Source organism: Xiphophorus maculatus, chromosome 10 (genome assembly GCF_002775205.1).
Source record: "Xiphophorus maculatus strain JP 163 A chromosome 10, X_maculatus-5.0-male, whole genome shotgun sequence".
Lineage (NCBI taxonomy): Eukaryota > Metazoa > Chordata > Actinopteri > Cyprinodontiformes > Poeciliidae > Xiphophorus > Xiphophorus maculatus.
In genome coordinates this window covers 13,811,891-13,952,857 of record NC_036452.1, presented here as the reverse complement: position 1 = coordinate 13,952,857, position 140,967 = coordinate 13,811,891, and the positions used below count along the sequence as shown (strand labels likewise).

Genomic DNA, 140,967 nt, shown 5'->3' with positions numbered 1-140,967 from the left:
TAAAGTTTCTTTTAATTGTACCTACATGTTTCTTCTCACTATAAGTAATATTAACACCCTGAAGTAGCCATTAAAAAAAGACCAGTAAAAAAAACAAAAAAAACAGTCAAGACCTTTTTTTTACATTGACATTTCTTTTAAACATGTTGTTGGTTTAAAACTTTTATCTTGGTATCTAAAAGCCAAAATAGCTATTTTAGCTATTTGTATAGCTAAAATAGGAATTTTAGCTATGAAATCCTTATTTCATAGCTAAAAAAATTGGATTGGATTTATATGTCAAGAACTCAAACACCAAAATTGTCAGATTTGGCAAAAAAAAAAAAAAAAGTATGGTTGTGGCAAATCAAAGGTCAAATAAAAACGATTTATTTCACACTCAATTCTCATTTATTCTAAACTTATCCAGACTTGGAAATTGATTCAAACTCCACATTTTAACACTGTGTTATTTTTAATGAGGCCAGAGTAAGGAAGATGTAAATAAATCAATCAAAATGCCTTTAATTGTAGGGTTTCTACATCATAGGCAGACGGCATTGCTGTAAATATATCAAACGTGTAATAATTCTGTATTCAGACCTGCAATGATACCAGTAACAACCTGGTGAGGAAAGTGAGCAAGGATAAAGATCCTGGATATTCCAACGGCACCCAGCAGCAGCCCGTAAATCAGATAGGGAGCAGCTGATATAACCCAACTGTGGACAAGAAAAGAGAAAACTAATTAAGACTTTCGTGGTTACTTTTCCTTTCGAACATACTTCGTTCATTTTGTTTACCAGTGAGTGTGGGAGTGCAGAAAGGAGCTGAGAGGGGGCACCACAACCCACCAGACTGCAGCAGTCACCATCGAGTGTCCTGACGGACTGCCTGAGAAACGAACACCAAATCTGGAACTCTGAACTCCGAATGAAGGGTGATGAATATGATTTGGGTGTGTTTAGTTTTTGCCTCACCTGGGCCAGTTTCACAGGTGCATGGAAACTGGGAGATGTTGGGCTTTGTGTTGACAAATAGTTGACATTCACCAACCCACCAGAATGGCCTTTCTCCAAACAGCACCCTTAGAGAGGTCAAAAGGACAATGAAAACCAGAAATCCATTGGGATTTATGGTTGATCAAGAACAGACATGAAACAAAACAACTGGCCTCTTTTAGTCCAAAAAGAGTTACAAAGCCACATCTAGCTAACGTCTGCATACAAAAATTGAGATTTTTTTTTATTATCCCAAGTTTTTAAGGATTCTAGAGTTCCACTTAAATGTTTGTTTTCATTCAGTTAAAAAAGCTGGAAAACAAAAGCAACTGAAAGCTTTCAGAGTTGCTACAAGAATAATCAATCTAAAGCCCACTAAATATTAGCTTGCACAACTATTATTTTAAATGTATTTAGCTGTTGTTTTTATTCCAGCCACTTAATACTTTTTTGTTTGTTTTTAAAATATTTATTTTGTACAATATCAACAGCTATTGACAATGAATTGCAAGGAGAATTGCGTGTGTCTCAACCAAATGCCAATCACAACATGGAGTCGACACTGACGTACTTGCCGTACGTACGTGGCGTCAAGTGTCGTTCAAGGACTCTGGTGGAGTCTGTTCTCCTATGTTTATGGTTCCACTACAGTCTGTTCCGCCACGGACAACATATAGAGTAGGAACTGCGGTGTTGTCCCGGAAGCTACAACGTCTTACTAAAGTAAAATGCAAGAGAATCTCAAATTTGGTTAACCAAAATGTGGAGACATACGTGAGAGTAGAGAAATAAGTTATGCCGATTGTTGTAAAAGACGAAATTCAGATCCTACATATCCACGTAACTGTAAATCAAAAACAACATTTTTGTTATTTTACCTGTTTCCACGGTCTTACCATTTAAGCATCAAGTTTAACCACTCCGACAGGGCTGAGACCCACAGCACCGCAACTCCCAATCGATTACACACAAAATAAGTTAAAGGGAACACGAACAGAAATCCTACTTGGGGATCTCCAAAGTGAGTGATGGTGAGCCAGAACTGCTCTAGGTTCTTTGTCTGCTGCTGCAGATATTCTGCCATCCAAATACCCTTGGTGTGTATCGCCTCCATTTCTACGGCGTCTTTTAGATCGGGAGAAATTATGACAGAAATTGAAATCCTCCGGATGTGTCGTTCGTGCCCGAGCCAGCTTGACTGGCTGTGCGAGCCAACGTGAAGAAACGGCATAAACGTTATGATGGTTTGTTCTAATGCGTCAAATTCTTTAACAGTTATATATTGGCCGGTGCGACTCTTTTGAAAAATACTTGCTTCTCTATGTGAATTAAAGTAAAATTGAACTTCTACAAAATTACATCCTAATTATGCATAATTAGTTATGCAAAATCAAATAGTTATAACCCAAACAATTAGATTTAAAAAAAAAATCAAGCTAGAAAAGGGAGTACAGGCCACTTAGATGATAGAGCCAAACTGGATGTAGTTAAACATCTAACACTTGGTAACAATTAAAATAAATAAATCCGATTTCTGGGAATTTGGTCTGCTAATCAAAGTTCTTATCCATTCAAGTGAGAATTGGCCTATTTCACAATTTCACCGTCCCTGTAAAGAAATCAAAATGTTCATGTAATTCCCAGGAATGGAAGGGAACCAGGTAGGTTGGATGGATGTATGGACGGACGGACGGACAGACGGACGGATGGATGAATAGAACCAAGATGGGTGGAGAGTGGGAACCACGATGGAAGGAACCAGGAATTGATGAATGAAGGCAACCAGGACGGACAGACGGACGGGTGAATGAAGGGAACCAGGAATGGATGAATGAAGGGAACCAGGAATGGATGGTGTTCATCTGGGTCTAAAAGCAGCTTCTCATCAGGACGGTATATTTAAACCCTCATTTTCTTCTCTCAGATCTGCCCAGCAGGAGAAGCTCGCTGCATCTCCACTCTTCCAGTGTCCATCGGCTCAATGTGATGTAGCGACTCAAACTCAACAGGTGAGGCCGTTTTCAGGCTGTTTGATCTCAAATCTCCTCCACCAATGGAGCCTCAAAGAAGCAAGTTGTAGCGACACAACGCCGACCTGTTCGGCTCATTGCTGATGGTACCAGAGTCTGATTCCATCAAGCTGCTGGTGGACACCTGATTGAACTCTCCCTGCTCAGACACAAATAAAACAGGAGATATAAGAAATCAGAAATTATTTTCATCAATGTTTACCATGTTGTGATGGAAAATAAAAACCCAACTGAAAAGAAAGATGCTACTGAGTGGAGGACCTAAGGGAAGAAGTCCTCTTCATTCTCAAACTTTAAATTCTAATGAACACTTAACCCTGGAACTGGTTCTTCTTCTCCACTGTTGCTACATGCATACCCTGTATGAGGGACTGCTGTAAAGTCAACGAGTCAACACTGGAAGTCAACAGATCTTAATTAAATGTTCAGCTTGGATTTAATTTAAATGTAAATCACAAACTTCTTGACGTTTTGATGTTTCTGAACTAAATAAACTTTATTTACTGGTCAGAATCCAGAGCTGTGCAGATTATTATCAACTTCAACTGTGATCTCTGCAGAAACAAAGACGCTCGGCCTTCATCAAAACCACCAGTCAGATCCACTTTTCTGTCAAATAATTATCTAATTTCAACCATATTTATTATCTTCCAAGTCCCTTACTTAACTATGAAACATTTACTTAAAGAAAGTTGTAAAATTGCAAAATAAAAACAGAATTTTCTTCTACTTTCTAATTTTCTCTAATGTATTTTGGGGAAAAAAAATCAACTGAACTTAAAATTCAGTAAAGCTGAACTGATCATTTGCAGAGGTTGCATAAAACAACATTGTGATCAAATTGTGTATTAACATGCAAGACAACAGCTCAGTGTGGCTACACCCCCTAAGAACTTTCTGTCAGCTGTCGGCTGTTATCCTGAATTATGTCAGGATAGCGTCGTGGCAACAGTACTTCCTATACATGGAGGGGGAAAAGTAGCAGTTTCTCAGTCCATTGAACAATACAAAATATAAGCAAGCAAAAAGCTTATTTATTATATTTTTTATACCATCATAGACCACAAATAGTGTTAAACTGTAGATTTCCTGTGTGTAACTAATGTCATATGTTTTCTACATTATACTAAAACAATATCTATGGTTGGGTTTAATTCTCTTTCATGCTCAGTCTTTAGTGGAAGACAGTTCAGGACGCCCCCTTGTGGATTTAAATAATCCCTTCACTCCTTTCAGAGCCTGAGATTTATTGCTGGTGTGTTTTTCTGAGAATAAAACAATCAAAACCCATTACATTAGAGAAGTAAACTGTCATGTAAAAGAAGCATGTTTTTTGATTGCTGGTTCAATACAAACACAAGTTTCAGGCAAAATGGGAAGATTTCCGAATTAAAAGCTCCCGTTCCATCAATTCCCCGCTGGTAAATCTGTAAATGCAATCATCAAAAGCCAAATAACAGACTCATATGGTATTTTAAAACTCAAAATGCACATTTCACTTTACTCTGTTGAATATAGTCATTTCCGACTATGAGCTCTCATTCATTTTGCAACATTTTTCTGTTGGATAATAAATTAAAGAACCAAAAAAAATCTGAAGAGCCGCTTTGGAGCCGAAAGAACCGACTGTTTTTAGTGATCCGAGCCAAAAGAGACGGTTCTCTAAAAATAGCCAGAATTCCCACGCTACCGTGAACCCCTCACACTTCCCCGAGCTCAGACAGGAGGTCAGTCCCAGAGTAACCTGATTCAGAAAACCTCTCCTGCACACAGAGACCCCACCTTCAGGAATAAAAATGGAAACTGATCTTAAATTTTCGATTCCCAGATGAAACATTGGCTAAAACAAAAACAAATACGTGAAAACTGATTTATACTGACCTACATCGTTATGGAGAATTAGCTTTCTCTGATATACATTCTGATATACTGTACATGTTTATGTTTTTCTTGTTTATAGTCGAGGAAATTCAAGATAGGTGTCTGTGTATATGACAGAAATTTTAAACTTCTGATATTACTGTCTTTAAATAAAGGTACAACCAAGAAATGAATTTTGTGCATGGGCTAGTAAATCTATGTACAAAACAACAGTTCCCCCACATGTAGCATTGTTCAATGTGCTGTCCTTTATTAAATAAATTTGAATTGAGCTGAACTGAACCACATTCTGTGTCCACGTTGGAAATGAATCAGGCATGCGCAAAGCTGCTTCTAGTCAGACTTTCCTACCATAGTCCGGATAGATATCTATGTCTATCTGTCGGTGCTAGTGCTCAGGTAGGATGTATGGCACATCAGTCAATCTCCAGTCCTCAAAATGTGCCTCTGCTTCACCACACCTGAATAGAATAGGTAGGTCATTAGCAAGGCGCTGGAGAACTGATCTACACAAGAAGGAGGTAATTAAGCAATTTCATTCCAGTGTTTTGTACCTGCGGCACATCTAAAAACTGCAGGACAGCGGCCCTTGGGGACTGGAGTTTGACACCCCTGGTTTAAAGTCGAGTGACTGATAAATTGATCTTTGCAGTCAGCTTCTGCGTTCGGGAAAAAGCGGCTCGGTCATTTCCGGTCTATTGAAAATGGCACTTTATACTAGGTTCTTGCAGGGCTTGCCCAAGGTAACAATTAATGATGTACATCGATCCGAAGCTCTAATAAGTAAGCTGAAGAGAGGCTTTAATCTGTACGCCTCGTTATACATTCACAAATACAAAGGTGAGTTTTACTTTCTATAAACTTTGTGGCTAACATTAACTTTAGCTTATGCTAGTAGGCAATATTCTTGGACATTTTTCTTATAAAAATGTGCTATTTAAGTATCTAAACATTTTAATCCATTCTAACGGACAATGTTTTTACCTTATTTTGTACTTATTTTCAAGTGTATTATGTGTGTTTATTGTCGTTAGTGTCAAACAGAGACCGAGTAATGGGGAGATTAAGGTTTGGGCATTTTGCTTCCGAAGCATGAGGAAGCACAAGCCCCATAGCTTAAAAGTAGGGCAGCATTGATAGAGTTCGAGTACAGCTGACTGTTCAGATTCAAAGTTGTTGCTTTCAGAAAAATAAGTCCGTGTTCCTTAAGGTCTCCGTGTTATTTCGTTTTATTATCTTTGCATGCTTTTTGTGAAGAGCTCAAATAGGATGGTGTGTACAGGCGGATCAGTTTCTCGGCTGTCTGGTTCTCGTTCCCATACACTTGCTCTTTCAGGCTGAATGCAGAAGTGATTCCATGGAAATGACACCGGGACGGCTCCTTTATTTACCTTCTTCTTTAAGCTGAAGAAGCTGATCCGGAGTGAAGTGAGCCTCAGCTTTAGGTAGCGACGAATATTTACAAGCCACCGTCTTCTTAATTCAGGATCGCTTGGAAATTAATGAAAACTTAAAAGCCCATTACATTAGGAAGACAAAAATGCTCAATGTATTGCTTTATTTGCGTCTGAAATACGACTTTGTCTATTCTAGCTGTCGTGGAAACTCAAAGCGGGAACAAAAAAGCCACATTTGCTCATGCGGATGTGACGTTAACGCCGTACGTGCGAAGAGCCCATGTGACGTCGATATGCGCATGCGCATTACCACAAGGTAGGACGGATGAATGGGTAGCACAGATGGTCAAAACACAGGAAATAAAATTACATTACAAAAGAAAATAGTAACGCACAGTGATTTGGGCGGGTGACTTTAGTGTGATTACTGATTTGAAATAGTAACGCGTTAGATCACTCGTTACTAAAAAGAGTGATATTTTTTACTGAAAAAGAAAAAAGTGGTCAGTAGCGTTACTGACATGACTGCTGATTGGTGCATGTCATCTTTTTTTCTTTTTGAAAGCTTTAAATCATGTTCTTTCTCAAAATGACTTAAGTAAATCTCAGAAACGTGGTTATTGCACTGTTTTAGCTTAACTTTTGACACACATGTCTCAACAGCTCAATAAGCACAATGTTATGTTGCAAGTCTAAATATTTTATTTCTGCTTAAATTGGAAGGGTATGGAATCTGTTTCTTTTTTTCTACCGTTTTCGTTTGTAAAAGCTGGATAAAGATATTTTGCTTTAACTCCAACAATCATATTTACCCCCCTCTCCTCTCCCTCCCGACCTCCTCCATGACCGTAAATCTGACGTACGACGACACGCCCAGATTTCGTCCTCCTACGACATCACGTTGCCTTACGTAAAGCAAGCGCTCCGGTTTCCTGGCGGAGAAGATGGCGGCTCCTGGACCGGGGGAGTATTTCAGTGTCGGGAGCCATGTCTCTTGCCTCACCTGTTTGGGCCAACAGCTACAGGGAGAAGTGGTCGCGTTTGACTACCAGTCCAAGATGTTAACCTTGAGTATCCTTTGTTTGTTCGGCGCCGCTGACGGCTGGTTGGCTGGCCTGCCTGGCTGCAAGGGCCTGTAGGGTAACCGAAAAGATGTCAAATAGTGATCCGCGCAGGCGTAATTGGTCTTGGCTGAGTTACACATCTTTGTTCGTTTTAGATTATTTTATACAAACTACCCACCTGTTCTCTTGTTATCTTCTAACGAGTCTGTTGTTGTTATTTTGGGTTTTTTTGTGCTAAATAACCTGCCCGGTCGTGCATGTGTTTTGAATTCACTCATTGTATTGCCTGCCCTCAACATGGATCACTATCTGGCAGCGAACCCTGGTAAGGCATCATGGCTCTCAACCGATGCTAGTTAGCGGGCTAACTGACACACAGCACACCCTGTTCTGACAGGTGTCCACGCGTTTATTTATCTCAGTTACCCACTCCCATCGTCGGGGATGCAAACAGCCATTTTCAGGAGTCCGTTTATGAGTTTCACTGTCCTCCCCTCCATCCACGCTACATGGAAGCTGCTGCTAACTGGGCTAACATGCTAAGTTTCGGTCAAACCCAGATACTCCCAAACCGCCCTGTAGCTCCATAGCGGTTTTGGGGATTCTTGGCTCTATTGGTTTAGTTTTAGTCTTGAGGTGTCACCACAATCTTGGGTTTCTGGGTGAACTATGCTACAACTAATCGTGGGAACATCTTGAACTAATCACTAACCATGAACCTTAGCCTGTGAACTTGCCTATCTTCATTCCCTCATGAGTCTTGCATGAGAGTTGCTGAATGAGTCATGAGATTCATTCATATTCTTTTGAAATGCATTTACATGTGTGTTTTTGTTGTTGTTTTTAAATACCGTAACTTATTAACGAGGTTAACGTGAACGTGTCCAGCCTGACAATGAATGAATGAGTTTAGCAGAGGGCGTTTGCCAGTAAACGCTGAGTTGCATCTTCGCTCCTGTTGGAAATACCCGTCCAATTTCTTCCGTTTATTTATTTTCTCTCGCTTGAATCTTGTTAGTAAAAATATTAGCTGTACCCAGCTGAATTAAGACGTATATTTTTGGAAATGTAAGCACATTAATGAGCTCATAGAAAAGCTGAAAAACTAGTCAGGCCCAAGTTTTGGGGCTTTGCAAACATTATTAGTCTATCTTTATTATTTGAAGATGACAAATTCTTGTCTCAATTATTTACTTTTATGGTAACATGTTAAAATAGATTCTCATCCTTAATATATCAGTGTGTGCAGTGTTGCAGTAGATATTTGGTTGGCTGTAGAGATGCCCAGTACATTAAATTGCAATTGTTTTTGCCTTATCTGTGTGTTAAATATTCCTGTTCGGAGGACATATTTGTTTCACCATATTATTTACTGTGCCTTGCTTTCAATCTCTGCATGCCAGTAATATATTTAGCCAATTAGACTGTCAAATCCCTTGATGCCGAGTTCATATATATTTTTATGACTAAGAAGCTGAAGCTCACAGGGAGTTGTGGGGACTTCATAAAAAGAAATTAAAACATAATGAAAATGCAACCGATAGCAGGATGAACCAGTAATTGTAGTTTTATCAATCGTTTTCTTTTAACAAGGCATAAAGGTTATAGTATTTTCATCAAAAAGTTTTTTAAATGTAAAGTTTATATGTAGCACAATTGAATGTTTTAAGAGGTGGCCAGTATAGAAATATTACATTGTAAAGAATTAGAAGGAACATTTAATTTGTGATTTAATAGCAGAGCTAGCTAAACACCAATTTAACACTTTACAGACATTGCACTTTTTGATTAAACATCCTAATTATTTCATACTTTATTCAATTGCGCTAATGCCACAATGCTAGCAGTTTCGCTGGCTGTCAGTCGCTGATCCTTATGAAAGTTTCTTCTGCAGTAGCCGGGAGCATCCACCATTGTGATTTATGCTTTCTGTGTTCGTACTGTCCTCTCTCCTCCTCCCTGCCTGTCCCGTGTGTCGATGGTGCTGGAGAAATCTTAAGCCCCCAATTTATTCTTCTAAAAACCATCTTTTGCTGATACAGGTCATGTTTCGTATCATTTGTTTCATGGAAATGTGGACCACACAGTTGGATGACACATTTCTTGGTGATGCATTTTACTTTGAACAGGCAGTTTTTCCAGACTTCCATGTCTGAATTGCCTAAGTTTTCTGAATGCAGCAGCCACAGAGATTCAAGTTGGGCCCATTTATGGACCATGTTGAATCCTGATGGGCTCTGATGACTGTTGGGGCCCTGATTCCCTTCAATGGGCGTTATGTGGCTCCATAAATGAATGCTTTGTTCAACTGTGCAGAGATTTTTTTCTTTTTGCCATTAATAAGAACCTTGTAGATGCATTTGATCAATAAGCTATATCAGATAGATTGTGTCAGTGTCTGACACATTCTGCCTGTTTGTCTTCTGTGATCTTGCTCAGACTTCTCAGTTTGACTTTCTTTTCCTTAAGGTTGATGTTAATACATGAGCTGTGGTTGACACAAACTGATTCAAATGAAGGAGCTACATTTATATGCAGGGGATGCAAATATTCCCTGCATATAAATTTTCATCCACCTTTACGAAGTTCCCAACTCTTTGTGGTATTGCGGCAACTCAAACAGGCTAAATATATTACCAGCATGTGGAGTTTAAATTCCTCTCACCAGAATCAAAATATAGTGCTCTAAACCAGTGTTTCCCAACCCTGGTCCTCAAGGCACACTGCCCTGCATGTTTTAGAGGGGTCCCTGCTTGTGCAAGCCCCTAATCTGTCTGATTCAACTGATTGCAGTTCAACAAACACCTGCTAATCAGTTACCAATTGAAATCAGTTGGACTGAAGCAAGGACATATCTAAAACATGCAGGGCAGTGTGCCTTGAGGACCAGTGTTGGGGAAACACTACTCTAAACTGTTCTTTCTAAACTGCCCTCCAAAGACTTCATTTTGTACACACCAATATTAAAATATCACCCATTGTTTATGTTTGGTTTGTAGTTTTGACCATGTTTCAGGTTTGCTTGTAGATCATGTTTAAAACATTTCCTGAACTGAATAATGCCTTTAGTAGACACATGCTGTAACTGGCACAACCTTTCACTGACACTGTGTTAGCCTCGGCGCTCTGCATCACAAGCTTCTCTGTCTCTATGGTGTTGAAGTTCTTTGTTGCTCAGCTGAAAGTTGTAATTTTTTTTCCAAGTCCCTGCTTTGAAATATTCTGCCTTAACCCGTCTCCCCCTTAAGAATGTGCTTCCTCCAGTGGTAAGCCGAACCTCAACGACGTAATCCTGATCAACTTAGCCTATGTATCTAAGGTGGACATAATACATGACCGTACTGAGACTCCACCTCCTCTAGCATCACTGAATGTTAGCAAGGTAAGGCCATCAGATTGGTAATGGTTTATGCCTAGATTGTCAGTATGATTTATTAAATGTTTCTTCTGATTTTTAAAGGAACTTGGATCCTCATTAGAAATGATTTGTACACAGAAACATGTTCAATTTTATCATCAGAAGTTTCCAAACTAATCTTCTTTCTGTTTTTAATTTAAAATCTGCTGGTAGAAATCTGTTAATTGGTTAAAAAACGGAAAGCTTGTCTGAATCACCTCATCACTGACTTCTAAAAGTACTGTTGTATTTTGGTGATTCTTGTAAGCATTTAACAACCTTGTTTTCTAACCACCTTCTCACAAATAACTGTAGTTTGCAGATGCCGAGTAAATAAATTCAGTACATTTGTTTCAATCATAATAAATTTTTACACCACTGTGTGAAAAGCTGCTTTGCTCATTTGGTCATTCAAACACATGGAAACGTTTCACAAGACGAAAGCCATTTTAAATGTGCTTTATTTAGAGTCCAGTGCAAATGCTGATTGCTTAACATAAACAAAGTGCAACAACAGTTTTGGAAGTCAAAAAGTACAAATTTTGTTTGAATAAAAATTCTTCATTTTGACGAGTAGTTTCCTAATTTTTCTGGTTAGTTGAAGTGAGCAAAAGATTAGTCTTTGGATATGAACAAAACAATGTTAAAGGTTCTTTATTTGTAACATTTCAGTTACAATTTCATTTCCTAACTGTTTCACGCAGTTCCTGCTTCAGTCTTCAGCTACAAACGGTGAAATAGAAATATCCGATTCTGAGTAGAGCTCACTGTATTTCTTTTTTTCACAGCTTGCCAATCGAGCACGGACAGAAAAGGAAGACAAGCTGTCCCAAGCCTATGCAATCAGTGCTGGGGTTTCTGTGGAGGGCCAGCAGCTATTCCAGACTATTCACAAAACGTAAGGACTTCCTGCTGTTGCTCAGTGAATGATAACCTGGTAACCTGATCAGATTATCAATTAAAATCAGTTCATACTGGCTGACCAGAAAAAGATGCCCTTTTCTTGCAAAAGAAGACATTTTAATGGAAAGACTGTGTTCAAAGTAAATAAGAAATCTGAATAAACAAACCAGACAATCTGTCTGTTTTTTTCAGTAACGTATACCTTTTTTCTTCTTCTTTTTTTTTAAACCAGCTCAACTAAAAAGCAAATAGTCAGTAATTCACTTCCTGTGTATTTAGCACTTTTTTATATTGTATTTCTGTTCTGACAGTGAATTCTTGGCAAAAATTCTATAAAATTGATCATTGTTGCTGTAAAGCAACAGACAAGGACCATGTCAGCTGAGGTTGTGAAGTTGTAAAAGAGGGACAGGATAATGCCAGTTGGAGTGAGGAGGAGGAGAAAGATGGATGAAGAGGGACAGGAGGAAGAGCAGGAACCGCTAATAAAAAGTGAAGTGCCAGGTACATAGGGTTGGGCGATATGGACTTAAAGTTTTATCATGATATTTTGTGGTACTGTTGTGATAAAGATGAGCGACAATAAGAACTATTACTATTTTTTATTTTTAGGTAACTGTATGACTGTGACTGCATGGCACAGCAATCATAGCCCCTCAAGCACAAATATTGCTCTTGAAAAATTTACCAAAGTGTAATGTGCTTCTTTAAGAGACCAGTCACATAAAACTACACACAGTAACTACATTTAATCATATTTTAAAATTTTATACTTATTAATGCTGTCATTTATCAAACAGTGGAGATTAAACTAACAATCCCAACAATACGGACAGTTTTGAGGGCGTTTTTAAATGGCATTAGTTAAAATTTATGGTGAGAACGGATAAATCAAAATCCTTATAAGAAATTTCACCCCCTAAATGATAAACTATATGATAAATGCCCACCCTTACAGGGACAAGTTCAGGACTGGGTTGGCATTTCCTCAGGATTATATAAACCATTTAAGATCTAAATATTGTGATCCAAACCTTGGCTTTTGACATGTGAAAACAGTCTAAAAAATTACTAATTTCCCTTCAAATGTATTTAATTCTTTCTCCTGACAGATCTGTGAATTAATCTTAATTTACAGGGATGTGGGGGGCTGATGATGTAGTAGTAGGTTTGTTTTTTGTTCCCCAATATTTGCTTTGATCTTCTTTTCTTTTTTATTATTATGAGCTGCTTGTTTAATAAACTTCTGTATCAAGTTTGACATGTCAGTATTCTGGCAACCCTACAATATATGCATCCAGCACTTTGGTTATGACTCATTTTGCATGAAACCCAGTTGGTTTTAATAGTGACCTTCAGATTGTCTTCATCTTTGGGTCTGGTGTCTCATCGTCTCGATTTTCAGGGTTGTTTCCCAACCCTGGTCCTCAAGGCACACTGCCCTGCATGTTTTAGGTGTTTCCTTGCTTCAATTAACAGGTGTTTGCTGAACTGCAATCAGCTGAATGAGTCGAATTAAAGCAGGGAAACATCTAAAACATGCAGGGCCTTGAGGACCAGGGTTGGGGAAACACTGCGTCTATGGGTTTATCTCTGAGTTTGATGCCATGGTTAATCAAGTTTCGCTGCTTTTGCCAAGACAGGGAGGTGCCGAGCCCTGCTCGTCTTCAGAAGAAAGAAAGTTGGATTGCTCAACCTTCCTTGTCGATGGTGGCACTGACTAGGAATTTTGACAAAATGCAGTGGTGCAATGGCATCAGATGACGCAGTTCCCCAAACCGAAATTCAGTTTTCATTTCCGTTCATTTATCTAGCCATCATCACAAAGTGTAGAGACTTCACTCAGGACCACAACAAATAACTTAAAATAAGAGCCTCTCCACTCTTTCTCCAAGCCCCTAATTTTCAAATAAGATTCAAACTCCATTTTCATCTGAAAAGATGATTTTAGACGACTGAGTCTCGTTAGGCCAGGTTAAGATGCTTCTGATGTTGTCCGTGGTTCAGGAGGGGCTTAACTCCACGAATGTAATGTCTGTGGCCCCTGTCCTGGATAAGTCAAGGTGGTTCTTGAAGCTCTTGAAATCCCTTTGCGTGTTTCTAAAATCTTTCACCGCTGTTGATTCCCACACTTGAGTGAGCTGCTAAAACTCACTGGAAGGTGTGGGAACATCATGCTGACGGAAAAGCAAAAGAAGTGGGTCAACTATCATTGTAACCATTGTATTCATGTTGCAATTACTTGTATTTCATTGTGAACTTTCTGCTTTAAAAAAAAAAACATGGACAGTGAAAAATAATAATGTTTCTTTGCAGCATCAAAGACTGTAAATGGCAGGAGAAGAACATTATTGTGATGGACGACGTTGTAATCTCGCCGCCTTATCAGGTTGAGAACTGCAGAGGCAAAGAGGGAAGCGCTTTAAGTCACGTACGCAAAATAGTAAGTATGACTTGGAACCACGCAGTACGCTGCGAATCGGGACGTAATGAAAGTGATTTGATATTTACCAGCTACTGCAGTTATGAACAACCCAGCTGATGCTACAGTTATTATTCCAAAAAAATGTAGAGAAAATTTATATGTGTGAGGATAAAGTACTCCATATTTAGTGGCTTGCAGAGCCACCTTTAGGAGTCAAATAACTTGGTGTAGTTTGTTCAGCCTGACTATCAATTTCACATCACTGTGGAAAAATGTAAGCACACTCATCACAACACTGTTTCAGTTTTAGGTTTGCAGAGATTAATTTCTGTATGGCTCTCCTAATGTCCCACTGCTACACTTCATTTAGTTCCTTTTTTTTTTTTTTTTTTAGTCATTTTGTTGTAGATTTGCTGCTGTGGCTCATTGTTCTGTTGATGACCCAATTTGGTCCAAGGTCCAGCTGTTGGACAGATGGCCTCGAGTTGAAATTTAGAATCCTGTATTGGCAATAATAATAAAAATAATAACTTATACAGCAGAGTCTCTCGATATATTCCGTAGAGCAGTGGTTCTCAAATGGGGGTACATGTACCCCTGGGGGTACGTGGAGGTACTGCAGGGGGTACGTGAAGCTTTTCAAAATATCTTTAAAAAATCAGTAGGCTCCTCATAATAAGTCTTGGGAAAAATTATTTTGTAAAAAGTTTGATAAAATATAAATGTGTGTTCATGCACTGAAATTTATATTCAGTACTTAGTTTCAATATCCTTTAAAATAAAACGGTTTGACTGGTTTTATACCTTCCTGGTGGTCACCGTCTTCTGTTTTTCTTTTTTGTTTAACCATGCAATGTTTGTAATATGGATGTATTTGTCAGGTTCACTGATATAAGTTGTTTGGCTTTAATAAATCAGACAGTGATTTTACAGCACTGTACCTCTTTTTTATTCCAAAAATGTTTTGCCCGTGTCAGGGGGTACTTGACTAAAAATATATTCTTAAGGGGGTACATCACTGAAAAAAGTTTGAGAACCACTGCCGTAGAGGATGTAGGTCTCACTTTGGTAGCATTTCACCGATTGGAAGGACCACTAACTGGATGTTCAGCGAGTTAAGTCAACAGTCAGTTTCTCTGCTTGTCTTTATTAAACATACGGAGGCATGTAGAGTCTGAAATGCACTTAAAGCTTTGAATACATATTGATCAATGTTGGCAATTAAACACATTGGTCAGTATTGGTAATGTATTTCCTCCCCTAACCTAAAAACTTTATGGTACCTAAGAGTACATGAAGCTGAAGCTCATATTTTATTGATGTTGAATTTGAACCTCAATCCAATAACTATATTAACGGTGATAAATATTAGTACATTAGCCCATGCTAGAAACAGGAGAGGCAGTTTTCCATCTCACAAACGGATCAAATTGTAACCATTCATCCATTTTCCTTGGACCTAAATATCGGTGCCTCATACTTATTTAATATATTTTTTGTTTTTGTAAATATTCTAACAGTTAAAGTTTTTCTATTTCAGCTTTCTATTAACTACTTGAGCAGTTAGTGGAGATGTGCACAAATAAGTTTTTGTATATTCATGTATCGCACTGGTGCAGTGCCCGTTTTTTTTTTTTTTTTTTTGTGGTAGTTGTATTTAAAAGTTTAATTACACATTGACGCAAAGAAATCTTCAGGGAAAAAAGTGTGGGATTTGTTTGTCTGTATTCCTGCAGTCTCCTGTTTTGTTTCAGAAAGCAGAATATTGCCAGTGTTCTCAGAAACCCCAGTGGTGGCGTAACTGACAGATGGTTCCCTGATTAAATCTGTTTTTAGTCTCCATTTTTTTTGCACACTCAACAGGGCAGAGTGCAGAAGAAAACAGCTTTAAAATTCATTCATGAAGCAGACAGTCTCTGAGCTGAGCTACCAGTCTGACTGCAATGCAACATGTTTGGAGTTGGGGACTGGAAAACGTGCAGTGAATAGGAATCTGATCAGGGAGAGCCGAGTCCTTCTGTATGAGAAATGCATCCATTTGCAAAGTTATTGTCGTAGAGCTGTTGTGCTAAGCTAACTAGGTTTACTGTTTGCTTCCTTCTCCTGATATTATTCCAACCTTATGACATTTTGGGTTATTCTCATAGATCATAGTACATTTATTTTCTAAAAGTACTATTTACACTTGCAGATGATTTTACTTTTACCTTTTTTTTGTGTAGTTTTAGTCAAAACAATAACGAATCTTGAAGCATCTCCTTGACCGAACTGTTCCCTCACATTTAAATCGAGAATATTTTTTCCTGGCAGTGTTGGAGATTAGTTCTAAATGTTTCTTTTTTTCTTTTTTTTTCCTTTTTTTTTCACTGTTGTTGCAGGTTGAGAAACATTTTAGAGACGTGGAAAGTCAGAAGTCCATGCAACGTTCACAAGCACAGCAAACACAGAAGGACTCCACTTTATCTTCTTGAGTTGGCAGTGCGGACCGGCCGGGGGAAGGCGACGCGGGTGGTTCTGTTCCCACTGCCAGACAAAGTCGGCATTCCTTGTCCTCAGTCCGAGACCACAAGGAGGAGCGCTGAGGGCCCTGGATCCTGAAGATCAAAATACCATTAAATGAAAAAGACAAAAAAAGAGAGAGAAGAAAGATTAAATCTTAAATTAGACTTTATAAAGAATAATTTAAACATGATCCATAAAGCAAACCATAGTTTCCTTAACTAACTTGTCTCATCCTGCCCCGCCCTGCCTCCCTCCTCCATTCCCCCTTCCTCTTCTTGTCCTCTAAAACCTTTTTTTTTTCTTTTACTGCCCTCCTCCTTTTGCCTTCAGTTCCATTTCAAAGAGAAAACTAGAGCAGTCAGAAAGGCTTGTTAGCTTTATTTTCTGTCATTGTTTCCTTTTTTTCTGTATCCATGTTCTACTGTCTGTATTTTCTGTATTTTAAAACAAAATGTGACTTGAAATGCCACACTTTAAAGGACATTTTCTAAAATAAAAGTAACAAAAATTCTGACTGTAATATTGTAATTTTCAACAACTTTTTGAGCAGTTTGTAAAGATTGTGTGTGTGGGGGTTATGTGTTGATGGGAATTGATTCAGATTATGGAAGTACCTGTGAGATATGGATTAGGGTTGAGAGGAAATGAATACAGGCTGAAATTCTAGGTGAACATGTTTATAATCACCATAATTCACTATTCCCCAGATGCTCAGGTTATGCCTTTAACATGCAACTTGCAGTTTAACGTCCCGACCAAAATTACTTGCATTTTATCAGCCTGTGGTAACTCTATAGGTGAATTCTGGAGTTAGTACTTAAAAGAAAGTTATGGTGAGTTTATTAATCTGAAGTTGTGTACAAGAACTTTTTCTATCTTTTGTTGTGAGAATACTGTTAGTCAGTTGGATACACTTGCTTTTTCCACAAATATTGATTTATATTTTGTGACCTATTGCTTTTAATATTTAGATATGACTTAAAAACTGTTGAACAGAAAATATTTGAAATGATACAGGTACGTACATGTCAACACAAGTATTATTATTAGAAAAGTCTAATTCAGGTCAAAAATGAATATATATCTAGTGTGTTAGTTTTGGTGATTATGGCTTTTAGGCTAATGAACCCAAAATTCCGTTTGCCTGAAAATTACAATATTAAGAGAAGATCATTAAGGGTTTTTAAAACGGAACATGATGGCCAAGGTAATCATTTGTATTAATACTGATAATAGTGTAAGCCACAAAAAGGTTCTGCCAAAGTAGCGGACTGAACTGATCCAAAAGAACTGGTTTGTTCTGTCGTCCAAAGTTCTATTTTGAGATAAAAGTGAATCTTGCATGTCGGTTTGAAATCAAGGTCCCAGATTCTGGAGGAAGATTGGAGAGCTAGAGAATCAAAGTTCCCACAGTCAGTGAGGAGTTGGGGACATGTCATCTGCTGCTGCTGCTCCTCTGTGTTTTGTCAGAGCAGCTGTGTGCCACAGTATTCTAGGCCCAATACAGCCTAAAGTACCAGCGCTGCCAATCAGGATGTTGCTGTGAATTGATTCGTCAGCAAACTGGACTGACCTAAACCTTACAGAAAATGTATGGAGTGTTGTGAAAAGTAAGATGAGAGACAGTCAGAGCCACAAGCTGATCTTCTCCGTTACACGCTGCATTGATGCAGTACTTCGAGCAGAAGGAGCCCCGAACATGTAAGCGATGCTTATTTTGTACAGCAAATAGAAAATCGTTTCTGGGTGTAGCCTAATGTGATTCCGAAGAGTAAAATTTTAAGTTTCCTTAACTGTACGCCGTAATTAGAAAAAAGTAACATTTGAACTAAAATACTACAATAAAGTAACTTCTGGGTGATGTAATGTTGAAATCTGCCTGTTCGGAATTTACAAAAGACGCTCAGATTTAGTCCTGTTTGTCTGCATAGACTGGTCTATAGATAATCCACTCGTTGTTATGTAACATAGAACTAAACAGGATAAACCGACTGCTATCATGCAACTGCGCTCGATGTATCCATATAGAGAAGCAGATGTAAATCCTTCATTTGGGAAAGGGTTCAAAACGGACTGCAGGTTCTCTCCCCAGATTTGGTTATGTGATCATCAGTTTAAGCCCATAATCCCGTCTAATCGGGAATATTCCATGCGTGTGCCTCGGGAGTTTGCTGAAATGACACATTTCTATGCAGTTGGCAAAACATATTCGGCGTGTTTCAGATGTGTCGCTCTGTGTACGCACAGAAGGGTCGGCCATGGCTTTCAGCAGGAGAGTCTTCACTTTGAGCGCACAAAGATGCTCTGCTTGATTCCTCTGCTTCTGCTGCTGCCGCTTCCGAGCATAATGTCGGGCTTCAGGCAGTGTCCAAGCCCCTGCCTTTGCTACGAGTCCTCTGACCTGGTGGACTGCAGGTCTCAGGGCTTGGACCAGGTCCCCCCCGGTGTCTCCAGTGGCACTTGGCTGCTGGATCTCAGTGGGAACAGGGTGAGAGAGGTGCGCAGTGATTCGTTCGTGGGATTGTGGTCGTTGAAGTTCCTGCTGATGTCCAACAACAGCATACATGCTGTGCATCCACAGGTATGGGAAATCTTTTTTTTTTTAATTTTATTTAAAATGGGGTTGAGTCTACATGTGTTTCTAAATTACTGTTTTAATTTTTAGTTTTGCGTAAAAGTGAAACAGTATTCTTCCAGAAAATGAAACGGTCATTTTAGAGAGATTCCTTACTCTACAATTTGTCCAATTTATTGGACTAATTCGTAATTTGTCCAATTATGAATTAGAGAACATTTGTAGGAAATTCCGAACTTCTGCTTCTAATAGTCGTTTTCAAAATTATGTAAGTTACATGTTTTATTAATCCACCCTGAAATGATTTATATGTCACCCCGGTTGATGAATTGTCGATGACTGAATGCAAATTCAAGCTGGGGCTTTGTATGTACTTGTGTTGAATATTTGCCAAACAGTTATTGTTTTTGAAAGAGACATCCAAATACCTATATGTTGTTTTTTTTCTTTCACGTTGAATAAAACTGAGCTACACAGAAAAGTAACGACGTTCTTGTCTGTAGAGGATCTGTGCTAAAATATTTTTAGAATGGTCTGCTTTATTTATTTTGTCCAGCTTTCATTTTTATAAATAAGACAAGTATGCAACACATTAAAATGGTCATTTACCCCTTTTTTAATGGAAATGGAAGAAAGTTCTCCAAATAATTCCAAATTGTTTTCCAGACGGAATTATTATTTAAAATGTTCTGGAAATATTGAGCTTGATAACTACCCTGCTTTTCTTCACTTTTTCCATAGTTAATTGTTTCCATTCTAATCTGCAACATTTAACATATCTTATTAACTTAAAATATAATTGAATGATTAAATTATTCCAGTTATTTCAAAATTGTGAAACTCTATATTATGTTATTTAGATTCGCTAGACTTGGAGTGGATGGGATAATAAAAGTGTAAAAAACAAAACAAAAAAAAAATATGTTTCTCAGAAAATTTGACTATTGCATGGGATCAAAAAATATTATTCAAAGCTTCAAGTGTATTGAATAGTATGTCCCTCTACTGTACAGTAAATGCACTCAATTCTTGGCCAGGATTCCTTGTGCATAAATTACTCCATCAATGCAAAGTGGCATTTTTGTGATTGGTTTATAGGGTGTCACTATTGCCAACTTCAACTAACTTGTTCTTGTATAGTTACCATACAGAACATCACATTTTAAGATTCCAGTTGGTGTTAGCAACCCTGTTTCTTGTACAGTCTTTTCTACCACACTTCATCCTTCCACCCTTCCATCCTTCATTAAGGTTAGATACAGCATTTACCCACAATCGTTAGGCCAGGACATTACATTTCTGTTTAAAAACTGTTTACATTTTTGAATGTTATACCTATGATGGACTTGTACTCTGAATCTTTAAATGCTAAAGAAACAAAAGAAGAAAATGTACTTGCCAGTTCAGAGTGACCCTTTCTCACTGGCTGTCTGTGTTTCAGTCTCTTTCATCCCTACAGTTTCTGGAGAGGCTGGACCTGAGCTTCAACCGACTGCGCTGGCTGCCTCAGGACTTCACTCTCCATCTGACCTCCCTCCAGGTGCTGCGGCTGGACCACAACCTGATGCAGCATGTCGACTCCTCCTCCCTGAGAAACTGTGACAACCTGAGGAAGCTGGACCTGAGCTACAACCGCATCCGAACGATAGACACCAGGGCTTTCCACAGCCTCTCTCGACTGCGCCTCCTGCACTTGGAGGGAAACAGGCTGAACATGCTCAAAGACGGGCTGCTGAGCCGCCAGCAGAGCCTGGAGGTTCTCCTGCTCGGCCACAACAACATCTCCGCGATCGAGGCCGAAGCTCTGGCCCCTCTCCGCGGTCTGACCCTGCTGGGCCTCCGCGGAAATCAGCTGCAGCACATCAAGTTCAAGACCTTCCTGAAGCTGCAGACCATCAGCACCCACCTGCAGATGTCCCTCAACCCCTGGACCTGCGACTGCGACCTGCAGCGCGTCTTTGGTAAGATCCAGTACGTGCGACACCTGCATGTAGAGGACTACAAGGCCATCCTCTGCCACGCCCCTCCTCAGCAGGCTGGGAGCCCCCTCGCGTCCATGGACAGCCAGCTGTGCATGGCGGAGACAGCGTCGGTGCTGGTCATCACCATCACCGTGATGCTGGCAGTGATCGGTGCGCTGGTCAAAGCTGAGCGCAACCGCAAGAACAAACAAGCTGCGAGTGATGCAGAGTCTTCAGACAAGTGACTGGTTAAAGGATGGAGCTCTGACACACACAGACGGCCAACTGCTGGACGCTACATGAAACAGCCACTGGAGAAAGACCAAGTGGGTGTTTTTTTTCATTTAGTTAGTGGAAAACAATCCAAAATGTTGTCATTATATTCTGTCGGTTGATTAGTTTTACAAGAAGGCTTTCCACAATGTATAAATTGCTTGCAAAAATATTGAAACTTCAATATTTTTCATATTGAATCATGTCATCAGCATAAATGTAAACATATTCCACTGGGTTTTTTTTATTGGCTAGACTAATCCAATGTTGTGTTTTATTGTGGAATAGAAGGAAATCAATAGTTTTCTATTTTTTAATGAATAAAAATCAAAAAGGTTTGCTCTGATACCTCTCTAAAATAGTCCAATGCAACCACTTATTTCCAGAAGTCACCCAAGTAGTGAAAAATTTTCATCTTGTGTTTAATGCAGTTTTGGATTAAATCCAGCTGATGCCATACCATAAATCTGCAGCAGTCTCTTTGGTTTTTGTTGCTGCACATCTAGAATATTGCATAATTACAACACAAAAATAGAGATTGTTGCAGGTCTAAAGTATGGTGTCAAATACTTGCTCTGCTTTGGGTATGTAGGATAAGCAAACTTATCAAGCAGTCCCAGATATATGTAGAGAGGGAATTTGTCAGGTGTCATTTATTCTAACATAAACCATAAAAAGTGCAAAATACAAGAAATTACGAAAGTCTAACAACTGAAATTGGGTTAATTTTCAGCTTGACTAACTCCCTGACATCAGGAGGTCAAATACAGAGAAACTAGACATTTTTCTCTATTTATTGAAAGCATCAGTACCAAGAAATCCCAGTTTCCTGCCTTTTTTTTCATCAACCAGTAGAATTGTTTTCTTGATGCATAATTTGGGAGAAACTTTTTCCATCCTTCAGTTTCTATTGGACTCAAAGCCAACACCTTTTATTAAAAAAATCTACAAAATTATGTCCTCTTTTATGCCTTATAATCTTTAAAAGAAAAAGAAAAATCTCAACTGACAGATCAAAGAACATCTGGTGCATTTTTGTAACAAATGCTTGTATGTTTTGGTTGGTTATCACTACATATAAATGATGTGCACAATATTTTTCAGTTGATATTCTTGTGTTCTTTAAATTTATTGAAAAACCATTTTTGTACATCTTTAAAGCAACATACCATTATAGAACAGTTTTCATTTACTGGAAGAATTTAAAACATGAATTGTGATATTCAGGATTTCGCAGGGGAGTATTATGCAAATGCATAATACTCACTCATGTTGTAAAGTTTCAGAGCATAACAAAATGTAAACAAGAAACCAAATAAATAAAACCATTTGCAATTTAAAAAGTAAAAAAGGAAACGTGTTTTTCTTATAGAAGGAAAGCTGCCATCTGGTAGCTAATGATGAACCGTCTGAGCTCTCCCAAGCCGAGTGCTTTAAATCCTGAGGCGGGCAGCGGCTTCCGGCACAATCCAGCCACAACAATCTCATTTTGCACAGACACCCCCGTTTGCAAAAACTGTCTTTAAAAGCCAGAGACGTCTACCCGTCAGTGGCCAAGATGAGCACAGCGCCGAAAATCCCAACATTGTGGCCGATCAGCTTCATCTGGTTCCAGAACTCCACCTTGCGGTTGTTGTGCCAGTATCCGAAGTTTCCGTCGATGAGCAGGATGACCAGAGGAAGGATGGTGGCCAGGATTTGAGCGGCCATCCGGATGTAGTACCCAGTGAGGAAGGCCAGAGCTAGAACGCCAAACAGCACTTCTATGAGCATCAGAGTGAGCTCTCCCCCTGCGATGTGGTTCAGGTAGGCCTGTCTGTCCTCGTCACTGTGCCGCAGCGAGTACACCTAGTGGAGAAAACGTGAAAATGCAGGTAAGGTAACAAAAATAAATGAAGAAAAAAGCCATGGAGCATATTCTTCTTCCAAACAGAGCCTCACCATGCAGATGAGATAGATACCCAGAAAGACCTGCCCAGTGGACTGCAGCGATCTGCTGCGAGCCTTCTGCCTGTAGACTTCCCCCGCTCCACTGGCCAGGACCAGGAAGCCCCCGATGACGGCTAGCGCCCTGGAGTACATCCGGACCTGCAGGACGACAAGGATCGGTGTTGTATATAGAAATGTTCCTACACGTTCTGCAAGAAAATATTTAACAGTTTTCAAAACTCAGAGTATGCAGTCAATTTTTGAGCTCAAGATTAAATATAGAACCTGCATGATGGGATCGTTAGACTGATGAAAGGTTAGAAGTATGGACAAAAGGATAAATGGACATACTGATGGATAGATTGTCTGCTTAATCAATGGTTGAACAGAAGTATCAATGACCAGATGCATGCATGGATGAATCGAAAAGATGAATGAGCAAATTAAATGACCAAAATAAAAAGCGCTTTGATTTAAACTACTTCTTTTACAAATTCAAAATATGATCAAAACAGAAAGTGTAACTCAGTACAAATATATGTATATCATTTTTATGCTGATATTCAGCTCTACTGTTCTTTTAAATCATTTGAAGCTGTATGTTTCATGTATTCTGTTTTCATAATTGCTTTAATGGTTTAATCTTGTCTTTTTTATGCTTGTTTTCAATGTAAAGGATGTTGACTCAACACTGTAAATCAAGGAGCTTCACTCACCTTTAGCCAGTCCCCATAATGCACCTGCTCTCCGATGTAGGATGCGTAAGTGCTGATGGCCAGCTGCATGGCGGCACCCAGAGCAAACCATCTCCTCTTCACTCCAAATGACATGAAACTAGCGCAGAGGACGGCTGCTCCCATGTCAATATACAGGTATGGTACATGGATGTCCGGTTTTCTGGAGAGAAAAGAGAATCAGAAGACTTAATGTCTAAGTTATGCTGTTTATTAGGTTGCTTTATGACTTACTATTTCTTACATTATTATATAATGTGACTGCATATAACTGTATCTTTTACTTTTTAAAAGGCTACCCAGGGTTGGAACTGCAAATTAGCTTTCAAGTTACTAGAGAGTTACTTACAAGTTACTAGAGAATTGTTTTTTTCTGAATGTAGGCTTTGCGTGCTTTATGCCTTGTTCCTAATTAATGAAATTCTGTTTTTTGGTTTTTTAAAAGATTTTATTGGCTCTAGTGGCCTTTATTTGATAGTTAACTGACAGGAAAGTGGGTAATGAGAAAAGGAAAAAGACAAGCGGCAAAGGTCGCCAGGCTGGGAGTCGAACCTGCGACAGCCGCGTCGAGGACCAAGTTCTCCATATGTGGGTTGTGCTTAACCCCTGCGCCACCACAGCACACCCAATTAATGAAATTCTGAATAATACCAATTATTCTAATAATGCTTTGGAAGTAGAGCAGCATTTACTCATTAAAATTCCCCCTTTACTTGTAGTTATGAAATATACTAATGATAATAACTTTCTGACAGACTTAATTTGGAGTTTTCATTATCTACACAACATATATATGGTTTTCACTGTATGTAAGGACTCTATATAATAAAGGAAGCTATTTTATTTTAAATAAATTAGATTTTTTTCAATTATACTCTAATTTATTAAGACTACTAAGCTATAATGGAACTGTACTGATCATTGATAAGCTGACACCTGATAATCTAATGTAATTTACTCAAGTAATTTTTTAATGTAATTTAAAAGAGTGTAAGAGTATAAAGTTAAAACTCTGCTTAGTACTAACATGGCCTCCATTATTGACTTCTTATAGCATATAATTACAGGAGAAGTTGGAGGGGTGTGGATGTGTGGGGGTTTCAGGAACCCAACCACAGAGAAATGAAAGCGCAGTCAGCTGGGGTGGAAAGTTGTCCAAAGATATGTTGGGCTAAAAATTAAAGATTATCAAGTTAAATATAAACTGCTGTTTGAACTTAAAGGAACATGTAAAGTCAACTTTTCAATTGTGCAAATAAAATACAGCTCATTAAATACTCGGTGTGCCACAAACAACGGAAAAGAGACATAAAGTCGTGTCCTGAATGTTTTTCGCTCTTCTAATATTTATCAACCTGGCTTAGCGCCAGGTATTACTGAACAGTCATAAAGTTGCCTTGAACTGCCGTTAGCGCTCTCAGCTAAGGTTAGCTGGAAGCTCTGCGTCAAACTGCACGCTACTTTTACCTCTTTGAGTCCGCTCTTTCAGCGAACAGCATCAGCATACTGAAGCAGTTCCAGAATCCGAACCGGGTCAGAATAAACGCCCCAAGTTGGCCGAGAAACCTTAACATCTGCTTCCTACTTGGACCTGCCATAGCTCCAGCTCATGTATCCCATCCGCCAGTCAGCCTACCAGATACTTGAGCTTCCGACCAATAAACACTTTTTGCATGTCAAATTAAAAGAATGTGGCTGTCCCACGTTGCTGCCAGTGAGCCAGCTGCCATTCAAAGGGATACAGGAAAGCTTTTATTTTGAAGAAGTGGTCAAGTATCCAGGTAAAGCGTTCTGATTGGCTAAGACTGTCTACATGTTGAAATGTACATTGTAAAAAGAGATCTTGTCCGCCATCTAGAGGACAAGTTTAATTATTACATTTTTGACAACAGGTTAGTTATAGTCACTGACATCTGATACTTAGTAAATGAATTGAAAAAAATAATCTTGTTTAATAAATAAATCAATAAATGGATAACTATAAAGACTTTATAATTCATTCAAAAGATTCATTGTATCAGATAAATAAATTAGCAAACATGAATAAATCCAAGAATCAGTAAATTCAGGCAAATCATGTTATCTGATAAATAAATAAATAAATAAATAATACATATCTCCATGTATATATAGACATTGTGACACAAATGTTCAATATAATCATATATATGTATATTTGCTTAATAATTACATAAATACAATAACAAAGAAAAGTTTATTTTTGCAAGTTGCTGTTTCCCTTTATCCAAAGAAGAAAGACAGCCCTCTAGGTGCACAGTGACGGCCCACATTCATAAGAAGCATCTCCAACCCGATAATCCATGTGACGTGTGTGGGGTTAATCCTGAGTACTAACCCAGATCCTGAAAATGGCTTAGTGTGAGTTCTGCGGAAGGCTGAGCTGCTGATCACTGGCTTGTCATGTATCCCACATCAAATGTCATAAGGAGGTGATGACAAGAGAGTACTGTAAATAAAAAAAAGAACAACAATAAAACCCATTTCATGTTTATATAGAGGACTTATGATTTTCTGAAGATGTGCATAAAACAGAAGGTGGTAAATGTGCAAAGTAATCAATATTTTTATCTGTTAAATCAAATCCTCACTTAATACAATCATTTTTTAAAAATAGAACCTAAAAGCAACTTCAAAACACTAAGAGACCATAGATCCTTCCTTCCTTCCTTCCTTCCTTCCTTCCTTCCTTCCTTCCTTCCTTCCTTCCTTCCTTCCTTCCTTCCTTCCTTCCTGCCTTCCTTCCTTCCTTCCTTCCTTCCTTCCTTCCTTCCTTCCTTCCTTCCTTCTTTCCTTCAATCCATCCATCCATCCATCCATCCATCCATCCATCCATCCATATATGGATGTATGCATGTATTCATGCATCCATCCATCCATTGTATACAGGAGGATTAGATACTCTTTATAACCATCTTTTACTACAATTACACCTGCAACTTTTTCTGAGTCTACCTCTATCAAGTTTGGAGATTCCGAGAACAAAATTTTAGCTAATTCTACTTTGCAAAAGAAATGAGCATCCATTTCTTGGTATATTTGTAATTTTTCATTCTTTATTGTTAGATGGTAGATTGAAAAGCACTCTGCTAGGTATTTCTGTCTGACAATTTAAGTGCAGATGATGCTGTGAATTCACTTTTTAAATGTCATATTCTCGCTTTCTGCGTGTAGCTGGTGAGTGTGCTCTTCCTGTTTCGGGAGTTAAGTTCCTTGATTGTTTAATCTCATCACTGGGGATTGGTGACATCAGGTCCTCCAATCTGGTGGCGACCTCAAACGAAAGCCGGTGACGGGGATCAGCTGTAAATGAGGAGCAGTGGGAGAGCACAGTTCAGTTAGTGGAGAGAGGCAGCCAGACGGCAGGAAGGCGCACAGCTCTTAGGAGCCAAAACATTTCTCTGAGTGTTGGGGATCCCGCCATTCGACAGGTAAACACTCAAGAAACATTCCTTTTGTTGCTTTTTTGATTTAGAAACTGAAAGATGAAAGGTTATATGGATGAATCTACAGATATCACAAAAGAAAGCATTTAGGGAGTCGCTATTATCCTTGAAACCTTTTGAAGCCAGGATTTTGTTTTCTCTCTGCAGCCAGGATGGCTCGGGATATGTCGGATAAGGAAATCTTGAAAATGGAACTGGAGCAATTGAAAAAGGAAGTGAGCACACCAAGAACAGCAGTAAGTATCTAATTCTAACAACCTTGCTCTCGTATAGCTGCTAAAGCTCGCTCTGTCAATCCTAAAAACACCAAACAATTTATTATTATATTGTTTTTGGCAACATGTTGACAGAGTGTGTCATGTATCCTCCTCAACAGGTGAGTGCAAATTGTGCTGACACAATTGCTTACGTTGAAGGACTCTTGCCGAACGATCCGCTGATTAAGGGAGTTCCAGATGACAAGAACCCTTACAAGGGAGACAAAGGAGGCTGCTCTATAACATAACACACAATCATCCAAGGAAGAATTTCTTTCTGTCAGAGTTGGTTTCTTTGTAGTGTTTATTTTTTTTCTGATTTAAATGTACAAATGAAAGAAACAGAAGGTGTGTATCAGTGTTTCTATCAGCACTGTAGTTGTCAGCGTGACAGTGGGTTAATTTGTAAATAAATAAAAATAGATTTAAATATCTTCTGTCTGCTTTTATCATTGATGCTCAGGTTTTTTTTTATTTTTTTTTTTTACCTATTTAGTTTATACAAAGCAGCAGTGAAAACATGTTTATTGGTCAGTGTTTCCTGACCCATGTTACTGTGCATAGCAATGCAAAACCTCCAGAGCCTCCAATTGAATTTAATCTTAATAGGATTTTCTGTGGTTCAGCATGGCTGGTCAAGCCAGCCTGTTTACGCAGAGTGGCTTCCTGTTTCAAAGTCTTTAAGCTTTTTTCACTCTTCATTAGCTTCCAATCTGCTCGCTTCATCCAATTAGTTTCAGCCTGAGCCCAATAAACTGAATTTCTCTTTCCTTTGTAACAAAAGAAATAATTTGTCTGTCTTTTAAGGACCATAACTAGAAGGATGATCAAAACTCAATGCATACAGGATCACACAGGTTTAGCTTAAATAGTTAGTTAAATTAAATGAAAGTTTGTAACTTTATTCAGCATAATGCACTACTAAGTGTTTTATGAATAGAATGCAATGAATTATAGAATAGAATATTTACTTTAATAATCTTAAATACATACAATATTATAACATCAACATCATGACAGACGATAATTTGTGTCCTAAACCTTTATGAAATAAACTGAAACAGTAAGTTGAGTAAGACAGGTGGTGTTTAAAATATTGCAAATATTACAATAAAAAATAAAAACTTGGATAAAATAAAACAATTATTATCAGAAATGTCAATCTGTAGATGTGTAAAGTAAGCAACGACATTGCCCCAAAAAACCTGCAGCTGTGATTTGAACAAAATTGGTTCTATAAAATACAAACCTAGTAGGACTGAATACAAAACCTCATCACAGTCCTCAAACTATTTATTTTCTGTGTTTCTGAAAATGATCCATTTCTTTGTTTTGTGCATTCAATTAAAATCTAAGTTGTGACAAAATGTAGAAAAATTTGAATACTTTTGTCTCTACAGTGAATTAACACTCTTACAAGTATGAAAGGATTACTTATGAATTGTGGTTTCTCAGTTTTCATAGGAGACATTTTCATTGCCAAGTCATTCAGGGTAAAGTCTATGTGGGACATTACCTGGATTCTGAAACCCACTAACTTAATCAGCTGCACTGTTGTAATGACATGTATAAAGTCTACAAATATCTGTAGAGGCAAATTATCTTAATTGCCTTATCAGATAAAAACAATTTCACAAGGATTTATCTAATCAATTCTGATTTCCTCCATGCTCTTTGAATTGTCCAGATATTCTTTGAAAATTAAGCTAACCAACAAATAAACTGGAAAACATTAGCTTTAGTTCTTTTACTGGTAAATGTGAATGTAAACATATGTTTGTTTTAAAAAAAGCAAACACATGAGTTGCTGCCCATTTTGGAGAACGTGGGCAACACAAGTTGAAATGTTTGCATGTGATCCATCAAATACTTTATCAAAATGTGAGCAAGCCCAAGGACAATCTAATGAAAAACATTCAGAAAAATAGAGTAAACATTATTTTATATTGTTGTCTGCACAGTTATTACTGAAGATCTATATATGCTTTGTAATCATAAAAAAGTGGGTCTTTCTTTGCTTTATCTTTACTGCTCTTTGTAACGCAGATAGTGTTTCATATCAGTCCCCAGACCTTTGGCTCTGGACTGCAGCATAATAAAAAGGAGACTTCTGAACGATTTGTTGTGCAGAACAGCTGAGGACACTGTCAGCGTATCTCATTTTATCCAAAAATGTGGCTGCTCATTCTTTTAGTATGGTTGGTTATATGGGCCGGTGGCACCTACTGGTACCTATTTGGGAAGCCCAGTCCGTTCTCCCTGGAGTCTGTGAGACCCCCGGCACCCCGTGAGTTTGACCAGAAGAAGAGAGACAAAGTCATCAAACAAGGTAACGTTAAGGCAGATCCTGAATATGTCAGCATATTTCTCAGTAAATTTATTGTTAATAGTCCTACTGATGTAAAGTAAATTGTTATTTTATAAACCATGAGGGGGGCTGGTACCCATTTACAGTGGTCATAAACCACTGTCCATGCTATGTCCACGGACAGGTCACCAGTTCATCCCAGGGGCACACAGTACAAAAAGTGCACATACTATGTAGGAACTTAGAGAGACAGTCATGATTTTTAATTGTATGAAGAAGCCAAAGTGAATGGGAAGAACATGTAAACTCCATGCAAGCCCTTTTGCTACAAGGGAACAGTTCTGCTCATTGCACCACTATGTATCCGTTTACTGAATAACTTTGTTATTACAGCTTCAAGAGATCTCCTGTTTTGAAAAAACAAGTCTTGTAAACTGTTCAGAAGTGATTTTAACTTTGTTTTACCAAACAAGCTGCCTTCAAACCAATCAGGAGCCTCAAATAGGAAGTCTGACCTTGATTTCTTTAAACAAATTTTCAGCTAGGTTCTAGCTCCATGATTTTCTTCCTCTGAAACCAACTGCAAACCCTAAAGTACTTTTAATCTGACAAACAAGTCTTGATATTTTTATTTACTGAATATGACTTCTTCAGAAGTGTGACTATATCTATGGTGCTTAATTTATTCCCAATTGAAACATATATTATTTTCAGCCAATACTTTCTGAGTTTTATTTTTTCCTTTTATTTCTCCCGAAACTGTTCTACTTATGCTACGACCACTATGGGTTTGACCAAATGTAAGTGTATAAACACTTTCTTAGCATACCATATATTAGACTGGAGATCACATCTAAATTAGCAGACGTGTGACTGCATATTTATGGGTGTTTTATCTAAATCAGGTCGGAAATTGGAAATTTTGATAACAGGCCAATATGCTGCCATTGTCACATCTTCAGTATTTATGACCTGAAAGACAACCTTTAGACTGTGCTCTGAAAAACTATTATGTAGCACATACCGATGTGTCAATCTCAACACTTTTGTAAGTCTATAGAGTGGAACAAAACCTGATAACTAAAGGCATTCCTGTGTGTTGCTGTCCAGGTTTCAGTGTCGACAAAGTGCCCCAGAACCTGGATGTGATCGTGATCGGAAGTGGCATTGGTGGACTGTCAGCCGCAGCCACACTTGCTAAAGCAGGAAAGAAGGTTCTGGTCCTGGAACAGCATGACCAGGCTGGAGGCTGCTGCCACACGTACATAGAGAAGGGCTTTGAGTTTGATGTTGGTAAGGAATCTTTCCACATAATTTCAAAGGTATGATTGTGGTTGTCGATTAAAGGAAAGCCAGGTCACTATGCTCTCCAACTGTGTCATAAAAAGAAGAATTAAACATATACAAAATGTCTCAAAAGCCACCTATACAGTTAATGTGTTTTATTGGAGTCTTGGTAAAATGCACTAAGGTTCCAGGTGACAGGACAAAACCAAATACAGAATTGTGAAACTAAACAAAAAACAAAATCTGGTTTTCAAACCTTTTCAGCCCACAAAATTTTCAAAGTGCAAAACATTAGTATTCAATCCCAATTTGTCAATACTTTGAGGAATGTCTACTACAAGTGCTTTGCATATCTAGAAACTGATGTTTAAAATTAGCTGAGGACCTCATCTGTCACTCTTTGTCTTCAGGTCTTCATTACATCGGTCAAGTCCATGAAAACAGTTTGCTTCGAATTGCCTTTGACCAGATCACTGAGGGCCAGGTGGAGTTTCAGAAGCTGCAGCCACATGTCGACACTGTCCAAATCGGCAGTGGTGTTGAGAGGCGGGAGTACAAGATTTTCACTGGAAAACATGAAATGAAAGCCCGCCTGACTGAGCAATTTCCAAACGAGACAGAGGCAATCGAGAAATTCTTCAAAATCATGAAGGTATTGATTATAGTAAACACTTAGTGTATGGTTCATTTTTAAGAGTTTAATGAATGTCGTCCATGTTGCAACAGCTCTCAGCTAAGAAGACCCACTACCTGGCAAGCATGAAGCTGATTCCTCAGTGGGTCTCTTTGTTCCTGCTGAAGTCAGGCATCGCAGATCTCATCTCTCCAGTCTTCCGTCTATCTGGCACACCAGCGACTGACTTTATAAACACCCTGACCAAAAACAAAGACCTCCAAGTCATCTTTTCTTACTTTTTCTATGGTGTGTCTCAAAGTTAGCATTTCAAGTTTATCAAAAGGGAGCATCAATAATTAGTTCCTGAAATTTACTTCCTAGAGTGCTATTCACGTCCCATTTAGGTGTGCCTCCAAAGGAATCCAGCATTCTGATCAACGCTCTCCTCATGCATCATTACAAACGAGGCGCTTACTACCCAAAAGGTGGAGCCAGTGAGATCGCCTTCCACATCATCAGAACTATTCAGAAATATGGAGGGAGCTGTCTGATCAGAGCTCCTGTCTCTCAGATCCTGGTTGATGAAAATGGAGCAGCCTATGGTGAGAAGTGAAACCAGATTGTTTTCATTCAGTGAAGGTCAAGACTTTATATTTGGTGTATGTGTATTAGGTGTGAAGGTGAAGAAAGGCCAGGACGAAGTTGAGGTCCACGCACCTGTAGTGGTTTCAAACTGTGGCGTCTTTACCACTTTCCAAAAACTCCTACCACCTGAGATTCAGGTCAAACATGGTCAGTATACCGAGGAACTGCTTCAACCCAAATTAAAGGTGGGCTACAAAAATGTCTTAAGTTGCTTATAAAGGTTCCACTTCATAGATATTCAGGAAAGACTGAGTATGATGAAACATGGGAGAGGATCATTTTTGATCTTTTCTGGCTTTGATGGAACTGCAGAGGACCTGGGTCTTGTCTCTACAAATTTCTGGCTCTTCAAAGACAACGACATGGATAAGTCGTGAGTAGAAGAAATTAAATAAGGCATAGAACTTGAAAGTATTTACCACAAGAGGGTGCTATTGCATAGAGAGAACCTAGAAAACTTCCTCACCTAGAGTGCCTTGTAAAACTCGTTATATACCCTTCACCCGTTAACTTTTTTTTCATTTTGTCACATACCACAAACTTTCATGTATTTTATTGGGATCTTCTGTGTGACAGACTAACACAAAGTAGTGCATAATTGCAAAGTGGAAGAAAAAGAGACGTGGCTCTCAAGGTCTACAACAGAGTCTGAAAAGTTTGGCCTGCATTTTTATGCAGCCCCCTTGAGTGAGCAAGTAAAATAAACATCAAAAATGTTATTATTGATTTTGTAGGATGGAGGACTTTTTTGCGTTGAGCAAAGAGGAAGCGCCTGATAACATCCCTATGATGTTCATCACAGTACCATCTGCAAAAGATCCTGAAGCCAATATACGTCATCCAGGTAAATAAAGTTGCTTCTTTCCTGATTTTGACACCAACAATGGTGACAGGAATCTTTTTCTGTTCTTAAATTTGACTCATAAATAACAAACATTTGCTGTCTATTATGCTTTCAGGAAAGTCTTGCATGACAATACTGACCATGGTCAAGTATGAATGGTTTGAAGAGTGGAAGGATACTACTGTGCGAAAAAGAGGTGATGACTACTACAACTACAAAATGAGATTCACAAAGAACCTCTTTGACTGGGCCTGCACTGTGTTTCCTAAAATCAAAGAGAAGGTAAAATCTGTCAAAATATGTATAAGTGGAAACATTTTCCTTTTGGGTAATTAAACGTTCAAGTAATTTGAAAAAACAGAATCATTTTGACATTATTTTGGAAAAACTGCTCTTCAGCTTGTTTTCCAAGATGTGGCAACTCCGCTGACCAACATGCACTACCTGGGAGCTCAGCGTGGAGCCATGTACTCTGCCGAGCACAACGTGGAGCGTTTCTATGCTGAGGCTGTAGCCAGGAACAGAAGCAGCACTCCTGTTAAAAACCTTTACATCTCAGGTGTGGAAAATGTCACAACCTCTTACTCTGAGTATTTGTCACAGACAGAGAAACCTCTTTTTAAATTGTAGCATACTGAAATAGATAGTGTGTATGGGGTTTTGCAGTGTACTGACTTCATCAGTGAATGGTTTGCTGTTATGTTGGGCTTTGTTACGCACAAGCAAAACAGAAAAATGACGCGTCTTTTCTTCTTGCTTTCAGGTCAAGATGTGTTCAGCTGTGGGATTGCTGGCGCTCTGCATGGCGGACTCCTCTGCGCCTCCACTGTGTTGAATCACATCGTCTACATCAACCTACTCATCCTCAAAAAGAAGCTGAAGAGAAAGAAAGCCAGAGAGCTGGCCCAGCTGGATAAGAAGAAACTGTAAGGAGAATGCTGCTCACTACCGCCCCTGCAGGATGATAATGAAAGTGAAAAAACTTGGTGCAGAAAGGCTTGCCAATAGGTTGATGTACAGTGTATGATTTCGAAGAGGCAAATGTGATTTCATATTTGTACTTGGTTTAATGTGATGAATTATTATTATTATTATTGATATGTAAACGCTCTCACTTTCTTAAGTGTGGAAATATTGATATGAAAAGATGGAGAATTGGATCAGCTAGACAGAAAATGTTATGAACTATCTGTTGTGATCTGGATCTTACCTGTAAACTATTATGATATCAAAGAGCTTGGACGTTGAATTATGTTTTATACCTGTTGGTATTATGCTTGTATTGTTTTCTGAACCTTAGGCTGGTTTTAATAGGGATGAAACTTTCTTTTAAAGTGATAGTTCAGATATTTTGAATAATATTTTGAATAATAATAATAATAAGTGATGACCATATATTGAAATATTTTTGCCTGCAGAAGATAACTGTTAGCATCATCACTTTGATTAAACAGAGAATTCCAAACAATTTTTGTCTCTTTTCCTGTCAACTTAAAACAACAACATTCTCAAAAATGCAACTCTACCAACCGAGAATCCACAGTTAGATTTGCATTAGACAATTGTTTACCTAGAATACTTACATTATTCTTTGAACAGTAACAGAATGTTAGTGTACTGAGAGCAACTAGAACCAGAGTAAAAAAAAAAAATCAATCAATGAACTATTGATAATTTAAGCCAATATGTTTTCAGTTTCTCCCATGACATTTATCTACATAACGCCTGTGTTCTTTCCAAATGTAACAAAGTTGTCAACAACTTTGATTAATTGAACTATTAATTCTCCTTTCTGACTAGAAAATCCTAAACCATAACATTGAGCCCTCGGCTTGGGATTTTAAGTTCAGTTGCAATAGGGTTATGCAGAAGGATGATGATCAGTAAAACAGCAACAAAGTTATGGACCAGTTCGGTTTGGACAGCTGTTTTCCTTTGATAAAATAAAAATAAAATAAAATTCTCATCTGAAAACTTCTTTCGATGAACACATTTTTTCGTTGCACATATCTTTCTTGTTACTTTTTTGTAAACACAGGGCCTTTGCTATGTATCTTGTACACATTAGTAGAAACAAAAATAGCATAACCACATTTTTAAAATAATTTAATCAGAAGCTCTCTGGCTAAAATTCAAAAGTCAAACTAAAATATTTGAAAGATTTTTATAATATTTCAGTCAAATTGGGTGAATAAATGTCTGATGCCATGCATGTCAGCAAATAATTGCATTAAATACTACCTAAGTGAGCCTTTATAAGATTTATCTAGTATTATAAATATCTGACACAGGTGAAGTGAGGTTTCACGGCTCCTTTGGGTTTAGTTCCCACCCTTGTTTTTCTGACCTGACTCGTACCCCCGGTGTTGTTTGGGCAACCGCTGAAATCAAACATGTGAAGTGAAACCTCAGATTTCCTGCACTAAGTGGACATTTCCTCAGCAAACGTTGGGCAGGTTGGCTGACAAATTGAGGTCCGTAGGGGATGACTGAGGGGACGGGAAGGAATGAATGGACCCTGTGTCCAGGCGAACGGTGGGATGCCGGTACCTCCAGCTCTATTGGCTTCCATCCCTCTGCTGTACAACCCAGGGAAAGCTAGCACTGACACTCAGACAGCACATACAGGGGAGCATATTTCTTTAAAGTTGTGTTAATATGAAGAGTACAAAATTATAAAATGGTCAAATTAAAAATTGTAGCAAAGTGAGAAGAAGGAGTTAATGTTGCTGACTTTGCAGAGCTGGAAATTTGGTAGCTCATAACATCTAATTACTCTGGTATGATAAAAGGGTATTACTTGAGAAATAAACATGAAAGGTTGCTCCTACTTTCTTCAGGGAGGAAGAAAGTAGGAGCAACCCTTAGTTTCAGTAAGAGTCTGAGAGTCAGACTGTCGACTGGTAGTCGGACTATTTACTCACCTGAAACTAAAATATCTGAACAGCTCTAGTATTTATGTAATTGCATGATTTCCACAGTGTAATACTAACTCTGATTACCCATGGTCGCCCAACGAATTAGCTCAAAACATTTTAAAGTAGCACTTTAGTTGATGCTAAATCCTACAGGCTGGTTTATCTTTCCATAAAGATAATAATCAAGAATTTGATTAACTTTTTATGACCAAGTCAAGGTTTTCTTTGCAGTTGTAGAATACTATATAAATAACAAAAGGTTTTTCTTTTCCTATTAACCTCCTGTTCAGCCAGAGGCTGGTGGTTCTCCCTGAAATAGTTAACAGACAGAGGCGGGGTACACCCAGGAAAGATTGCCAGTAGATCACAGGACTAACAGAGAGACACATGGCAGACAACCACACCTAACAGCAAACTGAAATCACTAATTAAAGGGATAAATCAGTGTTTTCAAGTTGAGGTTCGAGTAAAAACTGGCAGCACAGTCACCTTACTGCAGAAAGGTTTGTGGTTCAAATCCTGACATGGAGTTTGCGTGATATCTCTGTGCATGGGTGGGAACCTCTTCACCCGCAGTGAAAAACCATGACTGTTTAGTTAGCTGGTCTGTCTAGCTCGCCCTCAGTAATGAGTGTGTGAATGCATGGTTGTTTGGCCTGTTGTGTCTTGAGCTTTAATCTTTTTCATTAACAGTCTCATTTTTTCTCATTTCTTAATAGGTAGACTTCATAGTGGATGCTGTGATGGTGAGCTGGTCAGGTCCTGGTGAAGCAAAGTATCCCCAAACCATAACACTTCCTGCACTATTCTCCCAGTTGGTGTAAGTTTATTTTCCTGTAACGCTCCACTTGATTTATGACTAAAATCTGCTTTCTTCCGGTGACCAAATATTAAAATTTTAGACTCATATCTCTGAATATCATTATTTCAGAAGTCCTGAAATGTGTCTCTGGTAAACGTATTTTTCTTGGAGAGGAAAAATTTCCCCTTCCATGAGAATAAAACTAAAGCAGAATCTCTTTCTACAAAGGATGTACTTTCACACCAACAGTAGCGAGATCCTGCTGTAGGTCATCTGAAGATATTTTAAGGGTTTTCAATTTAAGAAAATTCAATTAGTATTTTGCCTTAAAAAACCTTAAAATGTTAGCAGTTGCCTTGCATATTTTTCTCTTGTAGACTTTTTTACACGCAGTAATTTGATACATTTTAAATTATTAGCTGTTCAAATCTTCTTTTCCGAAGTCCCCTGGTAGTATTTTTTGCTCCCACATTGATATCCAATCTTATTTAATCAGTTGACACCAAACTAAATTTCTCCAATTTTAACAGGGCGCACTTCCAAAAAACTAACCTATCTAATTAAATAATATGAGATTAACAATTTTAGTTGAGAATGAATGTAGCATTATCATAATTTATTTTGCACTAGAAGTAGCTTTTTAAACCGCACTTTACAGAAAATGTATAGTTTTTATTATTTATTTGTGTAGATTTCTCACTATAGTTCAGATTCAGTGTAAATATATGTGTCCAAATATGGCAGAAAAACACACAGGCTTTTATATTAATTTACTTCCACTCCAGGTAAACAGAAAGCAATAAAAATAATAACTAAATGTTTAAATATGAATGAGAAAAAAAGCTCTAGTGACATTTTGTTTTATAGAACATATTGGGACTTTTTAACCTGGGATCAATAATTTTGTTTCTTACTATGATTTCTAAGTTTTCCCCACTGAATGAAAGGACATACTGTACGTTCATCATTGGATTTTTCTAAAATATTCCTTGAGATTAGTTAGTAAAAGAATAATTCATTTTAACTTTTGCATAGAGCTTTTACCAAGGGCTAAAAAATATATTTCCTAAAATAGGTTTAATACTGATAGCTTAGCAGGTAGGTCTTGTATGCAGAAGTGAGACTGGATTTAGGTACTTCCTGACCAGCAGACGCACAGACGTCTGAATCCCCTCCCCTTTTTTTCCTCCCACATTTAGACACACCCTTACATTAAGGGAGGCCCAGAGGGTTCAAATTCAACAAAAGCCGTTTTCCCTTTCAACCATAACTCTGTCATTTCTTCTCCATTTTGCACTTTTTAGGCAAAAGAAATGCTAGCTGAAGATTTAACTGTGCACCATTAAAACGTACTGTTTCTTTTTTCTATTTGCAGGGTAGAAACCCATGAAAAGTGTAACAGAAGAGTCTTCTTTTTTTTTTGTCTTGGCGCTTTGGTCAGTTTTTCTTCTTTTCCAGATGCTGGAGCTCCTCCCTGCTGGCCTGCTGCAGCCTCCCACAGCTTGAAGCCAGCCAGCAGCCACAGCTGCCTCCAATCTGGAGAGACGGAAAAATTCAGATGCCCAAGATGAGAGGAGGGCTGAGTCTGAAGATAGTTTTAAGGATTGGAGTGTGTTTCAAGGCATGAGCAGTTGACAAAAGGCAATACCTGCCTCTTACGTTTATGATCTTTCAGTACTTCTTGATGTGTGCTAAATTTATGGAAATCTGCTTTAATTTGGTGCATTTTTATAGCATGATCAAAAAATAAAAAAACAAACAAGATTTATTTGTGAATTTTCTTTTGACTAAAACAAATACAACAGTTTTGTTGCTTTGCACAGGTCACACGACACTTCTACACTTTATGTAAAAAAGAGTAGGACCAGCTTTTCAGTGAGCCAAATGGAAAAGCTAAGGAGAATGTCAGCTTTCTCCAAACACTTGATTCTTTTTTATCTGCCTGAAAAGTTTCTCCATGGTCAAATGCAGGGTCAGTCAAAATGTTTTTGCACTGATAGTCCAGTCTGGCAAATTTAAATGCTGCTGTGAAGATGTCAAAAAGTCCAGATTTTCAGTTTCTTCTGCAAGTTTATTTTCTGACTGGTAAGTATTCTGGTCTTTTAAATAGTAAATTCAGTTCTTTTTTTAAACATTACTTTCCCTCTTGTAAGTTAAAGCAACATGTCCTTATGCGTATCCTTGTCACTAGTTTGTAATACCTTCTGTGCCACAAAAGGTGTCACAGGTGCTATTCTAACTGTATCATATGAGGCCATGATAACTCAGAAACTACAATACTGACTGTTTCATTTCAAAATAAGATTCTAAATCAGCCATCAAGCTTTCATATTCAGGGCTCGGAACAATAGCTTGGACTGGAGAAGCAGTTTCTGGGACAGAATTTACTTTAACTAGAAATATCGTGTTTCCAAAAGAGATTGTTAGAGAACTGCAGCAAAGAGTGACACATTGGGATCACCAAAATCTTCACCCCAATAAATAAATACTGCCCAGTGACGATCTGGTAGTGAATATGTAATGACACACAAAATAATGAACTTCTTTCCTACCACAAATAAGCCATTACTAAATGTTTACTAAGCACTTCTGGGACCATATGCTGCAGACAGATGAGACTAAATGAATCTGTGGTACTTCATACCCAGTGTTTGGTATGGCATAGGATCAGAGATTTCAGTGTTCCTGGGAGCCTTGTTACAGTGCATAGCATCATGACCATTTAGAAATACCAGGACCTTTTAAATACAAGTCTGGTGACATTGACCTGAAAGATGAAAATGGGTCATTACAGGATTCTATGATTCTTAATACATAGAAAAATAATCCTTCAAGGCCCATCACAGTCTCCATACTTAAATATGTTCCATCAGAGGCCTTTCTCTATTCAACTAACATCTTATGCCAATAACATGAAAGACATTAACTACTTACAGCTAATGATTTTACAACTATCTACAACTTTACAGAAACCCACTTTAAAAAGATCCATCCGTCTATCCATTATCCATACCCTCCTGTCCTTGAAGGGTCACGTTTATATATAAACTATTATTTGAAAATGAGCAGAATCATACCGACTCTGAGGCAAACAGAAACCTAAACTAATAAACAAAACAAAACAAACAAAATCACAAAGTCATACTATGTTAAGTCACTTTAGCTTACTCTGCAGATTCACACTAAGGACAAGATGGTCTGGTTTGAGAGCTGATTGTGATGAAAGTCTGGTAATCAACCTGTGACAAAGTTTTTGAAAGAAAGAATTTCTCTTGGCTTTTTCACACCCATCTGTGTTCTGCTGGCGACGGCCCCTCCTGCTGCACACGATTCAGAAATATGGCTCACATTTCAACTTTTAGTCTTTTCTCCTCCGTGCCCTAAAATAAGCCCACCCTCCTTTACTCTTCCTCACCCCGATCCATCCGCATTCGTCATCACCACTTCGTCTGCTTTGTGTTTACATGTTGAGGCAACTTGTGCGAGCGGAATGAGTTCAATGTCTGAAACGCCACACACTAGAGAGGGCTCTGATGTGTGGGTGTGATCCAGGACAATCCACGGAAAATGACACTTAAACACGTGGCTAAGTAAAATTCAGCTATTTTTCTGTTTCTTTATGTTTTCTTGGACAATACGTTTAGCCTAATAAGGTTCGTTGTTTCACAGGAAAGGAAGCGGAAATAAGATTATAAACCACAGGACACAGAAACATGGACATATTCAAAGGGCAAACTAAACTGGGAACACTTAAAACATTCCTCTCTGCATTTACTCTTCTCCTGACATGTTTCTTAGAGTTTGCTGAGTGATTCACGGCTTGCTGAGAGATATTCAGGACTTGATCTGTACACACACCAAGTATTTACTGTCCCACTTAGCACAAATGTGACAGACATTTTACTAGAAAGTAACTCACTCAGTTCTTTCTAGTAAAGAACTGAGTTGTGTTCAGGTGCATCTTCAGAGTTAATATTCTGCCACATTGTGCACATTTGTAATGTTCTAATTATAAACATCTTTGGTGTGTCTCTTCTGTAGATTGTGGTAAACACTAAGCAATCTCTTATGGGTTTCATTCAGCAATAGCTCAAGTCTTGTGATTGTTCCACAGAGCCCAGGTTTGTGAAGTGCACGACCAATATAGTTGTCTATATTTTTACACCTCACCTGGGGATCTCTGAAGTTCCATGTCTTGGTACGTTTGCAGTTGCACTATGCTGATACATTTTATGAATGGTGGATAGAACAGCAAAGGGAGACCTTAATTTTTTTAAAATTCACAACTTTATCTCTGACCTATCTGCAGTGTTTTAGGCCTTCATAAAACTGTTCACTAATCTTTCATTAGTGAAAAGTAATTTCTTTCATAGGTGCATTCTGAAAGACATTAGTTGCACTGGATATTATTTAAAAGGGGGATGAGTACATGTACAACACACTTTTCAGATTTTTATTTGTAAAACCTTTTGAAAACCATGTATTATTTTCCTTCCACTTCATAATAGTGTACATAAAACCCTTATGAAGCAAATTAACATTTTTGGCGGTAACAAAACAAAGAATGAAGGTTAAGGTTACTTTTTCAAATAAATGTACCCACTGGTCACAACTCTGAAGTGAAGACTAAATGACAAAAAAGATATTCCTCTGTGCTTTTTTAAATGTTCTTTTATTTTAGAAATGTTATAAACTGACAATTTTCAGAGCAATCTTTCTTTTATGACATGATAGGATATAAAGACTCAGAAAAAAGTTAGAAATCTGTCCCTCCTGTGGCTTCTGATTCACCCACCCTGGGTTTTTGGTCCTCTGGCAGACTCTATGATTAAGCTTCTCCAGTGAAATCACAGGCAAACATATCACAGGGACCACAACAAGGAACTCCACCTTTTGCTTGCTGCTCTGTGGAGTAAGTTGCCAGTCTAAACCTCAAAATCACCTATGGGATGACAGCTTGAGAAATCCCTTAATCAATTCTCAAACTTCATATTTGAAGAAACTGAGCATATTTACTATGAGCAAAAAAAGTGCTAAAAAGTGCTGATATTATTGAGGGTGGGGGTATTTAAAGTGTGTGTAAGTGGAATAAATGTGGCTAAAGGTGATTTAAAGAGGCAGCCTACCTGCTCTGGCTTGTACTGCCCTCAGGGTGCTAAAAGGAAGAGGCTGAACAGAGATCACAAAAAGCACTTTCACCCACAGACACTCAAGAATAGACACAGGAAGCAGTAAGTTAGGACTGGCTGTGGTAACCATGAGACGAGTATAAAATCACAGCAAGAATCATTGAAGGACAGATAATTACTATCTGCTGTGGTAATGTGTAGGCATGAAACATCTTATTTCCATCACACTGAACATAAAACATTGTGAAACATTTGGTGTAAATATATGGAATATCAATGTGAAAAGCTCTGAAGAACAAGTGTCACTGCCAAAAAAAGGTTTACAAAAGCAGAATTAAATATCCAAGTCAAGTTTATTTCACTTTATTTGAGTTTATTTGACTTGCTGATTTCAGCAGCTAGTCAGATTAAAGTGTTTCAAGCAACAAAAAATATGGGAAAATAAGGTACAGTAGTAAAAAGTTGTAATCTAAACCAGCATTAATCTATTTCCCCAGGTATTATTAATCAAAGGCAGCTTTGATTAAGCTGCCTTTGCCTCAAGCCACATTGAGAGAATATAAAAACAACAAAATAAATGTAAATGTATGTTTTAATAATACGGACATGCTTTGACACAATCTTGCACAACATTTGTGATTAAACATGTAATGTGACTCAATTTTTTATAAGTTTTGATACCTGTCTCTTTTTTATTAGACTAGATGTTTCCTTATTTCCTCTTCATTAATAATTATTTTACTTCTTCGTGTTTTAATTTCTTTATTTTTCTCAATCTTAATGACTGAGACTATCTCTGCGTTGAGGAGGGCACACTGGCTTATTTTAGTGACCAATAAGGAAAAAGAAAACCCTGTGCCTGTTTGGATTTTTCCTCCTTGAGGTCTTTCTGAAAACTGAGGTCACACTGCAGAGCAGAGCGTAATGCTGCCAGAGCTGCAGCTTTAAGTGATTCCAGATGCTTTAAAAAAAAAACTGAGCGCATGAGCTGGAACAGACAAAAAAAATTTCCTTTTTTAACCCCTTTATCCAAACTATTCTAAAACAGCTGTCTTCATTGTTTTCCTGACCAACAAAGAAAGGCGATTAGACAACTTTACTTGCATTTTCTTGGACACGAAACAGAAGGCCTGAAGCTCAGATATCAGATTACACATAAATGTAGCAGAAAGTTTTAGAAAAAGGAAAAAATAAAAGCCACACATTCTGGTGGGAGTGGCATTTCAGAGCTGTAATCTTTTCTTAAACTTTACTGCTGTGAATGCAACAATAAAACCCTCTGCATGTGACACGAGCAAAGACGGCCCTTTTTTACCCAGCAAAGACAGACTGTGTAATTTAATGGTGTGGTGTCTGTCTCCTTCCAATGGGCAAAATAGGGAGAGACTTGTGTACACCAACACTAGGAGAAGGTGGAGCCCGGCTCACTTTTGGCACTCCCACCTTTGTGAACTCTTATGAGGGTGGCTGCTCATTTTTCTTCTTTTTTTTTTTTACAGTTCCTCACTTCCTTCCACCAACGAGGGACGTTAGATGGGAAATCAAGAACTTCAGCAATGCGCAAAACAGGTAGAGACAGGAAGAAAATTAGAGGAAGATGCACACAGGAAGAATGATATGAAAATGGGTCTTTCAGGGTCAATAAAGAAGAAAGGGCAAACCAAAGATAACGCATATTTGAACACTGGAAGACATTTTTGTTTACCTGCGTTGAGAATAATTGCAAAAGCAGAGGCTTTTTGGAATGGGCTGTAGTAATGCGGCTCAGATCCAGGAAGACTCTGCAGAGGAGGGAAGGCTGATTGAGGAGAGTCCAGCTCAGAAAAAGCACATTTTCCACAAACATAAACTGTCATGTCTTAAATCCCCTTAAACCAGTTGTGTCATGTCAGATCTTCACCTTCCATTGTCCTGAAAAAGTCCCATAAGCAACATTTGTCTTTGTTTTTAACAACACTCTGAAGGAAACACATATTTGATCTCTAGTGAATTTTTTCTGCCACTGGGCGGTGCCATCTTTATGTTGTCTCATGAAACATCAGACAAATGTCAGTACTAACATCAGAGTCTGGGATATCCTTAGATTCCACATCTTTTCTGGACAGAACAATAGCTAACTGAGTCCATTTGTTTCAAATGAAGTTAGACTGTTAGTACACTGCAAAGATGATTCATGGTAAAAAAAAAAAAAAAAAAAAAAGAAATTGTAAAACTCTATCTTTGTAATTACAAAACAAAGTGCTCAAACAGAACTTGCCTTAAATAACATTAAATGAAAGTTATTGTGATCATAAGGAGTATAAGAGTGCACCCGTCCACCATTTTCATGCATGGTATTGCTCCTCCTTTCCCCATCTCTCTCCTCTTTGCACCTCAGCCAAGTATCCTCCCTTTGTAGATGTGGCAGGCCTGGGAAGCAAAGAGTTGATGCTTCATGTCAAGCAGAGAAAGCACCTCCCCTCTCACTCTTTTGCTTGCAAACGTGGACAGAAATGAAAAAAGGGGAGATAATTTGGGAGTCTGAGACAATGATGGAATGGATGATGAGTGGTTAGGTGACTAAACAGAGCTCACATTCTGACTTTTTTTGGTAACTTTAACATGTTTGAACTTATCTGAACTTTAACATCCAGGTCTTTAATCATATTGCAGAAATATTGTGTTTTGGGTTTGATTTTTTTCTTGTTTTAGCACCAGGAACAAATGCTTTATTGACTTCTCTTTCAAACTCACAAATATAAAACCAGTTTTCTGAGTTGGTTTGCTGACTCTCAGAGGCTCTCCATGATGTGATGTGGACTGTGAGAGGGACGTCTTGCCTCCTTTTCCAGAGCTGAACAGCTGAACACAAACCAGGGAGGGACAAAGCACTAATCTAAATATGGGCAACCAACTGGAGCCAATCAGAACATCTGCATTTGTAAATCCAGGTCCAGCCCACTCGAATCCATCTACCAGTGCTTATTGTAGTTCAGCATGTGACGTGGACTCCTTAAAAGATATTGTTTTGCTCAACCAACCCTGACCTGGAGGCCTCGGGATACCTGGTCTCTTATATGTTGTAAGTCCATTTATAGCATATCCTCTAAAAGTACTGTCAGACTTTAATGATTTCAAATTTAAACAAGTTTAATGAAACACCCTGGTCTAATTTTTCCCAGCCCCACAGAGTCAAGAAATTGTTTAAATATAACCTGTCTTACAACATGAAGTAGGCAGGAGGATCTTAAAAAGCAAGACATATTGCCAAGATCTAAAGTAATTCTAAGAAGGTGAGAAAGAAAGTCACTGAAATCCAGCAGTCTTAAAAGGGATACAGAGCTCTATCAAAGACTTTGACATCCTAGTGATTCATAATGAGATGCAAAGTTACTTCAGGAGAGAGTCAAAAACTCATCCAGGAGGTCATAACATCTTAGGGCATAGATTTCTGCCACTTACATGCCTCTTCTAAGATCAGTGTTTAGGATTGAAAAATTAGGAAGAGACTTGACAAGCATCGCATCCATGGGACAGTCAGAAGACGAAATCCACTGCTGAACAAAAGCACCACAACGACCCATCTTACATTTGCCAAAATCCTCTTCATGGTCCCCAGAGCTTATGGGAAATAATCTGTATACTGATCAGAATTTAACCTGCTTTGCTGGTTCAAGATCTGAACAACTTGATGTTTTTTTTGATTGAACCATGACTTCTGCTCTTTGGCAGGGAATCTTGAAGGAAAAAATCCAGTGCATCAATTTGTGACCTTCAGCTGAAAGGCACTTGAGTGGGAAGATACAGTAATTCCTCTAAATGGTTCAAAGAAAAGGAACGTTTTGGAGTACCCCATTGAATAACTCTGCCTGAATATAAACTAAACTATATATATTAGGCAGGGGGTGACTGTTTACACATTAGTAATGAGACCTGGGTTGCTACGTTTTGTATGAGAGACTTTATAAAACCTGCAGCTTTGCTTGTTTTACCCACAGCCCTCTACCTGCTGTGTACCCATTATTGGAGGGAGTGAGGCAGTTTTATTAGGTTCTACCAACAGGGGGTCTAAAAGTCTTGGCAGGGTTCCCATGTTTGCTAATGTAACAAACATATTAGCAAACAAGTCCTAACAAGTCTTTATTAGGACTTGTTAACACAGAGACACCCACACATGTGCACAGAGGTTTATTTTCAGAATGTATTTGGGTATTTGTGCATTACACTCCAGCTCATAGGTGGAGATATTGCACTCACTGGTCCTACATCTGTTTGAAAGCAAAGAAGAAGAAAACCTTTGTGTGTGGTCCCTCAATGATAAAGTGTCTAGATGATGACTACAGCAGCCTCACCAAAGAGTATCACTAGTCACTTGGGTTTAGGTGACGTGTCTGAGGGTATTTTTGCCAGTGATGACAGGGGGAACAAAAACATTTCCCTGCAATCCAAGTCAAGTTAAGTTAACTTTTTTCACAAAGCACTTTCAAACGATAGACACTGAACAACGTGCTTAACATAAGAATGAATAAAGCAAGTTGACAACATAGAGCCTGCAATTTGATTCAACTCCTTGTTTCCCGTGGTGGGACAAGTGTTTCCCAATCACTGCTGCTTGTTCTGCCACCTTTGTAAACTTTGTCTCGCCTTTGTCGGTCCCTGACTCTTTCCTCTGTCATTTTCTTCCAATTTTCTTTTTTCCCATTTGCCATCTCTGTCTCTTGACTCTACCAGGCAGAGCACCAAAAATAATAAGAGACAGGAAAGTCAAGTCCACAGCAGCAGACTCTGGGCCAAAAACCATGCCCATAGGCCGTTTCGTTTCTCCTTTCTATAACCCTCTAATTTTGCATTTATTTTAAGGATGGAAGTTTACTGAGCTCAAAACTCGACGCAAAGTCGAAAGCCTGTGACTCACTGTAATGTTCATTTAGTGCCCACTCCAGTTGTTTATGACTCACACATCATAAGTAGATGGCTAACGGCTTTCCCCTCTAAAGGCGTTATATGTAAATACTGAAGTGGCAAGAATGTCATTAAAGCTGGGGCTTTAAATTACTTTTTTTACCATTTCTTTTCAGGGTGGAATAGCTACGTCCTATTTTAACAACTATTAAAAACAGGGTACATACATTTTTCTTATTTACACAAATTGTCCATAATCAAGATGTAGAAATACCACACTCTAGGAAGTTTGTTGGTAATCTGTTAGATGTTGATATAACATTGTACAGACAAAAAACACAACAAAAACAGTAGCATTAAGAAACCCCGTTTTGATTCAATGTTGTGTTTTTTGACTAAACCTGAAGTATGAAAACTAATATGTATATTTGTATATTGTATATTGTTATGTTTGTTATGTTATGTTACATTGCTATGTTTGTTTTCATACTATAAATGTCTGTATTAGCATAGATGATTAGCAACAATATTTCTCTCTACTTCCTTCTTAGAAAACATCTGAAAGCTGTTAGTCATTTTCAGGGTGACACAGGAGGAAAGCATCAACCCTGACTCCTCCTCCAGCAGCAGCAGCAGCAGGAAAGATTTCTGAACATATGGCTGGCACAAGGATAACTCCTCTTGTGTGAAACCTCTTCTGCTCTCTTATGCCTCAGCGATGGAATGGAAGCATTGTGATCAGTTTGTGCTGATGAAAAACTGAGTTTCAAATTCCCACAATACAACTGAGAAACTTCTTGAAAAATTGAGATGACAGATTGTAAAGGTTCCCTTAAACTGAAAGGAAAGAATTTCTATGTTGCAGGACCTTGAAACAGTTTATTGAGATACACACAGTAAAAACCATCTTAGCACTATTAAGGAAGCTAATGTGTATAGTCTTATTTTCACTCTTGGGGGGTAAATCCAAAGAACATTAATCATAATCCTGGATTGACTGCTAATGCAAATGCTATCCGGTAGTGTTTCAAGAAGCATTGCTCAGGTATTTCAGCTTACTAAGATTGATTTCCTCCATTTGGAGTCAAGTTCCTCAAAAAAAAAAGAAAAAGTGAATTCTAACCTGCGAATAAGCTCGGGTCCAGTGTTTTCTTTATAAGTCCTTTCTTTAGACTTCACAACACACATGGGAACTCTGTTTAATAGTTACATTTATTTTGAAGAGGGATTTCAGATTACAGGGGCTGAATACAAGTGCACACCACACTTTTCAGAGCTTTATCTGAAAAGGAAAAAAAAGAAAACAAGTGACAAGTGATGGACTCCTTTGTGTTAGTCTATCGCATAACATCTCAATAGTGATTTTTTTTCCAACCCTGGCTCTTAAAGCAAACTTCTCTGCATGTTTCAGGTGTTTGTCTGCTCTAACACGTCTCATCTGAGATGACTGCGGTCAAACATCATACACATCCCATACATTAAGTCTGAGTTTGTACTGTGACAAAATCTGAAGAGGTTGGAGAAGTTTGGTTATGTTTGTGAGGTGCTGTATATCTTTGTTTGGACCTAGTAATTTGTATGCAACTTTTTTTTTTTAGCGCAGTGCACTGATGACTTAGTTTAGAAAAAAACCCTACTATGCATAATCTCTTCAATAATTCAATCTAATTACAGATAACTGGCAGGTTGTGAAGTAGAAAATGTTCCAGAATGAAAAAGGTATTGGAGGAAGAGAAAACTGGCATCAGTGGATTTAATCAGTTTTATCTGACAGCAGTGACATTCTGAGAACCTCTAGTGAAAAAAATTTATCAAAGTTGAATACAAAAACAAACTTTTGTTTGTTCAGCATCACAACTAAAGCTTTTAATTCACAACAGTATGAAAGTATATACATCTGTCAGGCCTCGGGTCCTAGGGCAGTCCTTTCTACAGTAAGAGGAGTCAGAGAGTATTTAAACGTGGCAACTTCACATGCATCCAGTCCATGAAAAGAGGAGATGAAAATGAGGGAGGAACGAATATGAAGGTGGGACACGGAAGCAGTTGTGACCATTTAAATGGTTCGAGTCAGCTACACGACTCTGCTAAAGAGTGGGTTAAGCCAAGTAATTTTTACCCATGCTGGATGTTAGAGGAGGGAGAACAGACGAGAGACCGCACTGCATTCTTTTCTATTGAGGTCACTTTTTTTCTTCTTCTCATCCCCTCTGAGGTACTCTGCAAAGTTCGGGCTGGACTTAGGGCTCAGTTACAGAGGACCAAAACATTGACTGCACATGATCAGAAACGACACAATCTACTGATACTTCCTCTTCCCCAAGCAGACACAAATATAGAGGCTATATCATAGCCCACAGAAGAGGTTATGGTAGTTAAAAGATTGACTTATATTAGTGTGATTCTTAGGGTCAGATTCAAGACAAAATGCTAAACCACAGAAAAAGGTTGAGCAGGCTGTTCTTATGCTCTGCTACAAATAAATGTCACAATCACAATAACGCACCAGGCATAAAACAATGCAACCTGATAAAAAAAAGTGGAATACAAAATACTCTTGAGGAAATGTAATGAGTTGAAAACTATAAGATGATGATTATAATTCAGTGAACACACCATAAATAGAATATCAGAATAGGAGTAGGAGTGTACATATACTGTGCTTAACATAGGTAGGAATATCAGGTACATTCTGAGATTTTAAATCTTTCATTGTTATGTTTTCAGCTCTATGATGGAGTGATGGTTTGCTGTTGTTGCAAAAAAAATAAAATGTAAAAAAAAGTAAGTTTGATCTTACTAGAACTTTATGTTGCTATGATTATATATATATAACCAGGTGAACATTTACTTTATTTGTAGCTAAACAGGCAGTTGCCCAGGGTAGCAATAGAAAAGAATGATGCAGTTTGTGATGAAAAAAAATTAGATCTTATCTGTCAGGTTCATTTTGTTATTCATTGCTTCTGCCTGTTCAAATAATGCCACATTGTCTGTATATGAGGTGGATTGCAATGCATTTTTATCTGTCCTCCAAATGTAGATGATTTGATTCATTTTGATTGGTTATGGGGGATAACAGATTTGGAAACTTGCCCAGGGGACAATTCCTTTAAGAACCACCACTTGCAAGAGAACAGTTCATTTGAACCATGTGAATATCTCTGTTCCTTTGCCAATCTTATTGAATTGGTTTTGCTCAGTGAAAGTTAGTTTAGTCTTATACCACCACAGGCTTGGGGAAATGTTTTCAAGCAGGAGAGACCTGGATTCCTATCTTTGTGGCTGCATTCTCTACTTGCATGTCAGAAATTCATCTATGTATTTCTGCATGTTAGTCAACATAGAGTTATTTGTTTTTTTCTGTCATTTTGCCTCCGTCATCAACTGTGCAGTTGGTAGCACTTTTGCCTTGCAGGAAAAATGGTTAAAAGCCCCACTCTGGGGTCTTTCTCGAGTTGGCATGCTTTCCCCATGCATGTGTGGATTCTCTCAGGGAACTCTGGCTTCCGCCTGCAGTCCAAAAAAATAAAAAACTGTTAGGTATATTGGTTTCTCTGAGGCTTCAGTCTTGGGGAGGGATAGCTTCGTTGAAACTAGTCAGTTGTGGTAACTTGGGAAACTGACCAAGATGCTTTCTGGGTGTCTCCCATTGGCAGGTTTTCTACATCTAGGAAACTCATATTATCAACTCACTTTGTTGTGTGTTAAACTCTCTTTTGCTGCCATGACCCAATGTTGCTCAGCAGAGCACTGAACAAAGCATCACACTGTCTCCTCTAGTTTGCTAGTATGACTTTAAAGAAAACATGAGTCATTAGACCTGGTCACTCAGTGGTCCAGCTCTGATTCTCACTTTCAGCAGTGAATGGGGTTACCATTGACCTGAACAATGTGCGGATACACAGGTCCATATGCAACAAAATGTGATGGTTTACTTATTGGACTTTTGTTTCATCAGAACCAATAGCAAACTTCTTCAGCAATCTGTTTCACAGTAACTTAGCTGTTTTATTGGACATTTTCTCCTCACCAGTATCACTGAAACTCAACCAATCATGATCCAATGTTGTTCCTCCCTGTTGATTTGACATTGACATGGACTGGCCTGTGGAGGCTGGGATCAGTTGATAAAAGTTGCAGTTCTGGAAATATTCTATCCTAGGTGTCTAGCCTTCATAATTTGAACTGCCTATTTTTCCAGTCTTAACATCAACTTGAGGTAACAGAAGTTTCTGAAATATTTTCAGAGTGTAGCTCTGCTAACTGAGTAAAAGTTTGGACTGGACATTATTGAGCTCTTTTCTGCAGCTGAAAGGAGACTATGAGTCATTCGACAGATGGGATTTTTTTCCCTGCATAGTCACAGACGTCCTTATTCCGACTCCAGTGTCTCTTAGTTGAAGTTTACTTGCTGTGCATGTACTCCATTTCAACGTGTCAGCTTCTGAAGCTTTGTAGTGAGATTAAAACTTCTGTCTAGTTTCCAAAGTGCCCACTTTTCTATTTAACCCAGACCCTTAAAGTCTCCTCCCACTTTTTTTTGTTGCCTTTTTTGTTTTGTTTGCCTTTTTTCCTTTTTTTAAACTGTAAGTCTCAACTGTACTGCCTCATTTTTTGTAAATTTTCTTACATTTGAGCATCTCTGCATGACCAGTGTATTTATAAGAGCTTGCAGAGGCAGTCAGAGTAATGACATTTCCAGACGGTATTTCTTAGCTCATTTTCCCCCACAGATTTCCTGCATCTAGTCTGTGTGTCTAAAGTGAATTTTTAGCCTCAATCCAGTATTTAGTTGGTATTTTCCTTCTATGACACTGATGAAAACATTAGGACAAAGGATAAGAGAATGATAAGGCAAAAAAGTTCAGGAAGAAGAGCTCGATGGTGAACAGAAAGCAGACAATCCAAAGCATTTGCTGAGACACAGGAGGAGAGAAACTGAAGGGGTAAAAAGAAAAAAAACATTGTAAAGGCTCTACATCCCCAGATGTCTGGGAGAATCCGACAGGTCCACTGGAAACCATTTTTAAGGAATTCAGAAGCAGCTATCAATGAGAAGGCTACAGAGGACTTCACAGTGCCTTGGGAGGATATGACGACATGAAAATCATTAGTTATGCACTTCACAAATGTGGCACCAGTGGAAGAGAGGGAAAAAGAAACATTGTTTAAAAAAATCTCTAAGTACCAATTTGTCGCAAATTATGTGGGAACACAGAACATATGTGGAACAAAGTGATTTGGTTTGATGAAACCAAAATTCATATTTTTGGCCTACAGGCAAAATGCTATGTGAGGAGGAAAACCAACACTGCACATCACACCAAACCAATCATAGCCACACTGAAACATGGTGATGGCAGCATCATGCTACATGATGCTTGTCTTCAATATGGATGAGAAAGATGATCAGATTTGATGAGAAGATGAAATCCTCTGCTTAGATCAAAAGCATTTTTGTGCCATAGAATGGCCTAGTCCAAGTCCACACCTAAATTCAATTAGCATTATATGAAAATACTTAAATTAATTGATGTCCACGGAGTACAGACACTGTTATGAATTTGTACTGAGCTTGAACTATACTGTAATAAAGTATGGTGATATTAGTCTGGAGAAGAGCAAACCAGGTGAAGACATGCCCAAAAAAGGCTTGCAGGTCGAATGACAATGAAACATGGTTCTACGATGTACTGAATAAAAATGCATGCTTAACTTTTCAGATTTTTATTTGAAAAAACTAACCATTAAAACCACATATTGCCTTTCTTTAACTTAAAAAAGAATGTTGCTTTGGTCTGTGAAATAAAATCTAAATAAAACACAAAGACGTTTGTGGTCAAGTTGTGATAGCAGATAAAGAAAAAAATGGCAATGGTTGTTAACACCTTTTCAAAGGAAATCCAACATTCCCAAAATAAATCCAGGAGTGGACTCAAAGAGGAAAACTGTTGTTGTGATTTTGTGTGGGTGTGTTTAATACATTTCAGCTTGACCTCACATTGGTAATTCTCCTCTCTGAAACACAACGGACCCTCCCTCAGTTTGAGCCTTTGCAGTGTTGAAACATGACACCCGCATTCACAGCGAAGCTCCTTGGGTTTTCTCATGTGGCCTCTAGTGTTGAGTTAATATGCAAGTCATAAACAGAACTTTGCTGCTTCATTGAAAAACTTTGATGTATAATCACACTTTATATATTTAAACATTAATTGTCTCTAGTTGACATTTTGCAGAGCAAAGTGAGTTTTTTACACAACAACCCTCAAAACTAAGAGTTTTGGTAAATATGTATCCATAACAGCTGTTGAGAGGGCTATTTACTTCGATTCTTTTTCTCTGCATGTCAGTTTTTGGTGCTGCCACCGTTAAAAGCAGTGAGGCTCCTTCCCTCATATTATCTTCGGCAAGGGAAGGAGCCGGTCATATTTTCCATCCTATGTCTGACTGGATGTCTGCTCTGGTGGGGGAGTGGAAGGATGGGAGAGAGAAGAGAAGAGGCTGGGCCAGAAAGAGGGAGGGATGGGGATCTGGACTTTGGATGGGGGCTGGGAAGGAAAACCAGATGCAGGAGGACGAGAAGAGAAAACCTTGATGGAGGAAAAATGCCATAGCTGAAGTATTGAAGGAAAAAGAGCCAGTGGATAACTCTTGGTAGATCTTAAAATGATATTTTTTTTTGTCAGGTAAAGAGTCTAGGATTAACATTTGCACACTCCTTGCATAAAATAGTGGTTTACAGTACAAAAAGAAGTTTGTGTTCACTTGTTGTGGGGAAGAATTTCAGATATTTGGGGCTTTTAACAATTAAAAAATGTTTTTGTCAAGGTGGCGTCAATATACAACATGCAACTACAATCAATAAAAGAGTTAGGTTCACAAGATTGAATCTAATCTGGGTTTTTCTGACTCAGAGAGTTAGCCTAACGAAGCAGCCTCAAATATAAAAATACACCCAAACAAATATTAATATGTCTCAAAAAACTTCAGAGAAAGCTTACACTTTTGTAGACATTGACGAGTTTCTGGGATAATTTTGGATGTATAAATGACTTCTCTTATTAAAATTGGTAGAATCTTTTTTTAGCTCAAATTAGTTGGTTTCCTGCTACACACCTTGCTGGTTGAGGTTAGGGCCCCTCCTAGAGCTTAATGTTAACCTGCTTTGTTGATTCAGAAACAAAGTTTTGATTGAGTTTAATTTATTGCAACATCCAGATGTGTCCAAGTTTCATCCTTCTGAGTCAAAGCGAAGTCTTCAAATTTGAAGGCTGCTTGGCAACTTTTAACTTGAGAAGACCAGTGTCTTTTAAGTTGTCTTTGGAGATCAAGGCTGAAGACTGAAGCTTAGTTGGCAAGGATTGCTCGACAGTACTTTTTGGACTGAGAAATGCTTACAAAATTTGAAAAGTCCAAATTTGATGAAGATCTAAGAAGAATTTGTTGAGAATAAATAATTCTGTGTTTTCCTCTATCGCTTTTAGCTATTTGCATGCTCGTTTAAACATATAAAAATATACCCACACATAGATCACATAGATCACATGAGCGCAAAGCTAAGGCTAGAGGAAATTACATGTTAGGGGACGCCCTCTTTAGTTAGCTTAGCGTAGCTTAGACAGAAGCTAACAAAGGGAATTACAAACTGCTATGTGATGCCATTTTGTTCCGGTGACCCATAAGGATAGCATGGGTCACTGTGCTATCCATAAGATTACCGTGCCATAAATGCAGCAAATGGACCAGCTGCATTTTAGTCTTAATAAATGGAATTAATGACTTCAACTCACTGAGTCTTCGTCAACCTCATACATCAAGGACCTAATGGAGACAGGATAATTCTCCCCAAATTATAATCAACTCCAGAATCGAAGGTCATTAGTTCAAACTGTTGAGCATAATTTTGAGTTTTATTCAGACGTGTCGCAAACTTACCGAGACCCAAACTGATTTAGATGACAGGAAATTGGGTAGGATGTCCAGGAACAGCCTGATGACCTGAACCTGGAACCGCTGGGACACAACTAACACTGCCCACAGTGGAGCCAGTTTTACTTCACCATGACCTCAGTAGGTGGTGTTCACCAAGAAAGAAGCCCCTGCTCCAATAGGAGGGTACACAAACCACTGACTGGATCTGATAACGTAAATTAAAGGCTAGAGCTAAATGCAAAATCATCGCTTTTAAATATTTTCCCAGAACATGACAAATCGAAAAATGTAAACAAGATTTATTTTTGCCATTTTGTTGTCAATATCATGATGAAATACAATGAGAGTATGCTTATAGTACATCTGCCTAATTAGAATCATGGAAGGAATATGAAGACCTTCTCACCTGACGGCAAAAAGTAATTACTAAGTCGAACAATAAAACCAACAGAAAGTTCATGTTGAAATATAATCTGATTTTAAATTCTAATGGAAAACATTTTTTAAAAAATGTACCTCTAGCTGTGCACAATCACTTGTAATTGTTGAAACATAACTAAAGATAACCATTGTCACAGCTCAAAAACAGCTATTTAGATTATAAAGATACACCATTCACTGACTTTAATTGCGATGCGCTATAATTTTCAACATGTGTACTGTATAATTAGTCTGGAACAGGTGGGCATGCTGCTGGCTTTTACCTAAACAACGAGGGAAATGTCTGCACAAAACCCACTCTTGACAATAATTTGCAAACGTCATAATGATGTGGAACAATGAGTAATAAAGGCCTTGCTGCAAAGTGCCAGCTTCACAGCAAGTCAGGGGAGATATTAAAGGTAAAAAAAATAAAAATAAAAAAATAAATAAATGCCCTGCAACCTCTGAAAGCAGGGCTTCCAGGCACAATGGACACGAGCAAGAGACTGAGAGAGAGAGCTTGGCTTTGATGCATTTGGATCAGAGAGACTGAGAGGAATACAAGTAGGAACACGTGGACAGAACAGGCAGATGATACGTGTTGCAGGCTGCAGCTCTGACGGTTGAAGGGGGGATAGGCAAGCGCAGTTGCTTTGTGAGCTACGTCTGATTGTATGAAATCAGTGCAGGGATGTGTTGTCTTTGTTTCAAACAAACACCTGGTCCATTCTGCCATTAAAGTGACACAGTTTCTATGCATAAAGGGATGTTCCCATGAAGACATGCCGTTTTTACCTGGGAGACAACCGTTTGAAATATGAAACAGAGACTCCAGGGACATATTTTCCCACAGTTTTATGTCTGTATCTTTGGAGAAGCTACAGAGGTCCACAGGTCATATGAGAGAATTTGTCAACATGACAGGTCTTAGTCGTGCACTTCAATTTTCTGGTCTTTATGGGGAATGTCATTTCTGAAAATAGATATGAATTGAATGGTAGAATGGAGGACACAGTGAGCATGTGGAAGAAGGCGGTCTGCTTAAATGAAACCAAAATTAAGCTCTTTGGCTGAGTCACAAAATGCTGAATGTGGAAGCAAACGACACATGTAGGTAGTGGCAGCATCATGCTACGGGAATGTCGTTCTTCGGGAGGGACGGGGAAGCTGGTCAGACGTAATGGGAAGAGAGGAATCCTGGAGGAAAAGTTGTTGGAGGCTGGAAAAGACATGAAAAAGGGCTGGACAACCACTCTTAACACAGAGCCAGAGCAACAAAATAAATGGTTCAGATAAAAGCATATTCATGTTTTTGAATGGTAATGTGTCCCAAGCTGGTGAATTCAAATGCCTACCAAACATGAAATAATGCTGTTTTTCTTCCATGTTATGATTATGCTCTTCTTTGTGTTGCTCTGGCACATAAAAGTTCATTAAAACAGTTTGTAGTTGAAATGTGAACAAATGAGATCAGACTGCCTTGGCACAAAAACGCCCTGAATTTCATCTGCTGAATGTCGCACACCTCACCTACCAGTTAGAACAGACACGCAGCAGTGAAGCATTTGAAGACAGCTAAAATATCATAAAAGGATTCTGTGAGCTTCCACCCAAACCACCAGTCTGAACTCTGTGTATTATAGATTGCAGTAACTTGAGTCCAACACAAACACCAGAAAATTACCGGTTCTATTTAAACACCGTCCTGTGAGCCTGAGCTCCGTTCAGTTACAGGACGGCACTCTGGAAGCACAGATTTCTACTCTGACTCCTAATCGGGTTTATTTTTTACTACGTTCTGCATTAGATAAGCAGAAACACTAGAAACAAAATTGACTTAAAGCAGCAGACAACAATGTATCTTATAGAAAGGATTGCATAATCACAGCTTTAGTCTCCCTGAAAAAGTCACAATGAAAGTAGTGACTGGAGGTGGGTGCTTCCTGTGGCTACAAATCAAACCCAAATTATTATTGTTTTACTACCATGGTACACCATGACTTTTTCAAACATGATGCTGCACATCATTATCCAACATCTTCTATTTGGTGTCATCTGTGAAAATAGCGTTGTACGTTGTGCTGCCATTTTTTTTCAGAAAGAAGCATCTTTCCCCTTAAACTCTTCAAAGCAACCTGTACTTGTTCAGTTTTTCAGCTTTCTCTGATTTATCATTTTAACAACTGACATGTTACTAGAAATCATCAATCAGCAGCCACAGGTGCTCATATGAAGTCATTGCTGATGTCTTTCCATCTTGTCTTTGTGTTACACACACCTGCATGGTAAAGATCAACAAACTATAAAAAGTCATACTTGCTAAAGTCATACTTGTTAAAGCTGTTATGCACTTGCGTGTGTGTGTGTGTTGGGGGGTGTTTTTAATAGTGTTGCAATACATTGCTATAGAGCATGTGCTTTCTGTTATTTTTTTCAATTGTTCGAACAAAGCATTTTGGTGATATAGGGTTTGTTAAAAAGATCAGCATTGGTTTAAATGCAGATTGAAATCTATTAAGTAAAGTATGAATTTGGATTCAAATCCCCTGAGCCTCTAGTTTGCAGAGATAAATTTTGATTGAACTCTTTTGAGGTATGTCTCAAATTGTTTTATACATCTAGGTAACCAAGAAAATAAATGTTATTGATACAGCACTAAATCAACATCTGGAACTGAAATTTTTGTATTCTTTCCCTATGACTTCTTGATCATGCTGCTCTTTTCCCCCGTTACTATTTCATCCCATACAAAGAATTTTTAACCAAAGAAAAATGGGGAAATATTCGGTGGGTATGAATACATGTGCAATGCACTCCACTTCTGTAAGTGTATGTAGATGTCTGAACGTAAAATGAAAACATATAATCTGCATTATATGATCTGTATTCCCTGTTAGCAGCTAAGGAAGGCAGAAGAGCCTATTTAAGTTGGGAGTGAAAAAAAAGGAGTAGAAGAGGAGAGTAAATGAGGTCAAATTGAAGCTCTCTGTTTTAGAGGCTGCAACGTGTCCATAGTGTAACCAGACTGCTTTGTGGATCTGCCAGATTTTCTCTCTCTCTTTCTGCTTCCTCCCTCCTCTGTCTCTCACATCACATCATGAGATGGCTCCATATCTCCATATCTGTACTGCAGAAAACTGATTTAAACTGCGCAGGATATAAAAAGTGGCAAAAAACAAACTTCGGAAACATAAGAGGTCATATTTCCAGAACAAAACAAAACAATAAAACAATAAAGATAAACAACGATAATTAGACTTTGTGTGACATATGCGGGAAGTTTATTTGCCAGTGTTTTCAGTGGTGTCACTGGGCAGGAGGTAACCTAGGGGGGTGCAGGAAGGGGCCATATAGAGTCCTTGCTATTTTATATTTTCTGTTTATATTCAACAATTATTTTATTTATTGCTTCCGTTGCTTTGTGTACTTTCGCCCATATATTTGACAATGGCATATGATTAAAGCGGTTGACATTCTATGATGCAGTCTGGTTCTAGTGTGCCATCCCAGAAATGTCAGTGGATCCCATCTGGTCATCGGTGACTAAAAACAAGGTGCGAAGCCTCACAGTGAGTTGTATAAAACAGCCTCTTAAATACCCTCTGATAACCTCCATCTTTGTGCGTAAATGACGGACTCTCTTCCCCGGATCCAAACGCATCCAAATATAACATTGCGCACAACTTTCTTAAAAATACATACAAAGTAACTTCTTGAGGGAAAATAAGTTATGCTGGCTGAAAATCCGTTCTATCCAGATCCGCTAAAGACTTCTTAGCTGGACATTTAAAAAAAAAGAGTCTCAATTAAGAAAATCCACAGCAGGTAGATGATACAGGACGTCTGCAGCGCCTCAGAGCCGGTGCGTAAATAATGCCTTCCAGCATCATCCACGTTTGAGCTGGGACGTGAATTGCTTTTTGTTGAGACGGCCCATTCCCCACTGATGAAGGAGGGATTTTGCGCCCCGAACATGCAACAAGTTATGTGGTGCGCGCACGGCACCTCCCCAAAAGCTCAGCCATATAAAAGCCAAGATAAGTCATTTGTTTAAGCAGTAGGGAGTTTCTGCTGGGGTCTGGATTGGAGTTACGCACAGACCGGACCCTGCCCTATATGAGTGGTGTCTGAGGAGGAAAAAGAGGATCCCCCCCTGCCACAAAGAATCTACATGTCTAATATTTAGACATGTTCAGCTTTGTGGATATTCGGTTAGCGCTTTTGCTCAGCGCAACAGTGCTTTTGGCGAGAGGTCAAGGCGAGGATGATAGTAAGTATCCCTTTCAAACATTGTGTTCCTTTTTCTTTGTGGCCCTTTCGGGATGTGGAAAGTCCACAAGAAGATGCGCAGTTTGATGGAACTAGTCGGGATATTTGACCCGCCACCTGGCAGAACTGGGGAAATGTGTTTTCTTTTTCCACGGGCTCCTCTGGAGATCTGGAAGCGAATAGGAGCTTATAGACTGGACATTTTTTTCCACAATGTTTTCTTTTTTTTCTGCCCCATCTCTCTGGCGTGCAGACACATGTCCTACTGGAGTGCAAACCTGAGGGGAGCAGCTGTTTTATCTCTGCGCAGTGGCAGGACATGAGTTCAGACAGAGTTGAAACTCATGCAAAAGAAAACAAATATAAAGGGGGAAAAACATTTTAATTAAACAATATTTAGTCTGAATTTGGTGAGGAGTTCTTTCGGTTCAGGAACTTGCACCCCGAGACAAAAGCCTCAAACCGCATCAATAAAGAGCAGACACACATCTGTGGAGAGCTTCGGGTCTAAAACTAAGAGAATATTGCAACAAATTAAGGGGAAAAAAATGACAACGGAAAAATCTCAAAAGTCTGACGTCGACAATGGAATAAGTTCGTCTAGACGTCAATTAATCACCATCCGGATTAGGGCGAGGGAGGCCTTCTTTTGCAAAGCAATAGTGACGCCATGTGGCGAGGCCTGGAACTCCACGTCTACCCTTTAACCCTCTCCTCTCCTGAGGCCTAGCCTGCAAAATCCATCACTCAGAGACGTGATTGGACCTACTGTAACTGGTTATCAAGAAGCAGTCCATTTTTTAATGTTTTACTGGATCTGGAGCTGAGGCTTGTTTATCCACAATTACAAGGAGGAAAACTTATACCCTTCATATGATAATCCTTTAGCTACTTTTCACTTCATTGAGCTCTACGTTTCTGACACCAAAGAGGCATGCAGCCAAAGGGTGGATTAAACCCAGTTCTGCTCTATCAAAACTTTTTTTTAAAAGTCTAGCATTTCAGTGGCTTTTAATATCACATTTCATCTGGTTACTTCAGTTTTACTTGCATAATCTTTTTAAATTTTGTTTTTTTGCTCTGCTTTTTCAAGTTGTCGTGTTAGCCAGGTGAAGCTCTGCACATTGTTTGATATCAAATTGCCAAATAACTGTTTGTAAAAGAATCTTTTTTAAGTTAACCTATTTTAACTTTAAAAGTAATGAAACTCTGTTGATGTTTTTCAGAAAGCATGCAAGTTTTACTTCTATTAAGTTTGTTTATTTAAATTATTCCCTAAATATCTGTAGGGATGCTAACTTAACTTAAGCACATGGGAAGTAATATGTAACTATATTATTTGAACTGAAATGCTTAATGTTTGCAAAATGAACTTTTGTCATCATTTATTGTTACAAGTTGTAGCTTAGTTTCTATTGTACTTTGACAGCCTTAAGAGGAAGTGATCCAAGAGGAAGTTAAGTGTTAAACCCAAAGGCCATTGATTTGTAGAGAAAGAAGTAACCTATAGTCTTGATCAATAACACAAATCAATTTATTTTCCTGCTGGTTTTTGCTAGCATCTCTTCACCCCTACTTATTGATTTAAAAAAGGGTATTGTTCGATTTTACGCAAATATTAGAATTTGTTGCAAATATCCTGAAATAGGGTTTATCAACATGCTTCTAAACTAGATGCATCCATTTGTTCTGAGAATTTAAGTATCTAACTTGTACTTACATGTAAAAATGTAAATACAATGTCAAATTCTCCTCAAAATCCTTGACTTCATCACAAATATATATATATTTTTTTCAGAGCAATTTGGCAGCTGCACATCAGAAGGACAGTCGTACAACGACAAGGATGTATGGAAACCAGAACCCTGCCAGATCTGCGTGTGCGATATGGGGACCATCCTGTGCGACGAGGTGATCTGCGACGACACGTCCCATTGTGAAGACCCCTACATTCCAGATGGAGAGTGCTGCCCTGTCTGCCCCGATGAGGGTACTGCTCACCTGTTTTATGGTTTCATTCATGCCTTGCACCACCTCCTAGATTTGCTCCTCTGCTGCCTCTGGCCCCTAGACGTCAAATGGACCTGAGCCTCTCAGCCTGTTTGCCTGCCTGCCTGTCTGAGGATTTCACATAGAAAAAAAAAATCCCTTTTGGATCACATTTTGCTGAGTTCTTTTTAACAAACTTTTTAAATGCTGGATTACACCCTCTTTCTAATGGAGAGTTTATCATTTTCCCAACATGCCAGTTTGTGCAGAACCATCACGCTCCTCACCCCTTTGCCCCTTTCAATTATTTAAGTTCAATTATTTAAGTTATGATTTTGTCATAACTGCACTAAAGTCCCTGCTTAATGTCTAAATCTGCTATGCATGCTTGGCCCTTCGGCTTGACACTTCAGCTAGTCTTTAAATATTTTGAATTTAATTATGTGTGCTAGCTGTTGACCTTTCATTTTTCTTTTTTCTTTGATTTTTTTTAGGTCCTCCCACTGAACCTACGGTATTTTAACCTTTCTTAAAATTGTATTAATGTTGAAAAACAGTTCCAAATTCATCAAACCATGACATTATATTCTAATACCATAAATTCTTTTACATCCTGCAAACAAGATTACATAATAGCTTAACTGTTTTTTTTGTTTGTTTTTTAAATGTACTTATAGATTCCAAAGGGACCCACTGGCCCCAGAGGAGATCCGGTAGGTTTCTTTTTACTTTGTTTTGTAGTCTAATCATACCTATAACTAAGAGAGAAGAAATAATTGCAGAAAAGTCTGAGGCACAATTTCCAGTATTTATTTATATGCATATTAGACAATCCTGATGAGATTCCTGAAACATTATGTGCGTCTACTTTATGGTATTTAAGCCCAGTTCATGTTCTACATGTTGCTGATTATGTTGTACTTAATACATTTACAAGAAGATTTTTTAGTTTGGACCAAAAATTAGAGATGTATATGAGCAATATATGCTCTATGAATTAGGAATGAAAACCGTCAGAAACCAACGTGATTGCTGACAGAGCTGCTGTGACTTATAACTGTAACTATTAAGTAGCTCAAGAGGTCAAATAGAGTTAATGAGACTGTGATTGAGGGTCATCTTTAAAATGAGGTGAAGGTCATTAATAACAAAGTGTTAATTAAATTTTCTAAGCAGAAATGTGCTTGTATTGGACAAATAATTCTGTTTATGATCTTTTTTGAAGTTATTAAATATGAAGTTCAAGGTGTACTGACACTGATGGGATGTGTTGGGCTTCTGAAAGTAAAGTAAAATATCGTCTGCATAGAGAGGCATGTAACATGTCTGGAATGCTGTTTTTCCCAGGGCCTTCCTGGTCTCCCTGGCAATGATGGAATCCCCGGAACGCCTGGCTTGCCCGGCCCACCTGGCCTCCCTGGCATCCCTGGCCTTGGTGGAGTACGTATCAGAGTTTCATCTGAAAATAAACACCTTAAAGCGTTGACCTAATTCAGCAACCTTCCTTCAGATTAAAGCATTTACAGATTGATAAAAACACTGCTCTCGTTTAGATTTCTGATATTTGCAAGAGGATTATGAGAGGCTATTTCAAGTATTTTTTTGAGATGTTTCTATGCTGAAAGAGTAACTAATTTCCTCGTCTTCTCCCCTCACAGAACTTCTCTCCTCAAATGAGCTACTTCGACCCCTCCAAGTCCAGCGGCCCACCCGTCCCCGGCCCAATTGTACGAAATTTTCATAAAGTGACCCATGTTTTTAGAGTATACAAAAATGAAAGATAAATTGATGTCTTATTTTTCTAACTCTTCATCGACAGGGTCCTCCTGGTCCCCGTGGTGCTCCTGGTCTTCCCGGCCCACCCGTAAGCATTTTTATCAGAAACATACATAATCCTCCAAACTTCCCCAGAAAGTTTTCAAAAACATATAAGTTGGTTGGGACACTAAGAACAAAGCAGAAATTTTACTCTGACGCCATTCTGGCTTGACTGGCATAAATAAGTCAATTCGGTCTGTATTTGAAACATAAGAGTCTCTGGCCAAGACATTTATAGAAGTGGCTATTGATGCACCATTACCTCCCTCTCCCCCACTTGGATCACTCAGCTCATCTTTGAATAAGATGTGTTAAAAATGTTTTCTCTTGATGTCTTTCAGGGTCCTTCAGGTAGCCCAGGGCCCCAAGGAGAGCCTGGTGAGCCCGGTGCTGTGGTAGGTACACATTATACCTGGTTTGATAAATACCAATCTTACTGTGTCAGTCATTGAAACGTCATCAGTTTATAAACTGCAGCTTTTAAGATTCAAACATCATAAATGTGCATGATTATGTCTAGAGGCAAATCAATGTTTCGTTTTTCTAATATTTGACTACGTCATGTGTTATTAGTCTACTTCTGCATACCATTTGTTCACTTTTCTTCATTTTAGAATAAATGGTATTATCTGTTGGTGTTTTTAGGGTCCAATGGGTCCCCGCGGTCCCGCAGGCCCTCCCGGAAAGAATGGAGATGATGTGAGTGATTCTGTTTCCTTTTTACCTGTGCTTGCAGCTAAGACCGCCTCTCACTACCTGGCCTAGCACCTTCCTGTGTTTTGAAAAACCTGTTTCTGTCTGTGTGTCTTCAAAAGGGTGAGGCTGGTAAAGCTGGACGCCCCGGTGAGCGCGGAGCTGCTGGCCCTCAGGTGAGCCAAATTAGCGAGTCGTTGACCGTTCACCCAAAATTTCTGTTCATGTTCACATTTGCAAATTTGTGCTCATTTTATTGCTGTTTTTTTTTCTTCTTTTTTGTAGTTCTTAGTTTTTTAACCCTGATCACACTTCCTTTTCATTTACATGAGACGGCTGTCAGTTTAGGAAACTCCCATGACGACAGATTTCTTCTTGTTTTCCTGCAGGGTGCTCGTGGATTCCCCGGAACCCCTGGACTGCCTGGCATCAAGGGACACAGAGTGAGTCTTAGTGCTAATCTGCAGCTTCTGCATTAGGGTCACAAGCAGAAACATAATCTACTAATGATTCCCAATGTTGTCTGCAGGGTTTCCCCGGTCTTGATGGAGCCAAGGGAGACAGTGGACCTGCTGGTCCTAAGGTAAGACCCGTTCTCCCATCTAGATCACTTTGCCTCGTTCCAGCTGTTTAAAAGCTGACCTCTGTCTTGCAGGGAGAGCCTGGTGTCCCCGGAGAGAATGGCATCCCAGGTGCCATGGTACGTTTTCAGTCGCACCGTCCTATAGAGCCAATTTACTATTGGTGCGACCTCTTTAGTCTAAGAGGTCTGCAAAAACGAGAAGAAGTTGATCAGTTCTTTTCTCTATTCTCTTGCAGGGTGCCCGTGGTCTTCCTGGTGAGAGAGGCCGCCCCGGACCTGCTGGCCCTGCTGTAAGCACCGACATTTTTACGCTTTCTAACCTTAAACCTTCTTCAACTCGCGTGCAAAAAGCTGAACGGAGCAAAATCTGTTTGCTCTTCCATGCAGGGTGCTCGTGGTAACGATGGCAACACCGGCCCTGCTGGTCCTCCCGTAAGTTTTCAATGATTGAAACTTTCTTTTTACTTTTCTACATAAAAAGAAAGAAAGTTTTGCCATTTCAGACTGTACTCCTCTAATGATCTGTGTCCAATCCTGATGTTTAGGGACCCACTGGATCTGCCGGACCCCCTGGATTCCCCGGTGCTGTCGGTGCTAAGGCAAGTCAAATAGGTCATATATTTTCCAGATTTAACTGAAAAAAACCCCTACTAAAACTAGTCAGAAGTTTTGTTTCCATTTCACCAGTTAAGTCTTAGTGTTCAAATGTTTTCCTCTGAATGAAGGAAAACACATCATTAGATACTACTTAACCTCGGTTCTGATCTCAGTGATGGTGTTTATCTCCACACAACCTTGCAGATCCAACCCTGTCGGGGGAATTGTTAATTTTTGCAGGACAAACTTAAACTATAACTTTTAAGTAAGGATATGATGGATTAATTAAACAGTGTGCTTGACTGCCAGCCATCTCGGGGTTCACTGATCCTAGCAGCAATCAGAAAACATCATCGGACCCCAGCTGGACTCTTTCCCTCAGTCGCTTTCCATTTACAAAGCATTTTAGAACTCCTTCCCTTAGATATTCCACTTCCTTCAGTTAAAAAGGAATCGGAACAGCAATAACTTGCTTGGCTTTGATAACATGGCTAATAAAAATCTTGTTTTTATTTAGGTGCAGGTTGTAATTATTCTATCACATTTTTGCGCTTAGACCTTACAAACTGCACATTGACTTTAAATGGGTAAATAGAACTAAATGTGTTCAAATACATTTATTAGAACCCTTGTCTATATTTTGGCATTAATGTTTTGTTTTTTTTTAAAGTCTGCATCTGTTTCATGTTTAATAATAAGCCAGGAAGTCCTTTTCTCAAACACATATTGCTCATTTTTCATGACACTTACTTGATTTTCAATTTATTGAATTTACTGATACTGATTTCTTTATTGGTGTTGCTTCCTTCCCTCTGACAGGGTGAGACCGGTCCTGCCGGAGGTCGTGGATCTGAGGGACCCCAGGGAGCCCGTGGTGAGCCCGGTAACCCAGGACCTGCTGGACCCGCTGGACCTGCTGTGAGTAACAGAACCTTTAATCAGTCTGACTGCCTTTAAAACAAACAAACAAACAAAAACAATCGGCATGGAAACATTTTAAAGTAGATTTCAAACATTTTTTTCTCCATGAATTTCCCCAACAGGGTTCTCCTGGATCTGATGGTCAGCCTGGTGCTAAAGGTGCTAATGTAAGTTGAGCACAAGACGCACTGATCAGCTTCATTCTGCTTAATCATTTTTGATTGTTTACACTCCGACTTGTTTTTTTACGCAGGGCGCTCCCGGTATCGCTGGTGCTCCTGGTTTCCCCGGTAACCGTGGTCCTGCTGGAGCTCAGGGAGGCGCTGGTGCTCCCGGTCCCAAGGGTAACAATGTGAGTGGACGGCATATCGTGCGCAAAAATGTCTCCCGGTCAGTGTCACAGAGATCGGAAGTGATTGGACGGAATAAGTGAAATGTGTTTCTCTGCCAACAGGGCGAGCCTGGTCCTCCAGGTCCTAAGGGAGAGGCTGGTGCCAAGGGTGAGCCTGTAAGTTTGAAACCACGATTGAAGGAAAAATGAGAACCACACAGCCTTTTCTTTCACGGGTGAATAAGATGGTTCCTTCTCTTCCAGGGCCCAGCTGGACTTCAGGGACTTTCTGGCCCCTCTGGTGAGGAGGGAAAGCGAGGACCTCGTGGAGAGCCTGGTGGTGCCGGACCCCGTGGACCCCCTGGAGAGCGTGTATGTTATTATTTCACCCCTTATTTATTTCTCTATTGTTGTTGTTGGTCACCCTTGAATTCCTGTTTTCACTTTGTAGCAGTTCTAATGCTACAATGTGAAAACAGATGTGACGAATCCAAATAAAAGAAGAACAGAAAGCAATTTTGTGGAATTGGATGTTGCAATACTTACTTGCTTTCTAAAATTATTTTTGTAGTTACATGTTTTTTTCACCTTTCCCCCCCATATTAATTATTTCTTTACAGTTCCAACACAAACAGAGACAGAAAAAAAAAAACTACCTTAAAAACACATATCTAGCAACTTGCTATATTTTAACTGTCTCAGCTTTAGCCACTGGATGGCCAAATTAAATTATTTAATTTTGAAGACTAAAATACAACAATGTGGACAAGGTTGTGCTCTGTGGTGGTTAAATTATCCTCTTCCCAGAATCACCTTGCATCTGATGCTCACATCTGAGACGATGCATTTCATGCTCAATCAAAAAACTCAAAATTGCAAATAGACTTGCAGTCACGTTGTAGTACTAATTTCATGTAAAAGTGTCTGTAGTCCCTTAAAAATCACTTTATTCCCGGAGCTGCTTTGGGAATACCATGTTTGACCACGTTTACTGACCTGTTTGGTGCTTTTTCTTTTTTGCTCCCAGGGCGCCCCCGGTGCTCGCGGTTTCCCTGGTTCTGATGGAGCTGCTGGTGGAAAGGTAAATGAACCAGGAGCAAGTGTTTGCAAACCCCTGGTACAGAACGTCATAAAAATAACAAAATGTACTGGATGTGATTTCTGACTCTTTGTGACCTTTGTAACAGGGCGCCCCAGGTGAGCGCGGTGCCCCCGGACCAATGGGATCTCAGGGAGCCACCGGTGAGGGCGGAAGCTCCGGCGCTCCTGGCGCTCCAGGATCAAAGGTGAGCTTTGAGACAACCTGGAACAACTCTGAAAAGAAAAGAAAGAAAAAAAAAACAAATGAATTTTAACTTGCTCCTCCTCTTTAGGGTGTGACCGGTAGCCCCGGAAGCCCCGGCCCTGACGGCAAAGTCGGACCTGCTGTAAGTACTGATAGCTTCTAAAGATTTGACCAGATTTCTAGTTAAAGTTCCTTCAATACTTTAGAATAGAATCACATATGAATCTCTGTCCAGACCAGAGTGGAAAATCCCCCCAAAACAGGCTAGTTTCTGATCTCTTTACGGTTTAGCACAGTCAGCAATCAACACCTAAAGTTATGGTTGATTATTGTATTAGCTTGCTCAGTTTCTAAATTAGCAAAATAAGATCCTTCATTGAAGAATCTCTTAGTTTGGTGACCATGGTTGCTTCACCTCTTTAAATAAAATCTATAATCCTATAAGGACATTTTCAAGAGATCTAAAGAAGGTCGCTCTCATACACGAGTGTGAGGCGTTCGTGTTCTCCCCAGCACACTTATTGTCTGAAGAATGAAGAAATAGCAGAACAAATAACCTAAGAGGAAGATGTGAACAAAGATTTACAGTCTTTGGGTTTTACAAGACCTAAATGAGATCCAGATGACTGTCTCAGCCAATATTAAAACACAATGCAATGTCCTTTTGCCAGCTTTAAAAATGAATCAACCTAAATGCTTTTTTAAAAAAAAAATAAAACATTTCCTCTCCACTCCTGACCACTAGGGTGCTCCTGGTCAAGATGGCCGCCCCGGACCTCCTGGCCCCTCTGGATCCAGAGGACAACCCGGAGTCATGGGATTCCCCGGACCCAAGGGAGCTGCTGTGAGTGAACCCTTCACCGTACCGTGTCTTTAAGGGGATTGATGGTATCCTTGGGTTGTGAGTGTGTGAACTCTGTTTGTGTGACCAGGGCGAATCTGGTAAACCTGGCGAGAGAGGACCTGGTGGAGCTGGTGGCTCAGTTGTAAGTACTACAGGCTTTTTTATTTTATTTTACTATTTTCAATGAACTCTAAAGTGATGATAAATTAGATGGATTTAACTGAACCTCTTGAAGTTAGGACTAAATCAGAATAAGCGCGCATTAGATTGGAAAGTCTGCATTAAATTGTGTTATCTGCGCCATAGCATAAAGCAAACAAACTGAAATGAATTGAAGTTGAAATATGAGCGTAGAAACATTTAATAAATATTTTGACCTTCTTCCGTTCAGGGTGCTCCCGGCAAAGATGGTGATGTTGGAGCTCCCGGACCTTCTGGACCTGCTGTAAGCAGTTTGCCTCCATTATTTTTAAGCATAAAAAAGATCATTTTGATCTTTTTTTATTAGGAATATATAACAATAATATATATAAAAAAAATTCGCCAATCTCTGATTACAGGGACCTGCTGGAGAGAAAGGAGAGCAGGGACCATCTGGTGCACCAGGATTCCAAGTGAGTTTTTGAAGCCTTCCATCATCTAAAATGATTTGTTTTTTTGTCGGTTTGTCTTTGGATATACAGTATGTTCCACTTTATAATTCACACGTTCAACTGCATCTTTAATTATTGTGCAGGGTCTTCCTGGACCCCAAGGTGCTACTGGTGAGAGTGGCAAGCCTGGCGAGCAGGTATGATCTGCACCATTCATGGCTACATCTGAACTATGGGTAACAAATCGTTTGGACAAAGCAAAATTAGACCCGACAATAATTGCTCTTCCTGCTGCTTCTGATCAGGGCGTTCCTGGAGAGGCCGGACCACCTGGCCCATCTGGACCCAGAGTAAGCCCCTCTTTGTCTGTAGGACATCCTGTTTTTATATTTACAGTAAACAGAAAAAAGCCTAATGCTTTCACTGCGTTTCCTCCAGGGTGACAGAGGCTTCCCTGGTGAGCGTGGTGGTCCCGGGCCTGCCGGTCCAACTGGATCCCGTGGCTCCCCTGGTGCTGGTGGAAGCGATGGACCTAAGGTATGGTAAAAAAAAAAAAAAGAGCTGGACAGAAAATTTTACAGCTCAGACTTGGAAGAGTCTTGGCCTCTGTGAAACACGTCGATTAAGGGCAGTAAACAGCAGAAACACCTGCAAATATCAGGAAAGGGAAATACAGTTCAGATGTTTCTGATTTATAGGAATCAAAAAATGCAACAAGTGAACATCCTGGGTCTGGATTTAAAATAAATTGATATGTATTAAGTGAGACCATTAATGGCTTTTAACCTCCAGGATATGTTAAAATGGGTCGTGATGGGAGCCTCTGATAAGCAGAGACCAAAACCAAAATGACAAACGAGACTATTGGAGAATCTTGTTGATTCTTGTAGAAAAAAGGGGAATTTTCTGCCTTTTAAGCTTTTTATTGGAAACAAAACAGTTATGCTAGGGAAACAAGTGTGTCACTTCCTATTTATTCAGCTCAGCCTGTGATGTTCATTTGATGTTTTTCAGAAAAATATGGAACGCGCATCCACATTCATGCTGATCAAATATCGATCAAACCACCAGCTCATTTTGTACCGCGTCTGAAAATTAGCATTTTAAATGAGTTTTCTATTATCTTCTCTTAGTTGTGCGACTCTGAAAAATAATGTTCGTGTCAACAACAGTCAGTGGAAATGGGGTGTCATATAAAATCTCTGGAGACTAATAAACAATAAAATGTTTACTGTGTGCAAGATTTGAGCATTTCTACAAAGGTCTACCAGATATCTGTAAATGTGAGCTGGAGTTTCCCGTTTGTTTTGCATCCCTGCTGTGGTGCGGGTTCTGTAAAAACCCTTCACAGATTGTGACAATCTGTGAAGGGTACCCCGCTGCTGGGTAAATTCAGTAAATTGCAACTTCTAAGAACAAACTTCAAACTGCACTTGGTCTCCAAAGTCCTGATCTGCCTCATCCGAGTCCTATATAGGGGATGATTAAAATGTATTTTCTTTCTTTTTACCTGCACAGGGAGAGCCTGGAGCTGGTGGCGCCCCCGGTAGTGCTGGACTCCCTGGTATGCAGGGAATGCCTGGAGAGCGAGGATCTGCCGGTATTCCTGGACCCAAGGGAGAGAGAGTGAGTATAACAGCCAAACAATTTGGATATATTAATTCTGCTGTGTGACAGCATTTAAAACTTTCACTTTGTTTTACTTTCTTTTAATATTTGCTTTGTATAAACTTAGTGTAAGCTAATAGGTTTTTATCTTTCTTTGAAAAATATTTCCAAAACTTAATAAGTAACCCAATATGCCTCTGATAAAGTAAAAATATCAGTGTTATACTGACTTATTGATTGGCATTTAAATAATATCACTCTTAGATGTTAGAAGTGGAGATATGCTGTTGGAAATTTTTTGTTGTTGTCACAATAATAACAAATTTGTTGTTATAATTGTTATGAACTATCATAATAAATGTTTCAAACTTGGGGCTCTAATATACACCAGTAGGCATGGATAACAGTATGACCAGCATGGTTAACCCGGTTAACCCTAAACTGTGTTAAGAGTTCATCACTGAAGAATCTTAACTCCTTCTGCAGTTTGTTAGTCCAGCTAGCATTGATTTTCACATTCAACTGTTCAACGACACTTTTCTCTGTTTAGGGAGACGCTGGTGCTAAGGGTTCTGACGGCGCCGCTGGCAAAGATGGCGTGCGCGGTCTGACTGGTGCTATTGGACTTCCTGGACCTCCTGGTTCTCAGGGTGAGAAGGTAAGATCAAGGGTGATATTTATCTTCATCTACATGTATCTAGTTTCAAACTTTTCCACCAATCTACATCTGCTTCTTAAGTTGTTTTTTTTCTCACATATACAGAAAAACAATCTAAATATGGTATTGTTTTGAATGCTCTTAAACTATGATTAACAAACAGCAAATGTATGTAATTTATGTTGCAATATAAACAATAAAGCATAGTTAATGTACTAGTCTGCTATTGTAGCACCATGTGCAACTAAAATCTCTCCTCACCAATTATTTTATTACACTATTTTTTGTAAATTCATGGATATTCTTGTATCCAGGTTGAGATTATACATTGCAATCAAACAATCATAAATACGACAGTATCCCCAAAAAACAAAGCTAATATTTAGCATAATTGTGTAAAAATCCAAACAATGTTGGTCTTAAATTGTAAATTCTAAACAGTAATAATGCCTTAACCGTCCTTACTGATTAGAATTTTCAATTTGCCCTTAAACAATGTTTATTTTAGGAAATTTAGACTCTTTGCCATTTTAGAATTTATTTTTATTTTTCTGCATTGAATGCCAACCTCAATTGCAATAATCTTACCAGAACATCAAAGGCAGACTGGAAAAGTCTGAAGGTTTTTGCTGCTTATGTTAAGAGCATTTAGGATATTATCACCAAGATGATTTATGAAGAGGGTGAAGAGCATGGATCTCAAAATGGCACCCAAGGGACTCCTTAGGACCAGTAATAATCACTGTGTTCAAGTTGATGAGCAATTAAAAAAATATATTACAGCACTCTCAGACAAATTTCTAAATTTAGTCTGTCAACATACTGCATCATTCATATATACTGTAAGTGAATGTGTCTTGTATTTGTTTTTATGATTTATTGTTATTTTGTCTACTGACTTTCTTCTCCTCTGGTTTTAGGGAGAGTCTGGTCCCTCTGGAGTCGTTGGACCCTCTGGTCCTCGTGGTTCCCCTGTAAGTTATTTTCTAAACACAAAGTCTTTAGATTGCTGCAGTGGTCTTGATTAATTAAAAAGAATGTGAGACCTCAGTGCATGATGAGGGATGCAGCATGTCCGAAGAGACTGAACTGACCTTACTGATGACTCCAACAGGGTGAGCGTGGAGAGACTGGACCTGCTGGACCTGCTGGATTCGCTGGACCTCCTGTAAGTAAAATGCAGATTGGAGTACAGACCGAATTCATGTGCGACCAAAACATGGACTCCAATTTTTTATTTTTTATTTTTTTTACCTTTTCCTCCCATTTCAGGGTGCTGATGGTCAGCCTGGTGCCAAGGGAGAGAGTGGTGACACCGGACCAAAGGGAGACGCCGGCCCTGCTGGACCTCCTGGACCTGTCGGATCTTCCGGTCCTCAGGTTTGTCACTCTTCATTCAGCATAAATAGCATGTAACCATGTAATCCAATATAAAATAATATAATTAAACATCAATGTATCGATGTGACACTTTGTCCTTCAAGAGGTTTTCGTAACTGCTGTCTTATTTTCTGATAGTTTTTTTAATACATTTTTGTTCAACAGGGACCTTCTGGTGCTACTGGACCCAAAGGTGCTCGTGGTGGTGCTGGACCTCCTGTAAGTCAACGTGCAAATATAGAGCAATTCCTGAAAACATATCTGTAACTAGTGGTTCTTCATCTAAAGAAAAATAATACAGGAGTGCTAGGAAACACGTGGACTCCATGAAATCCAATATGGCAAAAGATAAAATTTCTGGATTATGTGCCTTTTTTATTTGCACTCCTGATTTGTTGAGTTTTTGCTAACAAAAACAACAAAAAAAGATGGGGTCTGTTCTGATGCAGGACAGTCCAGTTCTATATTAAAGTGTTTCAAAATTTTAGCAATAGGGTTTAGCAAGGTTCTTTCAATAATTGGTACTGAAATAGCAACTGCCTTTAAATTTGGGAAGTATTTTTAAAAAATGTATGTATTGTAAAAGTTTATTTATTTCTCTATCTCTATTTAAATTCAGTTGTCAAAAGACAAAATTCAACAACCAAAAACTGGACAATAGCCTATCATATTTTGTTGTAGAAAATATCTCCTGTTGTATCTTAACTTAAATATTCTCACTTTATGTTTCCAGTTAAATTTAATGTCTCATCATATCTGTGTGTCTCCACAGGGTTCTACTGGTTTCCCTGGACCTGCCGGCAGAGTTGGCCCCCCTGGCCCCTCTGTGAGTTTTAGAATCATCACATAAATTAGCTTCTACATGGCCGTAGAGTGAAAGCTAATGGAGTTCTTCTGTCTTACTGTGACCTTGTGGCGTGATTCTAGGGAGCTGCTGGACCCCCTGGACCCCCCGGACCTGTTGGAAAGGACGGACCCCGAGGATCCCGTGGTGAGACCGGCCCTGCTGGTCGCCCTGGTGAGTCTGGTGCTGCCGGTGCTCCCGGTCCCAGTGGAGAAAAGGGATCCCCTGGCTCTGACGGATCCCCTGTAAGTACTCTGCACTTTACCGCCATTCGTTTTGCGCATGACTCAACCCCACTGACTGCCGTGTCCCTCTGTGTAGGGTGCCCCTGGTCTGCCTGGACCCCAGGGTATTGCTGGAGTGAGAGGTATTGTAGGTCTCACTGGACAGCGTGGAGAGCGTGGTTCCTCTGGTATCCCTGGCCCCGCTGTGAGTATTCTCGACATCTGTTCTTATTTTGTAAATCTTGATGTAAGTGCTAAATTTAACTTAGGCTCTCTAAAGCCGTTCACTTGGCACTTCCTTGCCTGACAAAAAACAATTGCCTGTTGTTTTTAGGGTGAGCCTGGTAAGCAGGGACCTTCTGGCCTTGTTGGTGAGCGTGGACCCCCTGGACCTGCTGGACCCCCTGGACTGTCTGGTGCCCCCGGAGAGGCTGGTCGTGAGGTATGAAGCTTGAAATCACTATTGTTTGATATTTCCTTTCGATTAGTTTTGAATAACCAGTTTTGCTGCTCCTCTGCAGGGATCTCCTGGTCATGATGGTGCTTCTGGCCGTGACGGTCCTCCTGGCCCCAAGGTGAGCATTTACTCTTTAAAAAGGGTTATTTCCCCCCAAATCATATCTACAAATGGAGAACTCTTCCTTATACGTCTGAAAATGTAGATCTTAGCTGCCTGGCTAACAGACATATGCTTTATAGGGAGACCGTGGTGAGAGTGGCATGGCTGGACCCCCTGGACCTCCTGGTGCTCCTGGAGCCCCCGGAGGTGTCGGCCCCTCCGGCAAAAGCGGTGAACGCGGAGAGAGTGTAAGTCCCCATTGATGCTGGTGCTTTTTTTTAATTAAATTTGTCCCAAACTTCTGTGTGTGTGTCTTTTCTTTGGTATTAAACCTATTTCCTTCCTCAGGGTCCTGCTGGTCCCGTTGGTCCTGCTGGTATTGGTGGGCCCCGTGGTTCTTCTGTAAGTTCGTCAATCTATAGCATATGAATCCCAGTTATCCATGTTAGGTCTCAGAGTTGTGCATTAACATGTCATGGCATCTTTGGGAATTTTCAGGGCCCTGCTGGTGCTAAGGGAGACAGAGGAGAGGCTGGTGAGGCTGGAGATAGAGGCCACAAGGGACACAGAGGACTCAGCGGACAGCCTGGTCTGCCTGGACCTCCTGTGAGTCTCTACTACTCTACTACCACTTATACATTGCTGGAAAACAACAAAAAAAACATATCTCCTCTAAGAGATTTATGATCCCTTAGGCATTCATTTCCACATATCATGACATGACAATCATATTCGATACATTAGAACACTACTGAACACTTTATATTGATCAGTTACTCACATATTGATGTTTTAAAGCTTTTAATGATGTTAATTATGATGAAAACATCTTTATCTTTACCTGCTACCAGGGAGTTCATGGAGACAGAGGACCCGCTGGTGCTTCCGGACCCGCTGGACCCCGAGTAAGTCCAGCTGCTTTGCGTCACCATGCCAATATTTGAATATACCACAAAGCTTTTACTAAGAAGCAAAAGTACTTGGAATTCCTTCATTGTCTCAAGATAACGTCTCAAAGCATCAAATCTACTAATAATCAACAAAGTTAAGCTTATAAATGATTTGTCTTTCATTTTAGGGACCATCTGGAAACAACGGCAGCCCTGGTAAGGACGGTCAGAACGGTATGCCCGGACCCATCGGACCCCCTGGACCTCGTGGTCGCAATGGAGAGTTGGGACCTTCTGTGAGTTTCATTACTATTAGAAACTTTTCTAATAAATTGGTGTAAACATTGCGAAAGCAGAAGGAAACTGAAGCTATATAAGATTTTTCAAATGGCCTCTTTAACGCTAGTCATTTTCCATTGGGAAGAAGTCTTTTAGGGACAAGTTAAGATGTCTGGGTGACTTTTACAAAAGCCCTTAGGAACCCCTGCTGTAAGTCTGCATATTTCATTACTGTCTTGTCTCTAAACAGGGTCCTCCTGGACCTCCTGGACCCCCTGGACCTCCTGGAGCCCCTGGCAGTGCCTTTGAACTCATCTCACCACCCCAGCAGGAGAAGGGCCCAGATCCTCTCCGTGGTGGCTACCGCGCTGATGACCCCAACATGATGCGCGACCGTGACATGGAGGTCGACACCACCTTGAAGACCCTGACCCAGAAAGTCGAGAATATCCGCAGCCCCGACGGCTCCCAGAAGAGCCCTGCTCGCATGTGCCGTGACCTGAGAATGTGCCACCCTGAATGGAAGAGCGGTGAGTGAGGATCAGAGTTCATAGACCTTTTTTTTTAGTACCTTTTACCAGATTTAGATTTTGATCAAACCTGAAACCCTCCTTATATTTTTATTTTTCTCGGTTACAGGCACATACTGGGTTGACCCCAACCAGGGCTCTTCTCTGGACGCCATCCAGGTCCACTGCAACATGGAGACTGGAGAGACCTGCGTCTACCCCATCGATTCCAACATCCCCATGAAGAACTGGTACCTCAGCAAGAACCTCAGAGAGAAGAAGCACATCTGGTTCAGCGAGTCCATGACAGGTGGATTCCAGGTGAGAGTCGCAGTCACGAAATCCCTCTGATTACTTTTAGTCAGTACGATCAAAAAGTGACTTCTGCTTCTACCCATCACACAGTTCCAGTATGGCACCGAGGGAGCTGATCCCGAGGACGTCAACATCCAGATCTCCTTCATGCGCCTGATGTCCAACCAGGCCTCACAGAACGTGACATATCACTGCAAGAACAGCATCGCCTACATGGATTCTGCAGCAGGCAACCTGAAGAAGGCCCTCCTTCTCCAGGGCTCCAACGATGTCGAGATCAGAGCCGAAGGCAACAGCCGCTTCACATACAGCGTCAGCGAGGATGGCTGCTCGGTAAGTTCCCTCTGTCTTCGTATTGACTCACATTTATACACTCACACAAATTTATGGCCAATTTGTGATCTGAATAAGGTTTAGATCAAAGACGATGCATATAGGAACTTACTAGCATTACTAGCTAGCATAGTTAGTGTCGCTAGCAGCAGCAAAGTAGCACTTTCTTTTGCTTTACCTGGAGAAAGTTTGAGCTTTTCCAATCAAGTATGTCCCAAACAAACATGAGTTGTAAGCTCAATGAAATAAAAAAAGCACCTTTGCTTTGTTTAGTCTTCTTGCTTTCTAGTGAAATCTTGCTCTTTCTTGCTGTCCAGCAGCTTAAATAAACTAGATATGTCTGCATATCTTTAAGAAAATACATGTTTGTTTTAGGTTCCTTCCTGTCTTAGTGCTTTCTCTGGCCTCATTTATTTGACTTAAATGATATTTCACATAGCAATGAGATTTAATCTTCCTCTCAGTAACAACTTCCACACAGAAAGTATGAGAAATATCTGGTAGAAGGCACCATCCTCATATCTTTCAACCAAAACTATAATGTTGAGTCAAATGAAATAATGTATTTTATCCTAATCACAATCTTAAGCTCAGTTAAGGTTTCATACTTTGAAACCTTAGCGAGCAACTGGGTCTCCAAATGATGTTGAGACCCCGAGACACCATATAAAATTGGAAAGTGTTGTTAGTGCAACCAAGTAGCATCGGCATCAAGTTTTTCCAGTTCATTCATCTAAAAGAATTTTGGATTTTACATTTCTGTCCAACTTAATCATTCCTGAAAGGCCACCAGCTATGACTAATCAAATTCAAAAGTGAATATATCAGTTGGATAGCTGATTTTTCTGTTCATCTCTATGAATTTATTAAGCTATTAGCGACTTATGTCTGTTTTTTCTTTCTGTTTCTCTCTATAGTCACACACTGGCACATGGGGCAAGACAGTCATCGACTACAAGACATCGAAAACATCCCGACTGCCCATCATTGACATTGCTCCTATGGATGTTGGTGCACCCGATCAGGAATTTGGCGTTGAAGTTGGCCCCGTTTGCTTCTTGTAAAAAAAAAAAACAAAAAAAATGAAAGAAACATGGACATGACATTGTTGTTTTTTTCTAGCAGTCATCTCTAAAACCTCTTTTTTTTCTATGCAACCAAAACTCATTCGGCCGCCATTGGTCCACAATGCTTTAAAACCACTCCACTGAAGACGGTGTCTGCATTTTTTTTCCAACCCTGAGATGCTTTTTGGGACTGCTACTTCATCTGAAAACCAACCACACAAGGACACTTTAAACAAAACTTTTTGATTCCACTGGCAACAAGAAAATAATGTACGTATGTGTAAAATTTCCCCAAAGGAAATGATTAAAAATAAGAGAAAAAAGAAAACAGAATCAGGTGACTTTTTACCTATTTCCTACCACTGCAGAAGGACTTTGAAAACAACAAATGATATGTACCATTTTCCTGGTGTTAAATAAATTGTAAAAAGTGTGGAGTGTCTTGTTGATCTAAATACATATGAAAAACACCTGAATTTTGGACCAACAAAAGAACAAGACAATTAAACTTACCTTCACTGCAATATATAGATGGCTACCTCAGAGTCACCCCCAATTTTTCTTTAGAAATTGCCTATCGGGGGACCTTAAACCATTTAAAGGTGCTATTACTAATCCAATGAGGTCCAGTTATCAGTATTTGATGATCAAACTCTCACTCTCATACTGTAATTGTTGCCACTAATGCCTGCAGAACTTTGGTGCTACTAAATTCACTCATTGTCTTGTTGTCTATGCAGTGCAATTGTTTTCTTCTTTGAGTGTTGGTTTGATGACAGAGGCGATTGCTGCAGGTGTGATGCATGCAATTCGTGTCTTTGTAGATACAAGCGAGTGACTTCCCCGCCCACATGTTCAGTGTTTGAAAACTCCTTAAATATCCTTGAAAAAAAGAAAGAAAGAAAAAACACGCAAAAGAACAGCACACATCTTCCCGGTTGTTTATGTTTCATTGATGTCTTTTTTTGCAGAGAGTTTCTTAAAAATGGAAATTGAAGCAGACCGACTTTCATGGTTTCAAGGAGAGATTCTGTACTTATTTTGTACATGTATAATAAATCAAGATGTTTTTAATTATTTTGGGTGCTGAAATAAAGCATGTGAAGTGGTCTACTTGGTGGCAGAGTTTTCACTGTTGTTAAAACTTAGATTTATGTCTTGCATTTAAGACCATGTTTTATACTCTTAAGAGAGCGAGGCCTTTGACAAAAAGCTACATAAACATTTTGTGTTGCAGTGAAGCAGTTTCTGCTTCTGACAAGCAGCAGTGAAAACAAGGCCAACATCTGATTGAAAAAAATGACTTTTAGTTTAAATTCTCCAGTCATCAGCTTTGCTAGTGGCATAGCTGCACCTGCAACCTTGGTTAATCCTCCTGCAGAAGAATATCTTTCATTATCAGACGACCAAAGATATCTAAAGAAGATAAAGCTTTGTTTTTACCGACGGGAAAAGACAGCCACCTGGTGGCTATTATGTGCTATAACAACTATGGCGCCACAAAAATACAAACACAAACGTGTTTATTTTATTATTAGGTTATACAGAGTAATGAAAAAAAACAACCTTGCTTTATCAGTCAGACTTATGACGGATTTAAACCAGTGAGATGTTCAAAGCTCAGGATATTGTTTCATAACTTAACCCTGCTTTAAATTTCTCCACAACTTTGTTCTTGATATTTCTGCTGTGTTCCCCGGTCTTCATGATGCAATTAAACACTGGTGAACACTTTTTACAAATTAACAATTTATTGCACTGGATTTTATGTAGAGGTTTCTGTCGGGGACTGAATGCGAATGCTTAGATGCAGATGACAACCTAATGTCAAAGCAATAATTTTGGTTGCGGGTATCATTTATCCGCCTAATTTGAAAAGGTATTCTTCAAAGGTATTCGAGGAGGGGATCATTTGACAATAATAGTGAACATAATAATTTGATTACTACAAAGAACAAGTTCAAAGGTCAAGAAATAAGTCTTGAAATGGGCAAAACAATATAGAATAAGCTAAAAAAAAAAAAAGAAAACAAGCACAAATCATGAACAGCAAATAACAATATGATAAACTGGTTGTTTGGTTAATTGTGCTGCAAATAGGTCATTCCAAAACTTATGTATATGAAGCAAAGTGAATTACTTTGCGGAGCTTCAAAGATGCTTTATCTCTGACCGACATCACTTCCTGCAAACAAGGACGACATGAGAAGGAAAGGAGTTATTGGTGTTAGCGAAAGGAGTGAATGTAGTGATTTGGTTTACCTGGGCAGTGTGTCACTGTAAGGATCCCTGTGAGAACAGCAGAAAAGTGAGACATCATAACAAAAGAAACATAAACTCATCACCAACTTTAATGCGTTTATCAAACGGTGGAAATTAGGAAGGCTGTTGCAGCTCAGAACAATAGCAGTTAGCAGGAGAGTTTCTCACTGTTGGGCCATGATGAGAGGGATGCTGTCTGACTGCACCGGTGACGCCCTCTCTCCTGTGCGGCTGTTAAACATGGGGAGCGTAGAGAGGGGAGGAGGGACCCCTCGTTGGGCGGCCATGCTTCTCAGCTCCTCGGTGTTCCCATGGATGGTTTGTTGATGGTACAGCTGGATGCTGCAGAAAGCAGAGCATCATATTGAGGTTCATGTAGTATCTTGCAAAAGCATTCACGTCCTCTTTTTTTTAGATTTTGAAAAGTAAGTTTACTTACTTGTCTGTTTTCGCATTCCTTTTTGCACTAAAAACAAAATGAAAAAAAACAAACAAACATTACATGAACGTAAACCATCATTTCTCATTTTTAGTTTGGGCATTCAAAACGAATACTTACACTCCCTCACGCCTGCCATACAGGATGTAGGCCAGCAGCAGACACAGAAGGAAGGCAATGATCAGGGGCACAATCACAGACACAATGTAATCTGGGAAATAGTCTCTGCTTGGGGGAGACTCTGGAGGGTCGAAGTAACCCCCGTCCTCTAATATTCCAGAGCCCATTGTCGGAGCAGGCGGAGCAGGCTCCATCTTTGTTCGGTCAAACTGCAGAGAGAGACAACCAAGTATGACATCTAGTCATAGCAACTGTGAGGAACAAACATGGAATGATGGTGAAGTGTTTACTTCTTGTGGAATGGACTTAAAGACCTGGCTTACCATCTGATACATCTAATGGATCTCAGAATAAGAAATATGCCATAATAGGACACTTTTAATTCTTTCTTGAAGTGATTAGTTTCAGCATTTGGTCTTCTGGTAAAATTCTTTATATCTATCAGATTGTGACAAATACAGTTTCATTCAGATAACCCCAAAATATTTTCTGTTGAATTTAAGTCTGAACTCTGGGTAGGTGATTCCAAAACTTTTTATTTTTTATGAGGTCATTCTTTAGTTGATTTGGAAGGTTGTTTAGACCCAAGCATTTGTCTTAAAACTTTAACAAAAAAGGCCAAGTTAAATATTATGTTTTCCTATCTCTTATCTTATGAATATTTAGTTATTTACTTATTGATATACAGTTTAAACATTATGCTTCAAAACAACTAAAGGGATAATCTTCGTGAAGGGAGTCTTTCCTCTTACCAGCTTCGTCTTGCACCAGGTGATGCAGTTGCTGGGGATTTTGCAGAAGTGGCATTCTCCAGGTACCTTCACTTTGTCCCCTGCTGCGCACTGCCTTTGGTACTCTGGCGTCATCACCCTCTGCAGACACCTGGAGAAGTACTTCTTTGACCCCACCTTCACATAAACACTAAGACAAGACAGATTTTGAATAAACAGAAACACAGATTTCAGAGCTTTTGCTGGCTTTTGTACAGATGACTCTGTTTACCCCTCATAGTGTCCTGCAAGAGGGAGGGGAACTCTGCCTCCGCGGTCGAGGGCGTTGGTAATGTTGACAATTTCCAGCGCCTCATTGTTCCACAGCTTCTGCAGATCCTGCTTTATCTCACTTTGAACAGAAGAGGGCAGCACCTTCTCAATCTCCCTCAGCTCGATGAAGAACTCCGCTTGATAGGGCAGCATCTTCTCTGTTAGGTAAATCTTGGATTTTATTATTTTCCACATCTCCTCATATTCTCCTGCCTCACACATTGTTGTCTGTAGACTTCCATAAACAAAAAAACATACGTACCTGGAACAGCCTTGATGACGAGAAGGTTTCTTACTGTGTCATAACTGTTTTTGTTGACTGCATAAATCTGGAGGAAATTAATGACAAATCTGTTAACTTTAGCTATTTTTTAAAAAAAATGTAGAACTCTGCAGAGTTCAGTGGTTTCTTAGTTGGTACCTTCTCACTCAGTCGATGTTGATGTGAAGCTGGTTTCACTCTGGTTTCCACCAACATTTTACAGATTATGACAGATTTGAATTTAAAGTTCATCCTGACCATCCAAACTAATTTACTTTCAGTTTGGGACCGATTGTCACACACATTAAACCTAGTTCTGGGAGGCTTACAATGGATTCCTTAAACAGTCATCTGACAGTTTTTATAAACTGTGCTTAAAAACAAAATATATACCAGGAATTCAACCAGAAGGAACTCCACCAGTTCGGACAAGAAGTTTCATCAAATATCCAGACAGAATAAAGCCAGCAGTTTTTAGATTACCACAAAATATGTGTGATTTCTCTGAAATCTGCTATAGAACATTTACCCAATTATTAGAATGTGTATGCATATGTTTGAGTCTGTAATTATAGTTTTGACACAAACACAATAAATTCAAACTTGTCAGTTACATTTTTGAGTTTTAACATTAATTGAAGTAGTCCCCAGGTTTTAAAAAAAACAGCATTGAAAAGCCCATGACTAATATGGTTTTCACTCATATTTTGAGTTTATCTGTTTGAACTAGATATGTGGCTTTCATCTTTACTTAACCAGAAAAACTTATTTTTATCTATTAATACATTCTATTTAATTAAAACTACAGATACTTTGAGATACTTTTAGATTTTTTCTTTAAAGAGGTTTTACAAGTTGTTGTTTTTTTCTTTTTTAATCTAATCTTAAAATAGCTGCTGGAGAATCAGCCCAAACCTTTTATCTCTACAGATTTGACAGCTTGACACTTACTGCCATTCTAATTGTCTCTAGCTGGTTTTGATGTTGGTACAGAAAAACTCCAGACCTCAATGAAGGTTTTTCCCGGAGACGTTGGTGTGCCGTACAGGAAGCCATTTTCACTGGGATGCCTTTGGATGAAGCGGAGCCACTCTGGGAGGTCAGGAAAATACTGCTGGTTGCACTTAAAAATCATGGGGTCATCATGGAGGACGCCGGCTGTAGACCATGGAAAAATAGATGTGGCAGTGTGAGAAAAGTGTATTTTTCACTGTCTATTGTTAAAAATGAGCGCATCAGACTTACTGTAGAGTTTTAGCGAGTAGGAATCGAAGTACCCCTGGAAAGTTTCTCTCATCACTTCATATGTAAACAACCTCCCCACAGAAGTGGTCAATTTGATTTCGGCACTGATCCCACACAAGCTGGCAGCGAAGACTGAGTGGAAGTAAAACAAAACAAAAACAAGACATAATAATAATAATAATAATAATAATAATAATAATAATAATAATAATAATATTTGTCAAAATCATAAAAAATGACTAAAGCAGGTCAGTTGTTTAGTCATATCACTGCATGGCTGATATCATGGGTAATATTTCCATTCAATAACACAGACTTAAATGTAAGACATGAAGCCCATTTTTGGTTTCTTTAACTACATGAAACTTAACGTTTCAGAGTTAAACTTGCCTGCTGAAATGAAAAGCCAGCTCCTGAATCCCACCATCTTGTTTTTGGCCTTTGACTGACGGAGCCAAATGCAGAGGGGGCAAGCGGGGAGTTGCCACACGCCAAAGTTATTTTTGCCTCACTCATCTAACAACATCCGTGCTGGCGTCTGTCTGTAAATTGAGGACTGTAGTGAATATTTGACGAGGGAAAAACAACAATTTTTTTTGTCTGTTTGCTTGTTCTACATGTGGAAGAAAAACTGTTAAGAGGCAGCAAAAGATTTTAGACTGAGGTGGAGGTTCATCTTCCACCAGATCAATGACCCTGAGGACTGTTGAAATGAAATGGTTCCGATCAAAGCCTGCTATAGACTCTAAATCTGGATCTTCACCAAAGTTAACAGGGCTTGAATTATTTAGTAAAAAAGAAAAGAAAAAAAAGAATGAGCAAAGATTTCAGTTTCTAGAACTACAAAGCTGAGAGATGTATCCAAAAGACCTGAAGCTAAAAGCGGATCCTACAAAATACTGAGACCAGGGAGGATGAATATAAAGTCACTTGTCAGTCTGTAGTTCTTGACTCCAGTACGTTTTGACTGCTTATTGGTCGTCACCTGATGCCTTGACATGCAACTTTAGGATAGAAAGAACATGTAACTCCTCATATAAATTAACATATGATGCATCTTGAATATGGCGCAGCTTCGAAATGAAAACAACCCTTTGGGCAACTTTTTAACACCGAGTCTCTTAAGCCCTGTTTTAAAGCTGAACATAAAGACAATGCTTTCTAGTGACGGCCTGCAGCACTGAACATGTCTGTCGGTGAAGATACACAATGCAGGAAGCAACAATCCGAGCTGCAAATAACAGGCGCGCTATTGGTCGAGAGGGTTTGACGTGAGCGAGACGTCACTGGGTCCTAACGCCGTCGGTTTAGTCCACAGACGGTACTTTGGAGCATCTAGGAATAGTATCCACTAAAAGTCTTTTACATTTTTCCTGTTTTGTAAACGGAGGCCGCAGTAAAACCAGTAGCTACTACGACGCTCCCTCCTCCCTCCCCTTGTTGCCATTTCTAAGTGTTTGATTTACTTTTAATCTTTTATTTATTTATGCAGGAATATCCCCTGAGAATCGTTGTCTCATTTACAAGAGAGACCTATAAATGAGACGTTTTCTCTCACAGTTCTGTGGAAAACCAAAAGTACCACAATCTAACAAGTAAGCAAGTTCTAATTAATTTTAAAAAATAGGATTAAATAAATAAATAAATACACAATAAAAGTATTTAAATGCATTAATTATTAAGCAGAATTATAATATGTTTTGAGAAATGTCTAACAGATCCCATTTAGGCTGCATTTCGTGGCAAGTAGACTCAACACTGACATTGAGAGGGAACTTATTTAAACAGCATTAAAATGTTCTTGTTACCTTGCAATTTACATATAAAAGTATTTAACTGTTGGCTTTCATAATTAATATTTACAATGATTTGTGTTTTTATTTTATTTTTTTAGATTGTGTCACTTTTGGCCTTCCGCGTTTGACTCCTTTGTGTTTGGGGATTTCGGGAGAAGGACCGGCGGGCCTTATGACCCGGAAGCTTCCTCCTGCATGCAGCAGCAGCAGTCTGCCGCTACAGGAGGACCAGAAATCTGCAGCTCACAGAATGAAGAGATCAAAATGATGCTGCCTCCAAAAAGGGATTAAACGTAAGCAATCTGTCGTCAGTTGTGCTAAATCCGCCGCTCATCTCCGCTTTATTCTCCCCGTGCAAATATCTGAATGATTACTGCAGACATCCAGGAGGTTTAGGTTTGCATCGTGTCTGCATGCGAGCTATTGACAGATGCATCGTGCTCACTTTCTCTGACAATTGCAGCGGATGCAGGCAGGCCTTTGATGCGATCTGTTGTTTGTGTTTAGTCCGGTCTGGGCGCCACCTCGCTGGGATCCGCCGCCGGGTGGAGGAACAACAGATTTTGGGAGGGGAGTGGAAGGGAGACATGAGGTCGCTGAGCATCCGTCGCGACGCCTGACCGAACATGATGAAGACCGAATCCACATCCAAGAGCACCAGCTCCACGCTCAGGAGCCCGTCCCCACACAGGAACGCGTACGAGGCGGGGATGCAGGCCCTGAAGCCGGTCAAAGACGGCGCCGCCAACGGGGACATGCAGGATGGCCCCCGGGGCCGCAGGTACGGCTCCAACGTGCACCGCATTAAAAACATGTTCCAGCAGATGCAGACCACGACCGGGGGCGACGTGGAGGCGGAGGACGGCGCCAGGACGGTGCGGCTGTCCCTGCCCAGAGCCGGCAGCTTGAATGAAAACGTGGACCACAGCGCGCTGCTGAAGCTCGGCTCCACCGTGTCCGAGCGCGTCAACAAGTTCGACCCCAAAGCCGAGAACGGGCACCAGCGGGCCTCGTCGCCCAGCTACTCCAAGCTGCAGGAGACCCGCCGCATCTTCGAGCAGCAGCAGCAGGAGAAGCAGGAGAGGCTGGAGAAGCTGAGCACCACCCGGGTGCTGCTGAAGACCGACAAGACCCCGGCCTTCCAGGACGGCAGGCTGGACATGGTGTCTCGCTTTAACGGCAGCACAGAGTCCCTGGACAGCCTGGACACCAGCGAGGCGGTGTCCCCTACGGTGAGCCAGCTCAGTGCTGTGTTTGAGAGGGCGGCTGAGCTGCGGAACAACCTTCACCGGCTCTCCTCCACACCGCCGCTCCCTTCCCGGGGGGTCAGCACCAAGGTGGGGGTGTTGAACTCAAAGATAATCACCAAGAGGGTCAGTGCCTTTGCATTAGGCCACCAGGAGGAAGAGATAAGCAATCAGAAGGGCAGAGAGGGGGCGCCCAGGGGCCTTAGAGGAAGGGTCACGCCTCCATCCGAAAGCATCAATGGAGGCAAGAGTGCTAGCAAATGTCCCACCGCCGAACATTCAAGTAATGTAGGAGAGTCCATTGAGCAAAGAGAAAAGACTGTTGTGGATGTGGGTGTGGAGGCCAAAGAGATTGCCCAACATGAAAATCTGCCTGGGGCCAAGGGGCTCAACAGCACAGGCGACCTCCACGGGTATGTGGAGAACGGAGAAGATGCTGCAGGGGTCAAAAGTTCTCCAAAGACCGACGAGATGCTGGCGCAGGTGGAGGAGAAGGAAGACGAGAACGACGACAGGACTCAGAGGGACGACAAGTCGGAACGTGACCTCACAAACATAAGCACCTGCAGCACCATGGGGGACGATTACGGAGAAAGCCAGAAGGACGAGGAGGAAGAAGAGGGAGAGGAAGAGGAGGGCGATGAGCGCTATGAGCCTGAGTCCAGCTGCGTGGAGATTCCTGGCCTTCCCGTTGAGGAGGACCCGCCCCCGTCCAGGAAGATCCGCTTCAGCTTAGAGCCCATCAAGGTGAGGGGGGACGCAGCACCGAAACACCTAGTGAGCAGAAATAACCTCAGTCAGAAAGAGAGGCTTACTTTTATTTTCATAGACGCAGCCCAGTGTTTTCAAGTATTTCTGTTTCACTAAAAATTGCACACTGACACTAAAACTCATTTGGGGAATACTGTATGAATTTCAACTACAGGAGTCTGCAAAATGTTCTTTTGGTTTAGAGACATAAACTGAAGTGATCAGGTGACAGATTTGACTTACAGTAAATTCTGAAGGAAAAGCCTTAACGACCAAGTGGGAAATTTAAGTTGTTATGTCGTCAGTGGACAGAAACAAATAAATTGAAAAACAATTGGGGAGGGGGGAGGGACACATCCTCCAAAATACAAAAAAACGTAATAAAGTGGATGGGTTTATTTTCTGTGATGTGATCAGAGGTATATATGTGCATGTGGGATCTTGTTTTTGACAGTGTAGATTTGATACTGATCAAATAATTACAAAAAAAATGAATGCAAATCTGAACTATGCCATTTTACACTGAAGGTGGCAAATCATACCAAAAAGGTTTCAGATCAAACAACTTTTCATATCAAAGATATCCCAGCTTTTTTGTCCATCAATAGAAGTTTGATTATCTGAAATATTTAAATGAATTTAGTTTCATTTTCATAGCACAATAAACAAACAAATACAACAATTTTATTAAAGAAATATGTTATTAATTCCATCAACTCAGGCCAAAACCTTTTTTTTTCTCCAGATTTGTGCTTCAAAAGCTTGAGGAATTAAATTAATCGATTAAAAAATTGAAAATTCTGATTGACTGGGTCCCAATGCTTTGCTACCTCATTCCAGACGGTAGCAGACAGAACCGTCTATGGAGATGGGGTGCAAATACAGGTTGTGTTACGAGCTCTGATGAAGCAGTGTTTGTACGTCATGTCACGTTGTGTATGGGAGAATAGGCAGCGTGCAGGTCAGAGCCTGGTCACAACTGCAGCCAGAGTGAGGAGCTCCCTGTATGCTGAGGTTTGTGGTGTTTGTCTGACTCGACAGAACTTGATGCTGATTCCAACGGAAAGGTGTCTGAATACACAAGTGCATCACAGTTTGCCCCACCTGGAGCTCAAAACTGCACAATAGAGAGGATCATTGGTCATGATGCTTGGCCTGGTTAAATATTTCCTGAAAGTATGTGGCGTACGACCTTGGCGGTAATCTGCTGGGCTACAGTCCTAATTAGAGCTTTTGTCAGCATTTTTACTGAACCTGCTCAGCTTCTCCCGCCCTCGAACAGATGCTGACCTTTTGATTTTTTTCCAACATTGGGATCAGCACCACAATGAAATCCACAAACCATACTAGCTAGCTGCTTAGAGATGGCTCTGCGTTCCTGCTGTGAACAAAAAATAAACAAATAAAAAGAATTTGCAGGCCTAGCTTTCAAGAGAATTTGAAATCCATGTAGGCCAACAAAATAAATGAATGTTTTTGATAATTTTGTCATAATTAAAAAAAAAAATCTATGTTTTGTTGTTTCAGCAGTAGCATTAACAACAGCAGCTTTTTATGCTATAAATAAAAGCAATTATATAATGTTGGGTATTTATGTTTTGAAAAGACAAGAGAAATTATTTTTTATTTTATTGTGAGTTTTATTCACGTTTGAAATATCAACTGACATGATCTAAAAAAAAACTCCATACAGTTTATAGAATTCATTAAAAATATTACATAAAATGTAAAGAAACCTGCTAAAATAAATATCGAAAAAGACTTGTGTAGCTATCAGCATATTTAAAGACATAAATTCATAGCAGTTGAAGATAAAAGTCTCTTTATGGGGAGTTAAGTGAGGGTGAAGAGAGTATTTTTTTTCATTTATTTATTTTTTTTGGTGTAAGAAAGAAGAATGCAATTTCTGCCCAGGCTAGTGAGATGAGAAAATTGAAGAGGCCGAAGACAGAGAGAAGGGGGCAGGAGCGTTGACTCAAAGCATCTCTCTGTTTAGTGGCGGCGGCGGTGTAATGATCCGAAGAGGAGCATCAGACTTTTCTCTAGCCGTGCCTCAAGCTCTGGGTATGCAGAGACTCTGGCAGGCAAAGTGAGCCTTGACTCTGTGCATCACACGCATCTCCCTCACAGAGAGCCGTCTCATACTGTTCCTCATCATGGGGACTCAAGTCAAGAGCTACTGTTGATTTTTTTTTTTGCCCCTGTAGATGCACATTGCCCAACATTGCATTGTTACTCTTACTTTATATCAATTTTTGCAATAACTGATGAGTGATGATGCACACTTATTGCAACATTAGCCACATATGCCTCAAGGGAAGATCTAAATATAACATCACATCTAATGGCTGAATAGAAAACTCCGCATTAGCATTAGTCCCCAAAATGGGATATTTGAAACATCTGGGATTTAAGTACTACAATAAAGGGTATTCCTTTACCTCTTCTCACTTGTTACGGTCTACCCAGGTTTTTAGGAATTAATTGTGATGATTTTATTTTTAAAATAACGCATGTCGACCATTATACCCCACAGAGCCTGTCAAAGTATTCACGCACCTTGAACATTTTGACATTTTGTCTCATTCCAACCTGAGATGTCAGTGTATTTTGTTGGGATTTTATCTGACAGGCCAACCAAGGTAGTTCATAATTGTGAAATGAAAGGATATGGTATTTGAAGTTTTTTTTTTGCAAATAAAAATCTGATGTTACATGCATTTTTAGCCTCTAAATGATACATCCTCACATCTGGAAAGTGGATATTTTCTCACTCGCTTTGCAAAAACTGCTCAAGCTCAGTCCCATCGTTTCTGCGAACATCAGTTTTCAATTCCTGCCACATATTTTAAAACGGATAAGCTTAGATGTAAACTAAATTTTTATTCTATCCTATTGTAGCTCTGGCAGCATGTCGTATGGCCGAACAGGGTTGGTATGGCATGGGTTGGTGTGGTTTGCGTAACTATTTTGTCTGTTTCCATTGTAAAACAGGCCCATAACCAATTTGCACTATTCCTGGGCTCCTTTCAGTGGTAGGTCCACAGGACAATGGTAGTCAGGGCAGAACTATTGGGGTCACATAACACAGTCCGTTGACTGGAAGGCAGGAAAAACGTCACTGCTTACGAAGAGCACAAGACATTCTAGTTTGTCACGTTTATTGTCACACTGGTATCACGCCACGATAGGCTTTTGGGTTTTATCCTGCCTTCCCAATGAGAGTCCAAATATTCTCCTGAATATGCCGGATCATTAAAAACCATGCTGTTTTCTACAAGGCATATGTCATTCTGACCATCGGAGTTGCTGGTACTTGTTGGTTCAATGATGTTGGCTTCCTTTGGCGGTTGAGTTGAGAAAGTCCAAGGCAACCTAAAGAGGGGCCTGTTAATGATGCATTAGAGAGGAGAAACAAAAATTTGGTATGATGTCTTCAAAAACATGATTTTTAAAAATGGAAATCTGAATTTGATTGTGGCTCTGCTGCGGTCACTGGGGAGTAACTGAGAACTGTTGTACTGAATCACTGTGGCCTTTTGTTATGGAGACTGATGTGAGGGTGGATGAAAGTAAAAGGACGGGTGAGGGAGGGTGTTGAGGTCAAAAGGGAGGGGCGTCATTATGCAGCTCAAATGTCACGTCGCTTTATAAGTCCGACTGTCACTTTGTTTCACTCCTAAACAGGAAGCACCCATGTTTAGTGCATATTTCTGCAATGCGTAACCAGTCAGTTTTTAGCCACATTTCAAGTGTTGTGGTGGTCATGGTTGGTGAATGGGTCAAAGTCTGTCTCTTGTCCCTGTTTTTATTCTGAACATCCCTCTCTGTCTTCTAAAATTGAAAAAAAAAAAAAAAAAACAGAAGATCTGCTTTGGGTGATGATCACATTCAGCTATGTTTCTGCTCCTTCTCATACTCGCTTTTTCTTTTCTCCCTTTTGCTCTCTGTCACCACGGCTGCTACTGCTTGTAAAAATAGCAGCATTGTTACCGTCACAGACTCGCCTGGCTTTTGACGGCCGCCTCCTTGAAGCCCACTTGAAGCTTCCTCTCATGTCTTATTTATTTTCTCGGCTTGTTTGATGTAACTTCCTCCTTCTTCACAGGTTCCTATGCGGTTTGGGTGGTTAGGTTTGGGGATAGGAATTGGATTAAAAGCATTTTTCAGGTCTTGACAAGCATAGAAAACATATTTGTAATTCCCAACATTTTTTTTTTTTTAACCTTTCTCACGGTCTAGAAGTTCCATCCATCCATGAAAAATATTTGCTTTATCCATAAAAATTTTGGTTGAAGTGTCCTGGAAGGTTGCAACTTAATTCTCTATCACACTGTGTAACAAAAGCTTTCTGCTAAAAAAAACCCCAAAACAGATAATCTTTGCTGGATTTGTGCTGCACTCCCTCCAAACTAGAAATAATCAGATTTATTTCTCATACAGCAGAATAACCCGACGGTATGAAACTTTTTTTGTACTGTGCTGCCCACATGAAACTGTCCCAACAACAAAAAGTAACTTCATATTCATAAAAATAAATTCGCGTTTTTTTTTGGGGGGGGGGGGGGTGTTTTGTATGGGCTGCAGCCACAATCCGCGAAACACAGGAAATCCTTAATGGAGATTTTGGTCATTTGTAGCCACACAAATCAGCAGGTGAAGGATTGCCCGGGTAGGGGTAATGTAATCACCATATGTCCCAATATCCCCAAACTGTCTGTTACTTTGGACTCCGCAGCATCTCCTGGAGTGTGTTACTCACTAGCAGGAGGGGTGGGAGATCAGACAGATTAGCAGCAAGGTCACGCTGTCCCACTTTTCTGTCCTGCAGCGGCGGGGCGCTTCTGCGTGTAGCAACCCACTCAGGTCACTGCGACAAACCAAGTTATGCAATGTCTCACTTGTGATGTCTGAGTGCTGGCCTGTCTCGTCCAAGCTGTCATCATCGTGTCAGGAAAAGTGCACGCGCTGGTTAGTCACATTTGAGACACTGAATGAACCGCAGGACGTGCCATGTACTTACTTTGTCCTGGCTTAGGTTTTAATGCTTCTATATTTAAGATTAAAGTAAGTATTTTTTTTTCATAAAACTACTTTATAAATGGTCAAAGTCCACATTTGATTCTGAAGATGTTTAAACCTACGGTTGTGGTAGCAAAATTGGCAAAGATTTATTTCAAGAGACTTTTTGAAATCAATGTTAATTAATTAGCATTTCTTTCTTTTAAGTATGTTTTTAAACTTATTCTTACTTTACTTTTTATTTTTACTTAGGTTATTTTAAAAAGTAAATTAATTAGTGAAGCTACAAAGAACTTTTTGAAGTAACTTGGTGAGATAAGACCTGGGTCAATTTGTGGCATTTGGTATATGATTGTATTAAATGGTTTCACAACATAAAATCTATGCCATAAAGTGTTCTAATGAAATGCCAGAGAATAAGCCAAAGTGACTGGAGATATTGCCAGCTCCCTCTCCCCCACCTGTTGCTGCACACTACCAGTCAGTTAGCTTAAGGAAGGTTTGTCCTAGCATAAAACAGATTTGTCTGGGTTTCAAACAATCTAATGAGCATATTGAAATGGGTTTGTTAAATAAAACTGGACTAATATCAATATCCAATATTTATTTCCATCTTGTTGCCATTTGTTTGGAGGAGGAGAAGTGGAGGAGGTTGGTTATGTGATCTTTGCTTGGTCATGTGACAGTTAATTGAGTCACAAAATTAGGAAAACCTATTATATGAAGTAATATAGATAAATGTCAAAATAAAGACATAACTTGTGATATACAAACATAACTTTTGCAGTAATGAGAACAATTGTTTCTTTTCCGATTTAAATAAAAATGATTATGTAATGACATACAATATTTGTGTGATTATCCTGATATTGTGACCATACCGGTATCACACCATAAGAATCCAGTATATTTTCAGTAATCAATATCTTACCTGCCTTTAAAATCTAAACAATAGGTTGTGATTTTAAACAAATTGTCAACAGAATTAACTCTCTTTTCTCTGTCTCCTCAATTATATATCACAATAAGTCAAATAAATATAATTGTGCATATTATATATGATATTTATAAACTCTGTCACATTTATGCAGGTTTGTTTTTTTCCCCTACATTGATTGTAGATCTGGATGTCTAAGCACACCTGGGTGGCAAAAATGTCTGATGGAAAATATTCTGGAAAACCAAATAATAAGAAATAAAAATGACATTGATTCTGTAAAGCTCTGACATGTCAGTACAGGTTTAAGTCAATCCGGAATTAGACCTATAAATGCAAAACAAATCCTAATAAATTGAAAGTTAAATCGACTTAACTTGAAAGTTATGGTGAAATAAAATTGCGACTTCTCTAAGTCTGTCAGTATCACCAAATAAATCTACAAATGGAGTAAATCTTCCAGGCTTTTGGACAAAGGTCTCTATAAGTAAAACACAACTGAAAGGAATTAAAGCGAATCTCATTTACTTGACGACACTCAATATAAAGTCACAAAATCTTTGTTACGTCCCTCAATGTGTAGGAGTTTATCACATCACAAGATGTTACGTTTTTGTCATTTATGACCCATTTAAAAAAATTAAAGCTGCGTCCAACTTAATATTTGAGAGACAAAAGCTTTGAATTGCTGTTTTGTTTTAGACTATAAATCATTCATTCATTTAAGGCACCTATAGAGTAAGGATCCTTCAGAAGTCTTTCTGTGATCGTTCATTATTTATCAGAGCCTCTCACTGTGTGTGATAGAGCAATCTGCATCAGACAGCTCTGGAGTTAAATGGAATCCACTTTATGTCAAAACAAAGTAATTATAAAGTTATTTTCATAAACTTTTGACCGTGGCTCAGTCTCACTCTTTTTCATTCTGTAAAAATTTTAGCAGCAAGGTGTTGCATCGGCATGTCCTTTAGCAGTTTGGCCTACTGCGATTTTTTCACTGTGGTTTTCATTATATGGGCTGATGTCCGATCTTGGCTGGTTGACTGCAAAGTTGCCAGATTCAAGTCACTAGACTGTAAAGTATCTCACTGAAGGTATTTCAGCCAAAAGGAATAACACAACCTGTTAAGGGGTGGGTCATCCTAACATTTCGTCAGATTGATATTAAATTTTGGTTCATCCTTTATTGATTGATACACAATAAATGGTGTTTACAATTAAAGCATTTTAGTTTCTAGAGATAAAAAAAAAAAGAATTAGGATAAAAGCATTTCTGGATAAATTGCCGAATATTTTTTTCACAAGTGTTGAGCCCTAAAAAAAATCCTTCTACAGATTTGAGGTCAGTTATTGTACTATGATGTCAGACTAAGCCCAAACATTGACCAATGGCTGTCTTGCCAAAATACATGAGCTTTGATGCTATCCAGCCGTTATTTGACAGATGCTCCGTCTCAGTTGCATTGGCAAGAATAGATTGGCCCAGTGTGAAGCACCTGGAGCCGCACACATCCAGAATCTGGATTAAGTTCCAGTTTTATTGGGATTTGGAAACATTTACCTGGTGGTTATTTAACCGGTCCTGGGGAGGGAAGCAGTAATCGAACATGTTAATAATAGGAGTGCTTGGCAACTTAAGCATCCATTCTGACACCATAAAGCAGACTGGTTACAATTAAGGGAAGATTTAAAATATCTCCCATTTTACATGGTTATTTACTCAGTTTGCTTTACCTATCAAGGTGCAAAGGCAGGATACATATAATTAATAGTTTTAATCAGAGACCAATGTTGCTGCAGAGCTTTCTGTTACAGAATGGCACCACCTCCACACACCCCATTGGCTAAATCCAAAATTAGACATGATTTGGAGTGGCGAGGAAAAGAGACACAGCAGTCGACATGCAGCTGTGGGCTGTGGGGAATGGGGGTGGGAGTTACAGCCTCCATAGTTAACACCAGTGTGTCACCCAGTTGTTGCCTGAGGGCCAGTATGATAGAACCAGCAGAGCAGACGCTTCAACAGCTTGTCTATCATTTCACCATTTCCAGTCGGTGGTATATGTCACCTCTGACTGCCTTTGATATCCTTTAGAGCCCCAAGTGTGTGCTCTTTATAGTCACAATCTGTTAGCTGGGGAGAGGCTCTAGCTTGCTGCCCTCAGAGCTTTAGTAGGACATCCCAGTCAGTCGGCAGCAGAGGGAGGGAGGGAGGGAGGGCGGAAGGGAGTTTCCTGGCCATCTGTTAGCTCCTCTGACCTACTATCTGCCACAACTGGAACGGTGTCCTTCTCCAGCCCTGCCCACCCCCCTCTGCCTCTACCACACTGCCTTTAATCCCAATGTTTATCTCCTAAAGGCATCCGCCATGCTTAGTTGAGGAGTTCATCTACTACTCATCAAGCTTAGGTTAGGTCAGGGAGGTTACATGACATTGGACCTTAATTAGATAGTATGCCATTAGTGGGATAACCGTCTATAAGAAGGAAGACGATCCATCTTCTTGGCAGTGAAAGTGTTAACTCTGTGCCTATGTGGATTCTTTCCTTGCTTGCTCCTTAGCACCACTCCTGAACTTTCCCTTGGCATGAGGTTACGGCACCCATCCAATGCTGGATGTTTCCAGTGCCACGTAGCGTGCAGCAGAGCCTCCTGGTTGTTTGGTCCTTTGCAGTGTGAAATGAGGGCAACAGGAGCCACCAGCTGTGGCCTGTTGGTCTTTAAAGTCAAAAGGCGAAGCAGTGCCACATGAGCATGCAGGCCACAGTGCTGTTGTTTCATGCTATGCTACTTATGATGGAAACGGAATGTTTCGTGCGAGTCTTTAATCCACATTCTGGTAATCCGACCAAATACAAAGGTAACCTAAATCAAAAGCCATTAGACTTCAGAGCTGCTCCCACACTGTCCTCTGCAGTGTCTGTTTACGGTTCATGTGCAGCCATATTTTGATGTGAAATCTATAAACATCAATTGCTGTTTCTGATTAGTCAATTTGTGGTGAGATGTTTAAATGTTTTATGACCTATAAATACATTTTTGCTTCTTAAATCATTGTTATGTGACATTCATGAGGTGTTAATTTTACAGCAACCACTGTTGGACTTTAAAACTGATTGATTTGTGCTCGTTTGCACTCAGATCAGGAACGACTTGCAGATAAGGAGATTAATGCCTCTCTTAAGCATCCAGAGTAAATATGGGACTGTTGCCAAGGGATGATTAGCTTAACGTAATTTAGGAAAAAGAGTGGAAACAGTATGAAATGTTTAGCATGGCTTTAGTACGTCTAAGAAATAATCACTTCTTGATAAGTAAGCATCTTTGAGGTGTTTTTACAAACAATTCTCAGATGGTTTCTGTTTACTCACTCATTTACAGCTAATTCTTTGAGTTGCTCGTGAAAACTAAAGATACATGTTATGTCTACTTAACATGAAAAAATATTTCATAGAGAGATTATCTATGGAGAGTTAAGCTCTGACGTGCTTTACCTTTGAGGAATTGTTGACTGAGTCATGGGATTTTAGAGTTTTGTGGATAAGGAGAAAGCTTGCAACTGTGTCTTCCAAGGCTTAGAGGAGTTTGAATAGCAGGCTTTCAGTATTTTAAAGTTTGATCCTTTTGTCACCAAAGTAAGAACTGTTTCCACATTCTTGGCTACAATTCGAGCCTGTTTCCTGCACAGCTTGGTCTCCATGCTGCCCTGATCTTGTATGTGATCTTTGGCAGGATGTCAAACTGTAGTCAAGGAGTGGAGGGTTCCTGATTCATCATGGTCTTCTGCTTTTTGTGGATGATGAGGTTGTTGGCTCATTATCTAAGCTTTTTATCTCAGCAAAGGTGATGTATAGGACTCAAAGTTGTTAGCCCTCTGGGCTGCCCCGTTGATGAACAGACAACATGTGGAGAGAGTCGTCTATTGGAAACTCGAGATAGGTACCAATTGCTCATATGACACTGCAAGACTGTAAGTAATGTATAGTCAGTTTGATAAAGTGTGTTATTTCTTCCAAACACTCCTGTTTTAAATTTAAAATATGTTTTATTTTTGTACTAAATAGTATCACAGATTTCAGTTGTGATACTTTAAGTGGCTGTTTCACTCAAGCCGAATTATGACAGATATTATGAAGTTTTGAAACAGTTGTACACTGAAATTTGTATTACTGGATGATGTACTAGAGGACTAATACTGTAAAAAAAAAGGATCAAGGAAGACAACTTTGCACTTCAAGGAGCAAAGTGTGTGAACAGAAAAGTTGAGAAGACTGAGGAGAGGAGAAGGTCCAGAACTGAATTGGTGTTGCGAGTTGAATGTGTAAGGTGCTGCATACGAAATCACCTCGGAAGACAGGAAAAAAGAGCCTTTTTAAGATTTGGCTTACGGTGTTAGAGTGTGTATGTATGGGTGTTTGGGTGTGTGTGTGTGTGTGTGTGTGTGCAGCTGCAGAGAGCCCCCATTAACATGCTGGAGGTGGTTATGTAAACTGTCATGCTGTTAAATCAGACTGAATGTGGGAAGTTGAGGCCTGAAAACAGAGGCCTCTGTCCACATGAGAGCTACTCCAGTCGCTGTGATTGATTTTTTTTTTCTCCCCTCCTATGTGTTTGATTACTGGTGTGAAACGAAGTAACTGTGAAGCCTCGAGAAAATGCAGCAGATCTCTCTGACAAAACAGTCGATAAAAGTAAATTGTATTAGATCTACATTAAAAGTGGTGGTCATGTTATTATCATATTATAGATTCAGTTGTACGTTTCATCAGCATCCATCTTCATCTCCACAGCCTCATTTGACATTGAGTTACAATGATTTTAGCGAAAGCCGTTATACAATAAGAGGCCTTAATGCCTATAAGTGCAGCAGCAGTACTCCTCTGAACGGATGTGATTTCTGTTTGCCTTAGCAGATGAATATCTCAGACTCTTTATTATAATAGCCTCCTTGCTGTATGAGATGACTCCACTCAAGATGACCTAAGACCACGTTCGGAAAGCCCCAATCGAAATCTGTAGCAAAACAAAATGTTGGGATCCTTAGACAAGCTTCTCTCAACGATTTCCTGGACTTTTGGCAACATTCAGGTCTGTAGGTCTCATTGCTCACACAAATTTTTCAAGTCTGAGAACAGAGCTTAGTGATGGGCACTCCAAAACATTGCATTTGTTGATCTTCTGCCACTAGCATGGCAGTTAGGGTCCATTTAACTTTATGACTCGTGTCTTGAGCTGTTGCATCTCTAGTTCCACAAAATGCTCCCTCTTCATGATCACATCTATTTTGAGAAGTGCAACCGTCCCTCTGGCAGCAGAGTACCCATAAAACATGATGCCCCTCAGGCTCACAGGGTTCTTCCTTTTTCCTCCAAAACTAACAATTCTCATTACGGGTGCAGCGGTGGCGCAGGGGTAAAGTGCAACCCGTCTACAGAGGCCTTAGCCCTCAAAGCAGCCATCAAGGGTTCAAGTCTTGGCCCGATGACCTTTGCCTTCATGTCTTTCCCCTCTCTCATAACCCAATTTCCTGTCTCACAGCAGCTAAAAATGACCACTACAGCTGACAAAACCTTGAGAGAAAACAATGCTCATTAAGGTTAAACATTTTTAGTGTCATCAGATCACAGGACATGCCTCCAAAACCCACTCCACAATCTGTAATCTACCTACTAATATTGCTTTTGTCATGATGGTTTCTAGGCCTTATTTTAATGACGTTATCTGTCAAGCTTCAGCCACCAACTTAAAAATATCTTTTGTGGCTGTTCTAGGTTTTATTAAACCATTTTGCATCGAAACACGGTCATTTCTGAGACACAGTCTGAATGGTTTAATATCGTGCCTTTTATACTTTATGTGTAATGATTGCACAGATAACTTTTGGACGACGACGATTCTCTTCCTGACATACTGTCTGATTTAGTTTGCGTTTGTCGTTATGTAACACCAGGAGGTCAATCAAAAAATTGTGAATCAACTTTTATAAATTTATTACTGCATCATCTGGTCGATGATCTTGGAACATGACATAATGTGTAGTATTGGCAAACATAAGAAACAGGTTGAAAGGTACTTCTTATGCAGAAGTGCATGGGCTCCATTTTCTTCCCGGTACTTCGGTAAACTAACGGTCCAGTCTTCCATTATTTATTAAACTAAAAATTCCTCAAGAAGTCAATTTACAAATGATTTACTAGAACTATTGATTTAACAGTTTTTTAAACAACTGATTATTCTATTGATTATTCTGACAAATGATTAATCAAATAAAAAATGTCATTGTGCAGATTTGTGATTTAATCACTTAGCAATACATTAAAAGATGGAAATAAAAATAATATTTCAATTTCTTTTCAAAATATGAAAATAAACATTTTATTGTCTAAAATGTTTGAACAGTTTGTATTTTCGGTGTAGTTTTGTATTAGTTTCTCTGTGTTTTTCTTCCAGCAAATGGCCTTTTTGAATCCGTATACTCCAGTTAGCCATTAATCTATTACTAAATTAGTTGTAGTTATGCTCAGTTTTTAGTGAATTACATTTTTTCCACTTCCTTCATCTACAAAGCCTTAAAGTACAGCTGCATACATTGTATCAATGCTCATCAGGGTTCACAGGAAGTGAATTGGTTTTCATTATCAGTTACTATATTTGGAGGAAATGTGTGAACTCAGATGAGAAAGTGAGAACACTGCACAGCTGCACAAAGAAAGAGGCATCCACCTTCAAACTCAGGTTATTTTTCATGATTTGGAAGCCATATTGTTGTGCATTTATATCTGCAAAATGAAAGAAGAGCTAAACTAATGTCAACATGTTGTAGCAAATTCAAAGAACACTACAGATATCTTCAAGTGTCTCTTAACTACAGGGTTTCAGGCGTCCGAATATAATAATCTCTGTAAGTATTTAAATCTTTCAAAGAGATCCATTTTTTAAAGTTATAATAATTCATCAACATTTAAACGTTATTTGAATTTTACTCGGTAAAGCAAATACATTTGGATAGAGGTATTTAAACCACACACCCCTCTTTATGCCTAAGTATTCTAAAGTCTACTGTCACGCCATCTGTCCCAACACCTGAAACCTGACCAAAATGGGTCATCAGAAAAACTTCCCTCATCATCTGCTGTTGTCATGGACACCTTTTGTCTTTAAATTTGTATCAGTGGGTTTAATGCTGTGACAGACTCACCCAGAAAGTTATAAATCTGGTTATGACTGATCCAATCTTTGCCTCCGCTGCAGGTTTTTGCCACCTATCCAAACGAGGACTACGACAGGCGCAATGAAGACGTGGATCCCATGGCGGCGTCGGCAGAGTACGAGCTGGAGAAGCGGGTGGAGAGGCTGGACCTGTTTCCTGTGGAACTGGAGAAAGGTATTAACCTCGTTAAACTCTTGGGAGCAAGTTTCTCTAAAGCTGTGAAACAGTTCCGGTGTTTGGACCAGCTTCGGGCACCAGATTGATGGTTTAATAAGAAATCATAAAACACTATGTCATCTTCAATAGGAGGGTTTAATTGTTGTCGCTCATGTAAAAAGGCCCGGAGTCTTCACCATCTGCCTTCTGACAGCCATCCGGCTTTTCCACGAGGAAGCATTAGCGCAAGTCTTTCCTTCAATTGCTCCCCAGTGGGGCACAATGAGAGCTCTCCCTCAACATTATGCTGCATTAATATATGTATGCAGGACTATGTTTAGCTTTCTGTTGCAGGCATGTTTTAAGTGATAGCATGTGTAACAACATGGAGGCAGCTGTTCACTTTCTGCACCAGGGAAACTGTAAATGAGACGTACCCCCGTGCTTTCAAGTAGATGCGAATCTTCTTTTTGTCCTCAAGAAAACAAAAAGCTTGTGCATCCTTTTATTACAGCTATAAATAAATCACGGCTTGCGGCAAATGTTGACGTCAGGGTGTTGACATCACTGAAGTGAAAAGGTCAGATCAGGCTCAGTCCTGAATTAAACCATGATCAGGTAAAGTGTTTGTTTAAAAGTGCAATGTTTACATTGTAATTTACCCTGATTTATATTACGTTATTGCATCACGCTTACCTTAATTTTTATTTCATCACAAATATTTTGATTTTATGCATTTATTTATGATATCTTTAGTTTGTTTCAGAATTTTGAAGTCTCCATTAACGCTACCAATACATTTAGTACAGCAGAATAATATAATGGGTATTAAAAAAAATCCCTAAAGCTCGTTGTTGGGGAGCTGCAGAGGAGTGTGCTGGGGGTCACCAAGTCTCCATGACAACCAAATGGCAAGAAAAAGCCTTTTTTGTCCTATCATCACAAACATCAACATTTGGACTTTGCTAATTGCCATTGTGATTATACCTGTAACCTTAGGCTTTCATGAGCTGAGAATAAGATTTAGTTTTTGCCAACAAATCCTTTAGGTAGGTGTGGCGTGAAACAAAGAATACACATGTGGAAAAGCACCATATGCTCCACTGTGAACCTGTTCCTCTTCCGAAGGCCAAGGCGCCTTGTTAAGACTACAAAGGACCATAAAGTCTAAAGCACAAAGACATTTTAACAGCAAACGTACTACCAGATAAAGACCAAACCAAAATTGTGTTGACGTGTAATAGTAGAGGCTCTACTAGTAATAATTGGTTTGATCCTCCCTTTCAGATGGAGACGGCCTGGGCATCAGTATCATCGGGATGGGCGCAGGGGCTGACATGGGCCTGGAGAAACTGGGCATCTTTGTGAAGACGGTGACAGAAGGAGGAGCAGCACACAGGGACGGCAGGTGAGTTATTAATCTAATCATTCGGTTAATCAGTTACTCAATCTACAACAATCTCTTTAAAAGTTTATTAGATTGATATAAATAGATCATTTTTTTAATGAACTTGATTAATCTACTAGTCTAAACAACAAACGTTTTAATTATCTGATTAATCCAAACACACTTTTCATTTATTTAATATAAGTGGCAAATCACTCAAATAATTTATAGTTTCAAATGCCAGATTTCATGAATCAAGAAAAACTAAACCGTGGGGAGTATGAAGCAGCCTGGTGATATAAAATGTCAACTCATATGTATTTTTTTTATTATTATTTTTTAATGTTGTTCATTTAGATATTAATGTGATGTACACAGCTTATCACCAGCAGAAACAAAGCCGACGCAGGTTGCTTTAAATCTGCCCATCAACATGTTTCTTCACATGCACAAGGCAACGTGGAGAAAACAATTCTCCACGACTTTTTCAGAAGGTTGAAAAAGTGAAATATATTCGGAAGAAAACAATGCATCAACATATAATAACGTGTTGATAAGTCGCGCTTGTCCTTTTGCAAATATTTCTATATTTTGCTGCGAAAAGTTGCCCACAAATGTTTAGCGTTTGTGGTTTTATCAGGCAGTTGACCATAATCAGTTTTTCTAAGCGATTTTCTGTAAACCCGCTGAAATGTCTCTGCAGGATTCAGGTGAACGACCTGATTGTGGAGGTAGACGGGACCAGCTTGGTGGGAGTCACCCAAAGCTTTGCCGCCTCTGTACTCAGGAACACCTCAGGAACTGTCAAGTAAGAGGCGTTTTTAGTAACCTTGCCTTAATCGGGCCTGTTGTGACCCAGTTCTCTGTCCAGGCTACAGTCATCAGGTTGGGGTTATGTAGCAGGATGGTCAGCGTTTATCACTGGGAGGATGAAACTGGGAGGATGCCGCTCTTGTGGCTTTTTGCGAGGCATTCTCCGCGACCGGGACATTCTTTACAGCTTCACTTGACATCCAGCGTTCTTCTGTTAGCAGACGGTTTCATTTTGATATATTTACCCGCAGCCAGAACAGAAATGACTTCTCCCACATCCCGCCCATTCATTTAACCAGACTGGAGATTTATATTGCAACTCTGACAGAGTCGTGATTATAGCCTTCTGGGTTTAAAGAGCTCCATTTTAGGGACAGTTTGAATAAAGCTAAAAGTCTCCAAGCTACAGCTACAGAAAACACTGTTATCATCAGCAAATACAGTCTGGATCTTAAGTGTCAGGTTCAAATGCCAGGAGGCTATTTGCAGCTTTTTGCTCTTTGGAGTTCTGTGAGCACCTTTTGTTGTTTAGGCTCATTCATAATTCAGAAGATTTTTTTATTTATTTATTTTTTTTGTAGCCAGTGCTGTTGGGATAACTGTTAGTGTAATGTGACTTATAAAGATCAGAGACCTGTACGGATCAGCTCATACATTATGGATCTGCTGCAGTGGCAGTGGAGGGCCTCACGAAGCTCAGGGTCTATTCAGGGGAAAAAAAACAACAAAAAAACTGTCAACGAGACTAATGGAGCGGGACAGGAAGCGTGTTTGTGAGCATTTAATTACCCGTAAACGCTGCAGAAAATTAAAAGACGACAGAGGCTGGCTCAACGGCCATCTGTTGCTTTGCGACGGGTTAATGTAGCCTCGGCTTTAATTTGACAGAGATTTGTGAACCTCTGTCAGGCATCTTATATCCTCTGTAATGAGCTGAAAGACAGGCAGAGTTGAGGGTTTGATCTTAGAAACTGCAGAGTGTTGCTCCAGAGACAAGATCATTGTTTGGTAGTAAACAGGAAGGAAATGTCTGACTGCAATAACATCTTACTGCACCAATTCAGGAAGCTATAGCAGTTTACCATATAAGGAAAGTGCTATTTTAGTCTTTAAAGAGACAGTTCTAAACCTCCTTGTTGATAACAAAGAACAATTTCATATCATTATTAACTTCAAGGACAATTTTATGCAAAACTCTTGGTCCACCTCTAGTAAATGTGCGTTTTGGGTCATCTTCTAAAGTGTTCCTGATCAGTAGTTATGCTGTCAGATTTCTTATCAATGAGTGTGCGATCACAGGTTTGTGATTGGGCGAGAGAAGCCGGGCGAGCAGAGCGAAGTGGCCCAGCTCATCCAGCAGACCCTGGAGCAGGAGCGCTGGCAGAGGGAAATGATGGAGCAACGGTACAACCAATACATGGATGAACAAGAGGTTTGATACATCCACACACACGTACATCTCAGTTTTTCCATAAATTCCAGAAATATTTGCCATCCATTGACTTAAAGTTTGATAATTTGGCAAATTTGAAGCAGCAAAACATGGAAATTTGGCATAAAAACATGAGAGAATCGGGTACAATCCGATCTGTGTTCAACTTTATTCCCATTTTTCTACAGTTCCAAGCTTCTAAAATGCTGCTGTCAGGTGTTGGGTTTTGCTTAGAAATAATACATGAAAGAAAATGTCCCTGACTATTGAAAAACTTCTACATACATGGATCACATAATAGCCTTAATTTGACCTTTATAGGCTGCCCAGAAACAAAATCCAACTTCGGATAGGATTATGAAATTCATCCATTAAGATCATCTACAATATAACGCATGATTAAGCAGTAAGCTAAGCTCAGAAATAGAGCCAAATCAGGGATGACTCAGATTATTTTGTCCTCAAAAGCTCTTTGTGATTTTAAAATGAGGTCTTTAACATTCTCTGTTTTTTGTTTTGTTTTTTATTGGGTTTTTTATGAAAACAACATCTGTGGTTAATGGTCTTTGGCTTGTAGGACAGGACAGGGAGGTTCGTTTAGGATTGTGCTCACCGTCTGCATTAGTGATGGAGGACAGGGAGGTTCTTGAAAAGCAGAATGGTACATTTAGAAGGCAGGAAGGATCGTTGGGGTTGCACCCCATCTAGTGGACATCCACGGTCACTACATGGATATACAATTTTGTCTGAACAATGAACAACAAATTTAGATTTCTTTTCTTAGGAATAACAATTTTCCACACTTTGACTGCAACTTAACTATAAAGTACGATTTAACTTACAGTAAGATGGAAAGTAAGGATTTCTCTACTTTCATTTTCCAGCTGAAAATAAACTTTTTTGTGTGCCTCCAGGGTGGTGAATATGGCACAGATGAGGAAGAGGATGAGGACGACGAGGCCAGCCCGCCGTATCCCAGCGCCATCGAGGTGTTCGACCTGGCGGAGAACGAGGACATGTCGCCTCTGGAGACGGATCCTGAGAAGCTCGCCCACAAATATAAAGAGGTGAGACATGAATACCGTGAAGTGGGACATTTCATCTGTAATCACGGCTCACCTCCACTCTGGTGCGTGACAGTAACACAAGTATTAAAAATTCATTTCATTTTCTTGCTAAAGCTCCAGATAAAGCATGCTGTGACTCAGGCGGAGATCCAGCAGCTGAAAAGAAAGGTGAGACTGACGGTTAACATGACTTCACATTAACCCAGAGGAATTCTATGCACAGCAGCATTTATAATGGTAAAGGCCTGGTTGAAATGGAGGCTATATTCGTCCCTGCAGCTGCACCACGCTGAGCAGGAGAAGCAGCGCTGGCGAATGGACAAGGCTCAGCTGGAGCAGACCCTGCAGGAGAACAAAGAGCGGATGGAGAAGCTGGAGGGCTACTGGATGGAGGCGCAGAGCCTGTGTCAGGCTGTGGATGAGCACCTGAAGGAGACGCAGGCCCAGTATCAGGCCCTGGAGCGCAAATATAGCAAAGCCAAGCGGCTGATCAAGGAGTATCAGCAGAAGTAAGACAGTGTGAACGCACTCACTAAAAAATGTGGGAAAAAAATCTACCCTTTTACTTTGAGACCTTTTTTCATCTCAAATTGGCATTCATTGGCTTCCTTCTTGGACTGGATTTGGTTTATTGTCTGAATTTTTGCAACATGATACATCAGAGGCCACGTGACTCAAATATTGAAATCTTATGCAGAAGCCAAAAAGCAATGAAATAGCTTTTTTTCACGTTGGTGAATTGAAAGCCAACTTTAGTACTTTGTTGTTTCATATTTTGTGGGAAAAAATAAAAATATTTTCTGGGGATCCTTTCTGATTCCCAGAAAGGATTTTTTCCCCCCTTAAAAGTCTGTTATTTTTATTTTTAAAACTGACAAATTAGATATGCGATCTGAAAAAGAATAAAACCAAAATATTATTGAAACTCTGTATAGGATACAACATCGGAGGTCAATATTTGTGGCACTACTAATATATTTTTTCTATTATCTTTTTTTCCCCCACTGGATATATGCGCTCTAATAAAAAGTTGGATTTTAATTTTTAAAACATCTGAGTACAAGACTATGCTACTGCTTAATTATTTTAAAACTATTTACACAAATATGCCAAAGGTGTTTATGCCTGATCCTCTGCTCTGATTTCTCAAACAGGGAGATTGAGTACCTAAAGAAGGAGACCCAGCGTTGTGCGCAGGTTGGAGCCGAGGCATCTCTTCTGAAGGAGGAGTCGGGACAACTTCAGGAACAGGTATGGGAGTAATGTTTAAGCTTTGTCATTAATGTAATTACAAAATACAAACATGTAAAAGTTCAAATTAATATAAGAGTTTTCTTTTTACATTTGTTATTGTTTGCAAATCCACTGAGCTATTAAAACGCAAGAAGAAGAAACTCTGTTGTTCAAATGCTATGCTTTGAACAAAAGTTTAAAAAAAATCACTTGAAACAATGTCAGCACTGAACAGAAGTCATTTCAATGTCTCCTACCATTTTGTCTAATCAAGCTGATAAATAAATCTGTTTTTGTTGTTTTTTGTTAAGACAGGAACTGTATCTCTGCAGCAGCTGTTCTCTAAACGACTCTTCTTCTCTTTTCTAGGTGGCTGACCTGGAGGTCAGAGTGGAGGAGCTTAAATCTGAGCCCTTATAAAAGCCTTTTTTCATTCCATGTTAACCTGATGAACTGAACTGCAGGGTATCTTTGTCTCCATCGTGAGCCCGGTCGTACACCGAGTCCTCAGGCTTTGTGTTTCGGCCATTTAACCCTCTTACCCCCATTTTTTTTTGTTACCGTTCACTAAAATGACGAAACGCAACAAGCATAGACTCTGATGAGCTCTAAATGTACCTTCTCCTTTTATTTCAGAGTTTGGTTTTACCCATAATTTGTTGTTTAGTGACAGACCAAGCTGTTGCTTTTAATTGCCAAAAACAAAAACCCTTTCTTTGGTTTTTACCTACTTTTTGTGACCCTTTTTTTTTTCTCAGCTTTTGTACAGATGTGATGCTGTGTGTCTTTTGGTTTGGTTTGTAAAAATTTTAATGTGGATAACATTTAACATAATATAAACCGAGATTTGGAAGGTTGTTGTAAATTTTCCGTGATAGAGATGTGGTACGAAGGAAGGAGTTTGCACCGAAGACGGCGCGACACGCCGACGGAACGAAGAGAACGAGTGGAACGTGATTTCTAAACCGTAGTAACAGTAACCTTCTTTTAGGTGTCTCGTCACCTGACCTTGCTGCCTACTTTCCAGAAGTGTTTGTGTATTTTCTACACACTAAAACCCATCAACAAGCGATCATTCCTCCGGTTCCATCCCCTTGTGTCTTTAGAAGAGGTACCACACGAAACAAACCTGCAACTTCTGTGCCACAGGTGACAACGGATCTGTTTTTCCCTCCAGATGGACGTTGCTAAGGACTTGTGTAACTGGAATTACTGATACCTGAACCATTACCAGACTGGGAACATTTCTATTTATTTTTTTGTCCTTTCCCAAAGTCGTTACCAGCAGAGAAGTTTTCGTCTCGAACCAGCAGCTGCACTTGACAACCACCGCGTGTAGCACATGGAAAAACACTGCCAGGTTTCTTACCTGTTTTCGGTTCATGCACCGTTTGAAGCAGTCACCTGTCATTGCAGTATGTTTGTATAGTTTCAGGTCAGACTTCAATATTTTCAAACTGCGTAATATTTATAACGTAGTCAAGAAAAAAAAATGGACAAAAGCAAAGAAAAAGGTAATCGAATAGACGAAGCTGTACTGTGTCATGTTAAAACCAAGTAGTAGACGAGGGTGGTTATGAAAACAAAACCTAGGATTACTTAATTTAAAAAAAAAAAACAACAAAAAAAAAACAGGCATGGTTATGACTATTTTCATAATATTAAGGCTTGTACAGTGCACACGCTTTGCATTGTATGTTTTGTGGAATAAATGGTCAACAGTGATGAGCAGCTGTGTTTTTATTTCAAACAATGGCAAATCTCAGTTTAGTTTCAATTCCTTTTTTGTCAAAAAACATAAGTGAATCTTGTTTTAATAAATTATTCAATATTTAGAGTAAAATGCTGAGAATTATTTTGTATTGAATGCAATTCGAATTCTGTAAATTTAATTAAAAAAGCAAAACAAAACACATTAGGGAGACAATAACCTCAAACAGAAAGGTGCAATAACTTTGTGGTCCAGCTGTAAACTGATACCGAATCAATCTTAGTCATGAGGTTTTGGGGATAAACAATCTCCATCAATTATACTGAATCTGTGGAACCTGTAATAGATATTGTCTGTCTCTGGAGGATTTTTGTGATACTCATTTATTTTCATCCTCTAGCTCAAGGGCGCTCAAGTCCAACCTGGAAGGCTATCCTTTAACTTTTAGATGCATCTCTTCTCCAACACACCTGAATCAAACGACAGAATTACCTCAGAATCCCAGATTACTTGACTCAGATGGGTTGGAGTAAAAAAAAAAGCTTTGCATAAAGTGGATGGACAAAACAGGAATAAGGATGACACTGTATTCCACTAACACATCGGCAACTCCCATTAAAACTGGTTTTGGAACTAAATAAAAATGGGCTAATATCAGAATTCTAGAATAACTTTCACAAAGTTATTCTTAAACTGGCTAAAGTAAAGTCATTTACTTTAATCTGTGGAAATCTGAACTCTTTTCACAGCAACAACAGTCCTGATACTTGCCTACGTGTGCACCTTCTGATGGTGCCTCCTGAGATGATAGTTTCTGGAAAAGCTCTTCCCGCACTGGCTGCACTTGAACAGCCTCTGTCCCTGGTGGAGCAGCAGGTGAGCCTTGAGGCTCTGCAGGCGGCTGAAGCTCTTGCTGCACTCTGTGCACTCGTGCGGCCTCACGCCCGTGTGTTTCCGCTCGTGTCTCTTCAGGTCTCCCGACTGGCGGAAGCTTTCGCCGCAGTGGGTGCACAGGTAGGGTTTCTCGCCCGTGTGAGTCCGGAGGTGAACGTTCAGCTGGCCAACGTAGGAGAAGCTCTTGCTGCAGTAGGTGCAGCTGTAGGGCTTCTCGCCCGTGTGGATGCGCTGGTGCTGCTTCAGGCCGTAGTGGTTCGTGAAGCTCTTCCCGCAGTCGGTGCACAAATATAGAACCTTCAGCTGCCTGATGCATGTGTGGGACGCGAGCGCTTCTGCGTCCGCGCAGTTTGTCCCGCAGTCCGCGCACGTGTACTCCCCCTCCGCTTCCTCCAGGTCCATCAGGCCTTCCGAGTAATCCCTAGGATGGTGCCTCTTGATGTGTTTGATGAGGTAGCTCTTCATGGTGAAGGAGAAGTGGCAGAAGGAGCAGGGGAACAGCTCGGAGGTGCAGTGGTACTTCTGACAAGACTTGTTTTTCTGATGCTGCCTCAGCTTCGCTGACGTAGAGAAGGCTTTATCACAGGAGTCGCAGCGGAAAGATTTCACCCTTCCGTGTACCATCTGTTTGTGTCTTCTGAGCAAACTAGACTTCCAAAAGGCGGCGCTGCACTGCCCGCAGTTCAGCGGCTTCGAAGTGCACTTGTGTGCCTTGAGGTCATCCGGGTTTCCGTATGTTTGCTTGCAGAGATTACAGCTAAACCACTTGTATTTCTTGATTTTTGCATTTCTGGCAACTGAGTCCTCTTGCTGATTAGGCGCTTTGCGTTTAGGTGCTACAAGTTGAGTGACGGCAGAAACTTTAGATCTGGCTTTGAGGCGCTGCGGCCTCAGAGGGGCACTGTTTAGGGTGAGGTCTTTGGTTTCCACAGGAGGAGCTGAACTACTTCCCTGGGTTTCAGCCGCCGATTCTTCTGAGTGCAGCTCGTTTATGTGCAGCTGCAGGTCATCCACCGAAGAGAAAGCCACCGCACACTCACCACAGCTAAACGGCATGGTGGCTGCGTCCTCCGAATCCTCGTCCATTTTCTCTTTATGTTCATTCTTCTTCTGGTGACTCTGCAGATGCCTGGCCAGGTCGTTGTACTGGCCAAAGCACTTGAGGCACACAGAACAGACATAAGGGCGTAACTTCTCATGAACAGCTGCCTCGTGTTTCTTGAGGTGTGCTTCATTCGTGAAACTCTTTCCACAAACTGAACAATCCAGCTGCTGTGTTTCTACATACACATCCACTTGGGCAACTTCAGTCGGGTTGCTTCTTTCTGTCTCCTCAGATGAAGCTGCTTCCGCCCAGTTGGAAAGTTCTGATCCGAGTGCAGAGCTCTCCGCTGTAGAGACCGGTTTGTCCGTAGCTGCGGCTCTTCCAAAATGAACACTCTGGTGTCTGACCAAACCGGACGCCTGACTGAAGCTTCTCCTGCAATGCGAGCAACAGTAAGGCCGCTTGTTGGAGTGGACGCACAGCTTGTGCCTCTTGAGGTGGGGGACTTGTTTAAAAACTTTCCCGCAATCATCACACGTTTTGGATTTAACTGGATCCACCAGCATCACCAGAGAGGCTGGAGGCTCGTCTCTGGAGCCGGGGTTTTCCTCGCCGGCTGCCTCATCTGCTTTGGGCTGCGAGTGAAAGTGCTCTATGTGTCGGAGGAGGAAGCTCTCTGTGGTGAATGAGAGAAGACAGTTGGAGCAGAGGAAAATTGGAGATGACGCACTCTCACCGCTCTCTGCGATTTCAGAGAAAAACGGGAAAATAATGAGCAACTCCATCTGACTAGATCTCAAACACACTTTTGGGTGACTGATTTGGGAAGTGAAAGCTACCTGTTCTGCTCATCTTCAAAGACAACATGTCAGACCAATCTTTGCTGAGGTGGGCGCGCAGTTTGCTGCTCGGCCACACTGTGAGCTCATCTCCAGTCTGGACGGCGCGGCAGCAGTGGAACAGGATGCTGCCTTTGTACTGAACGGCCAGCAGGTTGGCCTCGTCCTTGCTGCGAGCAAAGTTCACATACCTATGCAAAAACAAAGACCGGTAGAAATATGTTGAATACAACATGAAGCTGAGCCCAATAAAACTAAAGAGTTGATTGTAAATCTTATTGACATTACAGCAGTCAAACCTTTGTTATAATTGCTGACCAGCTTTTTGAATGTTTTTGCTGGCATTTTGAACATTTATCTCTGATGATGAAATCCTAGCCCTTGAGGCTGGAAGGCCTCCTCGCCATTACATGACCTTTATCTCCCTACACAGATTTTCTTTTAGATTAGAGTCAGGAGTCTGGCTGGTCTACTCCAAATCTGGACTATGACTTTCACTGAGACAAAATGTGTTGTTACAACTAGGATTATTTAAATCTAAATTTGGATTTAATTGGAAAAGCCATGATCCACCACTTAATCAGCCAATTATCAAAATTAATTAAAAACCTTTTTTAATCTACCCTGAGAAATAATCAGCATGTAGAACACCAAAAGAAAAAAAAAAGGTTTTACTTCCTCACTGAATGCCAAACACCTTGAAAGTTCCCCATACTTTCTGTCTTTTACACACTTCTACAATTTGTTTGGTGTTTCATACAAAAATAAAGAAACACACTTTGGAGCAAGAATGAGTACAAGATTGTCAGCAACTGTGCAGATTTCTTAAAGTGTAATATGATCTTATGAGAAAGAATTAAGTTGCCTAAGAAAATATTGTGACAAACTCTATGAGCCCTGATAAAGCAAAAACAGGCCAGCTAAGACTCGCCCCGTAAGCTGATGTTTGGTACGCTGATATTACATTCTCTGACTAAACTTTATAGACGCCTCAAAAGAAAGATTTGAAACCTAAGATGTTATTTGTAGAGCTGGAAACATTGATCAAAGTTCACCACTTAGAAACGGTAAAGTTTGTAAAATTTCTGCATGTGGTTACACAGATGATACGCCCACTGTTGTTGAGCGTAAACCCATTAATTTTACTCTAGTGCAGTATACCTTCGCTGTGCTCCTGCTCAAACATTCAGAATTTAATACCTCATCCAATTTGAATAGGAGTCACTGGTGGCATCTATGTACTCATACTGATCTTCTCCTTTGTAAATCTGAAAAAAATTTAAATAAAATATTATAAACATGATGACACACACAAGGACTTTGAATTTGTTGTTTGGATTCAGGACTACTAAAATGATTTTAAACTTTCACATTTTGTCACATTACACCCATTAAACATCAATATATTTTATTAGAATCTTATGTTCAAGGTTGCTGTCCTACTGGAAGGTGAACGGTCACCCCAGGCTTAAGTCTTTTGCAGCTAAGAACAGATTTCCTTCAAGGTATTGAGCTCCGCTCTTCTCCCTGTAAACCAGTTGCTTCATCTCTTTGAAACACAGAGTGATGCTTCCACCACACGTTTGGTCGCTTGTCCATAAAGACAGCTACAGTGAAGTGTATGACTAATGGTGGTACTATCATAACAAATGCATGCTTTTCTTGTTGAAATATATATATTTTTTTCTTGTATTATTCCGCTTTTTCCTTTTCATCAACTTATTTCATTATCATTTTTTGTACAGCACTTTGGTGCAGTTTTAAACCTGTTTAAAGTACTATATATATAAATTTGACATTGACATTTCATTTGTAAATAAAATAAAACTGTGGATGATTTTTCTTACTACAGAGTTGGGGCTGCAGGTTTGTTTGCAAGGGATCATAACTCACCTCCCAAGAAAAGTCACTAGTTATAGCATTTTCTTTCACTGTCACTTCCCCCTCATACGGTCCAAAATGCATTCCTGGAGACAGTGCTAGACCTTGATTTATTACACCTACTCCTGCACTGGGAATACTGGATCTGCCTATCATTAGGCCAAAGGGTAAAGTGAGAAGCGCTCGCTGTGGGACACCCATAGTCGTTGGAAAGTCAAGGATAAATGATGGACCATTAATGTCATCAGGATTACTTTGGTCCTGAAAAAGAGGCAGACACTCCTCACAACCTGGAAATGTAAAAACAAAAGAAAGAAAGAAAAATAGAATATTAAAGTGAATGTGTGGCTGAAATATGTTAAAACAAAAATATTTTTAAAAATTCCAAATTTGTAACAAAATATTTTCTGAATTACTCATAAAAGGATTCATAATTTGCACAAAATTAACTCTATAAAAGATAATTTCTGCATGCAAATAAACAAAGTATGTTATTATCAAAACGTCGTTTGGCTACAAGTTGCGTTTGCTAAGCTACCATGAAGACTGACACCAGCTTGTCCAACACAATGTTCTACCGGTTTAACCGGTAACTCTTCACTATAAAAAGAAAGGAAAATAAAATAAACTTACAGAAGCCATCTTGGCCCTCAGTGCTTTCTTCCTGTCCCACAGTGCTCAGCAGTTTCTGGAGTGACGTTTCAGTCGACTCTAAATCAACCACCACTTTAGGCACAAACAGAGATGCAATGTTAGGAACTTTAAGAGCTGAACTTCTATTTCTTAAAAAGCTTAAAAATATGGTTGTCACAAGTTACCTGCCGGGGTGCTGTTCTTCAGAGAGAGGCCTTCCTCGGTTTCAACAACCTCCTCGGTTGTCTCAACCCACTCCACTTCACCATTCTTGTTCGACATGAGTAAAACCTCTGCAGGAAGTGAAAGAAAGTTAGTAAAACCTCTGATGGTGTCACTTTTATTAGTAGGAGATCAACGGATATTCCACAAATTTATCACATCGATCAATCAATCAAATTTTATTTGTATAGCACATTTCAGCAGCAAGGCATTTCAACGTGCTTTACATCATATCAAACACAGAAACATAATGCAACATAGAATCAACAATTAAAACATGACAATAAGTCAAGTTCCATCATTAAATTTGTAATTGATTACGTTTCAAATACAATTCTAAACAGGTGGGATTTTAGTCGAGATTTAAAGGAAGTCAGTGTTTCAGCTGTTTTACAGTTTTCTGGAAGTTTGTTCCAAATTTGTGGTGCATAGATGCTGAATGCTGCTTCTCCTCGTTTGGTTCTGGTTCTGGGGATGCAGAGCAGACCAGAAACAGAAGACCTGAGAGGTCTGGAAGGTTGATACAACAGAAGATCTTTAATGTATTGTAGTGCTAAGCCATTCAGTGATTTGTAAACTAACAACAGTTTTATTCTGTGAGCTATAGGGAGCCAGTGTAGGGACTTACTAAACACACATATGCACATATCTCCTATGCATTTTTCAATACTGGTCCACTTTGTTGCATAAATACACACGCCTCACTGTGAACTACTCTGGAGACTTCAAATGTTTCAACTTTTAGATAACCTTCAAAGTACACTAAGAGTTCTCTGAGGATTTGTCTGAACATTGACAATGCAAGCTTCCAGGGACTGTCATGAAATGTTCCCCAAAAGCTCCATGAAAGTTAACAACTTTTGCAAAGTAACCTGGAGAAGGTTCTCTAAAAATTAGAACACCAGTATGCTTTCCATAAGGTGAAGACATCTGTAACCACAGAATGTTCCACAAGGCCACAAAATGCGAAAGCTTTGGAACATTTCCAGGAGTTTTGAAATTTTCTAACATTTAGGGAACATTTACAAACAGTTCTCTAATAAGACTGTTCCCTAAAGCACCGTCAAGGCACACTGCACAACATGTTCTGTTGCCCTGCTTTAAACACCTGATTCAGTCTGGCGTTTAGTAAAAACCTTTTAATCAGCCATTAATTGAAATCAGGTGCACTGGAGAAAGCAAACACATAAAACATGCAGGGCAGTGTGCCTTGAGGATCAGGGTTGGGTAACTCTTCCCTAAAAGAATGTTAAAAAGTCTGAAGATTCTCTAAAACATCAATGCCAAGTTCCAGAAAGCATATACGAATCGTTCAATAAAAGTTCGAAAATCTCGCACCTTCAAAGAACAGGGAACGTTCGCTCAAGGTTCATAAATCTTTAGAGAATTCACACTGAATCTTCTCTACTAGTGATAAAAACGCAATAACGTTCCTAAAGGTGTCTTAAGTTCAGTTCCCCGTTCTCTGTCACACATCGCCTATGTAATCTTTAAGGAATATTACTGCAATGCTCCAGTAAGGCTAAAATTTGCTGGGCAATAGTTAATCTATTCTCAGTTATCACAAACAACAGTTAATCAAATTTAACTTACCGTACATCATAGCTATAACTGTAACATGATAATTAGCCTCGACATAGCTAAATATTACATCCTGACGTAAAAAAAAAATTAAATCAATTTTACGAAATGAGAGATTAAAAAGTAAAAAAAAAAATCACAAACCTTTTTGAGTTGTAGCAACTCTAACATCGAAACTTACAGTAAATTGGTTTCAAAAACCACATATTTTGACCGTTAGCAACATGAGGTCTCGTAAGAGGAAGTTACTCCGGTGTTACACTGCAACACCGGAAGTAAACACAGAAAACTTTCAGCATAAAGGAAAACGTTGCGTTTTTAATCAAATAAAAGAACATCGTCCTGTGAAATACATTTTCTCCGTGTCTTGTTTTATAACACAAATGAACTAGATAATGTAGTCAAGAGTTATCCCTGCATACATTCATATACAAAACTCCCAACTACTCAAATGTAGCTCTGTATACAATAACTGCAGTGTCCATGACTAAGTGTGTCGGCGCCGCTGGTGTAGTGGTATCATGCAAGATTCCCATTCTTGCGACCCGGGTTCGATTCCCGGGCGGCGCACGTCTTTTTGTTCCAGAGCTCATTGCATATTTAAATGGTGTTTAGCTTTCTTACTAGCTAAATCAGAGCACAGAGCTACTGTTTTTCTTTTTTTGCAAGAAAGAATAATTGGTCATAAAATTTAAAAATTAAAAACGAAAATTTCCAAACCAATATTCCGGTGCCTCCTTACCATCTCAAGTAAATGTGGAAGAAAAGAAAAGCATTCTAAGGTTTAAACGTGATTTATTAACATTTGATTTGTTCTAATTGGAGTGCTGGCTTTTACAGCAAGAATGTGTAATGAAGTTTATAAATGGTCAGTGAGTGATTGAGAGAGAAGGCGGCACGTGAAGAAGAAAAGTCCTCGTCATCCTTCAACATGGATGCTCATTGTTGCAGTGGTAACATGCAAGGTACCTTGCAAATATTTCCAGTTAAAAGCCAAACATGCATCCGAATTACTGGATATTAATATATCACATATTGAACTCTTTTGACCACCATGCTCCCTGTTCAAGTTCACCCAAGGTATTTTTTTTTTCTGAACATGCTGTGTCTTTGAATTTACACTAGAGGCCAGCATTGTATTATGTGTTGAGTAGCTGCAGAACAAATTCCAACAATGTTTTTTGTCTTCACTCTTAGATTGATTTGGATGTATTTTTTTATTATTAAAAGTAAAGTTGAAGCCAGGTATTTATTAACTGTGGACTTTCATATGTCGGGTTCATCGTACGGTTGAGGAGGGAGACAGGTTATGTGTATAAAAAATTAAAGTATTTTTGGTGTGAAATGTACATATCAAGCCAGAGGAAATTAATAAATTGTGTAAGGATGCTGGCTGAGGCTCATTAGACAGTGTCATTTTCCACAGAAACAAATCCTGAACTGAGATGGGCTGAAATGCCACTCAGAGAGGAAGAAGCCATGACTCCAAACATTATTCTACCAAGAAGACGAATGGGCCAACATTTCAGCAAACATTTGGATCATGTTATGCAATTTAAAAGACGAGACTAAAAACTACAAATAAACACAGAAATTAAAGTAAAACAAATCTTTCATTTTACAGAGTTGTAGCAAATATCAGTTAGGTAAAAACAGCTATGCATCTTTTTATCCAATGTATTTGTACATCTAATTTCCACTACACATACAGATTGAAAAGATCTGGGTTACACCTCTGTTTTGCTATTTCAGCTTCTGTGGTTTTCGTCAAGTTTGTCATCAGAAGGAGCAGGTTTTGCCTCATCCAGGGACCTTCCACCCAACCACCTGCCCTCCAGACCCTCATGCCTCCAGGGCATCATTAGGAGTGACGAGGCTAAGGATCAGGGAGGGGAGGTCCTCTGCTTTGACAGCCACAGCAACATAACAGCGAGGGGCTTGTGGATATCAAAGCATAGTGAGGTGGAGCACTGACTCCACTTTTGGATTCCGTTCATTCACAAATACGCCGAAGCTAATTTGATTTTGTCTGCAGAAAACTGAGAATGGAGAATCTTTTATTTTTCCCTGTTTTGGTGAGAAGTAGTTAGACAATATAACCCCCCAACCCCTGCTGCATCCCAAAGCTTGGTTTAGCTTTACCATGCAGCACCCCCTCCCCACCACACCATTGTTTCATCAGGTATGGAGCCTCTTGTCTGGGACTGACGCAGCTGCAGGGGTTTTCAAAAGCGTAAAATCAAAGTTAAAAAGGGGAAAGTCTTCATGGAGGAATGCTCTTAGACTTTCAGAAGGCTCTTTTAGGGCTTGCAGTGTGGAGGAGGGTGCATCCAGGTTTATTTATGCGTGAGGAGAAGCTTTAAAGAAATGACGGTTGACCCCCTTGTGGTCTTCAAGTGTAGGAGGTGGGGTGAGGACCCGGTTTCGAACTTCGATCTATTTGGATCTCCATAACCAAAGGCTCATATTTGCATGATGGTTCAGTTGTCAAAATAATTTATCAGTTTTTGTCATGCCGCGTCAGCAGCATCTTTGAGCTGCCGACTGAATCTGAACTAGTGCGATCTTTCCAGGCCAGGTCAGCCTACTCCAGTCACGCTGCAGAGCAGGATTAACCATTTGCATGGAATTCAGACGTGCGGGCCGAACCTGCCCCGCAGCCATTTGGATATCACACCGTTACCACGTCTAATGATCTGAGAATCAGACGCAAAGGTTCAAAAGATATGCAAATAAAGGCACTCTCATGGGAAGCTGAGTCATTAAAAAAGAAAATGTGCAGTCATGTATTTTTCTGCCACAAAACTGAATTCAGTTTAGCTTAATCATGTAGCCACAAATTACAGCATGGCAAGGTCACTTTTCAGACAGATCCAATACAATCTGTCTGAAAAGATTGTATTCAATCTTCCCAGATTGAAAACAGTCGTACAATCCAGTTGGATCCTAATTATAATGCAGTACAGTCAGAATTAGTTGATCAAATACTAAATGCCATTTAAACAACTAAATAAAGTCAAACAGTGAATGTCAATGTCAAATTTATTTGTGTGGCACATTTAAAAACAGCAGTTGACCAAAGTGCTTCACAGTTTACAGCAGCCATCACAACATAAAACAAAGATTCAAACGATACAAATAAAACTGTGAAAACTCATGTTACAGTGGAATTTATTTCAAACATTTATTTTTAAGCAGTTTTGATGATTATGACTGATAGCTACAGAAATCTCAAGATTGCTCACTTGGGAATTTTTCACAGCAGCACAAGATCAGTAAGAATGGTTTTTAGACATACAGAAATATGTTATGGTCTACACAAACTAAACTTTCCAAAAAGTAGCTGCAACCAGGTTCTCAGTACATATTGTATTAACCTACAATGATAAAGAAAAATTCCAAAAAATGTATACAAATATTTCCCCTTTGTGTAATCACTCTACTGAAACCAATAAATGTTTAGATGATTTCTTATTTATTAAGATCTACAGTACTTGTATATTGTAAGAATAAAACAAGTCAAGCCTTGGCAGAATAGCAACACCAGCACAAGGGACAAGCACCTCCATTTCAGAACCACTTTAAAAGTTAAGCCTTGCTGTGCGGCATCTCTCTGAGCGCTCAGTAAGGCGTGCATCAGAAAACCAAATCCATATGCCTTTCTGACCACATTTGTAGATAGAAATCTTGAGTGAAAGTAAATACAGCCACAAAAATGGGAGGCAATTAACAGGGACACCATTACTGAGATGCATCGCTGATTAACATCCACATCAAGCCAGGCTGAGCAGATAAGATGGTATCTGATTGTGCATCGACTGCATCTTGGCTTTACCACTGCAGCAGGAGGATTCTTATTTTCTGGAACTGGACCTCCTGGAGATCAGAGGGGCTTCCTGATGGAGCTCCAAAGAGCTAAGTGAAACCACTGTGACCACACATGAGGAAGATGTGTGGTCCCCCGTTTACTACCAGTTTCTGTGAGATGATTGAGCAACACTGGTACTCACAGATGGCACCGCAGATGCGTGGAATTGGTCGTTTGCTCGCTTTTCCCACAAATGTTCTGGTTACTTTGCTTCAACCATGACTGCATATTGTAGAATACGGCTAAGATAGAAGACAACTGAGTTGCTACGTTGAGGAAAAAAAGTCTTTACACCAAGTGATTCATTTCAACTTAATTTTGATGCAGGATCGCTGTTTTTTTTTTTTTTCTAAAATGTCAAATCTTCTATAGATATAAAATGTCTGAAAACTTTTCATGTTTTTAACTTTACTGCCTTAACAACATTGTGTAACCCGGGTGTAAATTTTAACCTCTATTTCCTCCTCCGATTTTCCAGTCTTTTAACCTTTTTATATCTCAAACCCCGCGATGCTTTTAAAAGAATGATTGGCGATTCTCGCGAGACTATTAATTAGCCAATTGCGATTGAGTATTGGGGTCACGTGTACCGCTGCAGTGTTACCTGTTAGGTATATTAGCTGGAGCGGGGAGGCATGAAGGTTAGAACACGTTGGCAGGAGCCGAGTTGCAGGTCAGTTAAGTGTGGTGTTATTCATTTCCCGTAAATTTGTACGATGCTCACTTAATGCGCTAAACCATAGGAGCCAACTGGTGTGAGCCAGAAGGGAGATGGAAAAAATAAACCCCGGTAGAATGAGATAAAACGGCTGAACTGGTGAGTGTTTTCGTCAGTGACTTGGCGTTGGCTTATAATCACTGTTATTGTGTAGCCGCTAAATTATTGATTGTACACTCCTTTTGATAAGCAAAAAGGTGGCTTAAATATTTATTAAACACTGGTTTAAATTAGATTTTACATTTCATGTTGATTACATGGTGTATATTTATTGAATATTTCATGAATGTAATTTATACTGAATTTTAGATTTATTGCAATTGACTAAACATGATTGTGTATACACTAGATGTTTAGATTATATATATATATATATATACAGTACAGACCAAAAGTATACAAACTATACTTTGTATAGTTGCAAAGTATAGTATGCAACTATACTTTGCATACTTTGCATACAAAGTATAGTTTGTATGCAATAATCATTGCGTGAAGTTATTTGGAATATTTTTTATACAGACTAACACGAAGCAGTGTGTAAATCTGGAGTGGAAGCTCCTGTATGTGCTGCTCAAGACTGCCAGTTTGCTGCAGCTACAGAAAAACTTCATCCACCGTCATCAGGCCATGTTTGTTAGTCTTCGTGTTCATGGCAGGTTCCGTGGTGAGGAAGGAGCAGTAATGTTGCAGAGGGAAAAGCGAAGGATGACCGTCAATGTAAAGACCTTCCTCTTGATTGGTCTTGGTTGTTTCCAACAGAGCACTGTATTTCAGATTATTAGCCGAACCACAGGTAGAAGGCACAGAAGCTCGACTTTTTTGCAGTTATCTCTCTCGTATTACACTATCAGGACATTGTGAGCTATTTAACAAATATGTAAAAAACAATTTTAAAAAATCATACTTTTTTTAATCAATCTTACCTGCTGCAGCTTTTACCATCAGATGTGAAATGATCAACATCTTCATCTTTTTTATGGCGGTTGGCAAGCAACTTACTGATGTGCCTTACCGCCATCTACTGGAATGGAGTGTAGATCGAGATGCTACATATATTCTCCTCCAAAATTTTTTTAAGTAAATAGAACTTATAGCCTTTCTACCAATTTTGTTTTCTTAAGGTAAATTATTAAATAACAAAAATATTCAAAAGTAGAAATTTTTTCCAAAATATCTTGTATATTTAACTGTAATTTATTTTCTCGTAATCAACATACTAATTCCCTTCTCTCAACAGAATATTTAGAACAGAACAACAAAACATGTTTTACTGTCTCTTCTTGAAGACAAAAACCACAATGTCCTGTTGGATGTTTTCCCATTTTAAATAACGTACTATTTAACCCTGTATGACCAAAACGTAATCTGGATATTATGGTTTCCTCTTTTCTTTTTCGTCCTGTTCTCCTCATTGCACCAATCTTTCTTTGAATACTGTAAAGCCACCTACCAGTTCTATCTTCTTCCCACTGCTTCTGCCATCTTTCCTTAACCTTTTGTTCAATAATAGATTTGATTTCTTCTTTAGAGCGCCAACCAAACAAAAGGCGCTGATTAGCCACAGGTGCGTGGAAGCAGCAGGTGGACCACATCTCCAGCAAAGTGTCAGTGAGTGAGATCACACTCATGGGTTCTGACTTATTGGTTGTTGAAACCCATAATTTTCCTTTCACTTCACAACTATGCACCGTCTTTTGTTGGTTTATTACATTTTGTACAACCCCAATAAAGCACACAGATGTTTGAGGTCATGATGTGGAATATCTGGAAGAGTTCAAAAATGGACAATATTTCAGGGCGCTGCAGTTGCTAAACCACACAGTCTAAGGCTTATGAAGGATGTAAACAAAGTTAGAAATGGTGCTGTGGCATGCATGGATGTTTCTGCACACTTCTTCACAGGCAGCTCTGATTTATAGCTGTCTCTCTGTGGGAACCCCCCAATACTGTTTAACTGACGTCTCACTCTTCACTACGTTCACATTAACACACTGATCCTAAGACGTTGGCTCACAATCAGTATCCAAAAGTCCATAGTCAGTTGACTCTAATCAACAAATTACACTTTGGAACATTTATTCTTTATAATCTGTCTGATTATTGAATTTTTGAGGTTTCTGTGGCATGTCAGTGTGAATGCGGTTGAGTTATTGAGCTATTAAACCAGAGAGTCGGCTGCCACAGACTGACCTATCGGGGTCTGAATGGCCCCAACAGTCCACACAAAGCTGTCCCAGACACATGTAGGCGACAGAGTTAAGTGTCATAATTTCACTATTTTCTCAGACATAAATACACAGACGTGAAAGTCAAAAGGTCAGCTGCATAAAACTTCCTTATTCAGAGGTCAGGAGAAGATGGAGGAGGAGGTAGGGGTGGCACTTTGGAACAACAACCCCATTCAAATGGGAAAAGCTGCTTCCTGCCTCAAAGTGAACAGAAAATTAATTGTAAAGCAAGACCAAAGAGGTCCGTGTGCGTGACAGAGGAAGAAGAAAACATTTCAGACTCCAAAGTTGCGTCCAAAAATTACAGGTTCCATGTTACTTGACGTTCCCAAGCAAGCCATTTGCCATGTTATTTAAAGCCACATCATGAAACTGCAAGAAAAACTTTGTATCATTGTTTTTTTTCATAGTTGGACTTTTGATCTGGCGAACAGCAGCTTACTCAAGTCAAGTGCAGAGATTTGCTCTTCTGTAGATCCTGATACCAGCAGAGGTCTCACTTTCTTAAAAAATGTCATTACTCAAGTTAATCTGAAACAAACTGAGGTATAATATGCATATTGTTTGTATAGGATAACTACAGCCTGGAGAGGATAGTACATGCAGCTTGAAACAGAGTATGCTAATCAAAAAGGCCTGGACTGTTGGGTCAAAGTTATATTTTAAGGTAAAGCACAACTTTATCTTAAAGAAGATCATTTTTGCATAAAAGAACTCTTTACAGTAACATTACCTTAAAAATATCCTCTTTAGTATTACTTTAAAGAGTTAAGGAAGTGATTTATTAAAAGGCTTTGAAAAAAACCCAACAAATTCTGTTATTTACATGGGATCTTGTTTAGGAGAAAACTAAAACCAAACTTAAACAATCATTTGGTGAAATAATTCAATAAATAGTTACATTTTTGCAGCTATGTTTTCAGGGTGAAAATGTCTGGAGGGTTTTTGTTGGGCAGAATGTCTTAGAGCAGGTTACAGAGGACAAGCACATCCCACTGGCCAATCACAAACCACACAACGATTTTAGTACAGGCAACCAATAATGACTTAAGGATTATTCCAACCATTCACTGAGTTCTAACATAGATTACCACAATCTTTGACATGTATTAGCAGAAAATGAAACCTAAAGTCAACATAATAACACATCAGGTTTATGAACAAGGCATGTTTTTAACAATCTTTGGAATGTCAGAGAAGTAAAATGTGATCATGTGAGTGAAAAGTTCATTTCTCGGGGTTCATCTCACAACATGAATTGTGGGTTTTCATCAGCTGTAAACCACCATCAAATATAAATTTATACTTAAAATATAGTTTCATGTCTACAATGAATGTACATAACATATGACTTTCACTTTTGCAAATGAATACAAGTGCCAGAGATACTCTTATTTACTAAAGAGCACCTGTATGAGGGAAGAAAGAAGTTTGTACAAAAGTGCACATTTTACAGAAGCTTCTCCAGGTGGATTCTGATTCGAGTTGTTTAGCATTTCCCCAAAATTGATTTGCGATAATCAGCACAGAAAAGCACAAATTTCAATTCTTGCAGCTGTAACGGGAAATGCGAAAGATCAGGAAGTTGTCTGTTCACTCTTACAATTGCTTCAACTTGTTCAGTTCCCACAGTATTACTTAGTGTGCCTATTTTCACTTAACTTTGTATCTTAACTCATCTGCCCCGTCCTTCTAAAACACTGAACAACAGACCCAACAAAAACCACCTTCCAGACAGAGTAACCTGTCTGCTGTTTTTACAGTAAATATCCTGTCGGTTCCTCGCTTGACCTGATCTCAGGAAGAACCGAGGAAAACCCAACAGGTGTCCTAGTTTTGGATGTCTCGCAGCTCAGCGGGGCCCTCAGTTTGTTGGCACAAGTGCTGGGAGACAACACTGATTCCTGCCTTTTGTGGGTTTCTTTTCTTTGAATGTCAAGTGCAACAACTTTTTTTTTTTTTTTCTATTCTTGACATCAGCGGGATGACCAATATCAGCAGCAGATGTTTTGAATGTTTTCTCAAGCACCGTTTAGGTACTGCTGGAGGACAGTGGCCATCAGACGATTAGCTGCAATTTAATTTCTGTAGCAATTTATTAATTTGAATTTATTTTAGTTTTACTCATGTAACTTGAGATTTAGTTGACTAAGATTTAAAGGAATGCTTTTATGGAGTCACATATATCTTAAATTAACAAAAAAAACAACATTTCTTTACCCCTTAGTGAGACATTTATGGTAAGATAGAAATAATTTAATATTATAAGTCCAATATACAGACACAGAATAATTTGTTACTTGTAATGGCGTTTTTTGGATTTATGTTTTTCATTTGTTTTCAAAAACAAAAACTTATATTGAATGTTCATTATATGAAAAAAGCTTCACTGGCTATATTGGAAAACTGCTGATCAACACCACTTTAACAATAACTAGATAGACTCTAAAAGCAAAAAAATGTACTTTTACAAAGGATTGCATAATACAATGGCATTGTCATTATTGAAAGCCGTGTACTCCCTCTTTTCTCCCCCCACAATCCATTGAATCCCGCAGCTTCTCGTCCTCCCCTCCCCCAGAGTACAGCTGTGAAAACAGCCCATATTGTCGCCATAATTGTTTCCATGTGTGGCCTGTTATTTCAATGTGCCAAGCTGGACGAGTCAGAAATCGAGTCTGTTGCTGTAAAAGCGCAAATATTTCCTGGCTACTGAGTTCAATAAATTCTGACGCTTCAGATCAATTATTGGCAGCTGATTTCAATTTTCTAATGTGTAAAACAAACAGTCTGATTGGAAAAGCTGTGAGAAGGAAAACGACTCATCACACTTGGGTCTGTTGTGGTTAACACTTCCATGTTGTTGTTCCTCATCATACTGCAGTAAAACACAGTGATAAATCTGTTTGGCTGACAGGTCTTACTCACATTTTCTAAAATCTGAAACAGTTGTAGATGTTGCGATTTGACAGCTCGCTATTAATCAACAGGTTTATCAAAGATAAGCATGTTTCTAAATAATTGCCTTCGTTTTTGCTTTATTTTGCATATATATATATTTAAACTGCACATACAAGTTTCTTTGGTCTTTCAGTTTTGTTTATTGCTTTAACTAGCCAAATTGTCTGGGCTCTGCAACTTTACGCCTCCTTACTAATGTACGTAGTTTTATGCAGTGGCTTGCAGAAAGAAATGATACCTTTTGAAATTTTTTACATTTTGTTATCTAACAACTTTGTTTGCTTTATTTTAAAGTGAGTTTATTTGACAGACCAGCACATAACGTATGGATTACTAAAATTGATTTACAAATCACCCCTTGTATCAAATAAAATTCATTGGGCCAGATTGCCTTAAACATGTATGTAAAAAAAAAAAAAAACTTTTCTAAGTTTTTCATGCAGAGGTTAACCAATTTTCCTGCCATCTGCTTGAAAAGAATGACTTTGGAAATGTACATTTGACATTGTAAAATGATTACAGTACCATTCAAAAGTGGAAATATCCTCTGATAAAACCTATTACAGTAACTGGGGTGTTTGAAAATTCAGAGTTGTTGTGATGGACTCTTGACCAAGTGATAAGACGGTGGCCCAAACAAATGATCACTGGATCAATTGGATTTAGGTGTGAAATTTGTGCTAAGACATAAAATTTGTTGTGCAGGTGTCCTCAATGCAATCTGACAGAGTTTTGGATATTTTGGTAATGATGAAGTGGTAGAAATATGCTATACTGGGTCAAAATGTATTTAAAATCCACAGAAAATCCATTGCTGTGTTTCCTAATAGTACAGAATGTAAAGAGTAGCACAAGTCTGAATATTTATGGCTCCTTTCTCAGAAAATCTGCAAATGGCAAGATCAAGAATGTAACCGATCCGTTTGCAGCTGCAGCTTTTAACAGTTATTGCTTCAGTAAAAGGTGTTCTGCTCAGGCGTTTGGGTTACTGTTCTGTTTTTCTTCAACAATAAAAGCACAAAGTGAGAGTGACATTGCCGGAGTTGTCTTACTCACACAATACCTCATGTGCTTCAGGCCAACGGGAGTGTGTGTTGGTTAGTGTTGTCAGTGGGTTAAAATTCCTCTCAGAGGCTGTGAAAAAAAAATGAGTTTTACATGTTGAGAAGTTCCAGCAGAAGGAAATAAACAAAAGGAAAAGCCATAGAATAAGCCTTATGAGATATAAATGACAAGAACTATTTTAGTCGCCGGTTTTCCAGTCAACGACTGAGGTCACATTGGCAATAAATGAATAAATTATAAAAGAAAGTCACAAAAATAGAAAATTCAACACAAAGTTTCAAACTGGAAAAAACACACATGGGAAATAAGAGTCAAAAATCAAAAAGAACTACATTTAGGCTTGTTAGGCTTTTAAGTAAATCTTTTCAGCGAGCAAAAATAATATTTGCCTTCAAGCTGTCTTCTTTCACCTAAAACCCATAAATGAAAACAAAGTGTAAAAAAATATATGAATAGTTTAGTGAAAATGTAATAATGTTTAACCTCATTACAATTTTCATCCCAAAACCAATTTCTATGTGTGCTTGAGATCATTTTCTTGCTGTGTTGTTCAGTGGTGTCTAAGTTGTATCATCCTGCAGTTGTTTTGAGGTGAAGTTGGAGAACTTTTTAGGCTGCAGTCCTTGTACTTACTGCAATTCACCATTGGCTACAAAACAAACTCTTAGTAACCTGAAAAAAAATTGCTGCTCAAATGCACCCAAAAGGTTTGATTGAGGACAAAGATCAAGTGAGCACCATTTGAAAGGAAGGACCCAAATATCTTGGTCTGCCTGGTGACTACGTAACACAGCAAATGCTGCTGGAACCGCAACTTAAGTTTGATCAACGAAATCATAGCTGATATTTGGGAACCAAGTGGAGAAGTTCTTAAATCTCTATTTTGCACACACATGCTGTTTACATGGATGCTGATGACCTCCTCTATTATTACTAATCTGAAAGCAAACCACAAATCTCAACAGTGAGAGTAATGTTTTGAAAAAGGGTTGAGTCCCAGTAAGACCATTTTTGAACTGCTCTCCATGGCTGATTAAAGCAAGCCATTGACCTGCGATCACAGCTCCAGCTGGCACGGCCTTTATAAACAACCAGCTGCATTAAAAAGGGAACCTGTGATTTTCGAAACTGTAACAGTGGCAAACATCCCAAGGCTGGTTAGAGGGAAAGTGCAGGACCAAATTGACAAATCAAGTGCTGCATATGGCTTCACTGTGCTGTGAAAAGTTCTCCAGAGATGTCAAGATAGCTGCAGATACAAGAGGCTGCAGTTTTTCTCCAAACATCCATCTGCACGCTTTCATATTGGACAGGTTTCCTCTCACTTTGAGTGTTTATCCCAGGCATGGGTTTCTCAGAAGTGGTATAAAGATGTGATAGGGAATTTTCTTGGCATCATGCTGGATTCAGACCACATGGCCAAACCATCAGCATGACAGTAGTTAAAAACAAAAAGTCCTTAAAATCGTATGAGTGGCTAAGCTTTCCCACATGGAGAGACTGATCAGTAGCGCCTCTGGACTGGACTGAACCATCAAACCTGAGATTTGAGTCTTTTCTTCCTGGAATGAACATTGAAGACAAATACAATGTCCATATTTACATTTTCTGGTGAGCATGAAAATGTGTGTTTTACAACTTAGTTGAGATTCAAATCTCTACTTTAATCTTTCAGGAGAAAAAGAAACAAAGATGATCAAGACTGAGAAGGAGCTGGACATGAAGCCTTTAGCACTAGAACCACATTAGAACTGAAAACAAACAATATAGGATTTGCAAATGAAGACAAATCTGCCCGGGGTGGACTAAGGAAGAACCGGTTAAAGCCGCGCCGGTGCAGAAGGGACTAAAATTGACTCGGGGACTGAATGCAAATGTATAGTACACTTTTCAGAATTGTATTTCTGTTTCTGTCACCTACCAACAATGTGCACAAAATAAAACAAAAGTAAAAACATAACTTTTGCTAGACTAATTGAAGGAGTGCATAAAATGAACTTACTTATGTCCAATAGAGATAACAGTCTGTATTGGACTCAGTTTAGCAGTTTTATTTTATTTTTTTTTACCCTCCTTTCATTATCACCATGTATTTCATCACACATGTAATTTAAGATGTACATGCCAGAAAGCAACATATTCAATGCAATAGAGGTATAAACAAGATCAGACTGCAGGATAAGAATTCCCTGTTATGCACATTTTGATATTTAAACAGACTGCTGTAGGTTAGTGGTGGCTATACTTGTGCTCTACCGGCACGTGTAAACACTGCTTCCATGATGAACAAGGTGCTAACAGGGTTCAGGGCATAAAAGGAGAGCAGTAAGAGGAAGTTCCATGTTTGGTTCCTGCTTTGCAGAAAGCAAGCAATGAACTTTGCCCACAAGTTAAAGAAAGAGTAAACAACTATTAGTTAGTACTTGTCATGAGGTGACCCTTGCTGTCAGATGAGTAAGTTGGTGATATTCTGAAAAAGTAATGACTCATGAGAAGAACCAGGTGAAATGGTGACTTTTGGTTATGTTGATTTGATATGACATTTATGTTTGCTTGGAAAAGATTCCTATTTTTCTTCTCAGCTGCAACATTTCTGAGGTGGTCTAACTATATAAAAACATTGTGATGCCTTAATCAAGGATTCAAGAATGATTATTTTTTTTAATTGTCATACCATTTCGCAATTGCTTGTTTGTGGTACGGAATTCGGACTCAGGTCCCAGATCGAGAAGCTTAATAAATAAATAACCGAGACTACATTAAGTAGATACTGTCAGCGGTGAAAAACATTACTATGAAAGTAAGTGTTGTTTATAGAGTTAAGCTAAGCTATATTGAATGGTGGAAGCAAATGCTTTTTAACTGTTACAGTGACTCATAAACAGAATATTGACAAGCAAAATAGCAATCACTTTAGGAGGTGGAGAGCCCACTGGCTGAAGCAGACAGCAAAGCCAAGCACAAAATCAACTGCATTAAAAGAAAATTATATCTGCAGAGCCACAAAGTGCAGAGCCGGCACACAATAAAAGAAAAATCTAGATAGGTACCATGGAAACATTTTTTCTTCAGTAATACAAACAAACAGCAGGAGCAGAGATGGAAAAGTTGAAAGTACATGCCAATTAAATGATTGTCTAATGCACTTTAAAAAAAAAAAAGATAGCCGGTTGACATGCTTCAATTGCTTTTGTTTGTTACTGTGGGTGCACTGAAATGATAATGTGCTTATATCATTGATTAGAAATGGGAAAAACATGGATTTGAAAGAAGCGCAGAAGAGAATGGGACCTTGTTAACAAACTACACCAGACAGACTTGGTGACGATTGGTTACTACAGTTACACAACCTTTAAATTTGCCCATTAACAAAAGAGCAATTCTGTTGTGACTGATATTTTTGAGGCTGTACCAGGTTAGGTAAATTCTGATCTGCATGTCAACTCCAGATTTTTCTCTTGCTGTCAATGTAATTTCAATCCTTTGAAGTACGAACAGAACCCATCTGAAAAATCCATTACAGAGTCACAGATGAAATTCTTTAATGTGTGATCTGTATTCTGTTGCTTTGCTTATCAGTAGGCACCAGCTGAGAGGTAAAAAAAAAAAAAAAAAGATTTCTTAAAGTGTTTGGGGAAAAGTTTTTAGTTGTTTTTTTTCCCTAGAGAATATGTAAATTCAAAACATTCGTAAACATTCCAAATTTGATTAATGATCTTATTTCTTTTGAAGTTTACACTGTTTTACACTGGTTATGTATTTTATTTCTTCTCTTTTCAGCTACAGTTAGTATAAAGTATCTTGAGACAACAACAGACACAAGCATTTCACTACAATCTCTTGGCTCTTATCTTCTATAATGTTGATTAATTTATTTTAGTTTAGGTCTTACCTCTTCTAGTACTCTCCCAGTAAATTTTCATAATAAACAAACCTCGGACAAAAACATATTTTTTGTTTTTCATATTTCAGGACAACAGCAGAACTCATGAGAGGACAATCACTTACTGTCCACCAGCCAAACAACCGGCAAAATTTTTGCATGTGAAATTTTGAGGTTGTTCACTTAGACATGCACACAAGAAAGTTGAAAAATGTTCAACTTTTGTCAGTGTTGCTGTTGTGACTATCGTTTAAGTAAGTGTTGGTTTGGCCCTGCTTGCACTGCCTCACAAAAATAATTCAAAGCCTTTGATCACAAAGTAAAATTTGAAAATAATATTAAGTGTTCTTTTTTTGTCCTCTGATGCCACCAAATAAAATACTGGCTGTGAATTTCCTCCAGAAGTCACGAAATTAGTAAATAAAGTCTACCAATGATTAATTTCCCAACCTTGGAACGTCTCACATGTGATAAATCAGTCGATTATTTGAAAACCTACCAGGGTATAGCTGTCCAACTAAACACAAACTCCTTCAGTGCCGTTGTCGTGCAACCTTTAGACCTGCCCTAGCTTTAGAAAACCTGAATAGTTATTAGGTCTTTAGCAGGACTCTGTGGAACTTGAATACATAGCAGGGAGATAATTCAGCCACTTCATTCAGGTGTGTTTTACCTACAATACATCTCAAAAGTTGCAGGACACTAGACTGACCTACACTGACAGATTGGGCAACTAGCACATTAATCCAAGCGGAGGCCAAGAAAGTCATTGTTGAAAAAAGCAGGAATTTTCCTGTTTCTGCTAGAGACCAATATACAGTACAGACCAAAATTTTGGACACACCTTTTAATTCAATGAGTTTCCTTTATTTCATGACTATTGACATTGTAGATTCACACTGAAGGCATCAAAACTATGAATAACACATGTGGAAATATGCACTAAACAAAAAAGTGTAAAACAACTGAAAATACCCCTTATATTCTAGTTTCTTCAAAGTAGCAACCTTTTGCTGTGATTACTGCTTTGCACACACTCTGCATTTTCTTAATGAGCTTCAAGAGGTAATCACCTGAAATGGTTTTCACTTCATAGGTGTGCCCTGTCAGGTTAATAAGTGGGATTTCTTGCCTTATAAATAGTCATGAAAATAAAGAAAACCCATTGAATTAGAAAGGTGTGTCCAAACTTTTGGTCTGTACTGTATATATATACTGTGTGTGTATATATATTTGAGATATCTTCCGACAGGACAGAAGTTCAGACTATAATCCCATTCAGAATTTCAATCAAAACATAAAATTTGATGTTCAGATGCTTCCCATCCTTATAGCTTTAGTATTATTTATTATCAAACATTAATTTTTTGCAATATCCACCCTTTCTTATATTCAGAGGTAGAGCACTAGAGCTGAATGGGCAACCCACTTATTTTGGCTTTCATACACTCTGATTAATTTCAGGTGCAGCCACAGTAAAACAAAACAGTCTGGTTTCTAAAACTAGATGTAAACTTTATAGCGTTGAAGAGTTTTGCCAGCCCTAAAATAAAATGTCAACACATGCCTCTTTCTCTGCAGTGATCTGAGTTGCTCTCTCACTCTGTAAAAGTCTTGGATGGTGTACTGTCTCAGACTTCTTGCACTGTGGCTGAGATCCAGATAGACTGCAAAGACACTAACCGGTCCAACTAAAAGGACAGATAACAATGTTTTGTATAGACCGTAATAAGCATTTTAAGAAATTAGAGCTAAACAGATGCATATGGAGATGATAGGCGGTTTTATTTAAGGTTTACGTGAAAAACTCATACAATGATGACAGGTAAGGTGATGGGAGTTGGCAAGAACCGATATGTTTTGTAGGTGGATGTCAGAGGGAACTTTTATTAAGAGTGTTCAGTGTTTAACAGAAATATCTGGCAAGAGTTTCAGGTGCTGAGAAGATACGTAACACTCCAAATATTTTACTTTCCAACCTATGTGGGGCAATTTCCAGGTGTGCTTATAAAAGTGCCTCTAAAGCCCAAAATAGGCTTTTGTGAAAATTGGCTATCCCCCTCGGAAAGAGTCAAAAATTGCTTTATATATAATGCTGAACAGGTAGACGTCATTGACACTCTTTAATAAATTGATATTAAAAGTCTGGTTCTGTTTGCCAGCCTGAAGTCTTGCCGTCTCCTCGCGAGGCTGAACCAGCCCCTGGCAGATTCAGATGAGGCTTCACAGGGAATCAAGCCAAGCAATTTCAGAAAGTGACGAGCGTTCGCGTCACCGTCTCATTAATTTAACAAATGCGTGGAATGAAAACGAACATGCGCTTTAATTATTTTCTACCTACATTTCCAAAGCTCAACATTAAAACCTGTCATCCATAATGAAAACTTAATGAAGACCAAATGAGGAATAGCTTGGTGACTAGACATCTGCTGTTTAGAAAATAAAATAAAATAAACATTCTGATGCCATGCAGATTGGTTCCCTTAGATGTGTTTACCCTGACTTATTTTGAGTTCAGTCTGTTTACTGGATACAATTGAAGGGAAGAAGTTATACGGTCAAAGTGTTCCGCTATGGGAGTCATAATGTCACTTCTTTGTTGCCAACAACTGAGAGAGTCCTGGCTGCAACAGATCTTTTAAAAATTTTATTGGACACTTTTCTGTTTTGACATCATGCAGTTTATTTTTCAAAGGTTATCTTTAAGTATCATTTGGCCTTTCTCAGTCAAGACTTGATGTAGTTTTTTTTTTTATTTAATTCATTTTACTTTTGTGGTTCTACTGGTTGAGTCAGACTCTATATAATTCTCAGGTGTCAGTTTGGTCAGACGATGCATGACCTCCTTGAAGTAACGCTTGACGTAAAGTCGGTTAAGTAGTCTGAAAATTGCTTGACATTTTGTAAAAATCATTTTAAAGCACTTTTGTAAATGAAAAAAATTATGTATGGTTTCTGTCTGGTTTCTTACTTGACCAGAAAAATTCCCCTGGGAATCTTTGCATATATATTTTTTTCTCAATAGAGGACTTAAGAAGCACAAGCCATTCTGGAAATTTAAGTCTGTAACTTGTACATGAAAAATATGAAAGGAACATATTACAGCTGGACAGAGATGCAAGGATTATTTTTCTGCAGATCATCTGAGAAGAGAATATTCTTGGCATGAGCGGAGCTTCTTAGGAAGACCAGACTCCCTTCACTGCGTGACTCTGCGAGTCTCTCATTGACACATGAGATAAATGGCACCACTGGATGACCAGCTCTGCGTGTCAAAGACAAATGAGAACCAACGAAAAAGACAAAAGATGTCCCTGTCATTTGTGAGACAGTGTGGGTGTGAGTAATTTGTTACAGGTTTGAGGATGACATTAATGTAAGTGGAGTCAAAGCATTTATAGGGCCTCCAATGAGCTTATTGTGCATGCTCAACGTGCCGTGGAAAGAATGGGAATCATCTTTTTTCATTAGATGGAAATGGAGGAATTACATATTTTTTCCTAAGATGAGCTGTCATTTAAAAACAGTTGAAAACAAGCCTAACCACTTTGCGTTTCTATGGTTTTAATACCGAAAAACATCAACAAGATGATGCATGGAGATAAAAAAACATTTAAAATGGGGCACGAGATTTACTTTCACAAACTTATACAAAGTCCTCATAAAAGCTCTGCTTATGGCCACATAAATGTGGATGAGTCTTTGCAAGAGAGCGATCACATCCCACTCTCCAGTGATGTGTATATTCCAGAGGACATTTATGACTCTCCATAATGGATTGTGGCCCGTTAAAGATTCCCTAACTGTGCCTCTTCACTGCCAAGCAGATTTGCTGTTTGGCACAGATACTTTCTCTTGAGAACAGTACGGTTTCAATTAAGTGCTGCTTGACATTTTTAGTAGTCTTCATTTGCAACTTTATTTTATTCATATTTGATGAATGGCAGCAACCCCCTTGCCTTGCCTTCTTCAATAATAGTTCTGGTATGAAATAATATTTATTCAGCAGTGCTTTGGAGACAGAAATGCTCCCAAATTCGTCCCTTATTACTTAAAAATTCTTTCACCCAGACTTTGATCAGGTCTTTTCACCAATTAAATCCCTCAGTCAAGGACATGCTCCCTTTTTTTGCTGTTTGAGTCACTTTCACTGATGGAAATATGTAAATAGTCTAAGTTTATGCATATGTTAAGCACACACAAAAACATTTATTCACAGTGGGAGATCAGATGTCATCCATCATTTTGTTTATATCAATAATTTCACATAATTACATCTCTGTTTTGTCAGGGTCTGCAGAGCTGGACGGTAAATACTCTACACTTGGCTCAGAGTTATATTTCTCATTCCAGGAGGGAGGAAGTGAGAAATGGTGGGATTTATGAATAATGCCTCTGGTGGTGTAACAAGGACAAGATTTATCCCCACTTACAAACACCGGACCCCCTGTATTTGATTAACTCCACATTTATAATTTGGTAATTGCATGACTTGGACAGTTGAAAATCCAGCTGATGAGATTTACGCATGATCTGTGGACGCAGGTCTTGCTTGGCTGTATATCCCCTTTGCATTGTGCATAAATAAATGCATATGTTTTATTTTCAGCCTGTAGATTTGCAGCAAGGAGAAATATGACTCGATTTTTTTTTTTACCTCAGCATATCGATTAAAGACTCAAACCAGCAAAAACGTAATTTACTACACAAATGTTCTGTGTTCTGTTCATATATCATCTTTGATACTAAGGTCTGCTGCATGAACACATTTGTTCAAAGGGCATCATAATTTTTTTCCACTTTACATTTTCAGCTGTATTCGGGTTTGTAGCTCACGCTGCTTTTATTAACTTTATATGGAGATTTATCCAGTGAGAAGGATGACATCTGTTATCTACAAGCAGTAGCTTAGAGAACTAACCCCTATGAAGGGATTCAAAAGCTCTTCGGTGTGTCTGTATTCCACAGTGCCAAAAACAGTAAACCAAAACTTTAAAATCCTGGCAGAATTCAGCTTAGTCCTTATATTTTCTGTACAACTTCTGACCTGTATTATTACTTTGAGGCTCATTGGAGAATTGGAAGAGCCTCATAGTAATAATTCTTGTTACAATAATACTTTATATTAGCAAGACATGCAGTGGTTGTCTCAATTTTCTTCAAACAATCAGACCTGGTTTTATACACAAACATTTACTGGTAAAACAATGATTTAGCCATCATAATATGATTGTGATGAAACTGCCTGTCAACATGTCCCAGTCGTATATGTCATTTGGCCCTAAAAAGTCATTTCAAGCTAATGTTACATACTGTATGTATTGGATGAAAGGGAGGTTAAGATAAACTTTGCAGTCAGATATTCTCTTTCTCATGTGTCTCAGAACAAATGGCTAATTATCAGTGCAAGAGTTTTTTTTAACTGGTAAACTTCATGCTCACAAACAACAGCTGCTGACGGCCAATAACTCCCTAGTCAAGCTTTGTGTCCAGATACAGCTGTGTATTTCTGTTTTAGAGGGTGCTACTCAAAACGCTCTTTGTCTTTGAAAGAAAAGTAACAACAGAAAAATTTATCATTTACTATACATGTATTAAACCACTAATGCATTACAGAACTGTAAAAAGTAAAAATTACTTTTTATGTTTGTTCTTTTTTTTCCTACAATTTATTTGCATTTGCAACTGGAGAAACGTGTATTGACAGAATAAGAGTAGAACCACTGCAAACAAATAGTTAATATTTTCCATCCAGATCCCCATAGAAAACTTGGAGTAAAATAATTTCTTTTGAAATTGGTCACATACTGACTGAGAACAATGGAAATTTAAGTCTGGGAAAGTATAGAAAATTGACGATAAAAAATGTAAAAGGATATTACAAACAAAAATAACAAGATCACAGCTGTTTAACTAAAAAAGGTAGTGTGAATGTGTACCAGGGGAAAAATACTAACCACCATTCTCTGAACTTGTTTGACTTTAACATAAAATGTTACAGTTTAACATTTGTACAGAGGTATGTTTGCTGTTTGTTTTTGGTTTTTTGCAGTAATTTGTATTCTAGAATTTCTTTGCTCTTTCTGATGTTTCACATTTGATCCAAGTCGTTTCACTGGCTCTGCAAGCAGAGTAGATGAGGAATTTCCATTTGAGCCAGGATTTGGGTGGTCACATTAATCCAGGTGTAAATGGTGCTGAAACAGCTTGAAGCTGCCTGCATTTCCCTCACTGGTGATTTCTCACCCTTGGAAGACCACCATCTTTGTTTTGAGATGGGTTCCTTTTCAACAATTTGATATAGATGCCTTCATTTACTCCTCCCTCAAACAGTCATATGTCATAACAAGACTTATACAATCCAAACCGAGGCCAGTGCTTATTTCCGCACCAGTTCTTTCTATTTTCATTGGCGAAGAAAAGAAAAACTGGTTCTATCTCAGCACCAACTCTGGTGGCCTGGAGGAAGGAGAACATTTTAAGAGCTGGAAGCTGGGTCATGGAGACCAACAAATAATTCTAAAGCTGTTTGTCACATATCTGAATATCTTATGTTAATGTTGGTTTTAGCCTTTTTAATTTAGTTACTTTGGTCAGACCAAAACTGAGCCTTTTGGCTGACAGGCAAAACATTGTGAGTGTGAGAAGAGAAGAGAAGAAGAGGTGACAGCATCACTCTACAGCACCTTTCTTTATCAAGGGGCAATGGAAGCTGGTCAGAGTTGATGAAAGGATGGATGAGACTAAAAAAGGAGCAAAAAAATTTGGTGAAGAGATTATGTTTATTTGGAAAGGCAAGAGTCAGGTGAAGATTTTCGTGGCAGCAAGAAACGATTGTGATAGAAACACCATTGCTTCATTTTATTTAATCAGCCTTGTTAATCAGACTTGCATTATGCATTTGCATTTATTTAGATTTTTTAAACTTGGACATAAGCAAATACATACATGTCCTTTTAATTTAGTGGCAGTTTTCATGTAAACAGTGGGCAGAATGCACCTTTTGTTATTCTCTCCTTTAATATAGTAAGCATAACATACTAATATGAGATTCTTGACAATTTCCCTCACTATCTCTTACAGAAGAGTCTGCCGGAGCCTTTTACCTTAATACATATTAGTTTCCACATAATGAGGGGTCATGTTTTTTGTGAATTTATTTTTTTTCTCCTTTTAGCCAGGACTTTTCTACAAATAGGGATAAATAACTTACTTCTCTTTAAACCAACCCTGTTTAAAAATATAGTTTCCATGAAATAATATAGTTCCATTATTATCATTCTTGATAATAATTCCTTATCAAGAATTAATTTTGAATAACCAGATTTTTTGTTCAACTTTACAAGCTACACCCCAACCTGACTGCTCCCAGACCTCTAGAATGAAGGCTTCATTAGTACCTGTGAGAACATGAAGTAGGATAAAATATCTTTTCAAAAATAACTTGTCATGTCTTGATCTAAGAATATCAAAAACAAACTAGTAAGTAAGGCCTCGACAACTCTCAGCCTGGAGAGGATTACAAAACCAATTCTAAGGCTTTTTGACTCCAGTGAACCACAGTGAGAGAAATGATCCACAAATAGAATGAACATGGACCGCCATGACCTTTCCCAGGAGTGGCCGGTTTACCACAAAGAACTCAGAACAACATGTAGGGAGCACTGTAGGCATCACTTCCTCCAGCTAAGGTCAGTGGTACAACAATAAGAAAGAGACTGGGTGAAAATCGCTCCAATGAGGGACTTCTAAAGCCAAAACCACCGCTGACCAAAAAGAACACAGAGGACCGTCTAACATTTGCCATAAACCATAGTAATGAGAACAAATTCAGAGCACTAATGAATGCGCACACCCTGTTTCATCTGGTGTAAAACTAACTTTGTATTTTAGAAAAATAACATCATACCGACCACAAAGTTCCTTCTTGGAGCTGCAGTCTCCAGGCCAAACTCCTGCCTCACTAAGCAGCCTTTCCCCGCTCAGCTGGACCGGACTTACAGCAGCAGCAATTAGCAAACACCTGGTGGAACTGCAAGTCTGCTGAGCTCACCCTATGAACTGCTTCTTAGTCCAACGGGTCCAAGAACGGTTGTTAACCTCATAATGAGAAGCATTGTTGTGATGACACGGTGAGGGCAGAGTGCGGGAAAGAGCAGGAGCTTCTTAAAGAGACAGAGGCCCGATTTCAAGGTGTAAATTTAAGAAGTCAAATTTATTCAAAGTCATTTTGATATATATATATTTAGCACTTTTATAACAACTGAAGGTAACATAGTTACTTAATTCAGTTATAAAAAGTTACTATGTGCCTAGAAGATACATTACACTGTCCCAAAGAGTGACAACCCCCCCCCAAAAAAACAATCACTGCACTGTACATGTACATGGCACAAAAAGAGAAAATTGTCTGATGAGTGGTTTAAAAAAGTCATTCAGCAATTGAATGCCAGGCTGTTTGGTTCCGATTAGTCCGACATTTTTGTCAAAGTTGACCTGTTGTTTTTCTTTTCATGCTCCATCAGAGGATGGGGAAGCAAGGGGAAAGGCAGTTTAAACGACCATGACCAGAACCATACGGCGTAGCTGTGACTTTCACTGCCTCACATATCATTTCAGAACTGTCCAAAAACCCGCTTCTCTCTGGGCATTTTAACCAGCCGGTCTTTCATCTCCTGCTCTGCCTCACAGCTCTCGTTTGGTTCCGTCCAATCTGGATTTCATTCATAGTGAATAATGCCTTTGTAGTCACTCCCTTCCTACCACACACACACCCTTCATGGCCAATATTTAATATGTACTAAGTGACACACCAAAGGAGTAACCAGGAATGTAATTGGCCCAGAGAACCCATTCACAGGTCAAAGGATTGGACACTTTTCCGAGTGGTTACCAAACTTATGAGAAACGATTGCGTTTAATAGCGCAGAATAATGTGAAGAATGCCATTGTCAAATTCACAAGACCCAGAAAAGAAACTCACTTTTAACTATGATCCCAGAGGGACCCTGTTAGCATAAATGTCCTCTTTTTTTTCTTCTTTTACCAGCAACGAGTCAAACTCAGTGACTCATGAAACAAAAAAATTTAAAAAGCATCACCTCATTGTCGAAGCCTGTGCACAGAATCATGGTTGAGTTGCATTAATGGTGGCATGTTCCCATCACACACATCTGGTTCATATGATCAAAACAGGCCATCAATTATTCTGTTTCCAAGAGAAGGAGCCAAACATCTTAACTCAGAGCACTCAGAGGTTAAAGGTTCAGTCTGGGATCTAAATGGAATCAAACGGGTGTTCACTGCCTCTGAAATCTCCCCAAAGTTGAGCCGTCTGTACACTGCCATCACTCGCCTACTATAAATTATGCTGTCATATCACAAAAATGTTTTCCATTAATTTGTGTAAATACAGAATAAAACCAATCAAGACGGATCATTTCTGTGTTTGTTTTACATTCTGTTTTTTTTTTTTTTACTTAAAACGCTGAATAAAAACGTTGGCTACAGTCAGTGAAATGTCTTTGAAATGCTTGTTCAGTTTACGAGGTTATAAAGTCACATATGGTAAAAATCTTTCCTCTCATCAGGTTTTTTTTTAAGATGCTCCCAGTCAGAAACTTCTTCTTTCACAAAAACTAGTTCTGATCTTAATTCCCAGGAGTGACACAAAATGAATATTCAAAGGTCACCTTAACTTTTTGTATGTAATTCAACATCCTAACACGAACTGGTTCTCATTCATCCATCTATCGGACCATCTATCTGATGATGTTGTGTCACAATGGAATATCACAAGATGTTCAGTTTGTAAACTTGTCAAGGCCAACGTATTTGTCTTGCAAAAACCAGGCTGCAATCTCACTAAATGTACAATCGACCTCAATGTATTTCATTGGGCTTTAAAGAGATAAACCAACAAAAAGTGGTGCAAAATTGGGAACTGGAGAGCTATTCCACCTAAACTGGCCAGTTAGTTAAGGTGGACAGGTTGCAAAGTGTTGCAGTTGTGACATTTTCCCATTTTAAATTGCTGGCTGATTGTTTTTCCATAAATGTCCAGTGTGTTATTTAGTCTTCATAATTCTGTTCTCGAACAAAGACTAAAACTCTAACAAAGGTTTGAGGCCTTTAAAAGACAGATAATTTGTAAAGTCTGTTTACAAACTTGATGATCTCTGACACTTGAATGCACAGGATTTTACCTGAAGCTGTTAAAGTAAAGGTCGATGGGTAGAAACAACTGCCACACTTTTCAGAAGTTTGAAAAACACACAAATTTTGTTCCAATTCACAATTATGCATTAATTTTGTTGGTCTTTCATTTTAATGCCCTGGGAAATTTATTATATTCTTGACTGCGCTGTGAATTGGATAGAGTATAATATGCATACATTTGCATGGCGTCGTATGACAATGATTTGAAAAATGTTGACACCATTCTCTTGTGTTAGCTGTTAAAGTAGAGGTTACATTCTTGTTGTAGCCCTCAGAAATGGTAATACATAAAATCCTGCAATGCAGAGTGCTGTAAATCTGCACAAAGCTTTAATGTGTCACTGTGCAGTTGAGAGAAAAAGTTGTGAAGTCGACTTCAGACAGAGTGGAGGCTGAAAGATTGACAGATGAAAGAGAAGGAAAAGTTTATTTAGAGACTCTCTTTTTGTCTTTTAAAGCAGAACTTGTCAGCAAATATCTGAGCCTAATTACAAGTTACAGTGCTTGCTGCGGGAATGGGAAACTCAAATGTTAAAAGAAAAACAGCAAGAGAGAGAGAAGGATTAGCATTTTTTAGGAAGCTTTTGTACGTCTTATAGCTGTAAACAGATTCTCTGGACTGGAAGATAATATTGCATTTAATTGTG

The 140,967-nt window shown here is 39.2% G+C and overlaps 10 protein-coding genes, 1 long non-coding RNA gene and 1 other non-coding gene across 15 annotated transcripts in view; 8 read left to right on the top strand and 4 right to left on the bottom strand.

Moving 5' to 3' along the window:
* Window positions 1–3,456, bottom strand: part of g6pc3 (glucose-6-phosphatase catalytic subunit 3) — an 8,806-nt gene extending 5,350 nt beyond the window's left edge. The window contains exons 1-4 of the mRNA XM_005794707.2: window positions 1,877–3,456; window positions 960–1,066; window positions 783–873; window positions 583–701 (exon numbers count right to left, since the gene is read on the bottom strand). Of these exons, the coding sequence (XP_005794764.2) occupies window positions 583–701; window positions 783–873; window positions 960–1,066; window positions 1,877–2,211 (652 nt within the window). The 5' untranslated portion in view covers window positions 2,212–3,456. The remainder of the gene's footprint in view (window positions 1–582; window positions 702–782; window positions 874–959; window positions 1,067–1,876) is intronic.
* Window positions 3,457–7,172: 3,716 nt separating this feature from the next.
* Window positions 7,173–17,099, top strand: lsm12 (LSM12 homolog). The gene is made up of 5 exons (XM_005794706.3): window positions 7,173–7,359; window positions 10,601–10,734; window positions 11,538–11,647; window positions 13,969–14,095; window positions 16,456–17,099. The coding sequence occupies exons 1-5, from the start codon at window positions 7,233–7,235 to the stop codon at window positions 16,546–16,548; spliced, it is 591 nt and encodes a 196-aa protein (XP_005794763.1). The 5' UTR covers window positions 7,173–7,232; the 3' UTR covers window positions 16,549–17,099.
* Window positions 17,100–18,666: 1,567 nt separating this feature from the next.
* Window positions 18,667–21,557, top strand: LOC111609941 (leucine-rich repeat-containing protein 17-like). Of its 2 annotated transcripts, none has more exons than XM_023341475.1 (2): window positions 18,667–19,160; window positions 20,695–21,557. In XM_023341475.1, the coding sequence occupies exons 1-2, from the start codon at window positions 18,729–18,731 to the stop codon at window positions 21,358–21,360; spliced, it is 1,098 nt and encodes a 365-aa protein (XP_023197243.1). In that variant the 5' UTR covers window positions 18,667–18,728; the 3' UTR covers window positions 21,361–21,557. The 2 variants fall into 2 exon arrangements, with proteins under 2 accessions (XP_023197243.1, XP_023197242.1); XM_023341474.1 differs by having other exon boundaries at window positions 20,596–21,557.
* Window positions 21,558–22,496: 939 nt separating this feature from the next.
* On the bottom strand, window positions 22,497–25,691 carry tmem101 (transmembrane protein 101). Its single transcript, XM_005794705.3, has 4 exons — window positions 25,519–25,691; window positions 24,034–24,214; window positions 23,330–23,476; window positions 22,497–23,236 (listed from the first exon to the last, which is right to left on the bottom strand). Exons 1-4 carry the CDS (start codon window positions 25,647–25,649, stop codon window positions 22,928–22,930), a joined length of 768 nt encoding a protein of 255 aa, XP_005794762.1. The 5' UTR covers window positions 25,650–25,691; the 3' UTR covers window positions 22,497–22,927.
* Window positions 25,692–27,364: 1,673 nt separating this feature from the next.
* On the top strand, window positions 27,365–28,206 carry LOC102230695 (guanine nucleotide-binding protein G(I)/G(S)/G(O) subunit gamma-T2-like). The gene is made up of 3 exons (XM_005794704.2): window positions 27,365–27,500; window positions 27,663–27,751; window positions 27,892–28,206. Exons 2-3 carry the CDS (start codon window positions 27,668–27,670, stop codon window positions 28,018–28,020), a joined length of 213 nt encoding a protein of 70 aa, XP_005794761.1. The 5' UTR covers window positions 27,365–27,500; window positions 27,663–27,667; the 3' UTR covers window positions 28,021–28,206.
* A 1,674-nt stretch (window positions 28,207–29,880) lies between these two features.
* LOC102230433 (putative all-trans-retinol 13,14-reductase) lies at window positions 29,881–34,929 on the top strand. The gene is made up of 11 exons (XM_005794703.2): window positions 29,881–30,101; window positions 31,191–31,373; window positions 31,778–32,019; window positions 32,094–32,289; window positions 32,388–32,585; window positions 32,656–32,775; window positions 32,863–33,001; window positions 33,363–33,472; window positions 33,588–33,754; window positions 33,872–34,031; window positions 34,236–34,929. Exons 1-11 carry the CDS (start codon window positions 29,945–29,947, stop codon window positions 34,400–34,402), a joined length of 1,839 nt encoding a protein of 612 aa, XP_005794760.1. The 5' UTR covers window positions 29,881–29,944; the 3' UTR covers window positions 34,403–34,929.
* Window positions 34,930–36,800: 1,871 nt separating this feature from the next.
* Window positions 36,801–38,827, top strand: LOC111609832. The gene is made up of 3 exons (XR_002753361.1): window positions 36,801–36,893; window positions 37,110–37,210; window positions 38,651–38,827. It is a non-coding gene; the product is annotated as an uncharacterized LOC111609832 (long non-coding RNA).
* A 20,776-nt stretch (window positions 38,828–59,603) lies between these two features.
* LOC102229978 (collagen alpha-1(I) chain-like) lies at window positions 59,604–79,226 on the top strand. 3 transcript variants are annotated; one of them, XM_023341017.1, is made up of 51 exons: window positions 59,604–59,830; window positions 61,628–61,819; window positions 62,313–62,332; window positions 62,496–62,531; window positions 63,166–63,258; window positions 63,477–63,545; window positions 63,638–63,682; window positions 63,978–64,031; window positions 64,282–64,335; window positions 64,452–64,505; window positions 64,719–64,772; window positions 64,859–64,912; window positions 64,985–65,029; window positions 65,149–65,202; window positions 65,300–65,344; window positions 65,458–65,511; window positions 66,329–66,427; window positions 66,553–66,597; window positions 66,684–66,782; window positions 66,885–66,938; window positions 67,026–67,133; window positions 67,789–67,842; window positions 67,949–68,047; window positions 68,135–68,188; window positions 68,792–68,890; window positions 68,979–69,032; window positions 69,282–69,335; window positions 69,451–69,504; window positions 69,627–69,680; window positions 69,789–69,833; window positions 69,922–70,020; window positions 71,002–71,109; window positions 71,642–71,749; window positions 72,670–72,723; window positions 72,864–72,917; window positions 73,022–73,129; window positions 73,295–73,348; window positions 73,902–73,955; window positions 74,057–74,218; window positions 74,295–74,402; window positions 74,532–74,639; window positions 74,719–74,772; window positions 74,897–75,004; window positions 75,105–75,158; window positions 75,255–75,362; window positions 75,608–75,661; window positions 75,835–75,942; window positions 76,176–76,455; window positions 76,565–76,755; window positions 76,840–77,082; window positions 78,000–79,226. In XM_023341017.1, exons 1-51 carry the CDS (start codon window positions 59,749–59,751, stop codon window positions 78,144–78,146), a joined length of 4,341 nt encoding a protein of 1,446 aa, XP_023196785.1. In that variant the 5' UTR covers window positions 59,604–59,748; the 3' UTR covers window positions 78,147–79,226. The 3 variants fall into 3 exon arrangements, with proteins under 3 accessions (XP_023196785.1, XP_023196786.1, XP_023196787.1); XM_023341018.1 differs by lacking the exons at window positions 73,022–73,129; window positions 73,295–73,348 and having other exon boundaries at window positions 78,000–78,165; XM_023341019.1 differs by lacking the exons at window positions 73,022–73,129; window positions 73,295–73,348; window positions 73,902–73,955; ... (5 more) ...; window positions 75,105–75,158; window positions 75,255–75,362 and having other exon boundaries at window positions 78,000–78,165.
* LOC102217067 (alpha-sarcoglycan-like) lies at window positions 78,965–84,672 on the bottom strand. Its single transcript, XM_014468886.2, has 11 exons — window positions 83,911–84,672; window positions 83,521–83,652; window positions 83,282–83,433; window positions 82,276–82,342; window positions 81,973–82,171; window positions 81,723–81,891; window positions 80,971–81,179; window positions 80,851–80,877; window positions 80,580–80,753; window positions 80,412–80,438; window positions 78,965–80,334 (listed from the first exon to the last, which is right to left on the bottom strand). Exons 1-11 carry the CDS (start codon window positions 83,945–83,947, stop codon window positions 80,328–80,330), a joined length of 1,200 nt encoding a protein of 399 aa, XP_014324372.2. The 5' UTR covers window positions 83,948–84,672; the 3' UTR covers window positions 78,965–80,327.
* Window positions 84,673–85,505: 833 nt separating this feature from the next.
* LOC102229715 (neurabin-2-like) lies at window positions 85,506–108,295 on the top strand. Its single transcript, XM_005794700.3, has 11 exons — window positions 85,506–85,609; window positions 85,824–87,310; window positions 100,524–100,656; window positions 101,926–102,046; window positions 102,729–102,833; window positions 104,138–104,270; window positions 105,185–105,337; window positions 105,452–105,505; window positions 105,617–105,846; window positions 106,492–106,588; window positions 106,940–108,295. Exons 2-11 carry the CDS (start codon window positions 85,943–85,945, stop codon window positions 106,988–106,990), a joined length of 2,445 nt encoding a protein of 814 aa, XP_005794757.1. The 5' UTR covers window positions 85,506–85,609; window positions 85,824–85,942; the 3' UTR covers window positions 106,991–108,295.
* On the bottom strand, window positions 107,514–115,632 carry LOC102216811 (histone-lysine N-methyltransferase PRDM9-like). Its single transcript, XM_023341020.1, has 7 exons — window positions 115,521–115,632; window positions 113,759–113,866; window positions 113,574–113,666; window positions 112,953–113,230; window positions 112,260–112,327; window positions 111,060–111,250; window positions 107,514–110,962 (listed from the first exon to the last, which is right to left on the bottom strand). The coding sequence occupies exons 2-7, from the start codon at window positions 113,853–113,855 to the stop codon at window positions 109,053–109,055; spliced, it is 2,637 nt and encodes an 878-aa protein (XP_023196788.1). The 5' UTR covers window positions 113,856–113,866; window positions 115,521–115,632; the 3' UTR covers window positions 107,514–109,052.
* Window positions 115,633–115,875: 243 nt separating this feature from the next.
* trnag-ccc lies at window positions 115,876–115,946 on the top strand. The gene has a single exon. It is a non-coding gene; the product is annotated as a tRNA-Gly (tRNA).
* Window positions 115,947–140,967: the final 25,021 nt, after the last annotated feature.

Coding starts and splice junctions, on each gene's coding strand:
- LOC102217067 (XM_014468886.2), bottom strand. CDS start 83,947: ATGGTGGGATTCAGGAGCTGGCTTTTCATTTCAGCAG. Junction 82,172..82,275: donor CGTCATCAAGGCTGTTCCAG/GTACGTATGTTT, acceptor TTTACCTAACAG/AGAAGATGCTGCCCTATCAA. Junction 80,439..80,579: donor CCTCTCATCATGGCCCAACA/GTGAGAAACTCT, acceptor CTGTTCTCACAG/GGATCCTTACAGTGACACAC.
- LOC102229715 (XM_005794700.3), top strand. CDS start 85,943: ATGATGAAGACCGAATCCACATCCAAGAGCACCAGCTCCACGCTCAGG. Junction 100,657..101,925: donor TCCTGTGGAACTGGAGAAAG/GTATTAACCTCG, acceptor CCTCCCTTTCAG/ATGGAGACGGCCTGGGCATC. Junction 105,338..105,451: donor TCGCCCACAAATATAAAGAG/GTGAGACATGAA, acceptor TTCTTGCTAAAG/CTCCAGATAAAGCATGCTGT.
- LOC102230695 (XM_005794704.2), top strand. CDS start 27,668: ATGGCTCGGGATATGTCGGATAAGGAAATCTTGAAAATGGAACTGGAG. Junction 27,752..27,891: donor TGAGCACACCAAGAACAGCA/GTAAGTATCTAA, acceptor CCTCCTCAACAG/GTGAGTGCAAATTGTGCTGA.
- LOC111609941 (XM_023341474.1), top strand. CDS start 18,729: ATGCGTGTGCCTCGGGAGTTTGCTGAAATGACACATTTCTATGCAGTT. Junction 19,161..20,595: donor TACATGCTGTGCATCCACAG/GTATGGGAAATC, acceptor TCTGTGTTTCAG/TCTCTTTCATCCCTACAGTT.
- LOC102216811 (XM_023341020.1), bottom strand. CDS start 113,855: ATGTCGAACAAGAATGGTGAAGTGGAGTGGGTTGAGACAACCGAGGAG. Junction 113,231..113,573: donor TGAGGGCCAAGATGGCTTCT/GTAAGTTTATTT, acceptor TTACATTTCCAG/GTTGTGAGGAGTGTCTGCCT. Junction 112,328..112,952: donor CTAGTGACTTTTCTTGGGAG/GTGAGTTATGAT, acceptor AATTTTTTTCAG/ATTTACAAAGGAGAAGATCA.
- lsm12 (XM_005794706.3), top strand. CDS start 7,233: ATGGCGGCTCCTGGACCGGGGGAGTATTTCAGTGTCGGGAGCCATGTC. Junction 10,735..11,537: donor CATCACTGAATGTTAGCAAG/GTAAGGCCATCA, acceptor TTTTTTTCACAG/CTTGCCAATCGAGCACGGAC. Junction 14,096..16,455: donor TAAGTCACGTACGCAAAATA/GTAAGTATGACT, acceptor CTGTTGTTGCAG/GTTGAGAAACATTTTAGAGA.
- LOC102229978 (XM_023341017.1), top strand. CDS start 59,749: ATGTTCAGCTTTGTGGATATTCGGTTAGCGCTTTTGCTCAGCGCAACA. Junction 65,512..66,328: donor CCGGTGCTGTCGGTGCTAAG/GCAAGTCAAATA, acceptor TCCCTCTGACAG/GGTGAGACCGGTCCTGCCGG. Junction 76,456..76,564: donor CCACCCTGAATGGAAGAGCG/GTGAGTGAGGAT, acceptor TCTCGGTTACAG/GCACATACTGGGTTGACCCC.
- LOC102230433 (XM_005794703.2), top strand. CDS start 29,945: ATGTGGCTGCTCATTCTTTTAGTATGGTTGGTTATATGGGCCGGTGGC. Junction 30,102..31,190: donor AGACAAAGTCATCAAACAAG/GTAACGTTAAGG, acceptor GTTGCTGTCCAG/GTTTCAGTGTCGACAAAGTG. Junction 32,586..32,655: donor TGAAAATGGAGCAGCCTATG/GTGAGAAGTGAA, acceptor TATGTGTATTAG/GTGTGAAGGTGAAGAAAGGC.
- tmem101 (XM_005794705.3), bottom strand. CDS start 25,649: ATGGCAGGTCCAAGTAGGAAGCAGATGTTAAGGTTTCTCGGCCAACTT. Junction 24,215..25,518: donor GAAAGAGCGGACTCAAAGAG/GTAAAAGTAGCG, acceptor TTTTCTCTCCAG/AAAACCGGACATCCATGTAC. Junction 23,237..23,329: donor GTATCTATCTCATCTGCATG/GTGAGGCTCTGT, acceptor TTTCTCCACTAG/GTGTACTCGCTGCGGCACAG.